Raw genomic sequence first — 121,896 nt, 5'->3', positions numbered from 1 at the left:
CCAAGCAGGCTCTGCACTGTCAGCGCAGAGCTGGACTTGGTGCTTGAATTCACAAGCCATGAGATCATGACCTGAGCCGAAATCAAGAGTTGGATGATTATCCAGCTGAGCTACCCAGGTGCTCCTAGGTGAACAACATTTTTTTTTTTCAATGTTTATTTATTTCTAGGAGAAGAGAGAGAGACAGCGTGAGCAGGGAAGGGTCAGAGAGAGAGGGAGTCACAGACTCTGAAACAAGCTCCAGGCTCTAAGCTGGCAGTCAGCACAGAGCCCGACGCGGGGCTCGAACCCACGAACCGCGAGATCATGGCCTAAGCGAAAGTCAGACGCTTAACCGACTAAGCCACCCAGGCACCCCAGGTGAACAACATTTTAAAAACTATCTGTTGGCTTTTAATATTCAGTTTATTTTTACATGATAATTATTGTTCAGGAATCATTCAGTAAAAAGTAAACATTCAAATAACAAATTTAGGGATCAAGAAATGTTGGTTCACTAAAAAATTATTCTTAAATTATTCTTGATTCATCATATTATTGTTTATCCCAATATTTGTCAAGTAATTCTAAAATCTGTCAACCCTTTGTGCCACTTAGACTTAAGGAAGAACAGACGAATTGAAGGATGAAAGGGCCTGAGAATACAAGGCATCACCAAAACTATTGAGAGTCACTCTGTGACTTGGAGTGAGGCAAATCCTTTGTTGCTGTTGATGACTACTTGAAGGGCTTCCTCCATTCTTTCCATTGTAGAATACTTAGGGAGATCCAGAATATTATGACATGTCAGTGCTCTTGGATTATCTGTTTCATTGAAAGTTTGGGGACAGCGAAAGATGATTCCCATTTCCTGTTTGGCTCTTAAATACAGCCTGTCATTTCCTTTAAGAAAAACTAGAAAAGAATAAACTTTGGTTAAGATGGGTTTTTTTGTTTGTTTGCTTGCTTTATATCCAAGTTAGTTAGCATGTAGTGCAATACTGATTTCAGGAGTAGAATCCAGTGATTCATCCCCTGCATATAACACTCAGTGCTCATCCCAGCAGGTGTCTCCCTTAATACCCCTTACCCATCCTCCCACCCACATCCTTTCCAGCAACCCTCAGTTTCTCTATATTTCAGAGTCTCTTATGTTTTGTCCCCCTTCTTGTTTTTATATTATTTTTGCTTCCCTTCCTTTATGTTTATGTTTTGTATCTTAAATTCAACACATGAGTGAAGTCATATGTTGTTTGTCTTTCTCTCATTAATTTTGCTTAGCATAATCCACTCTAATTCCAACCACACTGTTCCAAATGGCAAGATTTCATTCTTTTTCATCACTAATATTCCATTTTATATGTATTATATTATACGTATTCTTTGTATGTTCATCTGTTAATGGACATCTGGGCTTTTGCCATACTTTGGTTTTTGTCAATAGTGCTGCTATACACATTGGGGTGCATGTGCCCTTTCGAAATAGCACAACTGTATCCCTGTATCCTCTGGGTAAATACCTAGTAGTGCAATTGCTGGGTCATAGGGTAGTTCTAGTTTTAATTTTTTGAGGAACTTCTTTACTCTTTGCCAGAGTGGCTGCACCAGTTTGCATTCCCACCAGTAGTGCAAAAGGGTTCCTCTTTCTCTGCATCCTCGCCAACATCTGTTGTTGCCTGAGTTGTTGGTATTTGCCATTCTTACAAATGTGAGGTGGTATCTCATTGTGGTTTTGATTTGTATTTCCCTGATGCTGAGTGATGTTGAGCATTTTTTCATGCATCTGTCAGCCATCTTTATATCTTCTTTGGAAAAGTGTTTATTCACATCTTTTGCCCATTTCTTCACTGGATTATTTGTTTTGTAGGTGTTGAGTTTGAGAACTTCTTTATAGATTTTGGATACTAACCCTTTATCTGATACGTCACTTGCATATATCTTCTCCCATTCCGTTGGTTGCCTTTAGTTTTGCTGATTGTTTCCTTCATCATGCAGAAGCTTTTTATCTTGATGAGGTCCCAATAGTTCACTTTTGATTTTGCTTTCCTTGCCTCCAGAGACCTGTTGAGTAAGAAGTAGCTGTGGCCAAGGTCAAAGAGCTTTTTGCCTACTTTTTCCTCTATGATTTTGATGGCTTTCTATTTTAGGTTTAGGTCTTTCATCCATTTTGAGTTTATTTTTGTGTATGGTTTAAGAAAGGGGTCCAGGTTCATTTTTCTGCATGTCACTGTCCCATTTTCCCAACACTGTTTGCTGAAGAAACTGTCTTTATTTCATTGGATGTTCTTTCCTGCTTTGTCAAAGATTAGTTGGTCATATGTTTGTGGGTCCATTTCTCAGTTCTTCTGTTCCATTGATCTGAGTGTCTGTTTTTGTGCCAGTACCATACTGTCTTGATGATTACAGCTTTGTAATATAGCCTGAAGTCCAGGATTGTGATGCCTCCAGCTTCTGTTTTCTTTTTCAGGATTGCTTTGGCTCTTTGGGGTCTTTTCTGGTTCCATATAAATTTTAGGATTGTTTGCTCTGGCTTTGTGAAAAATGCTGGTGTTTATTTTGGTACGGATTGCATTGAATATGTAGATTGCTTTGGGTAGTATCAACATTTTAACTATATTTGTTCTTCCAATCCATGAGCATGGCATATTATTTAATTTTTTTGTGTCTTCTTCAATTTCTTTCATAAGCTTTCTATAGTTTTTGGTGTATAGATTTTTCACCTCTTTGGTTAGGTTTATTCCTATGTATTTTTTTAAATGTTTTTCATTTATTTTTGAGAGAGAGACAGAGACAGTGTGAGCAGGGGAGGGTCAGAGAGAGAGGGAGTCACAGAATCTGAAGACAGCCTCCAGGCTCTGAGCTAGCTGTCAGCACAGAGCCCAACGTGGGGCTCAAACACACGAACCGTGAGATCAGATCCTGAACTGAAGTTGGACGCTTAACTGACTGAGCCACCCAGGCGCCCTATTCCAAGTATTTTATGGTTTTTGGTGCAGTCAAGAAAGAACAAAACGTAAAATAAAAAGGTCTAGAAATCAATCACTTCATTCAGTAAACTTTACTGACTACCCTTGTGCAGAGAGAACTACATAGGGCCATGTGGAGCATAGAAAAATCATGACTTTTGGTCTTTGTCCTCAGTGAGTTCATGGTCTAGTTGGGGGAAATCACGTATGTGGGAAAGAGAATAGCAAGATACAAGGAGGCTTAATTTAGCTCTACTAGGAGATTTGAGGTGAAGAGCCTAAGGAAGGCCCTAGGACTGAGGGGCCACTGGGCAGGGGTAGCAGGGAGACTTCAAGGGTCACATCTGGCTCGTTAGTTCTCAAGGAAAGATGTTACATAAACTTTTAAAGCAGAGGGGAAAGCCCAAGGAAGTCAGAGGTCTGAAGATGTTAGTGAACTCACTGAATGCACAAACAGTGGAACCAATGGGCAGAAGCAGAAGTTTACCATTAAAGAGAAAATCAGGGGCACCTGGGTGGCTCAGGCAGTTAAGTGTCTGACTTCTGCTCAGGTCATGATCTTGTGGTTTGTAGGTTCTAGCCCTGCGTCGGATTCTCTCTCTCTCTCTCTCTCTCTCTGCCCCTCCCCTGCTCGTGCTCTGTCTCTCTCTCTCTCAAAAATAAACATTAAAAAAATTTTTTTAAAAAGAGAAAATCAGAGAGTTTGGGCTTGTGGATAAGTAGTTTCGGTTTGTGGAGAAGTTGGAATGGTCCTCCAATGGCCTCAGCAGCAACAAAAATAGGAAGAAGAAGCATATCTCAGGAATAACTAAACAAAGGGATAGAGAGGTGAGAGAATAAGTCATTAAGTCAGTCCTAGGGAAACCTTAGGGTTCCCACCAAGAGAAGTTCTTATACCACAAGGCCACAGAACTTGATGGTTCAGAGCCTTGCCTTTGGATCAACCTGTTGGGTCCAAAGTCTGGCTCTCACACTCACCAGCTATCTGAATATAGGCAAGCTACTAAGTGCATCAAGCCTCTTTTTCCTCAGATCTGATATGGAAAAATAAGTACCTACCTCAAAACATTGCTATTAGGATAAAGGGAAGTAACAGATATGAAGTGGTCAGTACAATGCCTGGGATAAAGTAAGCACACAATAAATTCTGTTAGTATTATCATCAGTGGGCATTGCTATTGGTATTATTTCTAAAATGGTATTAGAGAAATATACATTGTCCTAATTCCATAGGATTTAAATAAAGATAGGAATGTGAGATTAAAGGTTTGATTAGGAACCAACTAGTGATACCTTTATTATTATCTTTTTTTTTTTTTTTAATGGGAAACTAAGCTCATAGAAGTAAAAACATTGGTTTAGGAAGCCTGGCTTTGCCCTTAACATGTGTGACCCACACTATTAATAACGACTTCATGGCAAATAAGGTATTTATCTTTTAAAAAGATATATAAGTATCAATCCACTTAATAATACTTACAGAGAAAGTTTCTCTTTTCTTCCAAAGTTAATTTGTGGAAAGCTTTCCAAAACATCAGTATAGTTGGATGTGATTCGTGGTATCCTTGACCATATTGTGAATTCTTGAGAAAAAGAGGGAGAAAAATGGTTTTTAGGAGGACTATAAGGAAGTTGTATGGAAGAACTGGGGGCACTTTTAGTTATCACCAACCTTTTCAAATTGTTTCCAGTCATAATCAGTATTTCCAACCACTGCTGTCATTAGTTCTTCGGGCTGGAAAATTTTAAGCATCTCTTTGTCACAGACTTTATAAAATCCTCTCTGAAATTCCTCATAAACTGCCTTTACAGAGGTGTTGAAAATGTAATCAACATATAAAGAAACATATTCTTTCCTTGATGGAAGCAGAAAAGAAAAAGCTGATAACATAATTTAGCATTGACTAAAATATTCTCTACTTTGCCCTTTTTACCATTTCTAGTGAGAAAGAAAAATAAATTACTTCTGCATAGCATACAACCCTGTAGACAGAGGGAAGTAAAAACATCTGGTCAGCTGGAGAAAGGAACCTTGGAGAATGTAGCAAAATGACTAAGACTTTGTTTTGCTTCCATTTTCTTCAAAGAAAGATCCTTTAAAAACACTAATCTGAATATGTAATTCTCTGGGATGCCTGGTATTCTCTGGGACACCTGAGACTTCAGCTCAGGTCATGATCTCCGGGTTTGTGAGTTTGAGCCCTGGTCCAGCTCTTTGCTGACAGCTTAGAACCTGGAGCCTAATTTGGATTCTTTGTGTCCCTCTCTCTCTGTCTCTCCCCTGCTCATGCTCTGTCTCCCTCTCCCTCGCTCTCTCTCTCAAAAATTAAAATAAAAACATTTTAAAAATGAGTACGTAATTCTCTTGCTTAAAATCTTTCAAAGGCTTTCTTTCCCATTGCCCTTAGGGTAAATTCTAAACTTCCCTGATCTCACTCTTGCCTGACACTGGGGGCCTCTTCACATTTGCTGGAAGCTTTGGCCAAACTGACCCTTCCTTCTGTGGTCTCCCTGTGTCCCTTGTAGTTAGGCTCAGCCTGCAGTGCTCCTTCTTTACTTGGTAACTTCTGTCATCCATCAGAGTTGCAAATAAAGATGACTTTCTCAGGGTCCTCTGTTCTCCTCTCTCTTGTCTGTCACAACACGTCACTGTGTGTGAATTATTTCTGCAAAGTCTGTTTTTCTCACAACATGATGAATTTCCTGATGGCAGGATTGGTTCTTGGAGGTATTCCCACCAACTATCCACCAGAAACATGATAGTCTCCCACGCTTTGAGCAGTGTCATGAACTGTCCTAAGTGGACTGTCCTATCTAAACCAATCCCCATGTGCTCTCCCCTGGAACCAGTGCTGGTAAATGGTTAACAGCCAGCTCTCTAAAGAGAAGAAAGTGAAAGGGAACCCTCATTTGCGTCATTTGCCAGTTCTGGTGTAAATATTCCCACCATGGCTGATTTCATGCTACTAACACTTTAATAATAAACTCTCAACACTTTTGAAAATCGAACAGTCAGCTCTCACAGGCAGATGCCAGCTGGCTCCAGCATAACACTACTATAAATCTTTTAACTAACTTTCGGCACAGTGCTCATCCTTATCTGACATTACATTACATAATAATTTATTTGTATATTGTCTTTCTGCCCCATTGAAACTTAAGCTCCAGGGGCGCCTAGGTGCCTCAGTTGGTTAAGCGTCCAACTTCAGCTCAGGTCGTGATCACACGGTTTGTGGGTTCAAGCCTTGCATCGGGCTCTGTGCTGACAGCTCAGAGCCTGGAGCCTGCTTTGGATTCTGTGTCTCCCTCTCTGTCTGACCCCCCCCTGCTCATGCTGTCTCTCTCTCTCTCAGAAATAAATAAAACATTAAAAAATAAATAAATAAATTGCAGTGTATTACTGCAGTGATCTAAAAAAGAAAAGAAAGAAAGAAGGAAACTTTAGCTCCAGGTTTTGTCTGTCTTTTTCACAGCTATATCTCTGGTACCTACAATAGGATCTGGTACAGAATAAGGACTCAAAGATCATTGTTAAGTAGATAACTAGTCAAAGTGCTGCAAAGGGAATATTTAATCCTTACTCCTTTTTCCCTTTCTCTTACCCTGTAAACTTTTATTTTTTATTTTTAGGTACACCTCACACCTAGCAGAGTCCAACATGGGGCTTGAACTCACCACCCTGAGATCAAGACCTTAGCAAAGATCAAGAGTTGGATGCTTAACCAACGGAGCCAACTGAGCCACCCAGGCGCCCATCCCCTGTAATCTTTTTATCTTTCTCAGAAATGAGCTAAAATGATCATCTGAGGAGCTAACATACATTTATAAATTATAGTGAGGAGCGCCTGGGTGGCTCAGTTGGTTGGGCATCTGACTTCTCCTTAGGTCATGATCTCACAGCTTGTGAGTTCAAGCCTTGCATCAGGCTCTGTGCTGGCAGGCCTGGAGCTTGCTTTGGATTCTGTGTCTCCCTTTCTCTGCCCTTCCCCCACTCATACACTGTCTTTCTCTCTTTCTCAAAAATAAATAAATATTTAAAAAATTTTTAAATTGAGCCACCTGGGTGGCTCAGTCAGTTAAGCGTCTAACTCCAGCTCAGGTCATGATCTTGCAGTCTGAGTTCAGGCCCATCGGCTCTGTGCAGACAGCTCGGAGCCTGGAACCTCCTTCAGATTCTGTGTTTCCCACTCACCCTCTGCCCCTCCCCCATGGATGCTCTGTCTCTCTCCCTCTCTCAAAAATAAATATTAAAAAGAATTTTTTCTAATTTTTAAATTACAGTGATAACAAACATTTTATGTGTATTCATAGCAGATATTCTAAGTCTCAAAACTTACTTGTTAGTTTGGTCCACAGGTACAGAGATCCCATTCGGAATTAAATTAACATTATTTTTGTCCCAGTGTATCTGTAAGCAAAATGTATTCAGGTTCCAAACATGAAAGAAAGTCTGAATAATCAACTGCAGGGGCCATGGGGAGGTTGCTCCGTGATGGGCCACATTGGCATGAAGGTTATTTCTGAGTTAAAAGCAACTAAAAACCAGCAGAATCTCACAAACACACACACACACACACAACCACAAAAATTTAAAAACCCCCAGCAGAGTCAGGAAAAGCTCTTTAACTCCCACTCAACTACCTAAAAATAATTTAGATAGAGGACCTGTACCCTTCTCCTTAGTTCAGAATGACATATATACCTCATTTTGTCTATCATTGGAATTTCCATGTTTATATGGATTCCCTGTACATACAAAATTAAATTTGATATTTTCCTTTTAATCTGTCTCATGTCAATTTGATTCTTAGTCTAGTAGGACTTCAAAAGGCAGAATAAATTCTTCCTCCCAAACATAATCACGATACCATTATGCTGGTACATTCTTCCCTATAAAATTTTAAGTAACTGGGAGCTAAATAATTATTTATGTAGTATAGCCTTTTAAATACATATAAAAATTTAAAAACCTACCCTAGTATATGTTGTATATTATCTTCAACATTTAATTATCTACAGTGTTCACATTGATTGCATAATTGCTGTATTTTCACTTTATTGAAAGGATATAAACATAAGGTAGGAACAAAGGAGGAACAGGTTGGAGAAGTAAAATACCCTTCTACTCAGGGGGGCAGGGCAGAAAATTAAACAAACAAACAAAGGAATCTCATATTTAATATAAAAATTATTCTAAAAAACAGATTAAAGCTAAACTATAATCTGGTTTGCGTTGGTACTCACAGAAAAATATATGTCGAGTTCTTCTCCAATGTTATCAGCTTCATTATTTAGAATTTCTTGCAAATTCCTAATGAAAATTTTCATTTAAAAAGTTATTTTTTAATTTTATTTATTTTTTAAAGTTATATTTATTAATCTTATAAAATTTCAAAAGTAATAAATGTTTAATGGAAAAAAATCTTTGACAATATAGAAGTGTATAAAATGCCATGTAAATGTCCTCTCCTTACCTTCCCAGTCCCTCTTCCTAGAGTTAACCTCTTTTTACACTTTGATTGGTTTGGCCACTGCTAACATATAGCCACTGCTGTGTCTGGATGGAAATTATAGAAAGGAGCCCCTTCCTGTAGACTCGTGATTCTCACTCTAGGGTGAATGCCCTAGAGGACATTCAGCATAATCTGGAAACTTCTTTGATTGTTACAGTTAGGGAAGGGGTTGCCACTGGCATCTAGTGGGTAGCAGCCCTATAAGCTATTAAACATCTGCAATGCTCAGATCAGCCTTCCACAACAAAGAATTATATAACCCGAAATGTCAGTGTTACTAAGGTTGAGGAACTCTGTTCTAGACGGTCAGGGCAGACAGGGTAAATCTAGGCAGTTCCTTTTTCCACTGATAGTACATGAGAAGAGAATCCTTTTCCCCAATCTGTTGCCAACTATGTATTTTATGAAAAACTTTTTAACATTTATCAATATGGAAGCAGAAAAAGGATCTCATTTTCATTTATATTTCCTCAATTACTAATAAAGTTGAACATGTTTTCATTTTTTATTAGCCATATATATATACACACACATACATATATACTCAGTCATACATATTTATGTATGATGACACAGATATACACATATATATTTATATTTATATATCAGTGATATTACTCCTTTGTCATATATGTTGCCGGTATTTTCTTACAGGATATTATAGTTTGCCTTTTAACTTAGAACAAATATTTTTCAATTCTCAAAAAATAAAGTTGATGACACTGATTTATTTAAATAAATGGCTAGGATTTATTAAAGTACATATACTATGCATTATTCTCATTAAGAATATTGTGTACTGTTTCCATCTAGATAAATTCAAGAAACTAGGCCAGAGCTCTGTTTGTCTTAGGTGGATAATTAGAAGAACATCCAGCTTTTCTTTACTTTTGAACATGTACTTTATTATAAGTCATGGGCAAATTCAAATTCATCGGAAGAGCATACATTTATTGAAATTGAAGACCTTTTTTCTGTGTATATATGTGTGAGTAACATTATTTATTCCTGAACAACTGAGACTTCTTAATTATAGTCCTGGAAAAACATTTACTTACTTCCCCAGAAGAGGACTAAGTTCTTTTAAATCTTGCAGTGATGGCTTTTGGTCCAGAAGTTTCTTAAACAGAGCCAGTGGGAAAGGAAGATTGGCAGCATTTAAACTGTATAGGGAGAGTCCACACAGCATCCCAAAGAGATAATATTGCTTCTTCTCAAATTTAGGCTGGAAGAGGAAAAGAAAAAAAACAACAACCCATAATGTTTTAGAAGTAATCAATAATCCAACAGGATAATTAGATTAGTAAAAAAATGGTTTCAGTTCCCTTTTCTAGAAGTCCCAAATTAGAAACAAAATGGGCTTCAAGAAAATAAAGTTTGAAGTTCTTACACAGGCTTTAATACAATTTAAATTTCTTCCATACGTTATAATACAAATTAACAGTTCAGATAAATAAATGAATTCACTTTTTGTTACTGAAAGCATATCTGGAGTACAAAAAAATCTGCTCAGATAGCCTTATAAATCAAAGTATTCATTATTTACTTTTACAGTCTGCCTTCAAATTCATGTAGAAAAACGACTGCGGAAGGAAGAGCACACTTGCTCTGCACGTTCATTGTGCATTAGGCATGTCATATAAGTGTGTCCTCTTAGACGATCTCAGCCTAGGTATGCTGACAAGGACAAGCATATGGGTCAGGGAAGGTGACTGATTCTGTTGACCGTGAAGGTTTGTGGAAAGAAGAGTCCTGATGAAACTGGCTTCACTCTTCTCTCTACACTCTGTAGTCCCAGATGTGGGAAAACACTGGCCACATATTGCTAGGCCATCACTACTGCACAGCCAAGAGACCACTAGCCTGAACATTCTAAATACATTTTTAACATTTATCCTCACAATTACTATAAGTACATAAGGCACATAGATTGAGGCTATTATGTAAGTGGCCCAAAGTCATTGACCTACTAACAGCAAAGCTGGCAGTGGAATAGAAATCTTAGAATTTATATAAAATTCAGGAAATACAAACTACTTCACAGTGACAGAAATCAGATGAGTGACTACATGGGCATGTGGCCGGAGAGTGAAGAGAAGCAAAGCCGGGGAGGAATGGGATTAAAAAGGGGTATGAAGAAATTCGGGGGAGGGGCGCCTGGGTGGCTCATTCAGTTGAGTGTCCCAGCTTCAGCTCAGGTCATGATCACAGGGTTTGTGGGTTCGAGCCCCACGTCAGGCTCTGTGCTGACAGCTCAGAGGCTGGAGCCTGCTTCAGATTCTGTGTGTCTCTCTCTCTGACCCTCCCTTGCTCATGCTGTCTCTCTCTCTCTCAGAAATAAATAAAACGTTTAAAAAATGAAAAAAAATAAATTTGGGTGGATGATGAATATATTCAATATTTTGACTGTGGTGATAGTTTCATGGTATATGCATACATACACATATCAAAACATCAAATTGGATACTTGATGTATTGTTCACTGAATGTCAACTATACTTCATAAAAGCTGCTTAAAAATTTAACGTGCATAGAATCACCTGGGGATCTTATAAAATACATGCTCTGATCTGGGGCGGGGCCTGAAGTTCTAACAGTTCCAAGAGATGCTGTAGCTGCTGCTCGGTGGGTCTTGAGTAGAAGGGATTTGACCTAATTTTACATTTTACGTTATCATGTATGGTTTCATGTTGCAGTATATGGTATACTTTTTCTGTTCTTTAAAACTGTAAGAAAATAAATAAAAGACTTACGCTGACAGGAAACCACATGTAGGAACCCTCTTCAGGATATATGAACATTCCATATTCTGTCTTGGTCATCTCTTCAAATATACAGTGGAAGAACTCAGACTTTACCCCTTTTCCCACAGAACAAATTTCTTTTATAAATTCAATCTGAGGAAAGAGAACACACTCCCAGTCTCATTTAAAATACAATTTAAAATACAATCAAGGATCTTTGTGGAAGTTTCAAACTTCCTCCAGCCATCAGAATTCCTGGAATCCGACAATCCCACACTTCACTGCAATCGGTTCTCCCTCAACTTCCTGCTGAGCAACAGATGCCTGGAACCTAATTACTGTCAGATTATTGTATGTGTGTGAGTCCTTTACACTTTCGCATGAACCAAGTAAAGGAGGATTCTAGCAAGATTTAGCATTCACCAATTATGTTGACCAAATTTTTGAACGAAATTTTGGTACGCTTCAGGTCCCTGGGCCACTAAATTCCCTGATTCTTCGGTCTTAATGTCTGTCTTCATCTCATCATTCAGACTTTACAGCTCTGGCTCCAGTTAACAGAAATTTGGTTTCTCCTGCCTCTCCCCTCATTAGAAACTCTGATAAATTGGGGCACCTGAGTGGCTCAGTCGATTAAATGTTTGATTCTTGATGTCAGCTCAGGTCATGATCTCACGGTTTGTGAAATCGAGCCCTGCACTGGGTTCAGCACTAACAGCATAGAACCTGCTTAGGATTCTCTCTCTCTCCCTCTTTCTCTGCTCTTCCATTTTTTTCTCTCTAAAAATAAATAAATAAACTTAAAAAAAAAACACACAAAACTTCTAATAAATTGCCTTCCCAATCCTCCTGGGTTTATTAGCACCTTTGAAGGAACCATCAGACCTGACTGTCCATAGCCCTCCTGGGAAGTCACTATGAACTGCTCTTTTTCAGTTCTATTATTTATTTATTTATTTTTATGTTTAAGATTTATTTTTATGTAATCTCTACACCCAACATGGAACTCAAATTTACAACCCCGAGATCAAGAGTCTCATGCTCTACCAATTAAGCCAGACAGGCACCCCTTATTTATTTTAAGATATTTTCTTTTTTTTTAAGTTTATTTAATTTTGAGAGTGAGTGTGCAGGGGAGGAGCAGAGAAAGGGAGAGAGAGGGGGAGAGAGAGAGAAAGAGAGAAAATCCCAAGTAGGTCTCTCACTGTCAGTGCTGAGCCTGATATGGGGCTCAAACCCACAATCCACGAGATCATGACCTGAGCCGAAATCAAGAGTTGGAGCTTAGCTGACTGAGCCACCCAGGTGCCTCTATTTTTTAAGATATTGTCAACTTAAACACTATTGACACTGAACACGTGTTGCAGCTTAATCTACCCAAATATGAGATTTAAAAAGTTCTAGCTTTATTAAACGAAAACTTGTGTTGCAGAAACTGTCCTTTTCTAAAGTCCACCTTGAGTCTCTGTGGACAAGTACTATCCCAGTTTTCCTTCTACCTCTCCAACTACTTTTCCACTTCCTTCCCTGGCTAACTTATTTTTATCTTTATAATATAAGCTTCACTAAGCTTCAGTGAGCATTCTCTTTCTCCTTCCTTTGCCCGGAAGATCTTAACTCTACCACCTTGATGAGCTGACTCTTTGGCCACAGACCATCATCTCATCTCCAAGGGCCCACCTTATGTTCCATCTGGATATCTCAATAATAAATGAAGCTTACTTCCAATTTGCTAATTTCTGCTGGCTTAACACTGGCAAGTCTTCCTTCACTGTGGTCAGGACCCACTCATAAGTGTCCTCAACAACCCTGCCTTATTTGGAGTATTTTGATTGGATCTGTCTTGAAGTTCAGCTTCCTATCTCTTTGTCATCTCCTGTGGGCAGAATAATTTTCTATTGATTTCCTCATAATCAAGATTTAAAAGAAAGTAGATATAGAGGGAGATATACAACTAGAAAGTCTGGCTTATGAAATAGCTTCTTTGTTTTCCATTTTGTCCCATGGTGGAAAATATCCCTCACCTGTCTGAGTACTCCCCTCCAGGTTCTGGTTTCCCCTCCAAGGGCCTAAGTCTTCCTCTCATACCAGGAAAATCCACTCCCTTCTGGACAGAGTCCAGCTTTTACTTAAAAAGTTACTCATTCTGTGGCCTCAATAGGGCAAATGATCTGAGATACAACACAATAAAAACTGTACAGGTACCCACAAAGGATGAAGTGAAAGATAATTAGAATTAGAACCAATACAGTAGAAACTCAGTGACTAAAACCCGAGCCGGGGGCACCTGGGTAGCCCATTCAGTTAAGCCTCCAACTCGATTTCAGCTCAGGTCATGATCTTGTGGTTCGTGAGTTTGAGCCCCATGTCAGGCTCAAACTGTCAGTGCAGAGCCTGGTTGGGATTTTCTCTCTCTCCCTCTCTGTCCCTCCCCTGCTCTCTCTCTCTCAAAATAAACGAATAAGCTTTTTCTTAAAATTTTTTTAATGTTTTATTTATTTCTGGGAGAGAGAGAGAGACCGCATGAACAGAGGAGGTTCAAAGAGAGAAGGAGATCAGAATCTGAAACAGGCTCCAGGCTCTGAGCTAGCTGTCAGCACAGAGCCCAACGCGGGGCTTGAACCCAAGAACCGTGAGATCATGACCTGAGCCGAAGTCAGATGCTTAACCAACTGAGCCACCCAGGTGCCCCAATAAACTTTAAAAATAAAATAAAACTAGAGCCAAAAAGTAGGAAAAGTATCTGTTCTACCTGCTGCTTGTTGATTGCATTGATAGCCCAAATTACTTACCCCTCCTTGATACATGTCTGTTGCATGTGACTCTGCAGTTCCCTCCACTATAGAAGCTGAGTATATTTCATCAGCCCTTGACTTGGGTTCAGCCACGTAACTTGCTTTGACTAAAGCGATGTTAGTTGTGTTATTGGGCTTGTTAACTTGTACCTCTGGCACTGAAGTGAGAAGAATACTACGCTTGTTGGTTCCAGGAAGATGAAAAGCACAGGAGCGGAGCCAAACTGCTCCAGCCAAGCTTAATTTAGCCTAGATCGTCCAATCCCTACCCAACTCCCAAATATGTAAACAAGTGCAGACAAAAATCAATAAAGCCACCCAAATGAATTCAATCTAAATCAGCAGATCTTTAGCTGCATTTCAGATCTCTGTAATGATATTGTTATTTTAAGTCATTAAGCTTTGGGATGGTTTGTGATGCAGCAGTTTTATAGCCATAGGTAAAGAAAAGTTAACACGTAATCCCAATATTCAATTAAACAGCTTGTAGCTTTTCTCTAAAAGGTAAGCAATTTTTTTCCTAATTTTTTTTTTTAATGTTTTTTTTTTTTATTTATTTCTAGGAGAGAGAGAGAGAGACAGCGTGAGCAGGGGAGGGTCAGAGAGAGAGGGAGTCACAGACTGAAACAGGCTCCAGGCTCCGAGCTGGCAGTCAGCACAGAGCCCGACGCGGGGCTCGAACCCACGAACCGCGAGATCATGACCTAAGCGAAAGCCGGACGCTTAACCGACTAAGCCACCCAGGCGCCCCTCCTAATTTTTAATTAAGTAATCTCTGTGCCCAGTGTGGGGCTTGATCTCACAACTCCTTAATCAAGTTGCATGCTGTATTGACTGAACCAGCCAGGCACCCCAAAATTCTGGAAAACCATACAGCTGATAACTATAGGCTTGAACCCACAAACTGTGAGATCATGATCTGAGCCAAAGTCGGATGCTTAACCCACTGAGCCACCCAGGTGTCCCTGGCAACATTTAATACTTAAAGGATTAAGCATCGTTCTACTTTCCTGTGTGAATTGAGCTAAGTAGCCCTGGTTGATGAGGAAAAGTTCTTCTTTACAGAATTCAGTCAATAACTATCGGCAGGCTCTTCCTTTGCTATATAATATAAATGTTTCCCTTTCACATTAGTAAAAATGTCCAATGAGACTTTTACTGTACCACTAATACTTTACAGAGGTCCGTGTCTTCAACTTGGCTTAACTGAAGCAGAGCATCTTCAACTAGATGACTTCTTCTGACTCTAAGTGTAAATGTAGGGTGTCCGTCCTTTTTTGGCAGAATCACTTGCCCCCAATCCAGGTATCCTTTCTGTTTTAAGCCCTAAAAAAATATTTTAGAAATCTCATAGGAATACTAGGAAGTGTTTAATATTTCAGATAAAGATAGTCTGCAAAGCATACACTTATGCCTACTACTGCTATATATACTCATATTGCAATTATTTAAGAAAAAAGGGCATCATATCTACACTACATTGTGAGACAAAGAGATCACAGGATCTGTGAAACCATGGCTGTGAAACTGTGAAACCATGAATTATATACAAGGAATTTAGTCACCATGAAGTTACAGTTAAATAATTACAAGCTATCTCATTTGTAGTAAACATGATCTTTTTTTAAAAAAAACATTAAAAATTTTTTAATGTTTATTTTTGAGAGACTGAGAGAGAAAATGTAAGTGGAGGGGAGGGGTATAGAGCAAGGGAGACAAAGAATCTGAAATAGGCTCGAGGCTCCAGCTTGTCAGCTCAGAGCCCGATGTGGGGCTTGAACCCACAAACTGTGAGATCATGATCTGAGCCAAAGTCGGATACTTAATCCACTGAGCCACCCAGGCACCCCTGGCAACATTTAATACTTAAAGAAAAGGATTAAGCATCATTCCACTTTCCTGTGTGAATTGAGCTAAGTAGCCCTGGTTGATGAGGAAAAGTTCTTCTTTAGAGAATTCAGTCAATAACTTTGGAAGTAATGATAAGATTAGAAATAATGCCATTGTGCAAACTTCAACCAAAACAATGGATAGAATTATTAAATAAAATGTTGGGGGGGGGCGCCTGGGTGGCTCCGTTAAGCGTCCAACTCTTGATTTTGGCTCAAGTCGATCCCAGGGTCATGGGATCAAGCCCCATGTCAGGCTCCACACTGAGTATGAGCCTGCTTAAGATTTTCTCTTTGTCTCTCTCTTCCCCTCTGTCTCTTTCAACTGCTTTTGTGCTCTCGCTCTCTCTCTCAAAAAAAAAAAAAAAGAAAGAAAACATTGATGGAAAGCATTACCATGGAAGAATCATGTGGTTACCACCTGAACCCACTGATAAAACTCTGCATGAATGAGAGTGAAACAACCAAAAACAATGCACTGAAGTATGGAGAGGTGAAAGGAAATTGGGTGTGAGATTTCCTTTAAAAAACTTAAAACAGTGACAAGTACATGGGGCGCCTGGGTGGCTCAGTCAGTTAAGTGTCCTACTCCTGATCAGATCATGATCTCACAGTTCATGGGTTCCAGCCCCATGTCAGGCTCTGTGCTGACAGCTCAGAGCCTGGAGCCTGCTTCACATTCTGTGTGTCTATCTCTCTGCCCCTCCCCCATTTATGCTCGGTTTCTCTCTGTCTCAAAAACAAATAAACATAAAAAATAGTAACAACTACAAAACAACAAAAGTCAGAAATGGGGAAGTGTGGCAAAATGTTGATGACTTCTGAAACTGTGATGGGGCTCATTACACCATTATCTCTATTTTGTATATGTTAGTAATTTCACATAATTAAAAAAAAAAAGTAGAGCATACATACCATTAGTTTCAAATAGGACTCAGCATGTAATAATTGAATTTTGGATTGCAAATTAAAAATAAATGGAAAATCACTGAAAATAATGGGACTGAGGTTTTTTGTAGGTATCTAAAAAATAAAAAGAGAACAGTTTTAATAATTAAAAGGAAAAAATAACTTCTTTCCTTTATGTCATCACTTTAAATTGTTTTGCTTTATACTTTTGGGAATCTGTTTTTAAGAATTCAAATTACCTAAAAAAAATTCTAAGAATATGCATTTCTAAGGAAATGATCATCTAATTTAGCAATTCAGCATTGCAATGAAGACATTTTCAAATCTTGACTTATCAAAGAGATACCTACATAGCTATTAATATGTCCTCCTATAAAGAATGAAAATTTTCAGAAGTAAAAATATTACTCTTACCAGGTTGTTATCCCTAAGGAATAGTCTTCTTCTGTCTTCATGAAAGTTCAACAAATAGGAGAGTTCATTTATGTTGAAAGTATCTTCTGGTAGTCGACAGCTAGCTTTGTTTACCTTAAAGAAAATATGACTTGTGAATTTTATTTTCTATCAATAAATGGCTTAATATATGTATATAGCTATTATATAGATAGAGCTCTATAAACCCAATGCATTTGTCAATGATGAAATAGAAGTCTATAAAACTACCATTTTTTGGTATATACTTTACCTAATTTTCATAAATACTGTAAAAGATAACAGATGTTGGCAGTGGAGTTTAGTAAACCAATTCTTAGGGTACAGGTTTATTGGAAACAATTTCTCGATCTTGAGAATAAAGCACCATAAAGGGGTGCCTGGGTGGCTCGGATGGTGGAACATACAACTTTGGCTCAGGTCATGATCTCACAGTTCATGAGTTTGACCTCCATATTGGGCTCTCTGCTGTCAGCCCAGAGCCCACTTTGGATCCTCTGTCTCCCTCTTATTCTGCCCCTGCCCCACTCATTTCTCTCTCTCTCTCTTCTCAAATATAAACATTTTTAAAAAGCATCATAAAAACACAAGGTATTTTTGACAAATTCAGCCCTTTCTCCACTAATTAATAATTTTTCACACACTACTTTTCAGGTGTGGGACAAAACATAACTAAAAATTGTCTCTGCCAATACATAACTTCCAGTCTAATACAGTAGTCAGCAAACTCTTCCCTTTCTTTTTTTTCTTTAATGTTTTATTTATTCCTGAGAGAGGGAGAGAGACAGCAAAAGCAGGGAAGGGTCAGACAGAGAGGGAGATAACAGAATCCGAAACAGGCTCCAGGCTCTGAGCTGGCTCCCCCCAATGCGGGGCTTGAACCCACAAACCATGAGATCATGACCTGAGCTGAAGTTGGACTGAGTCACCCAGTGACCTATATTTTTTAAAGTAATGCATAAAAGGAAAATATTTGGCAGAAAATAACTCGGAATTTTTAAAAGTGAGAAACTTTATGCAGACTGAAGATGTTTTGTAATGTACTTCTTTCATTAAGAAAAAATACACATCAAAATCTGTAGGCTTATCCCATTTTTCATTCTTGATACTGGTTGTCTTTTTTTCTTTTACAAAGTCTTACCAGAAAGCTTTTTTTTAAAGAACCAATTTTTTTATTTGTTGATTCTCTCCCTTGTACATGTTATTAATTTCCTTAATTTATATCCTCAGATTGTTTATTTCCTGTATTCTATCTTTTGGATTAACTTGATGTGATAGAGGCTTATTTAGATCATTGATTTTCTAAAATTGCTTCCTCTGGGATGCCTTCTTAAACCCCTTAAGTCCTCCAATCAGAAAATGTATCCTCCATGCCTGACTACTTGTTTTTACCTACTAGATCATGGGTTGGTAATCTATATCCATGGGCAGCCTCATGTTTTTGTAAATAAAGTTTTTTGGAATAAAGCCACACTCACTTGTTTACATATTGTGTAAGGTTGTTTTGTGCTCCAAAATGGCAGAGTTGAATAGCACCAGATATTGTGTGGTCCCAAGCTCAAATATTTACTGTTTGGATTTAAGAAAGAGTTTGCAGGGGCACCTGGGTGGCTCAGCAGTTAAGTGTCCGAATTTGGCTCAGGTCATGATCTCACAGTTGATGGGTTCGAGCCCCACATTGGACTTTGTGCTGACAGTGCAGAGCCTGCTTAGGATTCTCTGTCTCCCTCTCTCTCTGCCCCTCCCCAGCTCGTGCAGCTCTCTCTCAAAAATACATAAACATTTTTTAAAATTTTAATAAAAATTAATTTAAAAAATAACAGAAATAAAAAAATATCTCACTCCTCATGATTCTTATTTGTCTTCTTTTTTTAAGTATTTTTTATTTATTTCTGAGAGAGAGAGAGAGCAGCGTGAGCAGGGGAGGGTCAGAGAGAGAGGGAGACACAGAATCTGAAACAGGCTCCAGGCCTCTGAGCTGGCAGTCAGCACAGAGCCTGACACGGGGCTCAAACCCACGAACCGTGAGATCATGACCTGAGCCGAAGTTGGACACTTAACCAACTGAGCCACCCAGGTGCCCCTCTTATTTGTCTTGTTAAGACTCCAGTTAGCAGGATGCCTGGGTGGTTCAGTTGGTTACGTGTGTGACTTCGGCTCTGGTCATGATCTCAACATCTATGAGTTTGAGACCCACATCAGACTCTGTGCCGACAGCTCAGAGCCTGGAGCCTACTTCAGATTCTTTGTCTTCCTCTGTCTCTGCCCCTTCTCCACTCATGCTCTGCCTGCCTCTCAAAAATAAAAACATAAAAATTTTTTTAAAAACTAAAGAAGACTTCAATTAGCAATTCACCATACCATCAGAAACAATGAAATGCTTAGCAATAAATTTAACAAGGTGAAAGACCTGTATACCAAAAACTGTAAGACTTTGATGAAAGAAATTGAAGAAAATAAATGGAAAGATTTGTTCCACAAATAAATGGAAAGGTAGCCTTTGTTTGTGGATTAGAAGAATTAACATTGGGGGCACCTGTTAAGCATCCGACTTGGTTTCGGCTCAAATCATGATCTCACAGTTTTGTGAGTTCAAGCCCCACATCAGACTCTGCACTGGCAGTATGGAGCCTGCTTGGGATTCTCTGTCTCCCTCTCTCCTTGCCTCTCTCCAATTTGTGCTGTCTCTGTCTCTCTCTCAATAAATAAATAAGTTTAAAATAAAGAATTAATATTGTTAAAATGTCCATAGCATTTAAAGCCATGTATATATTAGATGTAGTCCCTCTCCAAATTCCAAAGGCATTTTTCACAGATATAAGAAAAAACAATCCTAAAATTTATATGGAACCAGAAAAGAGTGAATAGTCAAAGCAATTCTGAGAAAGAACAAAGCTGGAGGCCTCACAATTCCGATTTACAACTATCCTCTAAAGCTACAGTTATGGTACTGGCATAAAAACAGATGCATAAACCAATGGAAAAGAATCAAGAGACCAGAAATAAACCCTCACAAAAATGGTCTACTAACATTAGACAAAGGAGCCAAGAAAACTCAATGGCGAAAGGATAGTCTCTTCAGTAAATATTATGACAACTGGATGACCATATTCAGAAGAATGAAATTGGACCCCTATCGTATACCACTCAGAAAAACTAACTTGGAATGGATTAAAGACTTAAACATAAGACCTAAAACTATAAAACTCCTAGAATAAAACATAAAGGAAAAGCTCCTTGACATTGGTCTTGGCACTGATTTTTTTTTATATGACATCAAAAGCACAAGCAACAAAACCAAAAATAAGTAAGTAGGACTACCAAAAACTAAACTGCAACGTTTCTGCACAAAAAAACAACAATAAAATAAAAAGGCAACCTATGAAATGGGAGAAAATACTTGCAAATCACATATTTGATAAGGAATTAATATCTAAAATATATACAGAACACATACCACTGATTAAACAAAACAATCTGATTTTAAAAATGGGCAGAGAAACTGAATAGATGTTTTTCCACAGAAGACATACAGATGGGCAACAGGTACATGAAAAGATGCTCAGCATCTATAATCATCAGGGAAATGCAGCTCAGAGCTACACAGTAAGATCACCTAATACTTGTTAGAATGGCTGTCATCAAAAAGAGAAAAGATAAGTGTTGGCAAGGATGCAGAGAAAAAGGAACCTTTGTACACTGCAGGTGGGAATGTTAATGGGCACAGCCCTACTGGAAACAGTATAGAGGTTCCTCAAAAGATTAAACACAGAGCTACCATATAATCTAGCAATCCCACTTCTGGATATATTAAAAAAAAATATTCATCTGAATAAATATATTCATTTCAAAGGAAATGAAACCACTATCTCAAAGAGATGTCTGCACCCCCATGTTTAATGCAGCATTATTTACAAAAGCCAAGACAAGAAGACAACTTAAGCATCCTAGATGGATGAATAAAGAAGATGTATAGATGCATTGGAATATAATGCGCCATGAGAGAGAAGGAAATCCTGCTATTTGCGACAACATGGATGGACCTTATCCTAAGTGAAATAACTCAGAGAATGAAAAATGGGTATGATACCATTTATCTATGAGCTGAACTCAGAAACAGAAAGTAGAATGGTGTTGTCAGGGGGTGGGGGAAATGGGAAGATAATGGTCAAAGGGTTCAAACCTCCAGTTGTAAAATAAGTATAGATATATTAAAACAATATATTGCACAATTCGAACTCACACAATATTATATGTCAATTATATCTCAATAAAGCTAGTTAAAAGAAGTATACTACTTTAGAAATACCAGTGCATTAGTACTTCTGAAAAGAACTAACTTTTATATCTAATATTTTCTCCTATTGAGATTAATATTTTGTGGTAGAATTGGTTTTGATTGCCATTTAGCAATTTCTATTTATAAAATCATCTTATTTTAGCTAATTATTTTTAATTGAACAATACCAATTTTATTCTGTTTTTTTACTTAAAATGCTCTGGCTCCTCCCTATCCCCAAACAATCATTAGGCTTATTAGAAACCTAATTTTAAGTTACTTCTAGATTATGTTGTATGCTGTACTAAAAATGAATAATCATTCTCATTTTTGGGTATTTGTGCATCTGATATATATAATATATACCACATATAACATGTATATAAAATAGGTAATATATATGTAATCTATATGTAATATATAATATATGACTAGAGTCTAGTCAATCAGCAAAACAAGCAAAATTCTAGATTACTAAGAACTGAATAAAATATTTTCTGTTTTAGAAACAAAACAAGACTCCAATTGGTTGAGACCTAAAAGACTTTAATTGGGTAAAATTTTATATATATATATTCAGATGAATCCTTACCTTATACATTTTTTTCATCATTCCAAGAAGAGCTTTAAGATTGGAGTGATTCTCATTGGTTTCAGTTATAGGCCAGTAATGCAGCTGAGAGACGATGGCAGTTTTGAGCATCTGGATCAGTGTATAGAGAGAAGATTCTTGCAAATATACCCAGCAGTTCTCTGGGGGGGTATAAAATCAGCCATGATAAATATGCACCCCCCAAAAAAATCCCGTTTCTTCTAGGTTCTTTAATGTATGAAATAGATAACAATTTCCATTTCTGATGGCAAAACTGATAAAATATCTTGTCTCAGGGTACCATCCTGGAAATTTATTAATCACAGATGTGAAAAAAGTGTTTTTCCCTTATCAAATATCATTGGAATTGAAAGTTCAAATGTAGGATTCTGAAGAAATTTGTTGATAGCTCATTTTTAAAAAATTTTTTAATGTTTATTTTTGAGAGACAGACAGAGCACAAGTGGGGGAGAAGCAGAGAGAGAGGGAGAGACACAGAATCCAGAGCAGACACAGGGCTCGAACTCATGAGCTGCAAGATCATGACCTGAGCCGAAGTTGGCTGCTTAACCGACTGAGCTACCCAGGCACCCCGATAGTTCATATTAATACTTGACTACTTGACTGATTTCATGATTTTCAAACAATTCTATAGAGTATCTATAAAATCTGAAAACTTGCATAAGAATATACACACATGCACACATATAATGTCATCAAGAACATTTTTGATTTGAAGAAAATAAAATTATCTGTTTTCAGACTTTATGAACACCAGGTATATATGGATATATTTTTAAATTAACTCAATAACAATATTTTAATATTACTTTGTTCCAACCTGGATATTTGTATCTTTAAAATGTAATTCTCAGAAAACAAACCTATCAAATATTAAAACAGCTAATATAATTAAAATAATATGACCCAGATGCATGAAAGGCAGATTTATATAGTAGAGATTCCATAATGGACATAAATGGACATTCCATAAATGGACACATGACACTTCAGTATATGATAAATAAATGTGGCACTGCATATTAGTGGGGATGAAACAGATCATTCAATAAATGTGTGGGAACAACTGAAAACTGATCCAGAGAAAAAAAAGATCAAGCTTAATCAAGATAAACTCCATATGGATCAAAGAGTTAAAACATAAAAACAAAACAATAAAAATTCTAGTAGAAGTGGGGCATCTGGCTGGCTCAGTCAGTCGAGTATATGACTTTTGATCTCATAGTCATGAGTTCAAGCCCCATACTGGGCACGGGACCTACTTAACAAAAAAATTCTAGTAGGAGTATGGGAAGTTGTTTTTTTTTTTTTAATTTCAAAGGGAGGTATGCTTTTTGAAATATGATCCAAACTCAGAAACCATGTAAGAAAATGTTTACATAGTAGGCTTCATTAAAATGTTTTCAAATAATTATACATAGCAAAAATATCACAAAGTAAAAAAAAATTAATAACCCAGAGAAAAAAGATTTATAATTGCTATTATTGATAAAGAATTAGTTGCCTTGGGGCGCCTGGGTGGCTTAGTCAGTTAAGCGTCCGACTTTTGCTTAAGTCATGATCTCGCAGTTCGTGGGTTCGAGCCCCGCGTCGGGCTCTGTGCTGACTGCCAGCTCAGAGCCTGGATCCTATTTCAGAGTCTGTATCTGACCCTCCCCTGCTCCTGCTGTCTGTCTCTCTCTCTCTCTCTCCTAGAAATAAATAAAAACATTAAAAAAAAAAAAAAAAAAGAATTAGTTGACTTAATCATTTACAAGCTCTTAAATAGGGGCACCTCATTGGCTGAGTCAGTTAAGCATCTGACTTGATTTCAGCTCAGGTCATGATGTCACAGTTGTGGCATCAAGCTCCACACTGGGCTCCATGCTGACAGCACAGCACTTTAAAAAATAAAATAAAATAGGGGTGGCCTGGCTGGCTCAGTCAGTTGAACATCTGACTTCGGCCCAGGTCATGATCTCACAGTTAATGGATTGAAGCCTCACATTGGACTTGCTGCTGTCAGCACAGAGCCCACTTCAGATACTCTGTCTCCCTCTCTCCCTGTCCCTCCCCTGCTCACACTCCCTCTCTCAAAAATAAACATTAGGGGCACCTGGGTGGCTTAGTCGGTTAAGCATCCGACTGTCCGACTTTCGCATAGGTCATGATCTCGCAGTTTGTGGGTTCGGGCCCCGCATCGGGCTCTGTGCTGACTGCCAGCTCAGAGCCTGGAGCCTGTTTCAGTCTGTGACTCCCTCTCTCTCTGACCCTCTCCTGCTCACGCTGTCTCTCTCTCTCTCTCTCTCCTAGAAATAAAAATTAAAAAAATAAAAATAAAAAAACATTAAAAAGGATGAAAAATAAAAGTTAAATAAAAAGTAAAAACACTAACAACAACACATGGGAAAATGGGTTAAGAGGAAAGAACTGATAGTTTCCAGAATATAATATACAAATGGAATTGAGATAGAGGAAAACTAGCACAATCTCATTCATACTGAGAAAATTAAAATTGAAATTAAGAGACTTTTTCTCTCAGAATGGCAAATACCAAAGTCTAATAATACTGTCAAAAACTGTGTGGACTGATGCTCTCATATTTGTTGATAAAGTGTAAACTGGTATATCCTCTGTCAAGGCTGCCATGTTGCACCGACATGTAGTTTACTTAGATTACAGTGTGAATGGTGACCACTTAAAGTTCTGTGGAGGATCTCTCAAGAGTTGGGGTTTTTTTAAAAGTTTTTTTAACATTTATTTATATTTGAGAGACAGAGAGAGACAGACTATGAGCAGGGGAGGGGCAGAAAGAGAGAGGGAGACACAGAATCCAAAGCAGGCTCCCAGCTCTGAGCTGTCAGCACAGAGCCCGATGTGGGGCTCAAATTTATGAACTGTGAGACCAAGACCTGAGCCAAAGTCAGATGCTTAACCAACTAAGCCACGTAGGCACCGAGGGGTTTCTCAAAATTTTAAATGCACATGCAATTTGATCCAGGGATTTTGGTCTCTGGAATTTTCCCTGCCTGTGATATATATAAAGAAATGCACGTTAGCAGTGTTTAATAGCAAAAACTTAGAAACAGCTATTGATGGTGTACCCTCCCAATAGTATACCAATAAGCCACTAAATAGAGTTAGGCAGTACCTATAACAGAACAAACATATCTTTATGATCTACTGTTAAACAGGAAAGGGCAAGTAGCCCAAAAATGTGAATGGTATGCTACCATTAAAAAAAAATTCTCTATATACATTTCTCTATATATTTTTTAATACATATCTTTCAAAGGTTTTAAAAACCTATATTTTGTAACTGCTTTCTGGGAGGAGAGCTGGGTGGCTTATATTTCACTGTATATATCCTTTGTATCTTTTAAGCTTTGTATCTTGAACATTAGCTTACAATTCTAAAAGCACATCCCATAGTATTGAATAAAATAAGTAAGAATACAAATTTTAACATTTATCTTTCATCACCGATCTGTTGGAGAGGAAAATTTTCCTCTATCCTTCATGTTTCTTTTGGCTGGTCTAAGAATTAAAATTGATATGAGTCAGATTAACAGGGAAAAAAATCAAATTTAATTATGTATGTATGCAGGTTGTATAAGAATATGAGGCCCGTTTATAGCAGCACTCTCAACAACAGCCAAAACATGGAAAGAGCCTAAGTGTCCATCAACGGACGAATGGATCAAGAAGATGTGGTTTAATCTATACGATGGAATACTACACAGTAATGAGAAAGAATGAAATCTGGCCATGTGTAGCAACATAGATGGAACTTGAGGGTGTTATGCTGAGCGAAATAAGTCAGGCAAAGAAGGACAGCTACCATATGTTTGCACGTATAGGAGAATTAGGAGGAACTTAACGGAGGACCGTGCGGGAGAAGAAGGGGGGAAATAGTGGGGGAGAGGGAGGGAGCCAACCATGAGAGACTCTTGAATGCTGAGAACAAACTGAGGACTGATGGGTGTAGGGGGAGAAGGGGTGATGGGCATGGAGGAGGGCACTTGTTGGGATGAGCACTGGGTGTTGTTGGAAACCAACTTGACAATAAACTATTTATTAAAAAAAAAAAAAAAAGAATATGAGGCCCACAGGTAGTCAGGCAATGAGGCTTATATGCCAGCCAGAGTTAAGAAGAAGAGAGTAGGAGTCTGAGTCTTCAAAAGGAGGGAAGACGATTCACAGGAAGATGAAAAAGAGTGGATGTTTGGTAAACGAATGTTTGCTTGGCCATTAAGAAACAATGGGACACGAAGAATTTTAACACATTTTGCTAAACTCCTCCCTGTCTACCACACCTAGTTCATACTAAACTGTAGTTACCTACAGTGATAGCTCCCTTCTTAGAGCAGGTCCTACATTTCAATTCTTGTAGGCAGATAGGGGGAAGTCAAAGGTTCTTTCTGAGCCTTCTGTTTCTTAAAAACAGTGTAGAATAATCCACATGCCAAAGAGACACATTCGTGGGTGGCAAATTTTGCTTCCCTGTGGGTCAAAATGTCTCAAGTTTTATTATTTTTTTTTAAGTTTTTAAAAATGTTTATTTAGTTTTGAGAAAGAGCATATGGGGAGGAGGAGAGAGGGGGACAGGGGATCCAAAGTCAGCTGTGTGCTGACAGCAATGAGCCCAATGCTGAGCTCTAACTCATGAACTGTGAGATCATGACCTGAGCTAAAGTCAGACATTTAACTGACTGAGCCACCCAGGCGCCCCAAAATGTTTTAAGTTTTAAAACATAAACAAAAAGTTTTCAAGTATGGATTTATTTTGACTGGATCCTCTATGGTTATTAAACTCTGAAGTCAAAGCCAAGTCCAAGTCTAAGAGTTACATATGCTTTGTATGATAAGAGTAATGATTATAATGTTAGCTTAATCTTTTCAAACATTCACATACCACATACCCAAACATTTGTGTATTTTTAAATCTACCCAAAATTTGCTCCAACTTTTACTTTAGTGATTCTCTGTTGAGAATACACATAAAGTGACAATCAGACTTACTCAGGACTCTTAAAGATCGATCACTCATTTTACAAACAGCTTCTGCATATGGAACCACCAGACTCCTCCAATTCATAGAATCATGCATCACAGGACATTCTGGGAGCAGAAGGAAAACTGATAATGCTTCTTGGTGTGGAGAATGACATGGAAGACCTCTGAGCAGATTATCCTGGAGACTTGTAGTTATCTGTGGTTGAAAGGATCAGGGAAAGGGCCCAGGATATATTAGATACAGATTACAGTGAAAAACAAGCTATGGGACTAGGGGTTTTATTCCACTATTTCCCAATGGTGTAATTATTTAGTTTTCCTCAGACCTGTTCAAACTCCATAACTCCTTGCATCCCAAATGCCCTTAATGTATTATGTGAGAGCCATCCTCCCTATATTATATTGAGATGCATGAAAGAAAGAAAGTGAAGTCACATATGCATGTACACACTGTGTGAATCATGGAGGTCACTCAATTAGAGACTGACACATCAAGGATCCATACCCAGATCTATCTGACTTAAAATCTAACATGGCAGAGATAATGGGGTATGCTCACCTCACCAATACTGCTTCATTTTCCTTCTGGGCTCACAGGAAGATGGCATTCCTGAGCCTCTCCTGCAGTTCTATGGGGCTGTATGATTGAGTTCTGGCTAATGTGATATGAGTGAAAGTGATAAATATCACGTCTAGGCATGACCCCTGCAACCTCTCATGTAACCTTTCATATTCTCTTTCCCTGTCTGCCAACTAAATACAAAAGGTCTGCTGGAGGATTTCATGGCCCCAGTGCCTAGAACTCCATAAAGGTCTCCAAATCCCTTCTCAGTGAAACTGTGCAGAGGGAAGTGGGAAAGGTAGCAGAATAAACCACTTAAAAATGTGCTACCCTGAGGGCACCTGGGTGGCGCAATCAGTTAAGCGTCCAATTCTTGATCTCAGCTAAGGTCATGATCTCATGGTTCATGGGATCGAGCCCCATTTCAGGCTTTGTACTGATGGTGCAGAGCCTGCTTGGGATATTCTCTCTCTTTCTCACTCTCTCCCCACCCCCTTCACTTGTGCTCTCTCTCTCTCTCAAAATAAACTTAAAAAATATATAGATGCCACTCTGGCATGACGATTATTTTGAGCTAAGGCAAGTGAGAAAAAGCAGGCACAGAACAAGCTCTCTGGTTTCCTTCTATCTACTTAAAAACAGTAAAATTTGCCTTGTAAAGGTGTCCTCCTGCCCCTAACTTCTGTACCAGGAGAAGAGCAACAACCTTACCAGCAGAGATGAGCAGGCATTGAGAAAGTCTATACAGGGGGACAAAACATGAGAGACTCTTAAATACAGAGAACAAACTGAGGGTTGCTGCAGGAGAGGTGGATAGCAGAATGGGCTAAATGGGTGATGGGCATTAACAAGAGCACTTGTTGGGATGAGCATTGGGTGTTATAGGTAGGGGATGAATTACTAAATTCTATTCCTGAAATCATTATTGCACTATATGCTAACTAACTTGGATGTAAATTTTAAAAAATTTAAAAAAAAAGAGTCTGCGCAATCAAACCTTATGATATAGACCTTATCCAACCTTTCCCCAGATATTTGCCTTCTTGCATTTTGTCGCCCTTAGAAGCCAAATTTTGTCTCTTCTTTAAAAATTATTGTTCTTCGCTAAGATGTTATATAAGTGAGTTCTAACCACGGCTTTAGTTACTCATCACTGAGTATAAATGCAGCATGCACATATTAATAAACTTCTGTTTATTTCTCTCCCATTAATCTGTCTGTTCTCAGGCTAATTTGCAGGATCCCAGCCAATGAAACTAAGATGGATGGAAGAGAAACATTTCCTTTTCCTCCCCTGCATGTGTTTCCAGTCTCCAGCCCTCATTGGACTATGATGTGAAAAGGAGTCTTCGTTGTGTTACGTCACTGAGATTTGGAAGTTGTGTGTTACAACAGCTAGCATCATTTATTCTGTCTAATAGATCTTAGATGCTCTTAACAACAGTGTCTATCTCCATGTGTCATAAGGGTTAAGATGATATTTGCAACAATAAAAGCACTATATATCATTATTACATTAATGTTCTTATAATTTTTTTCAGAATCTTTCATGTCCAAGAGAACATGATTTCTATGGAATGCTAGTAGGCATATATAGGAAAATAGTGTCACACAAAGTCAAATAACTTTGAGAAAAATAGGGCTAAAACAGCTTGATTTCTTTTGGTATATGACATCATAGAATCTTTGATTTACTGATATACATTATGACTTCATTATAGTATGCAGTGTATCCAAAGTTGTTTCACTTATAACCCGTTTTGAGGGAGCATTCTGTGAAACTAATATTCCTTGGAACTCACACTGGGAATAGCACCCCAAGTTATCTCCCATATAACCCAACTAAATTTATGTTTTAAATATATTCTAGGGGCACCTGGTGGCTCAGTCATTAGTCATCTGACTTCGGCTGAGGTCATGATCTCATAGCTTGTGAGTTCAAACCCCACGTTGGGCTCTGTGCTCACAGCTCAGAGCCTAGAACCTGCTTCAGATTCTGTGTCTCCCTCTCTGCTCCTCTCCCGCTTGTGCTCTGTCTCTCTCTCTCTCTCAAAAACATTAAAAAATATGTATATTTGATAACATCTACTATTCTTACTTCTTCATCTTGAAAATAAAAGTATCATATCTTTAACATATTAAAGAACACTCTCCTTTCCCTTCCAAATGTGGGGACCCAAAATTATATACAAGATGACTTTAAACCGAAGATGTGGGATACAGCAGATGCAGAAAGAAGACTTCAGATCTTCCCTTATCTGACTAAAGGCAGGGCCTTTCAAGAAGCTTAGAGGCAAGTTTCACTGCCAGGTAAAGACCAGCCACTTGCACTTGGATGAAAACCACACACACACAAAAAAAACATTATCACAAGCTGTCATATCTTCCATTTGTCCCTGTTAAAGCCCATTTGTCTCCCTGAAAAGTCCATTTGTTTTCTCAAAGAAGCCTCTTCTCCCCCCAGTCCCTTTTCCCTATTAATTGGTATGTAAGCCCTCATCCCTAGCTCTTCAGGGAGCCTCTTCATTTAAATGCTCCCTGCAAACACAGGAATATTTACTCAGTCTATTAATCCTGTTACTCAGTCTATTAGTCTTGTTACTCAGTCTATTACTGTTAGTACTCAGTCATGAACTCACATGAACCTGTGTGTAGTGGGAAAATTTTCCAACACAATCCAGAATCACAAAATATTTAACTAGAATAGAGCTTTAAAAGGAACTCAATAAATAAGGACCCCCCCCCCCAAAAAAATGTAGAGAAAATATGACCCAGATAGGATAAGGGATGAATTGGTAGCAGATTCATCTCTTTAAAAAAAAATTTTTTTTTAATGTTTTATTTATTTCTGAGAGAGAGACAGCATGAGCAGGGGAGGGTCAGAGAGAGAGGGAGACACAGAATCTGAAACAGGCTCCAGGCTCTGAGCTGGCTGTCAGCACAGAGCCCGATGTGGAGCTCAAACCCACGAACCATGAGATCATGGCCTGAGCTGAAGTCGGACGCTTAACCGACTGAGCCACCCAGGCAACCTAATAGCAGATTCATCTTAACTGCATTTGACATTCATCTCAAAAGAGAGAACGGGCTTTCCATTCTCCCAGTCCAGGTTAAAATTATCTTAATTCCCAAACTAGTGCTATTTTCATATGTCTGCTTATGGTTATTTACCTCTTAAGCATTATTTTTTTTCATGTTGAAAGCAAAAATACTGGATTTATGGGACATTTAAATATTCAGTAAGAAAGTAAATTCCACCTTGTAATATAGTGCCTGGAATATAGTAACCTTATCGCGAACACTAGCCCCCTCCCTTATCACAGAGTCCCTCACTCAGCTCCCAACAAAATTCAACTGCATTCATATTGGTTCCTATAAAGAAATGCTATTGCTCAATTTCTTACGTAAATATTGGTTATTACCATGGAAGCAATCCATTCTGTCTTTGTTAACTTCTCGAAGGTATCTCTTGCCATTTGTAAGTCCACATCAATGGAAATTGTTTCTACAGATTCTCTTTGGACACAAGAAATGTGAACAAAACAAAACATGCAAACAGATGAAAAAGAATATTTCTAAACTTCATACATATTTATTGTTTATTTTATTAAATGGCATATATAAATGTTTTTCTTACAATTGGCCTCCTTTCAAAATTATCAAGTTATTTGGCACACAAAATTTATAAAATTTATATTCTCCTAAAAGAGTAGGTAACTATTATCATTAGAGCAGCTACAAGTTTGGGCTGTAATAATAGCAAAATTTCATATGCTGTGTCAGAAAACCAAAACTGTTTACCCCTACACTCAGCCTGTACACTAAAGTCTGAAACTCTTCACCCCCCCAGCATACAAACACAGAACACACCTTACCATCATCTACATTTACATTACTTTAGGATTCTACTGTTTCATTAGCATGACTTCACTATTTCAAGAGACACTCGCCCAGGCAAATGGCTTGATTGTTTATTATAGGAACTTCCTGAAAAGACCCATTAACTCTTCAGTGGAAAGCATGATCAGATAGTTTATGCTCTAAGATGGTCTGAATCTCTTGCCTCAAAGTTGTTGCCTTACAGTTTCCACCCATCTTGGATCATTGTATCTTTTCCCAATCCTAATCAAGCCTCAAGCCTTCCCCTCCCATGTGGAAAGACTGGCCTAAAACAAATTGCCAATTCTTGATAAACTGCAACCTAGCCTTCCCTCTCAGAAACACTATCAAATCTTTGTCTAGGTGTTATGTTTTTCTGGGTCGTGTTGGTGATATTTGAAAAGACTTGCATTCTGTCAAATGATTTGTTTTTATAATGTTCTATCAAGAAATATTTTATGCTTGTTGAATTAACTGGTCAAGAGTAATGCCAGGGCTAAAATATTTATGTAAATCTTCAAACAAAGTATTGTAAGTTTCCCCTTAAAATATATTGTCCTTTGCAGTCTTTGGCATCTTAAGATCAAACCCCAAAGCTCATCACTCCTGGGAGGATACTTTTCCACTTTAGAAAGATAATATTCTAAGTGTGAAAAAGGTTCTGTATGCTGTAAGGATTAGCCTGAGGCTAGAATAGGGAAGAAAGAGGAAATACTGTTTGGCAGAGTCCCTGTCCCTCCCGGCAAGAACAAGACAGCAAATGGGAGAGGGAGAAGGCAGAGGGAAGCAGTGTCTGATTTTTCTTCTCCCACCTTTGACTGGGCTATGTGGGGATGAACAAGGGATGCTTTTTTTGAACTCTAGAAAGATACTGTGTTTCAGGCTGCCAGTGGGAAGCCATGGCATTCAGCTTCCGGGTTTCTCTGGTTCCCACATGAAGTTGTTGGACTCAACAGCTCCTCCAGTCCCCTTGAGGAGTAACTGACAGTCCAGCTGGGTGAAGAAGCAATGGGCCAAGAATGAAATCTTGCCGTGTGTAACAATGTGTATGGAGCTAGAGTATTTTATGCTTAGCGATATAAGAGGTCAGAGAAAGACAAATATCATGATTTCACTCATACTTGGAATTTAAGAAATAAAACAGATGAACATATGAGAATGGGAAAAAAGAGAGAGGGAAACAAACCATTAGACACTCTTAACGATAGAGAACAGACTTAGGGTTGATGGAGGGAGATGGGTGGAGATTGGGCTAAATGGGTGATGGGTATTAAGAAGGGTACTTGTTAAGAGCACTGGGTGTTATATGTAAGTGATGAGTCACCTAAACTAAACTAAACTAAACTAAACTAAACTAAACTAAACTAAACAACTAAATGAACCAGTGAGACAACTGGGGGTTGCACAGAGGCAAGGAATACATGGAACATGAGTTAAATGAGTGCCACCTAGTGGCCAGCAGGTGGGGTACAAGATGTGTAGAACTATTCAGAATCAGTGAGGCAGCTTGGGGCCTGCTCTTCACCGAGAGATGAGACCTGACATAGTGGGGGAGGGATGGACTGAGTTATATCCACTACAGACACACCAGTAGGGCACTGGCCCCCAGAGAAGGCAGAGGGCAGCCTAAGGGCCCGTTTATGCTGTTACCCTCCTTTTCCTTTAAACATTGTTAAACTAATTAAACAAGGAGGCCATTAACAATGAGGTATCTCTATCACCATGATGGTTTACATACACAAACCAAACTCTAAGCCTGTAAATAACCTCAGTTATAAAATAGAAACCAAAATACAACCAGTCACAAACAGCCGACTACGTTTTAAGCTATAAATCAGGGGTGCCTAGGTGGCTCAGCTCATTAAGCAACTCAGTCTTGATTTTGGCTCAGGTCGTGATCTCATGATTTGCATCTGATCAGGTCCTGATCTCATGATTTGCGAGTTCAAGCTCTGTGCCAGCAGCACAGAGCCTGCTTGGAATTCTCAGTCTCCTTCTCTCTCTGCCTCTCCTGCACATTCTCACTCTCTCTCTCTCAAAAATAAATAAATAAAGCTTAAAAAATTTTTAAGCTATAACCAATCAATTAATTTCCTTTCTTTGCTTCTGCACCTTCTCCCCATAAGTATTTACACTAGTTCCTGTTGGTGGAATGCTCTAATCACTTCTAATCTGCTGCTGCCCAATGTGAATCAGTATTTGCTTAAATAAACTCTTAAAAATGTTAATATGCCTCAGTTTATCTCTTAACAGTTCCCAGGCACAGTTGTGGAAAGCATGAAGCAAAGGGAAGAAATATTAGACCAAACGTAGAGCATTTCACAAAAGAACTGTTTATACTACTGGATTAGACCAAGTATCAAACCAAATAAAGAAATTAGATTTTCCTCTGTAGGAGTGAAACTGGTTCAAGATAAAATAAACAGAATCTATTTTCCCTACTGATCCCACCACAAAAAGAACTGCCAAGTGCTGACTTGGCCTCTAAGTACTAAAGCAATGTTAGAATAATCAGTCATAGATACAAAGACCTTGAAAAAAAAACCCATACCATTCCTTCCAATCAGGTAACAGAGGAGGGCAAGGCAGAGGGAGTGAACCATGTGAATTAGGAATCACAACTTAGAGGGTCTTGCAGAAAATTAGTTTACAAAATGGAAGAATTTTGTACCAACCTAAGGTGTTGTCTAGGTTGGACTTTTTGTTCACAGATAACATAATTTACAAATTAAAATGAGTGACTTTAAACATTTCATATTAAATATTTCCCAGTATTTCAAGTAAAGGTAAATCTCACTTAAAAATTACCTTTTCTTTAAGAAACTTGCAGTCAGACAAGCAGGAGATGAAAATATCATCCTAATTTCACTGTAAAAGTCATAATACAAGTATTTAGTCATAGCATATTATAAAGCAGTCTTCCTTTTATCTTATGTCCAATTATATAACTGAAGGCATGGAATCATTATTAACAAAAACAACTCCTTAGGGCGCCCAGGTGGTTTAGTCAGTTAAGTGTCTGACTTCAGCTCAGGTCCTGCTCTAGGTTCAGGAGTCAGCTCTGTGCTGACAGCTCAGAGCCCAGAGCCTGTTTTGGATTCTTTGTCTCCCTCTCTGTCTATCTGTCTGTCTCTCTCTCTCTATGTGCCCCTCCCCTGCTTCTGCTCTCTCTCTCTCAAAAATAAATAAATATATTTTTAAAATAAATAAATAAATAAATAATAAATAAAAACAACTGCTCTCTTATAAGTCTTCCAAATTCTGGATATACTTTGTGCTGATAAACCTCACCAAGCCCCTCCATAGTTGATTTTACCAAGGCATGTAGACTTAAATATAATCCATCCTTCTGTAAACAGAAATTTATGGAGTCCCAGAGTATAAACTATGAAGATATAAAAAGAGTCCACTTTAGTGAAGGCTTTGCGAGACACAAGGTGTTTTGGATTCACTCCTGAATCTTTCTCACCTATCAAGGTGCCTGAGAAATTTTGTGTCCTCAAGATGCTTCTGTTAAATAAATGATGAATTAATCAATGACTTCTTCAAACTATGAGGTGGTGGAAGAGAATCATGGTTAAAGTGCAAATGTCTTCACTGCAAAGCCAAACCCTCTGTCTTATATTTAGCATAATTTGACTATGGCTTCAAAAACAATTATAAGTGACTTATAATTTATCAGACAGAGCTACCTTTTAGCCATTTCATGTTCAGGGCTTCCTCTTTTCACTGCCATCCATTTCTCTGTCAGGGACTGGTTAATTTGGCTTATTTCTGGCAGGATTTTCCTGGAAACATCTGTGGAACTAGCATCCTTCAAGGAAGAAAAAAAAAATGATTAGGGAAACACTCAGCATAGGCACATGCTGAGTAATACATCCCACAGCCAAGCCTGTGGCGGGGGTGGCAGGCAGGCCCCGCGCTCTCAGACAGTGGGGTGTGGCTAGCGGAGGTAGGTTATCAGACCGGCTTGGTTGTTCCAGTCCTAGCCTTGGCCACTTTGCTTGGCCTGAGCCTTAGTTTTGTCATTTAAAAATGGGATAACACAATATGGAAACCAACTTGACAATAAACTATTTAAAAATAAATAAATAAAAATGGGATAACACAAAGTAATTGAAAACAGGGACTCAACCAGATATTTGTACACCAATATTCACTGCAGCATAAGTTACAGTAACCAAAAAGATAGAAACAACCAATGTCTATCAACAGCATCAACAGATGAACATCGTGTATTCATGCAGGAGAATATTGAGCCATAAAAAGGAAGGAGATTCTGACACATGCTGAAACATGGATGAACTTTGAAAACATTATACTAAGTGAAATAAGCCATATACCAAAGGACAAATATTGTATGATTCCACTTACATGAAATCAGCAACTTCACAGAAAGTAGATTAGACATTACCCAGGACTGAGGGGTCACAGAACATAGACTTATTATCATTTAATGGTTACAGAGTTTCTGTTTGGGGTGATAAAAAAAGTTTTGGAGATCTTAAGTGGTGATTGTTGCACATACTGTGAATGCAGTTAATGCCACTGAATTGTATACTTAAAAATAGTTAAAAAAGAAAATTTTATGATACATATTATATATATGTATTTTTTTAGCAGAATAAAAAGGATGAGATAATAATATCTACCTCTCTGTGCTCTTGTTAAGATTAAATATTAGGCATACAAAACCTTTGGATTATAATTGGTATTCAATAAATACTAGTTTCTTTCTCCCCTTCCATCATCCATAGATTTTTACTTTTAGATCAGTGGTTTTCAGACTTTAGCATGCAGTAGAATTACCTGGTAATCTTGCTAAAGCATAGATTGATTGGCCCATCCCCATAGTTTCTGAGTCAGGAGTGGAACTCAAGAATTTGCATCTAGCAAATACCCAGGTACTGCTCCTGCCAGTGATACAGGGACCACACTTTGAGAACTATGGTTCAGTACAATACCTGAAACCAAATGGCTCAGCCAGAGGTGTCAGAAATCACTTGTCTGGAAAGAAAAATCTGTCTTTTAATATGGTCTTCCAAAGACATTAGTGCTCTGCTCGTGTTAAACCTCTGCCTCCACTGAACCTGGAATGAGTCAGGAAATTGTTTATTTGTTTGTTTGTTTATCTATCTTTAGGTAAGCTCTGTGCCCAATGTGGGGCTTGATCTCAAGACCCCGAGATCAAGAGTCGCATACTCTACAGAGTGAGCCAGCCAGGTACCCCTGCTCTCTCAATTCTTGATCTCATCTCCACACTTTTCCTCTGCTCTCCTTCACCCACCCATACCCTGGATGAGGGTTTCATATGGATGGTTTTGATATTTTGGGTCAGATAATTCTAGTTGTGAAGGTCTTGTGCATTGAAGGGTGTTTAGCAGTATCCCTGGCCTCTGCCCACCAGATGCTGGTGGCAGCCACCCCAGCACGTCTGCCCCTTTCCAGTTACTACAGCCTAAAATGTCCCCAAACATTGCCAGATGTTTCCTGGGACAAAATCATTCCTAGTTGAAAACCACTACCCTAGGTATAGGTGATACCCTATGCTTTATAATCACCAATAATTGTTTCACCTTCTAAAATTTCTTTTTTTTTATTTACTTATTTATTTTTTTAGTAATTTTTTTTTTTTTTACAAATAGTTTATTGTCAAGTTGGTTTCCATTTGACCTTCTAAAATTTCTATTAGAAACATTCTCTTCTCTGATCGTCATGCACCATTTTTCTGATTCTCTTACTTTAGAGTGAAACTCTCAATCCAACATTCTTTGGTGCAGGAATGAGTTAAGACATTGGAGGCTGTTGGAACGGAATACATGTATTTTGTATGCAAGAAGGACATGAATTTTTTTGGGGGGGGACAGAATATTATGGACTGAAAGTGTCCCCCCTAAATTCAGATGTTGAAATTTTAACCTTCAGCGTGATGGCATTAATAGGTGGGTACCCCCAAGGACCCAAGCGGCTCAGTAGATCATCTGACTCTTGATTTTGGCTCAGGTCATTATCTCATGGTTCATGGAATTAAGCCCTGAGTCAGGCTCTGTGCTGACAGCATGGAGCTTGCTTGGGATTCTCTCTCTCTCTCTCTCTCTCTCTCTCTCTCTCTGCCCCTCTCTTATTCCCTCCCTCTCTCTCTCTCAAAATAAACATTAAAAAAAAAAAAGAGGTGGGGTGTTTGGGAGGTGACTAGGTCATGAGGAGGATCGAGCTCTCTTAAGTGGGACTAGTGCCCTTATAAGAGACCTCAGAGGGCTCTCTTGCCCCTTCTGCTATGTGAGGACACAGCAAGAAGACAGCCTTCCACAAACAAGGAAATGCGTCCTCACCAGACACTAAGTATGCTGGCCCCTTGATCCTGGACTTCCCAGATGCCAGAACTGTGAGAAGAAAGTTTCTGCCTGGTAAGACATCTCATCTATGTTGTTTTGTTAGCAGGCAGAGAAGACTAAGACACTTACTTTAGAGTGGAACCCACTCGAACATTCTTTGAAGCCATCAGGATCTCTAATCCACCGACCCTATTGTTAGTTCATTATTTATTATCATCCTCATCCTTACCCAGCCTAGATTCCATGGTCAGCACTATAATAAGTTCCTTGCAAACACTTCCTACTGTGTCACTTTCCTATTGTACTTACCTAGCAAAACTCCATTTGTGGTTAAAATCAACTCTAGATTACTCCAAAAATGAATCCAAACAAAACTGAATCCAATCCATTCACTGGAGAAAATCACACAACTGTGCTGACTGATTTCACTTGAAGTCTACTACCATAAATGTCAAAGGGCACCCAACAGTGTTTAGCAATTTCCCACATTTGCTTTCTCAGTCTCTGAGACACATACTGTATACACCTTCCTTTTACTCCTAAACCTCTAGCACTCCCCCTCTCTTCCACTCATTCCCAGATGAAGATTTCGCCTTGTGTGTCACTGAGGAAATTAAAGCCATGAGGCACTTTTCCATCATCGCCTCCCCCCCCCCACCCCCCCCGCTCCAGTGTTCCTTTTTGGAACAAAATAAATATTTCTGCTCACACCCCTACATTCTACATGGACAGGATCATGCCTCTTCTCTCCTACCATGGGACATTGTTTCTGCGCTTATTCATTCTTTCTTTTTTTTAAAATTTTTTAAGTCTTTATTTTATTTTGAGAGACAGAGACAGAGAATGAGCAAGGGAGGGTCAGAGAGAGAGAGGGAGACACAGAATCTGAAGCAGGCTCCAGGCTCTGAGCTGCCAGCACAGAGCCTGACATGAGGCTCAAACCCACGAACTGTGAGATCATGACCTGAACCAAAGTCGGATGCTCAACCGACTGAGCCACCCAGGCGCCCCTCATTCTTTCTCATGCATCATCGTTTTCTCCATTTGAACTGGATATTTCTCCAAAATAATCTCTGTGCTCATCTTACTTGACATCTCAAGTAGTATATGACAGGATTAGCCACTTCCTCCTTCTGGAAGTACTTTCGTCTTGATGACGCATCCTCTTCCGGTTTTCCCCTACCTCAGAAACTGGCCTTTTCTCTTTGTCTTCTGGCACCTCCTCACTGTCAGACCTCTAAATGCAGAAGTGTCTCGATGCTGGATTCTGTCCCCTTTCTCTTCTCATTTGTACTCTCTTAAGGTAACCTTTCCTCCAGGCCTCAGCTTTAAATTCTGTCTATACTTGAACAACTAGCACGTCTATATTCCAGTGCTAACATGCTCCCTGAGCTCCAGATTTGGACATCCAACTAAGGCTCCAGATCTCGTCTCCAAGGACACTTCACACTGACCCCAACTCACCTACCTGCCCCCATCTCATATAACTCTTCACTCTTTCCTATGTGCTCTGCACTTCTGGCTCTCTCTCTGTCCTCCCATGCTGAACATATACTTGCCATGGGGCCTCTTTATGTGTGGTTCCCAATACCTGGAACATTCCTTCTTTGGATCTAAGCATGTCTACAGTCTCTGCTTCAATGTCCCAGCCACTGAGAGGTCTTCCCTGACTGACATTTCTAAAGAAGCCCACTTCATCAGTCTTCCACCACCTGCTTTGTTTGCTTCAGAGCACCTCTGACTCTCTAACACAATCTTGTTTATTTTGTATTTACATATTTATTGTCTGTCCTTCCCTGTAGAATCCAAATGCCATGAATGAGAACCTTGCCTGTATTATTCACTTTTATCCCAAGCACCAAAAGCAGAGCCTGAGACACAGCAGGCAGCTGCTGAGTGGCTGTAACAGAACCAGCAAGTATAATCTGACTAACCCCAGCAGCACAGAAATCTTTGCTTCTGACCATTTTCTGCCCCAGAGAATATAGTAGGAATCTATATGGATGTCATGGTTAAAACATTCCTGATAATTTTTTAAAAAGTACAAATTAGGAAAATATACAGCATGCCTCAGATATTGAGGGTTCAGTTCAAGACTACCACAATAAAGCAAATATTGCAAGTAAGTGAGTCAAATTAATTTTTTGGTTTCCCAGTGCATATAAAAATTACGTTTACACAATACTGTAGTCTGTGAAGTGTGCAAAAGCATCATGTCTTTAAAAACAATGTACATATCATTTTTTTAAGATTTTTTTTTTTTTGAGAGAGAGATTGAAAGCAGGGGAGGGACACAGAGAGAGGAAGAGAAAATCCCAACCATGCTCTGCATTGTCAGTGTGAAGCCCAGTGTAGGGCTCGATCCCATGAACTGTGAGATCATGACATGAGCCAAAAGCAAGAGTTGGACACTTAATCGACAGAGCCACTCCAGGCGTCCCAGCAATGTATATGTCTTAATTGAAAAAGTACTTAATTGCTAAAAACTGCTAGTCATCGTTTGAGTTGTCAGTGAGTAATAATATTTCTGCTGATGAAGGTTGTAATCTTGCCTTGATGTTGGTGGTCAGGGTGGTGGTTGCTAGAGGCTGGGGGTGGCTATGGCAATTTTTTTTTTTTATGTTTTATTTATTTCTAGGAGAGAGAGAGAGAGAGACAGCATGAGCAGGGGAGGGTCAGAGAGAGAGGGAGTCACAGTCTGAAACAGGCTCCAGGCTCTGAGCTGGCAGTCAGCACAGAGACTGATGCGGGGCTCGAACCCACGAACCATGAGATCATGACCTAAGCGAAAGTCGGACGCTTAACCGACTAAGCCACCCAGGCGCCCCAATATGGCAATTTCTTAAAATATGACAACATTGGGGTTTGCCACAATTGTCAATGGGCAATTCACAATTTCTCTGTACCCCGTGATGCTGTTTGGCAGCATTTTACCCAGAAAGCTTCTTTCAAAATTGGAGTCAATCCTCTCAAACCTTGCTGCTGCTTTATCAACTCAGTTTATGTAATAATCTGGATACTTTGTCATCATTTCAACAAGCTTCACAGCATCTTCATGAGGAGTAGATGCCATCTCAAGAAACCATTTTCTTTGCTCATCCATAAGAAGCAACTCCTCATCCATTCATAGTTTCATCATCAGATTGTAGCCATTCATTCACATCTTCAGGCTCCACTTCTAGTTATCTTGCTGTTTCCACACTGCAGTCACTTCCTCTGTTGAAGTCTTGAACCCCTCAAAGTCCTCCATGAGGGCTGGAATCAGCTTTTTCCAAATTCCTGTTAATGTTGACATTTCAAACTCTTCCCATAAATCATGAATGTTCTTAATGGCATCTAGAATGGTGAATCTTTTCCAGAAGGTTTTCAATTGACTTTGCCCAGATCCATTAGAGGAATCACTATCTGTGATAGCTGTAGCCTTATGTTTTTCTTTAAGAAAGAAGGTGCAAGTGAACGAGCGGTAGAGAGAGAGGGAGAGAGTGAGAGAGAACCCACAAGGCGCATAAAGAGAGGGAGAGACAGAAGCAAGTCTCACTTGAAGTAGGGCTCGGGCTCACCTGATGCAGGGCTCAAGCTCATGAACTGTGAGATCATGATCTGAGCTGATGTCAGATCCTTAACCCAGGCATCCACAGCTATAGCCTTATGAAATGTATTTCTTAAATAATAATACTTGAAAGTCAAAATGACTCCTTGATCCATGGGCTACAGAATAGATGTTATGTTAACAGGAATAAAAAAAAAACATCAATCTCATTGTACATCTTCATCAGAGCTCTTGGGTGACCAGGTGTACTGTCTATGAGCAATAATATTTTGAAAGAAAACTTTTTTTTTTAGCAGATCTCAACAGTGGGCTTAAAATATTCTATAAACCATGTTATAAAGAGGTGCTGTCATCCAGGCTATGTTGTTCCATTCATAGCGAACAAGCAGATTAGATAAAGCATAATTCTTAAGGGCCCTAGGATTTTCAGGATGGTAAAAGAACACTGGCTTCTACTTAAAGTCACCAGCTGCATTAGCCCCTAACAAAGACAGTCAGGCTGTCCTTTGAAGCTTTGAAGGCAGGCAGTGACTTCTCTCTCGCTACAGAAGTCGTCCTATGTGGCATCTGCTTCCAATGGAAGGCTGTTTCCTCTGCATTGAAAACCTGTTGTTTAGTGTATCCACCTTCATTAATCACCTTATCTAGATCTTCTGGGTAACTTGCTGCAGCTTCTACATCAGCACTTGCTGCTTCACCTTGCACTTTGATGTTATAGAGATGGCTTCTTTCCTTGAACCTCACAAACCAAACTGCTAGTTTCAAACTATTATGCTGCAGCTTCCTCACCCTGTCAGCCTTCATAAAATTGAAGAGAGTTAGGGCCTTGCCTTGGATCAGGCTTTGGTTTCAAGGGGATGTTTGATCTTCTATCCAGACCACTAAAACTTTCCCCATATTAGCAGTAAGCTGTTTCGTTTTTTTTTTTTTTAATATTTTACATGTTTTATTTATTTCTGAGAGAGAGACATAGAGACAGCATGAGCAGGGGAGGGTCAGAGAGAGAGGAGATGCAGAATCTGAGACCGGCTCTAGGCTCTGAGCTAGCTGTCAGCACAGAGCCCAACGTGGGGCTTGAACCCACAAACTGTGAGATCATGACCTGAGCTGAAGTTGAACACTTAACCGACTGAGCCACTCCCGTGCCCTCGCTTTCCTTTTTTCTTTTTTTAAATTTTTTTTAACGTTTATTCATTTTTGAGAGACAAAGCATGGGTGGAGGAAGAGCAGAGAGAGAGTGAGACACAGAATCCGAAGCAGGCTCCAGGCTCTGAGCTGTCAGCACAGAGCCCGACATGGGGCTTGAACCCATGAACCGTGAGATCACGACCTGAGTTGAAGTCGGACGCTTAACCGACTGAGCCACCCAGGCAGCCCCCCTCGCTTTCTTATCGTTGGTGTGTTCACTGATACAGCACTTTTCACCTCCTTCAAGAACTTTTCTTTTGTATTCACAACTTGGCTGGCTTGATGCAGTTTTCAGCCTGTCTCAGCTTTCGATGTGCCTTCCTCACTAAGTTTATCATATCTAGCTTTCTATTTAAAATGACATGTGACTCTTCCTTTCCCCAGAACATTTAGAAGCCACTGTAGAGTTATTAACTGGCCAAATTTCAAAATTGTTTTGTCTCAGAGAATAAGCAGAGAGGCTTGAGGAGAGAGGGAGGGACAGGGGAACCACCAGTTGGTAGAACAGTCAGAACATACACAACATTGTATCCATTAAGTTCACCATCCTATATGGGCGTGGTTCATGGCTTCCCAAAACAATTTCAACAGTAACAGCAAAAATCACTGATCACAGATCACCATAACAAATAAAGTAATAATGGAACAGTTAGAAATATTGCAAGAATTACCAAAATGTGACACAGAGACAAGAAACGAGCAAATGTTGTTGGAAAAATGGTGCCCATAAACTTCTTCAATATTGCATTACCATAAACCTTCAGTTTGTAAAAAACTCACTAAAGCAAAGTGCCAATATAATGAGGTATACCTGTATACTTCTGTCTCCATACAAGCATTTCACCTAGAAATATGATAATAAAATCCTCTGTCAACAATTGGGAGGGTACCATGGTAGGTAGACAATAGTATAAGCTTTGGAGCTGGATTGTCTGGATTTGAATCCAGCTCTGCCACTTCTTAGCAGTGCAACTTTGGGTGAGTCCGCTTCTCTGCAACTTAGTTTTTTCATATATAAAATGGGGGAAATAATACCAATGGGAGTTGACATGAGGATTAAATGTGTTGATTGACTTGGAGTATTTTGATTGGCCCTTAATGCATGATGGCTACAATTAATATTTATCAATTAATATTAATCACTACTGTTAATATTACAGTTAATATTACTTAATAATAAACAGTGTAAAAACAATGAATTTAGGTTTGGGGGTCTCATCTCTTAGGAAGCCAAATGAGGAAGTGAAAATTACAGAATATTTTTTAAGAAGCATTCTAACAGAGGATCTTATTATTTTAGTAAAGAATTGGAATACATACAAACGATACAGTGTCTCAAATACTGCTCTGAAATCTAGAGGAAAACAACGATTTTTTTAAAGAAACAGAAAGTGTAACAGATACCTTATAAGTTGTCACAAAATTGGCATGTGTTCCAGCAAAAATGTGTTTGACTTGAGCATCCACAAGGCCTAAAAGAAAGTCATAAATCCGTATTTACTGTTTTTAAAAGTTAAAGCACAATTTGTTTGTTATAAACCTAAAACTACTCTAAAAATAGTCCTTTAAAAAACTCACATATTACTAAGCTAAATTTCCTCATTTATTGGCAATTAGTATTCTTCTAAATGAATTTTGACAAGCACCATAAAAGATTCATTTTGATCAGCCTACATGTTGTATACACACTTAGCTTGAAATTTAATTTTTCATGCACTTGCTTAATGAAACCAAGGTGAGGTGATGTGCTTTAGATGTACTTTTTTTAAGATTTTATTTTTTTAAAGTAATCTCTACACCCAAGATGGGGCCTGAACTCACAACCCCGAGATCAAGAGTCACATGTTCCTCTGAGCCAGCCAGGTGCCTGTAGAAGAGGTTTGATTAACTATATAAAAGTATATCTTTCTGATAATTCATCAACTTGGGATCTTTTTCATATTACCTTAATCTTTAGAAAAATTACTAAATATTCCAGGAATCAATACATAAGAAAAAAATGAATATTGTATGAATTAAAAATAACAATACTAAAAGAACCAGAGTTCTGTTCACTCCTGTGAAAGGAAGATAAATAATATTTCCCCTCCAGTGGCATCACTTAAAACTAAGTCATGACTTAGTGGGACCACTCGTACTTTCAGCAGAAATCAGGCAGGTAACGTCAGTGTTCTCTGTCAGAGGTTCCGGATGATTTCGGCGGCTTTTGCAACTTGGTCCTCGACCAACAGATATCACCTGACCTGTGGTGTAGACATATGCAAGGGTATGGTAACTGCAAGAGAGGGAATATAATGAAGACCAAGGTACTCACTTTTTGAGAATGATGATGTCTCCTAATGTAAAATAACAGATTTATCTACTAAGTACTCAGATTCCTTATCATAATGTCAGGGTGAGAGGGTACCAAATGATGTGGCTAAACAAATGGTAGCTGAATATTAACTTTCTAGTGACCTTAAAGATAGAATATTATTGATAAGTCTTTACTATGGTTTCTATGATCTGTGTTTTATTTTTTATTATGTTTTTAATGTGTATTTATTTTTGAGAGAGCATGCACGCTCAAGAGCACTGGTAGGGGAGGGGCAAAGAGAGAGAGAGAGAGAATCTGAAGCAGGCACCTGATAGCTGAGAGCCTGAGAGTTCACTGTGGGGCTTTAGCACACAAGCTATGAGATCATGATCTAAGCTGATCAGACACTTAACTGACTGAGACCCCCAGGTGCCCCTTCATTTGTGTTTGTTTTTTGTTTTGTTTTAACATTTATTTTTATTTATTTAAAAATTTTCCATTTTTTTTTTTTAATTTCTGAGAGAGAGAGAGAGACAGACAGTGTGAGCAGGGGAGGGTCAGAGAGAGAGGCAAACACAGAATCTAAAACAGGCTCCAGGTTCTGCGCTAGCGGTTAGCACAGAGCCTGACATGGGGCTTGAACCCACAAACCATGAGATCATGACCTGAGCCGAAGAAGGACGCTTAACTGACTGAGTCACCCAGGTGCTCATTTATTTATTTTTGAGAGAGACAGAGACAGAGTGTGAGAGGCAAAGAGAGAGGTAGACACAGAATCTGAAGCAGGCTCCAGGCTCTGAGCTGTCAGCACAGGACCCAGTGCAGGACTCGAACCCACAAACTGCGAGATCATGACCTGAGCCGCAGTTGGCTGCTAAACCGACTGAGCGACCCAGGCACCCCCCATTTGTGTTTTAAATATAAGCTGTTATTTATGAATTGGGTAGATAATATTCAGTGTCCTCACAACTGGGACAGAGTTTATGCAAAACTCTGAAGATGCACATGCAAATATGTATTATCTATTTGCATGAGAATACTTTAATTTTGCCTTATCAAGTAGGCAAGCGCCACTGTTTTTATTTTAAACCCTCTTGCCAATCTCCAGTGCCTAGTAAGGTGGTCTATACACAGTAGGCTTCCAATACATTCTTATTAAATAAATGAAATGTCTGGAATAAAAAAGAGAAAATAGAAAACTTAAACTATATTTAAAATAAGAAAATTTTCAGGAAGGAGAATAACCTAGCAAAAGAGTAGTTACATATTTGGTGTTTTAAGTTTTGGTAACATTGCCGAGGAGTCATTTCTAAATCATAAAATAGAACACATTCTACTCACACTGAAAACAAACAAAAACTAGCCAGTTACCTTCCACAGTCTATCTGTGAAACAAGGCCATCAATTCCTTCCATGAGCTGTGGGCCTGTCTTCTCAGCAGGGGGGCTGTGGCCCAGCTGTCCATAGCTATTATCTCCAAACGTGAACACTTTCCCGTTCTGTTTAAAAGAGAAGGACTCAAACTAATTTCAGATTTTAAAAAGTAACTAAAAACTTAAAGACTAAGTATCACCAGAGAATTATATGAGAGTACTGTAGGAAGTGTCTTATAATTTATTATTTCTAAGAGTGTATGTAAGTTAACTCATTGAATAGGAAAAGCCGTTGGCTTCCATTGTAGAATGAATGGATGGGCAAATTAATTGGTTCAACAATAATACATTTAAGTAGAGGATTGCGTTATTTATTTGAACATTTCTCTGAAAATAACCCTTTCTCAAAAGATGGTATTTTAAGTGTACTTATTTTTTTTAGTAATCTCTACACCCAACATTGGGCTCAAACTCACAACCCCACTATCAAGAGCTGCATGCTCTTTTGACTGAGCTAGCCAGGTGCCCTTAAAAAAATGATTATTTTTTTAAGTCTTATTTATTTATTTTGAGAGAGAGAGAGAGAAAGAGAGAAAATGAGTGTGAGTGGGGGAGGAGCAGAGGGGAGGGGTATGTGTGTAGAATCCCAAGCAGGTTCCACACCATCAGTGAGGAGCCTGACACAGGGCTGGATCCCACAAACTATGAGATGGTGACCTGAGATGAATGAAGCCAAGAGTCTTTAGGCTCAACCTACTGAGTCACACAAGTGCAAAGATGACTCTTGATTAAAACAACTCTAGCTTTCTCCTGTCAACTAAGAATAATATAATCCAAATACGCTTTTAAAACAAATAATACTGGAGCACGTGGGTGACTCAGTCACTTGAGTGTCTGACTTTGGCTCAGGTCATGATCTCATGGTTTGTGAGTTGGAACCCCATGTCAGGCTCTCTGCTGTCAGCACAGAGCCTGCTTTGGATCCTCTGTCCCCAACTCTCTCTGCCCCTCCCTTGCTCATGCTCTCCTTCTCTCTCTCAAAAATTAGCATTTAAAAAATTAAAACAATTAATACAAATTATTTTAGATATTTAGTTTTAGTTCAACCACATAAATAGTTTTCCAATCTATTCCCTATGGCCATGGAGAGAATCTGCCCTATTGGACTATACTATTGGGCCAGTACAAGAAGAGGAAGCAAACATTTACAAAGCAGGCTCATAATTTTGCCAAGCAAGAAATGGAACAAAGTCTGGGGCGCCTGGGTGGCTTAGTCGGTTAAGCATCGGACTTTCGCTTAGGTCATGACCTCGCGGTTCATGGGTTCGAGCCCCGCGTCGGGCTCTGTGCTGACTGCCAGCTCAGAGCCTGGAGCCTGTTTCAGTCTGTGACTCCCTCTCTCTCTGACCCTCCCCTGCTCATGCTATCTCTCTCTCTCCTAGAAATAAATTTAAAAAACATTAAAAAAAAAAAAAGAAATGGAACAAAGTCTGTTCGAGTCTATAATTTGGCTTATTGAAATCTGTGAAAATTACTTTGTTGCTTTTATAATAATTTTCATCTGTAGATCTACATTATGAATGAATCATTGCTAAAAGGATTGGCTCCTATATTAATCTAATTCAGCTGGTATCTAAAAATATTTCCTAAAGCTGAAATTAGCTTTTGTTATAGGATCTTGAAAATTTCATGGTTTACATTTGGTTAACTTCTCCTTTTTATATATTTGTACATTGAATGGATATAGTTGAGATACTGATACACATACGGCTTTCAACAACAGCCAATACCTATACTTCATGGTAACATTTCTCAGGAATTAAAAAAAAATAGCGAAACATTTTAGATTACCTGGGTAAGCACTGCAGTGTGCTCATGGCCACAGCTGATATAAACCACACCGAGATTTTTTAGTGCACCAATTGAACGAGGCTTGTAGCCTTGCACTGTTGAAAGAAAGTAGAATCTCTAGAGTATAAGAAACAGACTCAGAATTCATGAGTTTTTACATCTTTTAATATTTTTATCATCTTATAATTAGTTAACATAATTTTAAAGAACACTCAGAAGGTTCATTTTCTATATTATAAAACAGAGGGAAAGCCCTGCTTTAGAAAAGAAAAGCAGTCCTTTAGCATTTATTTCTGGAAACTTTGAATCTTCTGTAACACCTAACGCTATTCTCCTACAAAGCTAAGTTTTAAAACCTTTATTCCCAATAGTATTGCCATTATGTTATATTCATTTCTGTCACATAGTAGGTGTTCTGAAAATATGCAATAATAATCGAGAAAGTGAGACCTATTTCATGTTGACGGTATTGAATGAAACAAGATGTAAGTACTGGCACTTAACTGGCGCCAAATATATGTTAGCTGAAAATTACCTACTGTCAGTGCAGTGGGTGGAAAAGGGTTCTTGGGGAAGACTTCACAGTGAGTTTAAGGGTTGTTAGGAACTGGTTGCTTCTTTGGCTAGCATCTTCTAATCCAGTGTTCTCAAACTTGACTGTACACTGGAATAACCTGTGGAATCTTGAATAATGACTGATGCCTGGCTTCCGTCCACAGACATTGTGATTTACTCAGTATGGGGTCTGACTTGGGCATTAGGACTTGTTTGCAGGGGGTGGGCACTGGGATTTTTAAATGCTCTTGTAATAGACAAAATATGGGGCTTCAAAGACGTCCGAGTCCTTTCCCCAGAGGCTGTGAATATGTTAGGTTATACCGCAAAGAGGAGTTAAGAAAGCAGATGGAATTAAAGTTGCTAATCTGTTGACCTTGAAACAGGGAGGTTAGCCTGGATTATCTGTGTGGGCCCAGTGTATTTACAAGGGTCCTTTAACTGAGGAAGAGAGAGGCAGGAGAGTCACTGTCAGAGTAATGTGACTTGAGGAAGTCTTAACCAACTGTTGCTGGCTTTGAAGAAGGGGGCTATGAGTCAAGGAATGCAGATGGACTCTATAGAGCAGGGGAAAAAGGCAAGAAAATGGTGCAAGGTCCATCCCCACCCCACACCCAGTTGCCCCAAAGCTTCCAGAAAGGAACACAACCCTGATGACACCTTTTTTAGTCTAGTGAGACTTGCATCAGACTTCTGACCACCAGAACTATAAGATAAGAAATCTGTGTTGTTTCAAGCCACAGGTTTCCTGTAATATATTACAGTGGCAATCAAAAATTAAGATGGCACCCGAGATGATTCTGCTGTATTCCAGAGCCTGGGAATCACTGCTGTAATAGTTGAGAGTCCCATTTGCAAAACTGGTCTTCCAACTGGAAAGAAAAAATTATTTACTGCATGAACAAGACTATCTCATTACCTGGGGCATTATTCCCGCAGAAGGCCAGCTGCCCTGCATTGTTGCTTCCCCAGCCAAATGAAGTCCCAAAGAGAGACAGGGCGAAGCTGTGGGCCCCACCTGCAGCCACCTGAGCCAGGGGGATGCCGTCCAGGGATCTCACTCTCTGTGGGCTGGCTTGGGAGGGGAGCTCCTTCCCCAGGCCCAGCTGTCCATGGCTGTTACTTCCCCATGAAAACACTTGGCCATCTACAAAAATAAAGAAGAGAAATTCAAAATTGAAAAAAAAATTGGAATTCCAAAATCAAGTAGAAATTACCACCCTAATTCTAAGACTCTTTAGTACTTAAAATAGGGATGGAGGAGGTTAGAGTATTCTGACTAAAGGCAAGGAGGATGGTCAAGAACACCTTCAAAACACCTTCAAAAAGTCCCTTCCAACAACATCCACTCCTCTTCTCCCTCCCAGTCAAGGGCAGCTGTGTTCTTTCAGTGGTCAGAAGACCACTTCTCACCTCCCCACTGTTACCACCTTAGCCACCAAGCCACCATGACTTTTCTCCTGGAAGATTACAATAGCACCTCACTGGGCTCCCTGAGTCCATCCTTGTCTATTCTCCAAAGAGTAGCCAGGGTGGTCTTTAAAAAAAAAAAGTCAGATTCAACCCTTTAGGGATTTGCTATCTCACTCAATGAAAGGCCAATTCTCTCAATGAAAGCTCACAAGTGCCAGGTCACCAGGATTCCCCACACTTCTCAGACTTCATCTCCCCCTTGCTCATACCTTTTCAGAGCCCCTGCTGTTCCTGAGCACACTGCTGAGCATGCCACGACCTCATGGCCTTTGCATCTGGATCATTCCTTTGGATCATGGCCTTAGCATCTTGTCTCCAACCCTCTCTTCTTTTGGCGTCTGCTTACCTTATAAAACATAGCTTCCCTGACATCCTTTATAAAAGAGAAAGACTCCTTTCCTCCACTTGAGTGCTTGCTCCCATTCCCTTACTTGGCCTCATTTTTTTTCATACCCTAATTTCTGTTATATGACATAATTATTTGTCTATGTGTTTAAGGCTCACTTCCCCTACCTCCCCCCAGGATATAAACTCCATGAAAGCAGAGTCTTAGGTATGTTCACTGCTAGATCCTCTTTCCTGGAAACATTCCAGGCACTTAACAAATATTTGTGGAATGACCGTATGGGAGAAAAAGACCAACAGCATGTTATGTTGAATTTGACCAGAGGTAGGTAATTTATAGGTCAAAAATCAAGATCTAATGTTTCACTGTCTATCCAGAAAACTGCCACATATCTCAGATTTTTATGTTATTACATCTAACTTTTCCTTTTTAACTCTTCTACAGCTGGTTCTATCACTGGAAAGTATTTCTGAGGGCATCCAGCAGAATGTCAAACCCACATGAAGGCGTATGAGAACTCACAGTTCACCACAGCAAATGCACTGGGTACCTGGGCTCCACACAACCTTTACAACCCAGACCAATGTGAAAACAAATCAATACCTTGAGGAAATAGTTCAAACTATTTCAATAATTAAGAAGAAGGAAAGTATGGAAGGAAAAGAGATTAATATTTATTATACCCCTACTATCTGCTGTGGACTGTACAGATATATTGTGCACCTTCTTTCACTGAATCTTCTAAACAACGGTAAGGTAGACATCAGTATTCCTACAGATGAAAGAATCAAGAGTCACGTTAAATAGCTTGCCCTACATCAAATAGTGAGAAATGGTAGGAAGGAATTCTACAATAGCTTCAGGATTATAGTACGGTCTTATGGCCTGTGTGGTCCAGTGGTTAAGCACTTAGGGTTGGGATGCAAACAAGTATAGGTTCAAATCTCACTATCTGTTAGTATGTAACTTTGGGCAAATTAGTGGAAGTCTGAGTCCAAATTTCTTCATTTCTAAAAGGAGGATACAAATAATGCCCAGGTTCTATGTTTGTTAAGTGATTAAATGAGATAACACATGTAAAGCATTTCACAAAATAGCTGGTGCATAGAAGGTAACCAGGAAATACATGTTGGCTGTCCACATAGCCCTTGTGGTACAGCTGCAATTAGTGTATAAGACATCACTTGACAGACAGGCAAATGTTACATGTCTCTTGAAGGCAATCAGAACATGCCACCCCAAAATATGTCACTTTGGCATAAGGATTACTTGAGCTGAAGGCAACTGAGAATCAACATGCAGGAAAAGTTCTTTGCCCTCCTCTTATCCACTCAAAAGCAAGGTATATATTTCCCTTGGTGAAGGTGTCGTCTGCTGCACCCGGGATGGGGCAGTGACTCATCCGCAGAGATGGAGAGTCTACATCAACATGAATTTTCACAAATAACCCCTAATAAAATAACTCTTATCTTCCATTAGTTTCTCCCACATATTTCCAAGGCACATCCCTACAATTGATCATCCTGCAAAGCCCAAGTCTTTCCTTTGTTAAAATGGTATATAAGTCCCCAAGTCTAATGACTTCTTGAGTCTCACTTCTTTTTGTGAACTTCCATCCATAAAAATAATAAATAATAAAATAATAAATAATGAAAATAATAAATAATAAAACTCATGTGCGTTTTCTCTTGTTAATCTGTCTTTTGTCACATAAATTTGCAGGCCCCAGGTACAGAATATAAGAGGATGGAAGAAAAGTTTTTCCTCTACAACACTCTCCACTGAAAAATTTTAACTGATGATGGACAAAGGATGGGGGATGTCAGTAGAAAAAATGTAAAGTCATGATTTTGACTCAAATTCTCTTTCTTTCTTTTTTTTTAGGTAGGTTTTACATCCAGTACAGTCCAACATGGGGCTTGAACTGAGATCAAGACCTACATTGAGATCAAGAGTCAGGTGCTTAACTGTGAGCCACCCAGTCACTTCATTGACATTTTGAGTTTTCTTTCATTGATCTAAGTCAAAAAGACAAATAGGCCTTAGTGTATTTGAGTTTGCTGGTGTAAACAGCCATTCAGCATAAAGGGCAAAGTTCTGGAAATAAAATCACTACTAAGTTCTGAGAGCCAGACCAGGTGATGTGAACAGAGATGACCCTTTATGGCATTGATATGAATTAGTACCTAGAGTATAATAAGAACAAAGAAAATTAAAAAAAAAAATGAAGAACAATACAGCTTATGAAATCTAAAAACTTCTAAATGCATTAAAATGATTCCCAGTGCATTAAAAATCAACAGGCATCATTCATATTCAAAAAAATTACTTATAATGATACATAGAAGATCCAAGATGCCATTTTTACCTTCTGATAATGCCAGGGAGTGGTAGTGTCCACAGGAGACTTGTATAATTTTTATACCAGTCAGAGTTTTTATCTTCCTGTAGTAAAAAGGATACAAATCCTATTAATCCTTCTTTAGAGTGGCTCATCAAGTGAACTACAGATATGTAAAATGATCCCAGGTAATACATCTGGTTTAGGGAAATAGCTTTCTTTCCTTTTTTTATAAACTGGGCTATTTTGATGTTTTTTGTTTTGTTTTGTTTCCTTTTTTACAATAGAATAGTTCTCTTGATGACTGCAGATATGTAGGGCTGTTTGGTAATATTCAGAAACACCATGATAATGGTGGTTTTCCTGATTAGTGTGTCATCTTCAGAAATTATAGTTACTTGTCTAAAACTGCTGTCAAATCAATAAGACTGCATTTATGCGTCCATCGTTTGGACTTGTTGGTAACCTGGGCATAGATTCCCAGAAACAACTTATTTTCTTATAATTCTGTAGTACCTTGAAGCCAAAGCCCTCAAAGTGTTTTTTTAACATGACATCAACATGCATAAAGGTACAGAGCAGAATCTAAACAATTATAATTTTTATTGGACTTTTAATTAGTTATATAATGTACTAACTTTTATTCTATATTTATTGGCTTAAGAGAAAAATAAATTTCTTCATGCACATACTACACAGGGCTTTAGAATTTATAGAACACTGTTATTTACATCACCTGACCTAAGCCCTATTTGATAGAGAAATCACTAGGTTGAATCCTATTACATTGCCATTTTTGTAAATCAAAAAGGTAACTACCAGCAACTTCCCACGGTTGCATCTAGTAGAGCTCAGAGTTCTTGTTTGCTCTAGGGAATCATGTTATAGGTATCGCATTGAAGAACTAGATTCAAACATTTGCCTTTTCATTTGAAGTTCAGTGCTTGTTCTCCAAAGCCACAGGACTCATACAATTCAAAACCAGAAGAGGTAAAAAGAAAAGTAACTTCCTAGTATTAAATATCATGCTTTTGAAAATTCTTAAACATGTAATTCATGAAGATACAATTCAGACTACTTGTCAAATCATTTGTCCTAGGAAGCTGTTTATGAGGATATGATCCTATCCCCTACCCCACCAACTTATTACTTTTCCATAAGTAAAAGTTTCCTCTCTTGCTTTATATCCAGTGATGGGGGCATGCAAATTAACTGACAATAGACAGATTGAAAGAAGAAAAGACAAAATTAATTTATACGTACAGATGGGAGCTCCTAGTAATGGAAAATTTGTGGAGTCACCTTATATATATCAGTGCAGCAAAAGGGAGGTTTTGGGAGCTTCAGTAGGAGAGTATGGAAAGTTTCATAGGGTTGTTTGGTGTTAATTGGGCAATCTGTCTTCACAGCATCTGAATTCATAAGAAACTCCCTCCAAGCTGTGAATGGCAGCTGTTTTTTCAAGGAGTCTTTGCTTTAGTCAGAAGGGAAGTTCAGATAAGATTTCTTGCTGCCTCTTCTGTTCAATGTTTTTACTTTAAAATAATCTTTATATTTTATTTTTATGTATAGGTTATGTTTATTTTATGTCTATTTATGTACCAGGTGGATCCCCTGAGTTATTTCCAATACATGAGATTAAGAGCAAGGGGTCACATGTTCTCATTTTACCCTGCCCTTCTTCAGAGGACTCTAATTAAATAATAGGGGTTAGGAGTTTTTTTCTCTCACTGCACCATAATCATTGAGCTTAGGGACTTTGTCATAGAATCTTTGTACCCTGACATCTTGCATGGTGCCTCGCACATGAAACTTAAGAATACTGAATGAATGAATGAATGAAAGAAAATACTTACCGAGGTATAATATTTATTTCCTTGAATTCTCCAATTCCCAGCTGCCCTTCAGAACCAGCTCCCCATGCGAAGACCCTTCCTTTGTAACAGACAGCAAGGGAGTGTTCTTTTCCACAGCTCACCTGTTCAACACGTAGAGTTTCTAATCCCTGTATTGGTTCTTCAGGAACAAAAACAAAATAAAAGTCCTCAGAAAGGTCACTCAGATTTCTCATCTTTTCCAATGGACTTTTAAATCATGCCCTGACATCCATGCTAAAGGTCTGAAGGAAAGAAGCTCGATGTGTATTACACTGTCTGCATGGGAATATGGTTGCTATTTAAGGGTGAGCTTCAGGGGCACCTGGGTAACTCAGTCAGTTAAGCGTCTGACTCTTCATTTTGGCTCAGGGCATGATCCCAGTGTCGTGAGATCGAGTCCCATGTCAGGCATGGAGCCTGCTTGGGATTCTCTCTCCCTCTGACCCCTCCTCTCTCTTTCAATATGGAATGGAATGGAATGGAATGGAATGGAAAGGAAAGGAAAGGAAAGGAAAGGGAAGGAAAGGAAAGGAAAGGGCTTCATGGAGGAAGGGAACTTGTAGGAACTATGATGCTTGACTTAACATTTCTCTTTGAGGATGGTAGCAAACAAAGGGGGACAGACAGAAGATGGGAATGCCTCCACTGCACTCTTCTGAATTTCCCAGCTCTAAACAGTGAGAATAGTGAATTCCTTGCTCAGGAGGAAATGGGCAGGGAGCCTGCCTCATGAATGTGAGAGGGAGAAGCCAGATTCTCTCACAAAGAAGAATGCAGTAGGAGCACCTGGCTGGCTCAGTCTGTAGAGCTGTGACTCTTGATCTCAGGGTTGTAGGTTGGCACCCCACACTTGGTGCAGAGATTACTTTAAAAAATAAAATCTTTTTTAAAAAGCAGTAATATGCCTCTCATGAGCCAAAAGTGCCCACAAATGAAAACCTGATCATTGTAGCATGATCCCTACAAGTCAATCTAAACTTTTTCCAAAGTGTTTGTTTCTCAATTATTAGAGGTTTTGAGTTAAATATATCACATTTATTTTGAGAGAGAAAAAGAGAGAGGAGATAGGGGTGGGGCAGAGAGAGAGAAAGAGAGAATCCCAAGCAGGATCCATGATGCCAGCACAGAGCACCGATTTGGGGCTTGATCTCATGAACCATGAGATCATGACTTGAACCGAACTCAGGAGTGCTTAACTAACTGAGCACCCAGGAGCCTTCAGTTTTCTTTTTTTAAACCTTTGTGATCTTATCCTTTTCAATTATTTACTTGGAAACCATAGGGCAATAAAAAAATGTCCCAAATATTCATATACTCATCAAGGCAGAAACTGGTACCACATTTCTAGACAACAATTTGGCGCTAAGTATTATGTTGCCCTTCATTTCCACCTAAAGGGGATTAGGATATGCCACCCCAAAATATTCCACTTTGGTAATTTTTGGAGTTGAAGGCAGTTGAAAATCAGCAGAAGCAGGAAGAGTTCTCTGCCTTCCCCTTATGCAACTAAAAGCAGAGCATAAGTTCTCCTGGTGAAGGTGTACCCCCCCCCTCCTCCATACTAGAAAGAGAAGAGTAACCTTTATCACTGGGGTTGGCACCAAGATGAGTCTGTAGAGACAACTCTGACCAAAATAACCCTTTTCTTTCATTAGTCTCTCCCATACATTTCCCAGTCACTTCCCCACAACTGATCATCCTTCAAAGCCCAAAACCCCTTTTCTTTACTAAAATGGCATATAAGCCCCTAAGTCTAACCACTTCTTGAGTTTCCTTTCTTTTCTGTGAACTCCTGTACACATAAAATATTAATAAAATTGTATACTTTTTCTCTTGTTAATCTGCCTTTATCAGCTCAGTTTGCAGACCTTCAGAACAATAACTAATAGAGTAGAGAAGTTTTTCCTCCTAGACACAACACTTGGGAATTATTCTAATCAGAAATTTGGTCAAATAATGGTAACCATAGTATTATTTATAAAAGCCCCTAATGAGAAAAAAAAACCCTACTTTCTAACAAAGAAAAATAATAAGATCATATTGTCAAAACCTGCAATGTTATGCAATAATTTAAAATGTATTTTCAAAAACTACATAATAAGGGGCACCTGGGCGGCTCAGTGGGTTGAGCCACTGACTCTGGATTTCAGCTCAGGCCATGATCTCAGGGTTGGTGAGGTGGAGCCTCACCTGGGGCTCTGTGCTGAGAATTCTGCTTGGGATTCTCTCTCCTCTCCTCTCTGTCGCGCTCTCTCTCTCTCTCTCTCTCTCTCTCTCTCTCTCTCTCTCTCCTCTCTCTGTCTCTCTCTCTCTCTCTGTCTCTTCTCTCTCTCTCTCCCCCTCCCCTGCTCAAGCTGTCTCTCTCAAAATAAACCTAGAAAAATAATAAAACGGCAATGTTCATGGTATGTTTCATAAGAGCGCAGTTTACAGAGTTGCATAAATACTGTGTATACAGAACTATATAATGACATGCTTTTAGAAAATTAAATATATGATAGAAAAAAGCAAAAAAAGAAATGCACAAAATATTAGTGGTTGTCTTTGGGTATAGGAATTACAGGCAATTTCTTTTCCTGTGTTTTTATCATAATCAGTAATGGTAAAAATGCAATTATGTATTTTATTAATTAAAAAAAAAAAGACGCCGTGGGGTATTTCTGAGAGTTAGAGGTGTCCCACCCATAAAGCACGTTCGGTAAGTCGTTCCGACCGGCCCAGATATATTCGCTCAGGCTAGGACTGGTCTGGGAAGGCTCGGTGGGAGGTACCTGACCGGTTTTTAACGGAGCGCGGTCCCGTTACGTTCAGCTGTCAGTTTCGCTTAGGAGATGAACTCGAAACCGAAACCACCGCGCAGCTGGGAAACGAAACTGACGGAGTTGCGCTCCAGCAGCGCTGAGCACCGCTTCCGCGTCTCCGGAAGTCCAGCGGGGCCGGGCCCCCCCCCCCCCCCCCACCCCCTGCTCGGCACCCCCTGCCCCGCCGCGCGCCGCGCACCTTTGCCTCCGCACTCACTTGGCCGCTCGTCGCGCTGCACGCCCCTCCGCCCCAGCTGGCCCCGGCTGTTGTCCCCGCCAGAGTGCACCGTGCCGTCGCTCAGCAGCAGCAGCGAGTGGCGCTCGCCGCTGGCCGCCTGCCGGAGCTCGGGGCTGCCCCGGGCCGCAGGCCGCTGGCGCAGGAGCCCTTCGGGGCTGGCGCCCCAGCAGAGGTACATCCCGCTCCCGCGCTGGGCCTCCAGGGCTGTGCGCGCCTCCCCGGAACGACTCGCCGAAGTTAGAGACCGCTGTGTGCCGATTTGCCTGCCGGAAACCAGGAGACTAGGGAGCAGCAGCCTGCGTCTGATAACACCAGAGTCCAAATACCCCCGTCGCCCCGCAGCACCGCCCTGGCATCCTTAGTCATCTCGTGCTCCTGCCAATAGCTTGTGGGGATCAAACGTGAGCACCGAGTGTTGAGGAGGAGAGAGGGACTCCAGCGGAAGAGCCCCAGGGTGTACTTACATACTAGCTAAGCCATTCAGGAGCTGTGTGACTTTGGGCAAGTTACCTAAGGAATCAGTGCCTCAGCTACCATGTCAATGAAAATGTGGACAGTAATGAAGCAAATCTAATGTTAGGGTAATTTAACACACACAATACATAATGCTAGAATAATGCCTAGGATGCTTAATAAAAGCATCTGAAGCATTTTCTAGGCTTTTTTTTTTTTTGGCACTGGGAATGCAAAATCCTCCTGGTATTAACATTCTGTTTATAAACTGGTAAATAGTATAATGTCAAGTGACAACATGGAGAGATATAACACAGTAAAGTAATAGAGGGTGGGGTCAGAAGGAAGTTGTATTTTTTAAATACTTGTTTCTTTATTAAGGCTTATTTATTTTGAGAGAGAAAGAGACAGACAGACAGACTGCATGAGTAGGGGAAGGGCAGAGAGAAAGGAGGAGAGCAAGAAGCCCAAGCAGGTTCAGCACTGTCAGCACAGAGTTCAAGTGCTTGAATTGACAACCATGAATGAGATCATGACCTGAGCCGGAATCAAGAGTGAAGCTTAACCAACTGAGCCACCCAGGTGCCCTGGAACTTGTATTTTTTGATAAGATTTCAGAGAACACTTCTCTGATGAAGTAACATTTGCACAGGGAGCTCAGGGCACATGGGAACATGAGGGAATGAATCATGTTCACATCTAATGGCAGAGGGTGAAGGAAAGCAGTTGGAAGGTTTTGAAGAGAGAAGTGACATGATCTGACGTTAGTTTTAGAAGATTCATTCTGAGTGCCGTGTAGAACAAAAATGAAAGTGGAAAAGCCAGTTAGGAGAAGCTGCTGTTGGAAGGATGACCTTGGGAGGAAGGCAGTACCCTAGAAGCGAGGAGAGAAGAAATGAACACATTCAAGATGCTTTGAAAGAGTCCACAGATTTGCTGACAGGTTGGAGGAAGGAGGAGAGAAAAAAAGAAAGGGATGAGGATTATTCCAAGGTTGGTCTGAACAGCTGGGTAAATGTTGGTTCCCTTTCTTGGGATGGGGAAACCTGAGGGAGGCTTCCGTTTGGGGCGGGTGGATCAGGAGTCCAGTCTGGTAATAACTGTGGGATGCTTGTTCTAGAAGGAGGCAAAAAGATTAACCCCTTTGGAGTTGTGCAGAGAAGTCAGGGTAGAGTCATAAGAGAGTTCTCAGTGTAGAAATAGAAAGGGTACTTAAAGCCAGATGGGGGGTTGAGATCACTTAGTGGGAGGTGAATGTGGCTAGCCTAGAACAGAGGATGGATCCTAGAAGGAAAACCAGGAAGGGTGGTTATACTAAGCAGGCAACAAACAAGGGAATGATCATCTTTTTTCAAAAAAAATTTTTTTAATGTTTTTTAATGTTTTATTTTTGAGAGAGAGAGAGACAGAGTGAGCAAGGGAGGGTCAGAGAGAGGGAGACACAGAATCCAAAACAGGCTTAAGGCTCCGAGCTAGCTGTTAGCACAGACCCTGTCATGGGGCTTGAACCCACGAACTGTGAGATCATGTCCTCAGCCAAAGTCGGACGCTTAACCGACTGAACCACCCAGGTGCCCTTAAAATTTTTTTTAATTTTTATTCTTGAGAGGCAGAGAGAGAGAGAGAGAGACAGAGTGTGAGCAGGGGAGGGGCAGAGAGGGAGACACAGAATCCAAAGCAGCCTCCAGGCTCTGAGCTGTCAGCACAGAGCCCCATGTGGGGCTCAAACCCACGGATGTGAGATCATGACCTGAGCTGAAGTTGGACACTCAACCGACTGAGCCACCCAGGCGCCCCGGGAATGATCACCTTTGATAATTGCTTGTTGAGCAAGATGTGGATTGAGTGTTGACCTTTAGGTGTGGCAAAATAGACATCATTGGTGACTATTAACAGTATTAACCATCATTGGCATTACTGTTTTATTTTAATTTTTTCTTTTTTAAGTTTATGTATTTATTTTGAGAGTGAGAGTGAGAGAGTGCATACATACATGTATGAGCGGGGTGGGGGAGGGGGCGGCGGCGGTGGGGAAGGGGTTAGAGAGTGAGGGAGAGAGAATCCCAGGCAGCCTCCAAGCTGTCAATGAGGAACCCAACTTGGGGCTTGAACGCACGAACCATGAACCGTGAGCTTGTCACCTGAGCTGAAGTCAAACACCTAAAACCGATTGAGCCACCCATGCACCTGCCCCTTATGCATTTCTTAGAAAAAAAAAAATCAACTAGAGAGCTAACATGTATTGTGTCTCCACCACCTCACACAGTGTCTGCCACATAAAAAGTCAATAAAAGTTAGTGAGATAGGTGAATACAATGCAAATTAAACCAATCATACTTTTATTGCTTGAGAAAGAGATAACTAGATAACTCTCAATTCATCTGTGCTCATGAACTTGAGACTAGTAGCTCCATTTATTGAATGTTTACCATGTGTTGGCTATTTTATTTATTTATTTTTTAAAGTTTGTTTATTTTGAGAAAGAGAGACAGAGAGAGAGCGTGGGCAGGGGGAAGGGCACAGAGAGAGGAAGAGAGAATTGCAAGCAGGCTCCACACTGTCCGTGCAGAGCCCGATGCATGGCACAAACTCACCAATGGTGAGATCATGACCTGAGCCAAAATCAAGAGTCAGACGCTTAACTGACTGAGCCACCCAGACGCCCTGTGTGTGGGCCATTTGATATCAAGTATCTACTTTAGTTCTTTTAGCAGTTTTTCTCAGTTAAGATTTTTTTGGTTGCAAGTGAAAGAAAATATGACCTAAGCCCATTGAAACAAAAGGGAAATTTACTGTAGATTGCATTATGATCACTCAAAAATATTTGATTTGCCTCTCTGCACTGTGGCTTCAAGCTTGAGCATGTGAATGTGTTCTGGCCAATGACACACAAGCATTGAGTGTCTTCTGGGCGGATGGTTTAAGGGCCAACAGTTATTTACCTACTCTCTTTTTCCTCCATTACAACAACTGCTGATTTTCCAGACAGAGATTAGCTCCATCATCCTGGGTCCCGGACTAGAAACAATAACCTATCAGAGTTGCAGCTAATCTTTGTGGCATAGGTGAGAAATCAGTTTTCGTTGTTGTAGGTGCCTGAGCTTTTGGAAAGTACTTGTTAGTGCATACATAGCCTAACTTAGCCTCTTCTGACATTCACATACTAAAAAGTCCACCTGCGTGGCTGATTTCAGGAATTACTGTCAACAAGGACTTAATGTCAGGGCACCTGCCTGGCATGTGACTTTTGATCTTGGAGTTGTGAGTTTGAGCCCCACATTGGGTGTAGAGATTACTTAAAAATAAGATCCTAAAAGGAAAACAAGGACTTAATGTCCTAATGATTCCATTTCTCTATACCTCTTCTCCTGCTATGAGGGCTTTATCTTCCAGCTCCTTTGAGGTAGCATGAGAGTTTTGACAACTCTAATCTTTATATCCAGGTCCCTGCTTCACATCCTTGGAGAATATGGTATTTAGTTGTGATGCTGTTACATGTCTCCCCCTGAGCCAATTAGGGCTGCCAGAAGATAGAGTCAGTCACTTGGCAGATTTGTCTGCAAGATGGGGATGGAGCCTCACCCCAGCACTTGGTCTGGGAGTGAGGGGTAGGCAGATTCCAAAATGAAAGCTGGGCACGTTGCTGGAAGAAGTGGGGAATAGACGCTAAGGAGCTAAGCAACAAGTATTTTTCTGTATCATGTATCAATCATGTAAAATAGATATTGTTCTCATTTTGTGGGTAAGGAATCAGGGATCAAAGTTTTGGTAGCTTGCTTGAAGTTCCACCACATGTAAGTGACAGGATATTAACACTGGTCGATTTGACTAGAAAGCCTATTTAATTTCCACTATAGCACAATCTTTATGGTCTCTGATCTCTCCACAACCATTCCACTAGAAAATGTCAGTTCATCTCATATTCCCTCCCCACTGCAAAATCCTCCCAGAACCAATTAGTTGCTAAAAGATGTGGGCTCAGATGGGCAACATTTCATTTTCTATCCATTTTCTATCTCCAATGCTCATACCCTTCTTCAGCTCTTTTACAATGGCATCTCAAATGTCTGTATGTATCTCTAATATCTGGCATCTCTAAATGATCTTGTATGTTCTCTTAAGAGTTATAGGCAGAAAACACAGGTCTGATCATACTACTTAGCATTTTAAAGAGTTGTAGGCCTGTCGCTACAAAAAAGTACATGCAGAATCCTTTGTGTATAATTTACGGCCCTGTGTAATCTGCTTGTGACTGACCTTTCCAGCGGCACCTCACCAACAGCTACGGGCATCACACACATTCCCCCACCCACACACAGGGACTGCTCTCACAGTGAACAACCTGCCTTTTCCTACTTGCTTTTTTCCAGTTCCATGCCTTTGTTCATAATGTATCTTCTGTCTAGAATTTCCTTTTCCCCACTTCTGGGGAAATTTTGTGAAAATATGTATATCTGATATCCTTTTCTGTGAAGTCTTTCAAGGACTGCATAATATCCATTACTCCTCTTCCCAGGCTCCTATATCAAATGGTGCCCTTAGTATACACACACTCCCCAACATGAAACTAATTTCACTCCGTCTTGTTATATTATTCTGTATTTGGCCAACCAACTCTGTGAAAGAACTTAACATCTCTGTAGCCTCACCAAAGCCTAGCAAAGTGTCTGTTACAAATACATGTGAAATACAGTGCCTGGCACTAAATGGGCCCTCAGTGATTATGAACTGAATTCAGTAAGTAAAATCCAGTGGTTAATATATTTCATCGTAATTTACTGAGTACACAAAAGATAATAATTATCACTCACATTAGTATTTACTTTACATTTTCAGAATCCTTCCAGCTCTTTTTACCTCATGTGTCCTCAGAAGCACAGAGTGAGTAGGCATGGGCGAGAACACTATTCCTGTTTCACAGATGAAGAATTTAGGCTCAGAGACGTGAAAGTGATTTGTTTCAAATTACAGATAAGTGAGTGGAATAGCCCATGGTTCTTTTTTCTGCCACACCATTGTCTCAACGAGCTTCCCTTTCTCAGAGAACACCCAGGGGAAAAAATAGAAAAATAATAAAAATTGACTGTCATATGTTTAAAGGCAATCTTTGAAGATAATTTATACCTAACATCTCCTACCAATAGCCTATTTTTCTTTATTCCCTAACAGTGATTGCTGGAAGACAGGAGATTTGAAAGAAGCAGACGTGGGATAAAGAAAATAGCATTCCCTAACTACCTACCACATGTCAGTTTCCCTCACAGTAGACTTCCTCATGTGAGCTTTGCAACCACCCTGTAAGGTCCACATATGTCCCTCCCATACAGATACGAATAACCCGAGCTTCAGAAAATTCTAGTGATTTGGCCAAGATAAATAATAAAAATGGGAGACCCCAGATTCAAATCACATTTCCTTTCTCCACTGCCTTTCTACCAAACAGCACTTACTCCAAGTGAGGTGAGAAGGATGTTACAAAGAGAATGAGAGAGTATGAGCCTTCAAAATTTCTTTACAAGCAAACGGGGCTGAGGAAAGTTAATAAACCAGTCAGGAGGGGTGAAAACGGGCCTGAAGTCAATCCCTGAGGATCAGAAAGAAGGACATCTGAGAAGAGATAGGGCCACTGCGATTGCATTGCTTTTCTCTGCCATCCTCTTCCTAGGCTCACTTCTGCTTTAACCTTGATGCTTCTCAATTCAATGTACATCCTCTGTGCTAAGTTAGGACAGCCCTTAGATTGGACATACGGAAAATGGAACACATTCCATAGATTGGTATGTGATTACACTCCAGCTGCCACCCCAGTTACTGACAGGTAGCTCCCTGGCAAATGTCAAGTGGTTCTTCACAAATGGACAAGGCAATTAGGACATCTGGTACAAATCAGTGGGAGGAACAACTGGCCTGCCTCTCAGAATGGCCCAAATGAACAAGACAAGAAATAACAGGTGTTGGTGAGGATGTGGAGAAAGGGGAACCCTCTTGCACTCTCGGTTGGAATGCAAGCTGGTGCAGCCGCCATGCATAACACTATGGAGTTTCCTCAAAAAGTTAAAAATAGAACTACCTCATAATCCAGCAATTGCACTGCTAGGTATTTCCCCAATACAAAAATACTAATTCAAAGGGATATATGCACCCCTATCTTGATAACATATCTACAGTAGCCAAATTATGGAAGCAGCCCAAGTGTCCACTGCCTGATGAAATGAATAAGGAAGATGTGTATATATATGCAAGGGAATATTACTCAGCCATAAAAAAGAATGAAATCTTGCCATTTGCAGTGACTTGGATGGAGCTAGAGAGTATTATGCTAAGCAAAATAAGCCAGAGAAATAAAATACCATATAATTTCACTTATATATGGAATTTAAGAAAGAAAATAAAGGGAAAATGAGAGAGAGAGGGAGAGAGAGAGATGAACCAAGAAATAGACTCTTAATTATAGACAACATATTGATGGTTACAAAGGGGAGGTGGGCATGAGGAATGGGTGAAATAGGTGATGAGGATTAAGTGCTCCACTTGTAATGAGCACTGGGTGTTGTATAGAATTGTTGAATCACTATATTATACACATGAAAATAATATTACACTATATGTTAACTGACTGAAATTCAAATAAAAACTTAAAAAAAACCCAAATAAAAAAACTTACCTACCCAAACCCTGACGTTTCAATCTTCTTAAAAAGGTTTTTGTTTTGTTTTGTTTTGTTTTTTTAGTTTATTTTGAATGAGAGCTCGAGCATGAGTGGGGAGAGACAAAGAATATTCCAAGCAGGCTCTGTACTCCCAGTGCAGAGCCTGATGCAGGGCTCGTACCCACAAACTGAACCATGAGATCGTGACCTGAGCCAAAGTCAAGAGTCAGACACTTAACTGACTGAGCCACCCAGGCACCCATCTCCTTATAGATAAGAAATGGTAGTTTTGATTTCTAACTCTAGATGGCAGTATTAGTCAACTTGATCTCTTTATTTTTTAATGGTAGCAACCATTTCTCTTAGCAGGCTGATTTATGGTTGACATCTCATCTCTAGAGGTAGTTTTACAATTATTCACAAGGATTTTAATGATTTTCTTTTTCATGCTCATTGGAAGATAGTAATTAGTATTTAAATTACTTAGAAAAAATAAAATGCTGTGCTCACATGTTATACTATTACTGTAATTGTCATTATAACACATTGCATCGTTAACACTAGCAATCTCAGAGTGCCAGAACAGAGTCCTGGACTGGGAAGAAAGGGTAAAAGTGCCTCTGAATTCTGGAAATGGTTGCCACTCAAGCCAGGATCTTCAAAACATGTTAGCCAATAACAAATTGAAGGCTGCCCGAGACTTGTTTATGAAACACTGCTTCACTTAATTTGTTAACTTGTGTGAACTAGTGCAGCTTTACCTGTAAATTCGGATTACTTTCATCTGCATATAAAAAAGCTGTCAAGTAATAGTGGTTTAAATACAGAGTAGTAGTGCTTTAAATACAAATTTCTGTCTCTCACACATAAAAAGCCCTGAGCTAAGGGGCGCTTGGGTGGCTCAGTCAGTTGAGTGACTGACTCTTGATTTTGGCTCAGGTCATGATCCCAGTGTTGTGGGATGGAGCCCTGCATTGGGCTCCCCACTGGACTTGGAGCCTGCTTGGGATTAGCTCTCTCTTTCTCTGGCTCTCCACCCCAACCCCCAGGTAAGCAGGCAAGGGCTCATGTGAGAGCTCTATCATTTTCTAGGAACTCAGGCACCTTCTATCTGCTTCATTAGAGAACCTAATTTACACACTTCATGTTTCAAGATGACTGCTGGAGTGCTAGCTGTCACAGCTGTATTCTAAGCAGCTTAAAAGGAAGAATGAGGTTGCTTCCCCAAATCCCTTACCACACTTCTGCATGTATCTGATTTACCAAAACTTCACTTGGTTGTTTACAGCATGAGATGCTGTAAAATGTAATTTTTAGCTGAGCACCTTACAACCCCAAATAAATTTGGCTTCTGTTACCAAGGAAAAAGAGAAGATATTAGGTAGCAACATACCCTCTCCATAACCTTCTCCAATAAACTGGAACACAGCTACCCTCACTTGTTTGCTGATTACCTGTGGTTTCTTTTCTTCTCTGACAGAGTGTAACAGCGACTATATTGTCTGAAAAGCCTAAAATATTTCCTGTCTGGCCTTCACAGGGACTGTTAACAGAACTTTGGTTTATTTATTTTTTTAAAACATATTCTTTATGTTTATTTATTTTTGAGAGAGATAGAGAGGGAGACACAGATCTGAAACAGGCTCCAGGCTCTGAGCTGTCAGCACAGAGCCCAACATGGGGCTTGAACTCACAAACAGCGAGATCATGACCTGAGCCAAAGTTGGATGCTTAACTGACTGAGCCACCCAGGTGCCTCTACAGACCACTGGTTTAGACTGACGCTGGAGAAACAGGGAGAAGAGAGAGCATAGGAGCAGGGACTAGGGTGAGGTGAGTGAGGCACACACCTTGGACACAATATTTATAAGAATGCCAAAAAGCCTAAGTAATCAAGTAACAAATTTAATGCAATATTTCTAAAAATAAAAACTAATACCAAGAAGCCATGATGAAGAAACTATCAAAATTTAAGTGAAGATAGGATCAACAAGAGTGTTTTTTACTGTGCCATTTCAGAGACTGAGGCACAAGGAAAATCAGTAACCACAGAGATTTTTGGCACCACCTTAACTTTTGCATGGGAGGCAAGCGCCTCACTCACTGCCCCCTGGTGGTGGCCCTGGTGTTACAGAGGTAATGGGAGGCAGTGAGGATGGATGATGAGGGACAAAATAAGGTGGCAGAAGATATGGAGACTTAGGAGTGGATTTCAGATCTTAGATCTGGGATCTCCAATTTTAAGGGGAAATTTACACTCATTTCACCCAAAGTAAAAGCCAAAGGGCATGTCAGTTGTGCAATCCAGCCACCAGCCCCTCAGCTCTACCCCTTTCCTAAGTACTCTCTTCTTGGTTTCCTTCGCATTAACCAGCTGCACTCCTTACAGTCCTTTCACAAAGTCAGGAACGCTTCACCCTGAGACTTGCTCCCTCAGTCTCTCTTCCCTAGAGTCCTCACCCTGGACATGCATGGGGCTCATATGTCACTTCCCAGAGGCCTCTCCTGACCAAGATTTTTAAGATTAGACCTAGATCTCCACCCTAGCCCCCCACTCCTGCTTTATTTTTTCCATCGCATCTATCAACCTCTAAATATTCTAAAGTACTGATTCACAGTGTTTATGGTTTCTCTTTTCTTACCCAATTGCATGTTCCATGAAGGCAGGGTTTCCGTCTGCTTTGCCACCAGAATGCCCAGCGCCTAGATGAGAGCCAGCCCCCCATCAGCGCTTGAGGACTACCCGAGCAGATCCAGTAGAATGCACGGTGACAAAGGGAAAAGGAGGGGTTTCTCTCTTTTAAGGTCTAGGGCATTGCTTCTAACAGTGAACAAATATGCTTCCTGCTTCAACAAAACCGACAGTCCGAAGTGTGAAAATTCTCATGTTGTCCCCTGTGACCTGTTGACTGCTCTTCCTGTACACCCATTTTTCCTGCCTCTTGGAATTCCTAACTCCCTATAAAATCCGAAGTTAGTTGCTTCCTTTTTTCAAGGGTGCTTTAATTACAACAGCCAATTCTAGGAACACTTCTACAGAAAAGGGAAATCAGTTATTTCTCTGTGTTTAACTATTAAGATACTGTTTGGGTGTTTTGTTTTGTTTTGTTTTGCTTTTCTGTTGGCATTTTTTTCAAGGACATTTTCCTTCACTCCGTTATCATGCACACTTTTCTGTTCAGGGCTGAGGTGATCTGTCTGTAATCTGTTACCCTCTTGCTGAATCTGCCAAGAATTAGTCATAGTCAGTTGGCTTCCTCACTTCTTCTCTCAGTAAGTCCCTGCTTATTTTAGCAGTTGTGTAAAGTAGCAGCTGGTGTCTGACCATGCCCAGGCAGCTAAAAGGCACTATGGGTAGGGTAGTCATGAAGAAGGAAGGAATAAGTTAAACTTGACAGTTAAAGAAACAGAGGCCCTATATCCTAACTGAAACCTGTCCAGAGAATGTGTCTTCCCATAACTCCAGGTGCTATACCTATGCTGGTAATTACTGAAATCTGAATATCAAAATAGTTTTTACACAGAGGTAATAATCACTATATGTACAATTCTAATATGGGTTTAAATCCTCCCCCAAATTCCTTAGCAATTGATTTTTCCCTCTGATACCATAAAACAAATGCATTTTAAAATAGTTACCCTGTCCATTTAAGAATAATAAAAGAAGCATATCAATTGCCTAGGTCAGGGGTCATTAAACTTTTGTATATTGAAGAGCCTGATATAGGGCCAGATAGCAAATATTTTGGGCTTTGAAACCATATATTCTTTTTTAAAAAATTTTTATTGATTTATTTTGAGAGAGAGAGCATGCGTGCAAAGGAAGAATAAGAGGGAGAGAGAGAATCTCAAGCAGGCTTTGTACTAATAGCATAGAGACTGAGCAAGTCTCAATCCCATGAACCATGATATCACTACCCAAGCCGAGATCAAGAATTGGATGCTGGGGTGCCTGAGTGGCTCTGTTGGTTAAGCATCTGACTTCGGCTCAGGTTATGATCTCACGGTTTGTGAGTTCGAACCCCACTTCAGGCTCTATGCTGACAGTTCAAAGCCTGGAGCCTGCTTCAGATTCTGTGTCTCCCTCTCTCTCAGCTCCTCACCCACTCACCCCTGTCTGTGTGTGTGTCTCTCTTTCTCAAAAAATAAACGTTAAGAAAAAAAAGAGTTAGATGCTTAACCATGCAGTCCATATATTCTTGTCACAATTATTCAACTCTGACATGGCAGCATGAAAGTAGCACAAGCAATATATAAATAAATGAATATGGCTGTGGTCCAATAAAACTTTATTTATACATTGAAACTGGAATTTCATATCATTTTTGTGTGTCACAAAATATTATTCTTTTTAAATTTTTTTTCAGCCATTAAACAATTTAAAACCCATTCTGAGTTCACAGGCCATACAAAAATGGAGAGGAAGGGGCAGACCAGATTTGACTCATGGTCATAGTTTGTTTGCCAGTCCCTGGCCTAGGTTTAGCAGTCACACAAGACAGTAACTTCAGGGAATGTATTCCATAGAAGTAACAGCATATTTGTAAGTAAGGATATTTGTATAAGGATGTTGTTTAAAACTTTCTTAGATTGGCAGGAGGAAGAAGAAAGAAAACTAAATGAAATTTCCTTTAATAGGGGGGTGATTGAATAAACTGTGACATAGCCAATGAAATATTAGGGAGTCATCAGAAAGAGTGAGTTAGATCTATACTAGTAGTCTTGGAGGAATTTTCATGATTTATTTATTTTTATTTATTTAGAGAGAGAGAGAGAGAAGGAGAGCCAGCACTAGCAGGGAAGGGGGAGGGGGGGGGAGAGAGAGAGAGAGAGAGAGAGAGAGAGAGAATCCCAAGCAGGTTCCACACAATCAGCACAGAGCCCGATGAGGTGCTCAGACCCACGAACCATGAGACCATGACCTGAGCCAAAGTCAAGAGTCGGACAATTAACTGACTAAGCCACCCAGGTGCCCCTCATGATTTATTTTTAAGCTAAGAGAGCACACCGGAGAGAAGTGATTTCTCTTTTCCTTTTTTAATATAATAAACAATCTCATTTTTGTAAAATAAATAATGAACTTCCTGTCTACTTTTTTTTTTAAATATTTTTATTTATTTCTAGGAGAGAGAGAGACAGCGTGAGCAGGGGAGGGTCAGAGAGAGAGGGAGTCACAGACTGAAACAGGCTCCAGGCTCTGAGCTGGCAGTCAGCACACAGCCCGATGCGGGGCTCGAACCCACGAACCGCGAGATCATGACCTAAGCGAAAGTCAGACGCTTAACCGACTAAGCCACCCAGGCGCCCCATAGGTTACTTCTAAACTTTCATTACAATAAAGCTGCAGTAGAAAATGTTGTGCATTATTTTATCTCACACCTGTAAGATTCTATCTGTAGGATTAAGTCCCCTGAAGTAGCACAGCTGGGTCAGGGGATGTGTGTGATACTGGCAGATTGTCCCCTNGAAGAAAATAACAGAGACCAAGAGATAAAAGTTGAGGGTGGTACCTCTGGTAATAGGGCTGTGGAGAGGTGGCAGTTGAGAAAGCGCTATTTAAAAAAATTATACAGTAGTCACTCCCCACCCCTGCTGACCACCATCACCTTATTCATGGGGGATATGATATGTTTCTATTTTTATTTTTATTTATTTCTAGGAGAGAGAGAGACAGAGCGAGCAGGGGAGGGTCAGAAAGAGAGGGAGACACAGACTCTGAAATAGGCTCCAGGCTCTGAGCTGGCAGTCAGCACACAGCCCGATGCGGGGCTCGAACCCACGAACCGCGAGATCATGACCTAAGCGAAAAGTCGGACGCTTAACCGACTAAGCCACCCAGGCGCCCCACTTCCTGTCTGCTTCTATGAACAGGATTTGTGAGAGTGTAGGGGCATCTGGATAGCGCAATTGGTTAAGTGTCAGACTCTCGAGCTCAGCTCAGGTCATAATCTCATAGATTATGAGTTTGAGTCCCACACCAGGCTCTGGGCTGATGGTGTGGAGCCTGCTTGGTATTGTCTTTCCCTCTACATGCCCCTCCCCAGCATGTGCACTCTCTCTGAAAATAAATAAATAAACTTAAAAAAAAAGGATGGGGGTGCTTAGGTGGCTCAGTCAGTTAAGCGTCCAACTCGGCTCAGGTCATGATCTCACTGTTCATAGGTTCAAGCCCCACATCAGGCTCTGTGCTGACAGCTCAGAGCCTAGAGCCTGCTTGAGATTTTGTGTCTCCCTTTCTCTCCTGCCCCTTCCCCAATGGTGTTCTGTCTCTCTCTCTTTCTCTCTCTTTCTTTGTCTCTCTCTCAAAAAGAAATAAACATTAAAACTTATTTTAAAAAAGGATTTGTGAGGGATGCCTGGGTGACTCAGTCAGTTAAGCACCAGACTTCAGCTCAGGTAGGTCATGATCTCACAGTTTGTGGGTTTGAGCCCCACATCTGGCTCTGTGCTGACAGCTCAGAGCCTGGATCCTATTCTGCTTTCTGTCTCTCCCTCTCTGCCCCTCCCCTACTCACCCCCCGTCTTGCTCTCTGTCTCTCAAAAATAAACAAACATTAAACATTTAAAAAAAAAAAAGTATTTTTGTGAGAGAGGAGTTAGGGAGTGAAGAAAAGAGGGAGAGACATAAGATCCCACTTATGCAAAATTATACATGGTGCACATAAAAAAGACAGATCAGCAAAATGTTAATGGTAGTTGTTACAGGATGGTAGAATTTCAGATGGTGTTTTCTTTCTCCCTTACAATTTCATGTGTTCCTTGATTGTTTATAGTAAGGATAAATTACTTATGTATTCTAGAGGAATGATAATGCTATTTTTACTTCAAAGAAAAAAATTTAACTGTAATGTTTATCAAACTGCCATCTCTCTTTTTTTTAAGATTTTTTTTTTAAGTAATCTGTATACCCAACGTGGGGCTCAAATTTACCATCCTGAGATCAAGAGTCTCATGCTCTACTGACTGAGTCAGTCAGATATCAGCAAACTACCATTTCTAAATATTATTAAAAGGTTGGAAACTACCTAAAAATCCACTAGTAGAGAAGACACTGCTAAGTCTTCTGGTACAGCTTCTACACAGAATTGGCCTTTAAAAAAGATGTTGTCAGTAGTAGAGATTGCTAGCTTTACAAGTGGATAGATCTGGGTGTAAATCCAGATGCACAAATACCAGCTAAGAATCTTAAGGAAGTTTCTTCACACCCTGGTGAAATTTCCTCATCTATAAAACTGGAATAGTAATGTAATTTTCTTAATTCAGCAATGAATATATAGTACAGGCCCTTAATTTTTATTTATTTTTATTTTTTTAGTACGGTTCTTAAAATGTCATCTAGTGAGTGTAATAGTTATTTTGGGGGGTTATATGGAATCTAAAAACTGTATGTATGCAATGAATATGTATCAAAATTTTTTAAATATTTATTTATTTTTTGAGAGAGACAGAGAGTGAGGTGAGGAGGGGCAGAGAGAGAGGGAGACACAGAATCCAAAGCAGGCTCCAGGCTCTGAGTTGTCAGCATAGAGCCTGTTGTGGGGCTCAAACCCATAAGCTGTGAGATCATAACCTGAGCCAGTCAGATGCTTAACAAACTGAGCCACCCAGGCACCCTAAATACATATTTTTTTCATAAAAAATGACTACTTTTGATTACAATGAGTTTATTTCAGAATGAAATGGTTACTAAAAATCAGTTAGTTTGGAACAAGGTACCTATTATAGTACAATGGAAGTTGGGTTTGGGAGAGGAAGGCTACAGAGAGAGAAACAAGTGAAACTCACCTGCCTGTGTGGAACATCACAGAAAGGAATACTGAAAAGGCCTGACAATGGAAGAGAGAACACAGAAGATGCCAGGCTGCATGGTCATCAGAGAAAAACAAGTCCACTCTCCATTAAGGCGAAGGCAGAATACCCTGTAGCTTGGTTGATGAATAGTTACAATGGATAGATGTATGGTTGTCAAGGTCGTGCATTTAGGATCAGGTTGTCTGGACCACAAAAATGAACTAAGAAGGAAATCCTTCACTCTGTATTTTAGAAGAGATCCCTGAATTATGGAAAAATTGTATGGTAAAATATTCTTAACCCAACTAAAGGGTATATGAAGGTGTGACTGCTGTGATCCATTTAGTCACTCAATAAATATTTATTGAGCACATACATTGTGTGAGTACTCATGATACACCAATCACAGATCAAGATGTGTTTTGTTTGAATTTGAATAATTTTGCTGTCTGATCCCAAGGTGAATGATGTCCATCTTCACAACATATTTGAAAGTTTATTAGGACAGTTTGAGTAGTCTTTGGGGCTTACTCAACTGGATGAGAAACTAATGAGTTAGGATCACTAGCTGTGCCTAAGGCAATGTGGTTTAGCACATAAAGCTGTGGGCTTTGGCATCAGACAGACTACCAGGGTTCAAAACCTGGTTCCATTGACCCTATAATACTAGGTAAATTTCTTCATCTCTGAACCTCCATGTTCTCAACTGTAAAATGAAGATAATAATAGCATTTACTTGAGAGGATTTTTTTTTCTCTAATTAAGAATTAGTGGAATAATATATAGGTGACCCTTGAAAGGCACTTGAAAGAAGACTTCAGCTGCTCCATTTTGACCTCAAGCTTTCTAGTAGGGTTCATCTTTCTAGCTTGTCTCTTGGCCCAGGTGGAAAACCTTGAGGGCAAAACATCCCCTGAGGAGAACCAAAATTATTCACTCAAGTGATGAAAAGTGCCCAGAGCCAGCAAGCCCCCAGCTGTGATTGACTCTCAAACAATGATTGATCTGACCTTTGCTGCCTACCTGCACATACACACCCACATTTGCCTCACATTTTCCTTATATAAACCTGGAAGTATTTTCAGCACTTTGGAGACTGTCTTTGAGACACTGGTTTGCTGTCTTCCCCGTGTTGGCCTCACTAAAGTAAATTCCTTTCTTGTTTCACCACTTAGTTCTCTGTCTTTGGATTTTGTCAGCAGTGAGTGGCTGAACCTGGTCTGTTTGAGCTCTTGCACTCCTGTGCACAGACCATACACTGACCCCCAGCATAGTTGGAAATCCATGTAAAGCTTTTGACTCTCTCAAAACTTAACTACTAATAGCCAACTGTTGACTGGAAGCCTTACTGATGACATGGTTGATTAACACATATTTGTATGTTACATATAGTATATATTGTAGTCTTACAATAGCGTAAGCTAGAGAAAAGAAAATATTAAGAAAACCATAAGGAAGAGAAAATACATTTACAGTACTGTGCTGAATTTATATTTAAAAAAAATCAACATACAAGTAAGTGGACCTGCGCAGCTCAAACCTATGATGTTCAAGGTCAACTGTATAGGGGATGCCTGGTGTGATGCCTGCCAATAGCAAACAACAGCACCCAGTAGATGTGAGCTATTATTATTATTTCACCCTTTTGTGGCACGAGAAACAAGAAGCAAGTTAAAATACAGCAAACCAGAATCAGGCCTGAGAAGAAAATCAAAGATGCCAGGAAACAACTCGTCAGACATGTCCTGGTTAAGAGAGAACTTTCATAGCTAACCCCTCCTGTGAAGATTCTTTAAGGGGTGTTACTGTTTTGTACGTTTAGGCTTGGCCTCATCAAGGGGCATGGTTTTGGAACCATATGTCTAGTGGAGAGTAGTCCTCTCAGGGATGACCTACAGATAGAGAAGGGGGTAACTGTCAATGTCCCGGAGAAATGTAATAGGGGGTTCCTGGTCAAGTAGAACTTCCTTGAGAAACACTCATTCTACTCACTGACAAGTGCTGCTTTCTGTTGGAGGGGAAAGGAAGCCGCAGACCATGTTAAAGCCCCATTGCCTTGGAGCTCCTATCAGTGTACAGCAAAATTCATTTTAATTCATTCAACTTATGTTTATTGGATGCCTATTCAGTGTCAGGCAAGATGCTTGAGGCCTGAGGATATGGCATTAGGAGGGAAAAAGTGATCCTGTCAGCCCCACCCTGCCCTCATGGACTTCAGGAGAGAGAGAGAGGGAGAAAGAGACATTAGTCTTATGATCACTGAAATAAATGTAAAAATATAGTAAGCACTATTAAGGGAAGGTATATGTTGCTGTGATATCATGTAATAGACTTATCTAGTTAATAAGGAGGAAATGATGTCAGGTGACAATGGGAAGGATCAGTGCTCCAGACAGTGAACGCATTGTGCAAAGGTATTGTGGTAGAAGGAAGTATGACACCTTTGAGGAAAAACCATCCATGAGATGAAAGGAGCTAATACATGCTAACAAGAATTAACATTTGTTAAGTACCTATTAAGTTCTAAGCACTTTACACTGATTCTCACAACAATCCTAGGAGGTAGATACTATATTTATTCCCATTTTGTACAGACGAAGAAACTGAAACACAGAGAAATTAAGTAATTTATTCAAGGTTATTCAGTTAGTAGATGGTAGAGCGGAAATAAGATTGGTTTTGAGGAGCAGGACAGGACCAAAACATGCAGAAATTCATAAACCATGTTAAAATTGTTTTTATACTAAAGGAAGGATTTTTATACTAAAGGAAGAAAGGAATTTACTGAAGTGTTAATGAAGAAGGAAAGCTGTGTGTGTGTGTGTGTGTGTGTGTGTGTGTGTGTGTGAACAAATATATTTGCATTTCAACACAGTCACTTGAGCTATAGCATGAGAACTAGTTGAAAGGACTGGAAAAGTGAATAGAGAAACCAGGTAGGAGGTGACCACTGTTCTCTGGACCAAGAAGAGGCGATGGCAGCAGGACGGGGGAGTTGGGCCCAGAGAAGGACAGAGTGGATACTTTTGAGGTATGTTTTGGAGAAAAAGTGGATGAGGAGGGGACATGTCCAGGGCAATCCCCTAGGCGTCTGGCTGGTGTAACTGAATGGAGGATGGTGTCATTTTAGGACGCAGAGAACACGGGAAGGAGAGCAAACCTGGGCATAGGAAAGAAGGTCACAATTCCTTAATTTTGAGACCCTCCACTTGACAATGTCAAGAAAGCAGTTGTATGTGTGGGTCTGGAGCTCAGATAGGTCTGTGCTAGAGCCTGAATCAGGGACTCAACTGTGAGAGTGGTAACTGCAGACACGGAATGGATGAGTGAGAATTGAAGAGTAAGGAATTGAAGAGTGAGAAAAGAGAGATGATTGCTCGATATGTGGTGAGGAAGCCCAAGTTTTTCTTGGCCTTGATGCAGCCCTTCATGTCTTTTTTTTTTTTTAAACTTCCTGGTCCACACCCTCCCCTCTGTAAAAGCAAAACAAGTCCAAATGAAAGTCAGAAGGAGAAGCTTATCAAGAAAATGATATAATGTCTTGAGTTAACCCTTGGGCCGACTTCACCTGTTTCCATTTATCAAATTTGAAACATTCCTTCTACAAGGAAATAACTAACCTAACAACTCTGCCTAAATCCTTTCAGGATCTCCTTAATATTATAAAAGCATTTCCTCTATGAAATATCAGACTAAGCACAGCCAGAAAGTAATTTGCCAAATAATGCTCCCAAAGGCTTGGAAGAATTGTTTCAGTTTCTGGATGAGTCTATCTTACAGATATGGAATAATTTGAGCATTCTGAGGGGTTGACTCTTTATTTTTAAAAAGTTGTAATTCCCAGAGTTCTTATTTCATCCATAGCCTGCTAGGTATGGAGTATCCACCAAGGGAAGATACATATCTAGCTCTTACACAGTCTATTCATGCTACTGTTATTTTTAATAGAGAATTTTTTTTAAAAACACTTTATTTTTAAATAATCTCTACACCCAACATGGGGCTCAAACTCACAACCCTGAGATCAAGAGTTACACACTCTACTGACTGAGCCAGCCAGGCACCTCCATCCTATTATTACAATAGCTCTGGCACAGGGATGCCTGGATGGCTCAGTCAGTTGCTCTCTAGACTTCAGCTCAGGTCATGGTCTCATGGTTCGTGGCTTTGAGCCCCGCATCGGGCTCTGTGCTGACAACTCAGAGCCTGGAGCCTGCTTCAGATTCTGTGTTTCCCTCTCTCTCTCTCTGCCCCTCCCCCACTTATGCTCTGTCTCTCTCAAAAATAAATGAACATTAAAAATTTTTTTTAAACTTGCTCTGGCACAGATATATCTAACATGAGTGTTCATGAGATAAAAATCTGAACTTTAAAAGAAAGAATTACATAACTCCTTTAGTTCATAAGCCATTGAAGATGAGCTTTATCACTGAAGTTCAATAGTGAAGTTTCTTTCTCATTCTGATAGGGATCATGAAGTATCTGAGCAATGCAGTGCTGAATACTAGAGGCAGGCAGGGTGAGCCATGCGAGTATTTTCTGGACCATTTAACTATCAGAATCAACAAAGCAAGTAGTTATAACTCCAGTTTTGTGACGGCCCGGGTTGCATATGTTGAATGTATACAGAGTGAGTCAGAGATCCAGCAGGAAACAGATGGCGCAGTCAAATTAAAATAGGCCAAGGAGGTTGATTAATGGACCATTTTCAAAAGTGCAGGAAGGGTAGAGGAAAGCAAGCAGGATAGGGCAGGATCCTGGGGCAATGATACCTAAGCCCCAAGGGACACAGAGGTATTGTTCACAAAACCCAGAAAGAATAATACACAAATGTTTTGTGGAGAGGATCATTTTGAGAGGAGCTGTGATCTTCCAAGGGAAAGGTGTAACCAACTTTAAGTGACCCTGCAGGGAGGCAAGCAAGGGAGTAAATATTCTCCCTTACCACATCTTCCTCCTTGTTGGGGCCCATCAGCTAAGCACTGACTAGGCCATTCAGGTGGACAGACAGCAGAGTGGAGAGGGCAGGGAGGATGTGGAGGGAAAAACAGAAGAGAGTGAGCACAAAGAGGAAGAGTGGCAAAAGAACTCAAATCAGTAGATAGAAGGTTCTAGAATGTGGGTGGTGGTGGTAGTGGCAATGGTTTCATGTAAGGAAGCTAAAAAAAAAAAAGTGACACATTACTTTTATGACCCCATAAAGAATATGGCGATAGCAATTCTAAAGCCAGTGGAAGTGATCGTACTAAAGTTGAATTATTATCTTATAGAAATTTTATGGAAATTAGGCATAACTGAGTTATTTCCAAGGTCTCTTTCAGACTTGTGTACTATAAGCCTGAATTTTTTAATAGAAAGTCAAGTAAAGTTAATGTCTTGGCACAGGTACTGACAGAAAAACATGAGTTTTCTTTCTTTTTACTAAAATGGATAATTGAAAAGCCATTACCAAACTGAAAAATCTATATACACAAAAATATTTATCACAGCAAAGAGCAAGTGCTGGAGCAAACTTTATTCCTAATAGTTGGAGAAGAGTTAAGAAAATTATAGTATGTTTGTTCAATGAAATATAATTATCTGGAAGCAAATAATTACAAAGAATTATGAAACACCATGGGAAATCCATATGACATGATGTTAGGTAAAAAAAAAAAAAGCGGGATTTGAAATTTTATATATACTCTGGTCATAATGTTTTGAAAATATGTGAAAAAAGACTTGAATCTATAAAAAACCAAAATTCTACTGAGTAAATTTGTAGATATACCCGATTTATTGAACGATTCATGAGTTGGGCTGCATCCCATCTGGCAAGTAGAGGGGAGCTCCGCTGAGCTAAACAAGAGAAATGTTTTCAAAGGCAGAGAAAGGGCACACACACACACACACACACACACACGAATGGAATTTATTAGCAAGGAATGCAAGGTTGCCGTCTAAGGGGAGCATAAGAGGTGTATCAGTACATTTCTTAGTATTGATGGAAATTCTATGCTGACCAGTTAATAAAGGTTACATTCCTGGGGGTTTGAGATTGCAGTTAGATTAGGTATTAAATCCTGGTTCACTGACTCGGGGCCTCAACCTAAGTAATGCCATTTTGGGCCTGTGGTTTTCTTTTTAACAAATGAAATGATCAGAAATCAAAGTAGTTTTATTAAGGTAGTAAAATGATGGATGGATATTTTCTTTTTTTAAGTTTTCAAGTTTTAAGTAATGCATGATTGCATTTATTTATACATTTTAACTTGTGCTAAATAACAAAAATTCAACCTATAGTAAGTTATAAAGATCTAATTGGCTTTCTTAGATTCATGAATCAGGTAGCATCCCATCTACCAAATAGAAGGGAGCTGTAGGGGACTATCGAAAGGAAGGGTTGTTAGAGGTAGAGAGGGAGTGGAAAAAAAGAAAGTTTTTAGCAGAAAAAATCCTTTGTTTTAGGCAAGGTCGCCCTCCTAAGGGGATAGGAGAGGGGTTTGTCAGTATATGTCCTAGCACTCACCAGGAAATTCCCATGTTGACTGGCTGAAGGTTACATTTCTAAGGGGTTGAAACTGTAGTTAGGTTAGGTATTAGGTTTTGGTTTACTGACTATGGTTTTCTTTTTAACACATGTCAAATAGTTACATATGTTTCATTTATTTGAATTATAGTTTATATGGATTATTTTAAAATGCAATAAAAGTTGCACCTTACGGAGAACTGAAATTTTTTTACATCTTGATCTGGATGGAGGTTATCTGAGTGTATATATAATAAAAAAATCATTGAACTGAAAATTTATGATTAATGTAGTATATGCTCATTTATACATATATATGTACATATACATATACACACAAACATTATACTCAGTAAAAGAGTTTTTAAAATTGTAAACCACAGCATATTATCTAAAGTACACTGGAGAAATGAAGTTGAGTATAATCCTATATTTGCTTCTTAATTTTATCAACACAGCATGATATTCCTGATTTTTAATCCTAAAGGCAAAGGGTATTATAGCATTCCTATTTATCAAAGCCTCTTTTCTAAAAGCAAATTTATTTATTTTGAAGAAAAAGTTTATTTATTTATTTTGAGAGAGAGAGAGAATGAGTGGTAGAGGGGCAGAGAGAGAGAAAGAGGGAGAGAGAATCCCAAGCAAGCTCTGTGCTGTCAGCAGGAAGCCCAATGCAAGGCTTGATCCTATGAATTGTAAGATCATGACCTGAGCCAAAATCAAGAGTTGGATACTTAACTGACTAAGCCACCCAGGTGCCTCAGAACATGAGAGTTTTTGAAACATAATCCTGAGATTCAGATGGACTAGCTATTCTGAGCTTCATTAAAAGGCTAGGTCTCAAGAATGTCAGTGTTCTTAATAAAAGCTGTCTTTTCATTTAAAGTTCCAGGCTTTTGATGTCCATCTTAAATTTTGTATTAATTACTAGAGAAAGTATGTCTGATGTCTCTGCTTATGGGTAACAATCTCTTCCAAAGGCCACTTTCCTGGAGATATTTCTGGGTGAACAGGTATGTCCTAATTCAAATAAAATGTAAATTTCAGGAATTGTTTTCATAAACAGCATAACTTATTTTCTTCTTTTAAAGATTTTTTATGATTTTTAAGAAATCTCTACACCCAACATGGGACTCGAACTCACAACCCAGAGATTAAGAATCTCACGCTTCACCAAAGCCAGAACCAGCTAGGTGCCCCTAGTGTAACTTATTTTCTATGACCTGGAATAGAGCCCATTTGGAGATGCAATGTGTCCGCATAAAAAAAGAGGTAGTATATCTTTTCCACTGTACCTTTGGCCTGGTTTCCAGTGTAGGTATAAGACTTCTTTACCATGAGCTTATAAAGCAAGTTATTTACTTTCCCATATTTCTCATTCTTCATGATTATCACACAAATGTATGAAAATATTAATGTGTGGCACCTGGGTGGCTCAGTTGGTTAAGCGTCTGACTTCAGCTCAGGTCATGATCCCATGGTTCATGAGTTCAAGACCTGTGTAGGGATCTCTACTGTTAACTGAGAGCCCACTTCAGATGCTCTGTCTCCTTCTCTCCCTGCTCCTCCTCCCCCTCCTTCTCCCCCAGTCCTACTCTCTCTTTCAAAAATAAATAAGCATTAAAAAAAGAAAACATTAATTAATAATATTCTTGTAGACTCTAAATACGTCAAAGACAATTTTTTCCTCTGATTGCTTTTAGCCCCCAGCTTTATTGAGATATTATTGACATATAACCTATGTAAGTTTAAGGTGTACAATGTGATGCTTTGCAAAATAAGGTTATACAATATTTCCACACCTCCATGTAATTATCTTTTGCATGGTGTGTGGTCCCTAATTTTTTTTTAAATCAAAGGCATTACTTATTATGTATGGGCCTATATGATTATATAATTTAAAATATCTTTTCAACATATGAATAGTTAAAATATAATTTGATATCTATAATTTTAATTAAAGTCATGTTTTCAGAGAATTAGCAATGAAAAATTCAGATGATCTATTGCCTAATAGATAGTCTGTCATTTGGCATTTGAGAACAGAGTACAATTTTCCCCCCAAAAGAGAATTTCACATTCAGGAAAAGGAAGTTCCTCTCACTGCTGTCTTGCTACCTCCTAGTCATGTGCCTCAAAATTTAGCCTTCACAATTAGTACCTGAGGTTGTTTGTGAGGGGTAACAATATGCCACCCCAAAATACGTCTGTAGGAGTTTGGGACAGGTCGCCACAAAATATGCCACTTTGGCATGTTGATTCTTTTGGGGTGTGAGCACTTGAAAAGAGCAAATAGAAGGATGCCTGGGTGGCTTAGTTGGTTGAGCATCCGACTTCAGCTCAGGTCATGATCACATGTTTGGTGGGTTCGAGCCCCGCTTTGGGCTCTGTGCTGACAGCTAGCTCAGAGTCTGGAGCCTGTTTCAGATTCTCTATCTCCCTCTCTCTCTGACCCTCCCCTACTCATGCTGTCTGTCTGTCTCTCTCAGAAATAAATATTTAAAAAAAAGAAAAGAAAACAGCAAATACAGGGAAATGTACAGAAAGACTTGTTCTCTATTCCCCTTATCTGCCTAAAGACAGAGCCCCCAAAAGGGGTGCAATTGTTATAAATCTTCCTGGGAGTTTCATTACCCAGGGAGGATTGACTCTGCTCACAGAAGAGGACGGATTAAGGTTGATATCACACCCAGACATATTTTATCATAAACTATCCTACCTTCCATCTTCTAAAGGCCCACTCATCGGGGCGCCTGGGTGGCTTAGTCGGTTAAGCGTCCGACTTTCGCTTAGGTCATGATCTCGCGGTTCGTGGGTTCGAGCCTCGCGTCGGGCTCTGTGCTGACTGCCAGCTCAGAGCCTGGAGCCTGTTTCAGAGTCTGTGACTCCCTCTCTCTCTGACCCTCCGCTGCTCACGCTGTCTCTCTCTCTCTCTCTCTCTCCTAGAAATAAAAATATTTTAAAAAAATAATAAAGGCCCACTCATCTTTGCTAAAAATAATTTACTCTCTCCTTTAAAGTCTGCATCTCCCTTCCCCTTTCCCTATTAAAATGGTATGTAAGTCTAAATTCTAAAGCTACATCTGCGAGTTATTCCTTTTTTCCTGGAATCTCCCAAGTGTATACGTGAGATATTCATGTGAACAACCTCCTGTTTGGTTTTCTCTTGTCAATCCATCTTTTATTACAGTGACCTCAGCTAAGAGCTCAGAAGGGTAGGGGCAAATTCATTTTCCTTCCCATACTTGTTATAATGCAGATTCCTGGGACCAACCCCAGAGTCTCAGCACTTCTGGATGGGAACCAGGAATATGCATTTTTTAAACATCCTGAGAGATTCTGATGCTGGTGGCCTTTAGACTACCCTTTTCCAAACGTAGCCTTTGGTTCATACAGGAAAGCTTGCATCCTTAATTAATCAGTCACCACCTAGGATGATAAGCAAAAGTTACCCAAAGACACACAAACATGTACACATACTTGAGCAAAGTTTACACTGATAAACTCCTAAGATTGGGGTTGACTAGAATGCGGGACATATGTAGGATAATCCCATGCTTCTGAGCCCAGTTCTAACCAGATGCAAAGCCATGTATATGGGCTACAAGATCACCTTGTCCATCAGTGTAGCACTGGAGCAGGAGGAAGATAGGATTCTTCATCTGTAAATGCTTCATTATACAAGAAGCAAAGGTTTTGTGGAATTATCAAAAAAAAGATTCTTAAAAGATTCCAAGATTCTTAGAATTCATTTTTTTAACTGTTTTTTTTTTTTTTTTTTTTTTAATTTTTGAGAGAAAGTGCATGTATTGAAGAGAGGCAGAGGGGAGGGTGGGGAGAGAATCCGAAGCACGCTCTGCACTGACAGCAGAGAGCCTGATGTGGGGCCCTAACTCAGAAATCATGAGATCATGACCTGCACTGAAGTCAGAAACTCAACCGACTGAGCCACTCAGAATTCTTAAAAAATATTTTTAGATTTCTTAAAAAAGAACTTACTGTTCTCTGGGTGGCAGAAGACCTTTGTAATGGCAGGTATTTGAATTCCTGACCTCCACTGTCTGCTGTTCTACAGATTCTCTACCCAATGATATTTAGGCTCTACAGGAACATTGTGGGGAATGGGAAGCTCCAGGAAGTCCTGAGGCCCCGATCATTAGAATTCTTTACTGCGGAAGAATGTCAGTCTGAATTTATTGGCCTCATTTTTGCCCTCGTTCGCACCCACTTCAAGTATTTGAAGACACTCTTGTTTTCTACTCCGAATCTTCCTTTTCCAAGATAACTTCCAGGCCCCTTCAACTGCTATTTATTTTCTATGTTTTCAACCCTTCACACCTGGTAGCCATCCTTTGACTAATTTACCAATGTCCTTCTCTATATACGTCATAGAATGGAAGATAAGGCAAAAAGATTGATAAGCAGAAGACTTAAATGTAGTTTACTCATTTGCTGTAGCTTTCTTAGTGAAAGTAGATGGAAAGGAACAAGTTTCCCCTGATTGGTATAATTGTCATCATTTATTATTCATCCATTCATTCAATACTTGTATGTCAAGTACCTACTCTGTGCAAAAGTACTGGTCTGGGTGTTGGATATTAGAAAAAAAAAAAAAGACAATAGGAACTCCACTTGGGAAAGTAAGAAACAATTATAAGAGAATAAAGGGGGCTGGAATAAGGGTAAGCATAGAAATTAAAAGAGATCCTCTTAACCTGGAATATTAGGAAGTGTGAGAGTCAGGCAAGTTTTCCTGACTTTTTCAAGTTTTTTTCAGCAAAGAGGACATCTAGAATATCCTCACCTAAATTGGTTGAGCACTCATTTCATGCTCAGAACTATATAAAGTCTGCTCTGATAGAGGAATTTAAATCACACCCATGCAAATGAAATACAGAAGTCTGAACAGGCCTAAGCCATGCTGTGAAATCATATTTATCATATTTAGCATTGGCAGATAGTGTTAGGGAAAGCCCAAGACTCAGAGTTGTTTACTTACAATGTCAAGTGATGGAGGGCAATATAAAAACTTATAGCAGGACTCCTGCTGTAAGTGAGAGAAAGCCAATTCAATTTAATTTAAATTAGAAAGAAGATTAATTGACCCAGTACCTGAAAGTTCAAGTTGTAAACTTCAGGCAACGCTTGATCAAGGCACTCAAATGATGTCCTCAGGATACTGTCTTTCTCATCAATCTGTAGGTTCCATTTTCTTTTTAAAAGTTTATTTATTTTGAGAGAGAGACAGAGACAGACGTGGAGGGGCAAAGAGACAGGAGAGAGAGAATCCCAAGCAGGCTTCATGCTGTCAGCAAGGGAGCCCGACACAGAGCTCAATCTCACTAATTGTGAGATCATGACCTGACTTGAAATCAAGAGATGCTTAACTAACTGAGCCACCCAGGCATTCCTGGCTCCGTTTTCTTCTTTGGTGGCTTCATTCTCAGGCAGCTAGCTCTGTGTTGACTTCAAGCCACATGATTGCTGTTTAACAATCCCAGAAGAGTTTACCATAGTGCTAGGATTGACTTCCCGTCTCAGCTTAAGATATATGCATACCTCTGAGCACATCATTGTGGCCAGGAGAATTTGTTAAACTTTGAAGGCTGGCCTGGATAACATTTCCACTTCTGGAACTGGGGATTAGATTTAACTCTATCTGAACTACATAATGTAATACTTGGAGGGAAGTAGTTTCTCCAAGGAAGTAAAGAAAAGGATTAAGATGCTTTTTAGCAGAAGTAGGACGAGACACTGACCATGCAAAAGCAAAGGCTCAAAAAACCAGTTGTCCAAATCATGAAGATTAAGAGAAAACACATTCACATTTTTGGTATACAGTCACTTGAGCTGTTCAATTCAAGGTTTACTGAGCATCCAGCATTAGGTGCTATGAAAGATGCTAAAACAAGCCAGGTATAGCCCTTACTCTTTAAGACAAATTGCCTAGAACTTAGCTTTCAGCTTTAGTATGTGTAAGATCTCTGGGAGAACTTGTTTAAAACGCAATTCCAGGCCCTCTTCCAGACTTATTAAATGAGTTTTTGGTACTGGGGTGTGAAAATCACCATTGTTTTAAAGCAAGTGATTTCTAATATAGGTGTTCCCTGTATTATGTTCTGCATAGCACCAATTCAGCTGCAGGAAAGGTATAAAGAAGGCTAGATTTGTCTTTTCCTATCACATCTCACACATCAGGAGGAAATTTATTTCCTCTTCTAAAGTTTCAGCTTTACTTCTCTCCAACCTTCCTGCCTTCCAACTACCCCCATATACATACCTCTAGGCTCTCAGTGCCCACAAGTATACTCTGATTTCCTTTGACACCATAACCCAAATGTGTTCCACCTTCTTCTCTATGTAGCCAAACCAGTCTTCCAACATCTCCTTTACATACCTACCCAAGCTTGTTTGCTTATATCAGCTTACCTGACAACCCACCAAAGAAACTGACCTGATAAATTTATATGAAGATGACATGCACTTTTTTTAAAAAGTTTTTTTTTTCTTTAAGTAATCCCTATATCCAGTGGGGGGCTAGAACTCACAACCCTGAGATCAAGAGTTGCAAGCTCCACCGACTGAGCGAACCAGGTGCCCCAGAGGATTTTCACTTTTAATAAAGATATATGGAGGTATCTGTGGTCCAGAGTGGTAATCAAGTCACTGTTGCTATAATTTCCATGAGAAGGTTGATGGGGTAGGAGATATTTTTGAGAATGGAGTCATGTCTGACATCATCTCTCAAATGATGCCATGAAGATTTCTATTCATGGATGACATTTGGTACAGCTCAAATACTTTTGCCTGAAGGAGGCAGGATGACTAAGTAAAATAACATCCACCAAGAATCTCAAAACCCCAATGATTACGGCCTCGTTTTGCTAACACGATCTCAAATGTGCCAGGGCTGTCTCTAATCCCTTTCCCTTCCCACAAGCTTTCCTGAAAGCAGTGAAACAATGAGGTTAAAAAGATGAGGTAATTAAATACAGTGAGGTATCCTGAACTGGATCCTGGAATAGAAAAAGGATATTAATGGAAAAACTAATAAAATCCAAATGGAGTCTGTAGTTAATAGTGTTGTTCTCAGTGTTCATTTCTCAGCTTTGGCAAATGTACCATAGCTATAAAAGGGAAAGCTGGGTGAAGTGTATATAGGAACTATCTGTCCTATCTTTGTGTCTTTCTGTAGACCTAAAATTATCCCATAATAAACATTTATTTTTCAGAAAGGTGAAGAAAGAAGAGAATCTAAGCCATAATTAGCCTCCATTCAAAGAATGACTATATTCCAACAATACCTTTGGTATAAAATCTTCCTTCAACTCATTCACAGCAAGGTGAACTGGCCTTCCAGTGTTTCAGCCACATTTCATCATACATGATCATTAAAAACATAGCACAAAAAGTAATCTGAAAAAAAGTTAGAAAATAAATCATTAACGACACTTTAGAGAAAATATATTTATATTAATTTAGATTACAGATATGAGGGGAACAATTAACCCCAAGAATTGCTTTTGTAAAAGCTTGAGTATTTAATCAAACCATCACTTGAGGTACTTCCTTGGGAAACAGGTCTGGGAAAAGGCAGGGTGACTTATGTGTTTGGCTTTATGTACTTTTGTATTGCATGACTTTTTAAAAAAAAATGAGAATGTATTATCTTTACAATTTTTAAAGCACATATGTTATTTTATTTTATTTTTAAAGTTTATTTATATATTTTGAGAGAAAGAGAGCATGAGCATTGGAGGGTAAAAGAGAGAGAGAGAGAGAAAGAGAGAGAGAATCCTAAGCAGGCTCCATGCTGTCAGTGCAGAGCCCAAAGCAGGGCTCAAACCCATAAACCATGAAATCATGACGTGGGCTGAAACCAAGAGTTGGAGGTTTAACTGACTGAGCCACTCAGATGCCTCTCTCTCTCTATTTTTTTAAATATTTGATTGATTGATTGATTTATAAATGTTTATTTATCTTGAGAGAGAGCACATGCCAAGCAGGCCTCACACTATCAGCACAGAGCCCAATGCAGATGCTTAAAACCCACAAACCATGAAATCATGACCTGAACTGAAACCAAGAGTTGAATACCCAATTGAGTGAGTCACCTAGGCACCCAAAGATTTTACTTTTAAGTAATCTCTACACCCAATGTGGGGCTTGAACCTGCAATCCTGAGATCAAGAGTCACGTGTTCCACTGACTGAGCCAGCCAGGTGCCCCAACAGATATGTATATATATATTTTTTTAAGTAGCAATTTACATACTATGAGGAAGAAATGACTGTGTTTGAAACATAACACCAGAAACACTGAAATTATAAAATAAAAGAAATGTAGTAATCAAATAGAAAGAAAAAGAAGGAAGTAAAATGGAAGGGAATATGTACAAATGTTCATAAAGCTATATATGATGGTAAGATGAATCTTTTAACTTCTGAATTCTATATTCTCTTTCCTCAACGTGTAGCTCTTCTTTAATGGGGACATTAAAAATTAAAAAATTATAACCTTTACATACATGTATTTATCAATTTTTTGGTACAATTTTTTGTATCAATTTTTATCTACATATTATGACATATGTCCATATGTGGGTCCTTAAACTTGAGGAAATTGCCAATTTCAGAACACTGTATTATAAACTATCTTCAGAAAAAATCCTGTATTAAAAAAATAGACTGTAAGAAGTTGGCCACTGACTCATTGGTTTAGTCTCCTTTTTGAAGTTATTTAGAAAAAATATCTAGCTATGTTCAAAGGCTGCCTTCCAAAATAGTAGAGGTAATAGCCAGGGAGATGATATTTGAAAATTCCTGTTAAGTGTCTGCAACCAAATACTTAATAAGTATTTTCTAAAGAAAAACTTCAAACCTCTGGCTTCTCTCCCTGTGGTTTCTTTTCTCATCTCTTCTTGAATATCTTGAGACACCACAAAAATAAACAAACCCAAAATCAAATCCAACATCTTAATGCCTTCGAGTTCCCAGATTTCTCCTCCTATCCACTTTCTCCAGAATTGAAAGCAGGGTTTGATTATCTCCAGAAAAAAATGGTAAAATCTGGAGATTTCACTTAGTCTAGGAGGGTGCTTAGGCGAAGGGGGGAGAAGGGGAGGGGAAGGTGGGTGGCAGGCATCACATTCTCAGAGCTAACTGGAATATAAACAGCCAGGCAGGAGAAGGAGGAAGTTCTCAAGAAAAGCAGTGTGAGAGCAATAACCCTTAGAGCAAAGAAATTAGCAGCGAGAGTTAATGTAAACTCTAGGAAGAGAGAGAGATGTTTAAAAGAGATTTGTAAGAAAGTTTGCCCTGGTAGTATGCTGTACCTCCTAACCCCACCTCCAGTATAGCACTCCACCCTTATTCTCAAAGCCTCTAAAAATGCAGTATTAAGACAGACTTGCCTAGGTTTGAAACATGACTCCATTGACTGGATGTAGGCCATTTGGCAAGTCAGTGTACCTCTCTATTTACTGATTTCTTCATCTGTAAAATGGCATATGGTCATGCCTACTTTATGGGGGTTATGTGAAAAAATTGAATTAATCTTGAATTAATCCTGTTCCATAACTGAAATAATATTCAGGTGGCTATAGTAGCTAGCAATTTGTTTTTCTTTTCCTCAGGATTTTCTAGCATTAATCTTCAAAAGGGTGCCAGAGAGTCTCTACAATACAGATCTGTATGCTTTAATCCCCAGCTTAAACCCCTTTGAGTATTATCAATAATCACTCTTTGTTTCCAACTCAACTTCTTTTTTTTTGAGATTCTAATATTTTATTCAAGTTTTACTTTAAGTTATGTTAATTATAGCATTTTAAAGTAGGATCTTATTCCACACAAAATGGAAGACTCTAAAATTACCATTAAACTGCTAAAAAATAAACTGAGTGGCAAGAATGTAACAGAAGTCCAATTTAGATTCTGAATGATGTCACCATGTGATTACAGTCACAGAGACCTTCTCTGCTTGCAGCTAGAACTCTTAGAAGATGTTTCATCTGGGGCAAGGGCAAAAAAACACAACATGAAAGGAGATAAAGTCCTGAATTACTGGCTTCATCACATCCACCTTCTCTATCCCAAAATGGCGCATGTGGGTTCACACACACACACACACACACACACACCAAAAAACCCAGCTACCATGCATTGCAGACTATTTTTGGTGTGAAAGATGTGATGGACTGGGTTAGAAACACGCCACGAAAATCTGTCTAAAAATGTCTCTTTCAGATGAGTTTGTACAAACCATCAAACAACAAGCCTCTCCTTCATAGGGTAGGAAACTAAGGTTCACTTCTCAGGAAGTCACAATTTCATTCATTTACTTAATGACAATCTGTAAATTATCAACTTCCACTAGCAGCCATTTTTAGATAAAAAAAAAACCTCACATCTCCAGAGGCCACCAAGTTCCCCTCAAGTCTACAGCTGAAGCAGTCTTGTTTGGAATTGGGTTTTTTCTGTACCTCTGAAAGAGTAACATCTTAAACTGGAATCATCTTTAATCTGGGGGTCTGACATGATATTCAGCATTATTGCATCCCAGACAAACATTAAAATGTACACTAAATTCTGAAGGTAGCTATGCTGTAAAATAGTTTAAAATGAAATGATTGTACAGTATTCAATTATGCTTGCCTTCCAGTCATAGATCCAGTTTGTGGCCACCAGCAGTGCCATTCTTGCCATCCAGCAGACTGACAGCATCACTCTGACACCATCAGTCTGACAGCTGGCTTTAGGGTCTGAATGTGTCCTAAACCTATCAGGCTGGAGCTATTCACTTTGGTGGAGAAACAGGCTTCAGGGTCAATCTGATACTTGGCTGCTATTGCGAAGCCAGTGTTACTAGTTCCTGCTGTCCAGGCAAGATTAACATTGGTCTCCAATTTCTTGTTCACCTTCTGCTAAAAGGAGCCACTACCCTCTATCCTGTCATTTATATTAGTGTGAAGCTGCAATTCATCAGGCTTGTAGCCAACTACAGAGTTGCTCTGGGTCCCTCCAGACTTTGTGGTCTCAGAATTCATCTGGGAGGCAGCCAGCCAGCCGTTTTGACGGGGCACCTGAGTGTCCTGGACTGAAGGCCCTGCCATGTGGAAATCCAGATCTAGGTTGATGCCTCCTGCTTATGCCCTGTCTTGATTTTAGCATCTTCCCCTGCCCCCTCCCCACCCCTTACTTGGTGAGAGGATGAATCAAAGGTCAGCTTCAGTCCACATGCAAGCTGATCTTCCACAAATGTCTCCATGCCTAGAATGTTGTCAGTGTTGTATTTCTCCAAAGACGTCAGACCATGCTCGGGGCATCTGTACTGGGTTTCTAGGCTGATGCTCACTTCAGTGGTTGGTCTCAGTGTTGGCTGAAACTGAGCTTGTACATTGCAGTCCGTTTTCAGATTTTGGTTTCAAATCAGGTTTTATTAAGCCAAATCCATAGCCCTTGGTGAAGACATCTCTGGTAGATTTGCCAAGATGAGCACCCGTGGGAGGCACAGCCATATCCAACTCAGGGGCACTGGCGTCAGACTGGGTGGTGGCTACCTCCAGGGCCATAGTGCAAACCCTAACTTGACTTCTGATCCTTAAGTACTGCTTCCCACCCACCTGCACCATCATTGCCCACATGCCTTGCCCTGGCATGACTCCAGGCCTCTCCTTGTGTTCTCTCCTTTCTCTGGATTGATCTCCTTATTTTTCTTTAACTAATGAGTTGCTATTTAGCCATCAAGACACTAATAAAAATTTTTGTCTTCTGTGAAGTCTTTCTCAACAACCCCAGACAAAAGTTAGTCACTTCTGCTTCTTTGTTTACATTTCACTTGGTACAAAGCCCTGCCTTTCTACCTAACAGGTTGTGCTGGAATTATGTGTTCATGGATCTTTCCCTCTCAGGAAACTGTGATCTACTCAATGACAAGGAGTACTCCTAATTCCTTGTTTGCTGGAAACCATGGCCACATTCCTAGCACATCAAAGATGTTTAATAACAGGGTAAAGAGTGGATGAATTAATAAATAAATGGATTAGCATAACACCTCACATGACATCTGCATTGATATAGACAGTAAAAGGGTGGTAGGATAGAGCCTCTACCACTGTAGCCATGTGACTTTGGGCAAATTTCTTACTTTCTTGTGCGTTGGTTTCATCATCTATAAAATGGTGAGGACAATAACTCTCTAGTTGTGTGAATTAAACAATAAATTTAAAGTTCTTAGAAGAACCCACATACCATTCATTCTATGTGTGTTGCTTATTGTTGTCATATTGTTCATGGAGAATCACTGTAAACTCCATGAGAAGTAGAGATTATGTTTTGACTTAACTTTTAATTCCTAATTGCCACAGTGCTTCATATAGAATAAGCAGTCAATAAAGATTTCTTGAATAGATATCAAAATAATAAAGAAGAGAATCAGTCGCACAGAGCCCACTTCGATCCTCTGTCTCCCTCTCTCTGCCCCTCCCACCCTCTCAAAAATAAATAAACATTTAAAAAATAATAATAAGGGATGCCTGGCTGGCTCAGTCGTTCAAGAACCCAGCTCTTGGTTTGGGCTTGGGTCATGATCTCATGGTGTCATGAGTTCAAGCCCTACATCATTCTGTGGGCTCTGTACTGACAGTGCAGAGCCTGCTTGAGATTCTGTCTCTCTCTGTCTCTGCCTCTCCCCCACTCGCACTGTCTCTGTCTCTCTCAGAATAAATGAATAAACTTAATAATAATAATAATAAAGAGAACAACAGAGAAGAGAGTAAATTGGGGTGTATTTGGCACAAAGTACAAAGATATTTGTACTAAGTCATCAGGTCCTCACTACTGGGCTGCATGACGAAGTGCACCTGGAGTTTCTGAATCTTTCATTTCATCCTCATAAGAACTTTGCTCACCTCAGTCACCGTGTTCTATCTAAAAGACAGTGAGGGGGGAAAAGTATGTCATGTACAAGGAGTGATTTAATAATACATTAAGAGCCAGGAAAGCCTGTTTTTTTCTTTTGAAGCCCACGGACTCATGATCTACTGCTGAAACCACATTTTCTGGTCCCTGGCTTGACCTGTAAAAATCAAACCTTAAATACTTGCATGCTTACTTGCAACCAGACTAGATGATAGTGGCTTCAACAATTGTTTGTCATCTGCTTTGCAAGGACAGAGTCAAAATGAGACTTGTAAGGGGGATGTCTTAGTTCAGGCTGCTATAATAAATTACCATAGACTGGGTCATGTATCAACAATAGAGATACATTTCTCACAGTTTTGGAGGCTAGAAATACGAGATCAGGGTGCCAGTAGGGTTGGGTTCTGGCAAAGGTCCTCTTCCAGTCTACGGATTGCTGACTTTTTATATCCTTCCATGGCAGAAAAAGAGAGCCAGCTCTTCTGGTCTCTTATGTGGGCATTAACCTTTTCATGAAGGTTCCACCCTTATGTCTTAATTACCTCCCAAAGGCCCTAACTCCAGATACCATCACACTGTGACTAGAGTTTCAGCATATGAATTAGGGGAGTGGAGACACAAACATTCTTTTAACTTACTTACTTACTTATTTATTTTTGAGAGAGAGATAGTACAAGCAGGGGAGAGGGACAGAGGTAGAGAGAGAGAGAAACTCAAGCGGCTCCACCCTCAGTGCATAGCTCAAGGCAGGGCTAAACCCCACGACCTTGGGATCATGACCTGAGGTGGAAACCAAGAGTTGGATGCTCAACTGAATCACCCAGGTGCCCTGGAGACACAAACATTCAACAAGTAATCTGTTTCTTTATGTAGGGGTGGCAAAATCTTATGTCTTCCCATCTTTGGTTTTTAGCTGGGCTTTTTAACAAAAAGACAGATTAATGAGAGAAAAGCAAGTAATTTAATGTGTACAGTACACATCACATGGGAGAAATGTGAAGAGTAACTCAAATTAGTGGCTTAGAACTTTGGCTTGTGTAGCATCTTCAACAAAGAACAATAAACTTACAGAGAAACTACAGGACAAAGGAAAGTGGTTGCAGTCTTCCAAGGTGGCAAACTGAGGGAAGATAAATATGTGGGAGGAAGCTAATGGAGTAAGGTTTGTTTGTAGATCTCTTTTTTATTGCTCTTGAGCTGATACATCTGTTTCCAGAAGAAGGAAAATGTATATCCTGCCTATAGGCAGAAAGAGGGCAAGTAGAGAAAAGAGTTTGCTGCTTCTTCATTGCCTTAAGCTTGAAACAATTTTTATGTCAAAGAGTAATATTTGGGGGTGACATATTCCTAGTCTCCTCCATTTACTATCCAAAAAAAAACCCCAAGGAAAGAGAAAATTGAATAGGAAGCATTATGACATGGTAACCCACTAGTTTGAACTCCAAACTAGAGGGAAAAAAGCAAAAAGAGAAGCTATGTAACTGTATGATAAACTCCATGAAGAAATTATTGAAGTATAATTTTCAAAAAGTTAAAAATATGCTGCCTAACAAATATATAATGAATATATACCAAAGATTTTCTTCAACTAATTAATTAGCAGGGGCCCAGCAAGATGTTAGAGTTGGTTCCAATTTAATAAAGGAATGTTAGAGTAAGATTTCTAGGTTAGATACAAAACTGGTTCATGTTCTTCAAGGCAATTAATTTTAACCTTTGTGGTTATCTTTTCTACTGGACAGAAATTATTTGCATCTTTATAGGGAAAAAAGCCCATGTAACTTCACTAAGACTGGAACCTTTAACCAGAAATGAACAGTGATTTGAACCAAGAGTATTCCCCCTAGATTATTAAATAATCCTTGGGTGAGCCTGATAAACAATGCCCTCCCATGACATTGAAAGGAACTGCCACCTTGTTTTTGATTTATTTCCATGTAGGCTCTACGCCCAACATGGGGCATTAACTCATGACCCTGAGATTGAGAGTCCCATGCTCTACTGACTCAGCCAGCCAGGTGCCCCAAGAATGTTTCTTAACAGGAAGGATTTTATTTTATTTTCTCCACTGCTGCATTACTAGCACCTAGAACAGTACTTGCAACTAGTAGGCTCTTAAGGAATAGTTGTTGAATGAATGAATGGTTATGTTTTAAGAAAGATTTTTATTAATTGGTTGTTTATAACTGTAATGCATTGCCCTTCAAAGTGATGTTAGAAATTATGGTAGGTAGTTCTCTGGTCAGACACATCTTTCCAACCTGCAGTGTAACCACGAAAGCCTGGCAAACAAGGGCAGGAATGTTTTTATGAGGAATGCATTCGTCTATTCAAAATAGAGAACCAGGGTCACATCTTCTCTCCACCTCCACACTTACATCCCTTTGGTTCCATTTACATTCCCCACCTCAGGACTTGTTCTTCTCAAGGTCTCTATTGCTGGGCAGTGGTATCAGGAATTGCCAGCAGCAGTGCTGGATGCTTTGAGTACAGCCTGGAGCAGGCTGTAGTTAAAGAAAAGAAGCAGGGAGTTGATGGTCTCAGGTTGGAGACAAAGTGCTCTGGGGTCTGGAACTATGATGGTATAAACCCCAGGACTGCACTCAGTCTGAGGTTTAACCACCTTTCATTTCTTCTATAACTTCCAGAATGGACTTGCCTACTTCCCTTTTCTAATCACCACCTTGTGTTCTGACTAGAATCTCTCTATAAACCACTGGAGGACAGAATGAAGTCTTACAGCTTTGCCTGTCCCTGACACATACAGTCCATGGAGGACTTTTAAAAATGTGCATGTGAGGATTGAGTGTAACCGTTCTTTGGATTTGTTTCAGTGATTGGAGTAGCCAGATCTTTTCTACCCAAGGTATTTCATCTGAAGGACATTCTACTGATTTGCATTAAGTTCACCTGCATGTAACAGAAAGCCTGAAATAACAGTGGTTTATTCGGGAGAGAAGTTCATTTCTCTTCTGCATCAAAGAAGTCTGGAAGTAGGCAGTGCCTGTGTGGAGGCTCCACAGTCATCAGAGAGCCAGGGCCTTTCTATCCTTTCTGCCTCACCATCCTAGCACATGAATACCAACTTTAAAATCACCTAGGCATCCAAGTGGTAGAGAATACCTAATCACAGATTTTCCTGGGCTTACCCAAAGTGTGGAAGGTAGTAAGTAAACAGCTGTAGGGCTAGGGGTATCCTACTCTATATAGGAATCTTACCCTTCTTTTTCTTTAAACCCTCCAAGACTGGCTACTGAAGACCAATCAGAGCCACCAGGCAAGCAAAAGGTCAAGCAAATGTTGGAAATGAGCTGCAGAAAGAAGGAGGAAGAAAGGAAGCAAAATTCTAAGAAACAGCAGAAATAACCCAAAACATCAGAGACACTGTTTTCGGAGGCTATGTGGGTGTAAGAGCTGTACATAGATTTGCCATTTGCCTCTTTAGTACTTTATCATTCAGAATCTAAAGAGAAAACTGGGTTTCACTCAAGTTAGATTATTTGAGGAAAGAATTTTTTTTTTATTTTTGCAAGTGGACTGTCTACAAAGTTGTAGTGTGGAGCATAACCACAAGAGACTGACATAACCTGGGGACAGTAGCAGCTGGGTGGTTAACACCCCTAGGCCTGAAAGGATGAGGGGAGGGAGTGGTTATTGAAAGGAATGCAAGGGCCACCTTGAAAAGAACTCTGGCATTTGGGCAAGAAACATAGTCTGAGGAAGGGAACAAAGTGAGTTAATGCTCCTGTTCTCTTCCTGAAGAACAGAAGCTAGAGGGCCACAGCTTTGGTGTGGTTCATACAGGTGAACCTCCTGGGACAGGGAAGGGTGAAGAGTAGACTTGGAGGGACAAACAGAAGATATAAAAGCAAGAACATTCAAATTAAACTGCAAATAAAGGAGTAGAATAAAATCCCTTTCATTGGCACACCCCCCCCCCTTTTTTTTTTGTAGATGCTACTCTGGGCTTGGAGCCCATTGCAGGGCTTGAACTCATGACCTTGAGAGCAAGGCCTGAGCTGAGATCAAGAGCTGGATGTTTAACCAACTGAGCCACCAAGGCACCCCCATTGGCAATCTTTTTATGTTCATTCTGTCATTAACTGTGGTAACCAGCCTCCAAAGTAGCCCCCAATGGTTCTTGCCTCTTGATATTCCTGTTGCAGAAATGATGGAGGGTGGGTCCTAAGGCTGGTTCACATCGAGGTTTCTGCTGTCTGCCCTGGATCACTTATTCTGGAGGATACTAGCTGTCAGGTCATGAGGATACTCACATGGTTGTGTGTTGTGGAGCTGAAGCCTCCTATAGCAACCACTTACCAGCCACAAGAGAGAACCATCTAGGAAGAGGACCTCCAGACCCAGTCAAGCCTTCATATGACTGCAACTCTGGCTGACATCTTGACTGCCCCCTCATGAGAGACCTCAAACAGAACTGCCCAGCTAAGCTGCTGCCCAAATCCTGACTCTTAGAATTATGTGAACTAATAAATGTTTAGTGTTCTTCACACAACAGGGTTTTGGAGTAATTTGCTGTGTAGCAATAGATAACTAATTGTGATTGTTAATTTAGGTATCAATTTGACTGGGCCATGGAATGCCCAGATAGCTTGTGAAACATTACTTCGAGGTGTTTCTCGAAGAAATTAGCCTTTGAATTGGTGACTGTTGCCAGTGTGGGTGGGCATCATCCAGTCTGTTGAGACTGACTAGAACAAAAAGGCAGAGGAAGGCTTTGCTACTTGAGCTGAGACAACAATCCCCTCCTGCCCTCAGCACTCCTGGTTCTCAGGCTCTCAGACCTGGTCTAGAATCTACACCATTGCCTCTCTGGCTCTCAGGCCTTCGAACTAAATCCCTGGCTTCCCCCGGGGTGTCCAGCTTGCAGAAGGCAGATTTATGGGACTTCTCAATCTCCAATTCCATGAGCCAATGCCTTTAAAAAAATTTTTTTTAACGTTTTATTTATTTCTGAGAGAGAGAGAGAGAGAGATTGCATGAGCAGGAGAGGGTCAGAGAGAGAGGGAGATACAGAATCTGAAGCAGGCTCGGGGCTCTGAGCTACCTGTTAGCACAGAGCATGATGCGGGGCTCGAACCCGCAAACTGTGAGATCATGACCTGAGCCGAAGTTGGATGCCTAACCGACTGAGCCACCCAGGTGCCCTGCCAATGCCTTATAATAAATCTCTTTATACATATATAAAGGGTTTCTCTAGAGAACCCTGACTAAGACAGCAATGTATCAGAACAATCAACCTTCACTAACTTCTATGCATTATTCATTATATCTTCATTGAAATCTTACAGATAAAAGCTATTTATATTCTGCCGCAAAATCGCTAGGACATGTGCCATTATTACAAGCTTTCTTACAGCATATATGTACATCATATATTTCCTAAAAATCTGAATATTTTCCTGACCCATTAGAGGCCTACGTTAGCAATGGCTTTGGGAGCGATTTGCAACCAATTCACTAAGAGCTACAACTATGCATCATAAAGAGAAGATTCAGGACTGAGCAGTCACAGTACACATGATGACCATTGAGTATACTCACACAGTAAAACTGAGCCAGTTTTCTGTACCTAGCTCTGAAATTTCATTGTATGAAATTGTGTTTGTTCATGGTTTTCACTCTGAACACTATCTCTTTAGCAACAGCTTGAGTTTTAGCTCATTAGACAGCTAAGGTCAATATCATTTGCTGGATATCATTTACCAGAAAGTGATTGGGTGAAATGCTTTCTTCTCCTGAGCCAGAATTACTAGTTTGCTCACCTTACAGGATACTGTCAAACTATTCTTTGCTGAGATAAGAAAAAAGTTCAATACACAGATTGAGGTTTCCATTATAAAGTTATATTGAATATTTTTGAAGCTACATCCTTTGCCCCCACTTATTTTTATCATTTCCTTAGTATAAATTTACTCAAAAATAAATGCCATGTTAAGACTTAACCACACCAGAGGCGTCTGAGTGGCTCAGTCAGTTAAGTGTTTGACTTCGGCTCAGGTCATGAACTTGGTCATTTGTGAGTCCAAGCCTTGCATTGAGTTCTGTGCTGTTAGCACAGATTCCCTGTCCCACTCTCTCTCAAATAAATAAACAGATTTTTAAAAATCTTAAGAAAAGATTTAAGGACACATTTTTTTTATCTGAACTTTTTAAAAATATAGAAGTAGGGGTGCCTGGATGGCTCAGTTGGTTAAGCATCTGACTTCAGCTCAGGTCAAGATCTCACAGTCCATGGGTTTGAGTCCCGCATTGGGCTCTGTGCTAACAGCTCAGAGCCTGGAGCCTGCTTCAGATTCTGTGTCTCCCTCTCTTTCTATCCCTCTCATGCTTGCTCTCTGCCTCTGTCTCTCAAAATAAAGACATAAAATTTTTTTTAAAAATATATAGAAGTAAAAAAACTTATGTATAACGAATTTCAATGTACCCATCATCCAGCCTGAACTGTTTTCAGACAACATTTCTTCTTCTTTTTAAAGTAATCTCTATACCCAATGTGGGGCTCAAACTCATGACCCCAAGATCCAGAGTCCCCTGCTCCACAAACTGGGCCAGCCAGGTGTCCCTCTCATAACACTTCTGACACCAAATGAGTGCCCTACAATTTAACTCAGTTTTGACACCAACCACAGACCTCACAGGTTCAGAGCTCAGTCTCACAAGGCTGCCCTATCCCCCCACCAGACTCTTTTGAAGTAATGCAAGTAATCTTAAAATTTCATTCATAATATTTTGATATTTATCTCTAAAAGATAAGGACCATTTAAAATAATAATAATATTATCACCACAGATTTTAAAAAGTTAAAAATAATCAAAAAGGCCTGTACATTTTGACTGTTGTAACATATTGCTAAATTGCTCTCCTCTGAGGGTGTAATAACTAACCTTCCCACCCCAAGTTTACAGTCTTAATATTGTCAATCTGTTTCATCTTCACCAATCTATGTCTCTTGAAAATTATGTCTTGTTCTAATTCCCATTTCTTTGATTATTAATGAGATTGAGCAGCTTCTCATTTAATACTGGTCATTTATGTTTCATCTTCTATAAATTGCCTATTCCTCTGTTCATTTTTCTATGCATCAATCTTATTTTCATGTTGATTGATAAGTTAAAATAACAACACTTTTAACAAACATTGCATTATCTGTATGGTATACAATGTAAAAAAATTGAAAATGAACTTTATTTTCAAACAATTGTTTAAAGTATTCATGGAAAATCCATAACATGATACTCCATGAAGCTATGAAAAAGTATATATTTATCACTACACAAAGAAATCCACAGATTCAATGGATTTCAAAATACCAACATCATCTTTTACTAAACTATAACAGATAATACTAAAATATGTATGGAACCACAAAAGATCCAGAATAGCCAATACAATCTTGAGAAAGGAAAACAAAGCTAGAGGCATCACAATTCTAGATTACAAGATATACTACAAAGTATATACTACAAGATAGAATACAAAGTAGTAATCAAAGCAATATCAAAGCAAATTAAACATATAGATCAATGGAACAGAATAAAGAGCTGAGATATAAACCCATTCTTTTTTTTTAAATGTTTTTATTTATTTCTGAGAGAGAGAGAGAAAGAGAGAGAGAGACAGCATGAGCTGAGGAGGGTCAGAGAGAGAGGAGGAGACTGCAGGTGTATGACTAATTGCTACTTTTATTTGAGTGGGCTATCTTTTTAAATGTACTCTTGCAAAATATATTGTTTTCTGTGTGCAATTGTTTGTTTTTTATTTATTTTGAGAAAAAGAGACATAGAGAGACAGAGAGTGAGCAAGCGCAAGGTGGAAGCGTGGAGGGGGCAGAGAGAGAGAAGGTGAGGGTGGGGGAGAGGGAGAGAGAGTGGGACAGAGAGATGGAGGGAGAGAGAGAGAGAGAAAGAGAGAGAGAATCCTAAGTGGGCTCTGCTCTGTCAACACAGAGGCTCCATCTCACCAACTGTGAGATCACGACCTGAGCTGAAATCAAGAGTCAGCTGCTGAACTGACTAAGCTACCCAGGCGCCTTTGTGTGCAAACTTTTAATTTATAGAAACAGTATTGCATCATATATCTCCTTCTGGTGTCTATATTTTTCCACTCAGCTCTATGTATTTAAGAGTTGTCCATGAAGCTTTTCCTACATCTAACCTGATGCTACTCACAGAGGTTTTAGACTCCAGTACGTAGATCACATTTTACCTGTCTACTCTTACAGGGATGAGCACCATGTAGAGTTATTTCCCTTCCACCTTTGGCTATGACAGCGGAAACTACTTTGTCCATGTTCCCATACAGATCCATGTGAAAATTTCTTTGGGATATTTACTAGGAGCAGAATTGTTGTGTCACAGAATACATGTTTTTATTAGACTAAATTATGCTAGATCACTCTCCAGAATGGCTGCATCAGGTAGATCAGTATGTTCCCTTCCCCCCACATCTCTTTCAACCCGTGGCAAGATCCAAATTTCTGATTTTTTGTGAGCCTGAGAGGTGTAAAGTGATATCTTTGTGAATGTGTTAGTTTCCATCTCTCTGATTACCAGTGATTCATGTTTATATAACTGACTAGCCTATAGTGAAAGTGATATGCCAAGAAAGGTCAGGCTGACTTTGTTTCAGGTTTCTCTTGCACACCTTATTCTGTTCCCTGAGTTAGGTAAGTATCTTCTTTGTTTGTTTGTTTGTTTGTTTGTTTAGAGAGAGAGAGAGTGCAAGCAGGAAAGAGCAGAAGAGAGAGAGAGAGAGAGAGAGAGAGAGAGAGAGAATCTCAAGCAGGCTCAGTGCTGTCAGCATAGAGCGTAACTTCAGGCTCAATCCCATGACCCTGGGATCGTGACCTAAGCCAAAATCAATAGTCAACCAACTGATCTCAACCACTGAGCCACCCAGGCATGCCCAATATATATTTTTAAACAGCTTTATGGAGATATAATTTGCATACCATATACCATATAATTCACCCATATAAAGTGTACAATTCAATGGTTTTTAGTATATTCACATAGTTGAGCAACCATCACCACAATCAATCTTAGAACATTTTTATCACCTCAGAAAGAAACACTGCACCCACTTGCATTTATTCCCCTTAATCCCTCAAATTCCCCCACAGCCCTAGGAAACCATAAATCTACTTTCTGTCTCTCAGATTTGCCTATTCTGGATATTTCATATAAATGGAATCACACAATATGTGGTCTTTTGAGACTGGATTCTTTCACTTAGAATTGTTTTCAAGGTTCATTCATGTAGTAGCATATCAGCACTTCATTCCTTTTTATTGCTGAATAATACTTCATTGTATGGGTGTACCACAGTTTCTTTATCCATTCATCAGTTGATGGATTTGGGGTTGTTCCCATTTTTTGACTGTTATAAAGAATGCTACCATGACATTTATGTAAATGCTTTTATATGGATATGTTTTAATTTCCCTTGGGTATATACCTAAGAACTGCTAAGAAGGGTAACTATGTTTAATATTTTGAGCAATTGTCAAACTGCTTTCCACAGTGGCTGCACAATTTTATAGTCTCACCAACAATGTACTAAGGTTCCAATTTCTCTACATTCTTGTCTACACTTCTTATTGTCCATTTCGTTTGTTATAGCCATTCTGGTGGGCGTGAAGTAGTATCTTATGGTGGTTTGTGTTTTCCTCATGACTAATGCTGTTGGGCATCTTTTCATGATAGAGTTTCATGGGTGATTTGTATATTTTCTTTGGGGGAATGCCTATAATGTTTATAATTTTTAATAACAATAATTATTTAGTAATTATTAACTAATAATTATTCTTTGCTAATTATTATTAGTTAATTTTAATAATAAAATAATTGAGCTACAGGAATTTTTTATATACATTGACTACAAGTCTTTTATGAGATATGTGATTTAAAATATTTGAGGGGACTAATTTTCTATTAGCTTTGTCTCAATGTCATAAATGTAATAACTGCTATCACTAGTCACACATTTCTGGAGTAATCTGTGAGTCTTTTTTTGCAACACTCTGACACCAAATGTGTGTTTTTCCCTCCATACCAACCAATTCTCCAACTCTGTGGACACCAAGTAGGTATCCTTCCATTCAGTTGAATCTGACACAAACCACCCAGAGTTAGCACTGACCCCACAGGGTAAGGACTCAGTCCAACAAATCTGTCCCTACTTTAGCTTGTCACCTGTACTTCTGACTAATCAGCTATAGATGGGAGATTCCAATGACCCCTTCCTCAAGCTCATTTAATTTGCTAGGACAGCTCACAGAACTTGGAGAAACATTTTACTTAATAGATCACTGGTTTATTATAATAGGATATAACTCAGGAACAGCCAGATGGAAGAGATCCACAGGGCAAACTATGAAGAAAGAGCATGGAGCTTCCAATCCCTAATGGAGCATACCACTCTTCTTGAATCTCCATGTGTTCGAAAACCTGGAAACTCTCCAAACTCCAACTTTGGGTTTTTTGGAGGCTTCGTTATCTAGGCACAATTGATTAGATCATTGGCAATTGATGACTACCTCAATCCCCAGCCTCTCTCCCCTCCTTGGAGGCTGGAAGTTTCACTGAAAGTTCCAATCCTTGAATCAATGCTTGGCTGATGCTATCTATCTAAGGGGCCTACCAAGAGTCATTTCACTAGGCAAAGGAAGCAGCTCCTACCACTCAGGAAACTCCAAGGGATTTAGGAGCTCTTTGTCAGAACCTGGGGACAAAGACCAAATATATATTTCTTATTATGTTACAGCTATAGATTGGATAGAAGAGGAATAGAAGGAAGAAAACAGATTCCAGGTTGATTATCAATTCAGTTCATTTCCCACACTAATAACCACTATCTCTGTGTCAGCTATTCTAAGCGTATAGAGAAACTTCAAGCAGCTTAGAGTACAACATAAATGAATGGAACGGAGACTGCCAAACTTGCGAAATACTAGAAACTATTCATTTCAGTGACTCCAGGCTCTAGCAAGTGTCCGGCATAGGAGTTGCTCCACAAACATTTGCTCAGTATAACTGAACTAAGATCATAACTAAAAGATGTGGCAGAAGATAGAAAGTGATATAAAAGTCCAGACATCTCCTGCTACAACTGTCTGATGGAACAAGTAAAGATAAATGTGAAGGAAATGAAGGGAGTTGAGAAGAAAGACTTTAACAACAGATGAAGGAGACCAGTAGTAAGATAAAGAAAACCCGGAGGGGAAAGCCTGTGGTTATATGCCCTAGGAATTTAAAATTTATTTTAAAAAATTTTAATATTTTATTTATTTCTGAAAGAGAGAGAGAGACAGTGTGAGCAGGGGAGGGTCAGAGAGAGAGGTAGACACAGAATCTGAAGCAGGCTCCAGGCTCTGAGCTAGCTGTCCGCACAGAGCCCGACGCAGGGCTCGAACCCACGAACTGTGAGATCATGACCTGAGCCGAAGCCAGACGCTTAACTGACTGAGCCACCCAGGCACCCCAGAATTTGGAATTTTTGAAAGCCCTCCCCTAGAGCTAATCAGGCTGAGCTGTTTCTTACCAACACTTAAAAGGCTTCAGTAGATCTGAGATTTTTATATCAGCCCCACTATTCTGTGTCACACAATATGTGAAGTGGAGTCAAGAATAGCAAACACTGAGGGGTGTAAAAGGCTGAAGGAGCTGCAGAGGAAGGCAACACAAACCATGCCACAAAGTGAGAACTGAAGCATTTAGGTGAGTTCAGTTCTGTTTTCTTTTCTGCTTCCATGACAGAGAGGTGGACCCACATTTTCTCTTCCTAGCTTCCTTTCTGTTTGTTTTTTTGAATGATTTATATGATAGGTTTGAGCTTTTCAGTTATGGAATGCTATGTTTGTAATTCTTCTAACATGCAGTATTTTGAAGAAATGACTTGCATTTTCCAAGGAAGTCTGGTTCTCTAAATTTTGTGTTCCAGATTCAGATTTTCAAGAAAAAAGTTATTCTCTTAGGAAAAGAGACTCAAAGATGTGCAGTACCATACAATATAGCCTAGCACTTTGACTTGTAGGTATATACTCAAAATAATGAAAACACGAATCCACATAAAAACATGCACATGAATGTTCATAGTGGCATTCTTTATAATAGTCTCAAAGTGGAAACATCCTAAATGTCCATCAACTGATGAAAGGATAAACAAAATCTTATATCTACTATCTTAAAAAATGGAAAATGTGGACGTATGAACTTTACAAAACATATGAAAGTGATCAATAGTGTGCAAGATACACCAAAACCCTGTTTTCTGGGAGCAGAGTAGTCACTGGTGGATGTACTTCACAAGATGGCAGGCTTCCAAGAGGCAGGACATAAGGGCTGGGAATTGAGACAGTGTTGCTTTCCTGTATTTTATTGGTCAAAGTAGTCGCAGGCCAGCCCAGATACCAGGGTGTGCAGAAATAGACTCTACCCTCGGTAGAGCATGTGAGTACAGGAAGAGAAGAACTGGAGATAAGCTATCGTAAAGACAGAATGGGTTGCCAACTAGAAACAGATGTAAAATGTCAGAAGCCACAAACAACTAAAGAACAACCTACATTTGATAATTTAAAGTAAACCTACTTTTAAATTCAGGTAATATACACTATAGTCATGCACACACTTGTATGATGCAGAGTGTACATACTTCTGTCTCTTGACTTTGGGCTTCCATATATCTATTATCTATCTATTGTTGCATACCAAAGGCGTCATCTCACTTAATCACTAACTACATTTGAAAGAGCTGCTTATACCTCCCTTGAAATTTTTCTTATTACCTTTCTCTTGCTTTCTGTTGGTTTTCCTCTGACTTCATTGCTACTCCTTTTTAAAAAAAATTATTTTTAAGTTTGTCTATTTATTGTTTATTTACTTATTTTGAAAGAGAGAGAGCAGGCACATGCAAGTGAGGGAGGAGCAGAGAGAGAGAAAGAGAGAGAACCTCAAGCAGGCTCTCTTCTGCCAGCACAGAGCCCCCTGTGGGTCTTGGGCCCCCAAACTCTGAGATCATGACCTGGGCCAAGATCAAGAGACTGACTCTTAATCAACTGAGCCAACCAGACATCCCTCATTGCTACTCCTTCTTAGTCTCCTTGTTCAGTCATCTCCTTTTTCCAACTTCTACATTCTGCAAAATCCCATGCCTTGGCCTCCAGACTCCTCTCTTCTCCACCTTTACTTACTCCTTAGGTGATCATATCCTCATGGCTTTATGTTCCATGCACACGCCAATGACTCCACAACCAACGTCTCTTGACTTCTCCCTAGAACAACAGATAATATATTTAAGTACCTAAACAAAATCTTCACCGTATGTTTACTAGGCGTCAGAAATTTAACACCCTCAAGGTGAAACTCTTGATTCTTCTTCAGCTCCACCTCAAGAATTTTCTACCTACTTCCTGTGTTGCTACTCCCAACACCCCTGCAGTTTATTGTCTGCACCACATGAGTGATCCCTTTCAATCACAAATACTTTCCTGACACTTCTCTGCCCTCTCTCCTTGTGTCTTCTCATTTATGAGAACAACATCCAACTTTCTTATCTTGGTGTATAATGCCTTACAGATTCCAGCCTTTGTCCAGCATCAATCCTGCTTAATTTTATTCATTAACTATGCTTCTGTATTGTTGGCTTCCCTGATGCTCTGCTGCAGAGGTGTGCTGTGCTGGTCCTTTCCCTTGCCTGGAATACTTTTTCTTCAAATACGTGCATGGTCTGTTCCCTCCCTTCCATTATGGTTTCTGCTCCTGAGAATCTCTGGCTCTAAAAGGTTTTCCTTGGCTTTCTCACCTGAAATAACACATTTTCCCTGCTCTATTCCATTATTCATTATTATTTTTTCTACAGACCATTCACTGTTACAGAAAGCAAAGAACGTATTACTTTTCTCTTACGTTCCTTTTTGTAGAGTGTATGTTCCAGGAGGACAGAAATTTTGTCTGTTTAGTTCACTGTGGTATCTTTTCTCAGAACAGTTTCTGGTACGTAGAGGTATGCACTACATAAGTATTATTTGAATGAGTGAATAGCCATTTATTAAACAAATACGGAGAGTTTTAACAGAGAAGAGGAGGAAGAACAGAGACAGTCTGTGAGCAGGGGACAATGCCAGAGGCAAGCAAGCCCAGAACAAGATAGGGTGTTTTAGGCAATGACAGGGAATAATAAAAATTCCTAACATTTACTAGGTTATCTAAAGCCAAGAATGGGGGCCTCTGGGTGGCTCAGTCAGTTAAGCATTCGAATTTGGATCATGTTATGATCTTATGGTTCATGAGTTTGAGCCTCATGTCGGGCTCTGTGCTGACAGCTCAGAGCCTGGGGCCTGCTTCACATTCTGTGTCTCCCTCTCTCCCTGCCTCTCTCCTGCTCATGCTCTGTCTCTCTCTCTCTCATTCGAAAATAAATAAACATTTAAAAAAAATTTAGTCAATAATGGCTCTAGATACTTTGCACATGTTAGTTTCTTTAATCCCCCAAAAAAGAATGATTTGAGGAATACTACCATCTCCATTTACACATGAGGAAACTAAGCACAGAAAGGTCAAGAAACTAGCCTAAGGTCATAGTTCATAAATGGTAGAGCCAGAATTCAAACAGTCTGGGTATCTCCAGAGTCTTATTCTCTACCACTATATTACACAGCCTCTCAGATGAGGCAAGTAGGACGTCACAGAATTTACTTTTTACTTGTCCAGAATTAATCCTACCTACAGTCTTGGTGTCTTTCCTATTGCAGAAAAAATACATCTAATTTTGCAAGCCTTTTCTACCAATTGGCATGTCCTTGCTAGACTCTCTGGCTTTGTGGCCAGTTCGTAGGAGTTATGATTGCATATGATATGAAGAGATACAATCAGCACTTGACAGAGATGTTGAAAATTTGGCCTATAATTACTCCCAATCTGTAGTTGTACCAGCTCTGTGGGTTTGAGAAAATCCTATCACCTCTCAGAGTTTGCATTTAATTCTCTGAAAAATGAAGGGGAGAGAAAGAGGAGGAAATAAATTCAATGATACCTCTCAGCTCTAAAACCCTTTGATCACACTGACTTCTGGTCAGGTAAAAAGATTTCTGGGCCCTTTCTCTCCCAGGCTATCCATTTGTTCAGTGAGTTAACAAAGAAGTGAGGGGTGGTGGGCTGGCCTTGGTGGCTCAGTTGGTTAAGCATTCAGGTCTTGATCTCTCATTTTTTTTTAAGTTTATATATTTATTTGGAGAGAGAGCAAGAGAGAGCAGGGGAGGGGCAGAGAGACAGGGTGAGAGAAAACCCCAAGAAGGATCTCCAACACAGGGCTTGATCCCATGAACCATGAGATCATGACTTGAGCTAAAATCAAGAGTCAGATGCTTAACTGAGCCACCCAGGCACCCCAAGTCTTGATCTCTTGAGCCCTGCTTTGGGCTCCACACTAGGTGTGAAGCCTACTTTATAATTTTTTTTAAATGTTTATTTATTTTGGACTGAGAGAGAGAGAGAGAGAGAGAGAGCGCACGCATGAGTGGGGGAGGGTCAGAGAGAGAGGGAGACACAGAATCCGAAGCAGGCTCCAGGCTCTGAGCTGTTAGCACAGAGCCAGACGCAGGGCTCAGACTCAGAAACTGTGAGATCATGACCTGAGCTGAAATTGGTCACTTTACCGACTGAGCTACTCAGGCTCCCAATAAAGCCTACTTAAAAAACAAAACAAAACAAAACAAACAAACAAAAAAAACCAAAGGCGAAAGATCCTTGGTGGCAACACCACTCTATGATGATCCTTATCTAGAGTAAACCTGCAGGTTGCTCTGCCTTCTCATACGTCCTGTTAGGAAATCAACCTCCTCTTTTGGAATAGAACTTTCTAGATTAGTCGCTTAAAAGCAGATAGAAAGTAACTTTACCTAATTCCAGGGTAGCAAGCCAACACTGCAAAATGGATGATTTCTGTTTTATGTTTTCCTTTCCATTCAAAGCCCTTTGCCAGCTGGCTAGTCTTAGGTAAATTCACCCTCTGATTCAATTTATACTCTAATTTAACTGCTCATTTTCTCTCACTTCAATGCCTCAAAGTGATGTATTCTCTCCTTGTACTTTCTTTAAACACAGAAGGACCCCAGTAGATGATACTATATAATCTCTACCTGGTGAAACAGAAAATGCTCTTTTTTTCTCTTTTCTTTCCTTTTATTTTAGCTGTAATCTATGATCTTTCCTGGTGTATGAAGTAGTCGGAAATTTATGTTCATAGGTACAGTGTGTTTCACTTGTGGAGCACATCAAAACAGAAAACTAATTTTTGTTAAGTAATTTGTAAAGCCAATTTTTGATAACACAATTTAAAGTTTTCAAAACAGAGATGAGTAGGAACATATTTAACATATCGATGAACTATATACAGACAGTGTGGGAAGGGATATGGTTTGAAGGCTGAGGGTTCAAATCCCGGCTGTTCCACTCAATATTGTGTGACCTAGGGCAAGTCATTTGCCTCTCAGTGTCTCAAATTTTACTCATCTGTAAAGTAGGGACAGTATTGCCTACATCAAAGGGTTGTTGTGTGGACATACCTAAGTATCCTGGAAAAAGTTGACATCTAACAGATGTTAATGGTAGGGAAACAAAGATGTTTATGGGGGCAGTGGGAAGAACAGATAAGGTATCAGTGAATTCAGCTTTCACTTTCTTTTTCTTGAGAGATAAATCCCCACAAAGAACAGGCTTTGGCTGGGGCTCCTGGGTGGCTCAGTGGGATAAGTGTCTGGTTTGGCTTAGGTCATGAACTTGACTTTTGTATGTTCGAGCCCCACATCAGGCTCTGTGCTGATAGCTTAAAGTCTGGAACCTGCTCTGGATCTGTGTCTCCCTCTCTCTCTGTCCCTCCCCTGCTTATACTCTGTGTCTTTCTCTCTCAAAAATAAATAAAGATTAAACAAAAAAACAAACAAAAAAGAACAGACGTTGGAGCCATGTTGCCAGGATTCAAGTTTCAGCACTGTCATTTATAAGCTATATGATCTCAGGCACGTTACTTAATCTTTCTGTGCCTCATCTGTAAAATGGGATGATAATAGTAACCCTACCTCATTGGGTTGTTGAGATTAAGTTAGTTAATACATGTAAAGTATTTTAAACAGTAACTGAACAGAATAAATATTTATATGGGTTAGTGCGAGGATTAATTTTATATGTCAGTTTGACTTGGCCAGGGTACCCAGATATTTGATCAAACATCAGTCTAGATGTCTCTGTGAAGGTATTTTTAGATGGAATTAACATTTAAATTGGTAGACTTTTAGTAAAGCAGATTCTTCTCCATAAGGTGGGTGGGCCTCATCTAATCAGTTAAAGGTCTTAAGAAAAAAAGACTGACATCACCTAAGGAAGAAGGAATTCTGCCTCCAGACTGCCTTGGGATTGTGCTACAACATTATTTCTTCCCTGGGTTTCTAGCTGCCACTCTGCTGCAGGACCTCCGTGCTTGCCTTTTCCTCTGCCTTGAATACTTTCCCTTCAAATATATCCAGGGTCTGCTCCCTCCCTTCAGATTTGGACTTGCCAGCCCTCATATTATGTGGCCCAGCTTCTTAAATCTAAATCTCTCTCTCTCTCTCTCTCTCCCTCTCTCTCTCCCCCCGCACCCACATACCACGTACACACACACACACACACACACACACACACACACCCCACATGCACGCACCTTATTGGTTCTGTTTCTTTGGAGCTCCCTAATATAGTTAACAATTATTATTTTTGTTTGTAGCATGAAGTAATACTCTACTGGTCCTTCAATAAGAGCACATAATCAATAATCACATGACAAACTTTTACTTTAATCCTCCCAGTTCTGAAGATTTAAGAAAACTAGGAGTAGAAAATAAAGGTTTGCCCTTTAAAAAGGCAAGGAAGAGAGGAGGCAAGATTGCTCATGGCATATTTAGAAAATGATGTATTTGGGTGGGCTAAAGGTCCACTTAGGGAATTAGTGGGTCATAAGTTTGATGAAGGGCAGAAACAGCCCTTGGGAAAGTCTGAATAGCCTTAGAAGCTAAGGATTTCTTTCCCCCTACTGGAAATGGGGAGCTCCTGAAGCTTTGTGAAAACAGGACAATTAGATGAAAATGCATATGAATGGTGTAGGATTAGGTAGGAGGAGGGAGAAACCAGGGAAAGAGGGAACAGGTGAAAATATTATGTAACCTTGCATTACGCAATTATATACAGTTTATCGCCAAAGAGCATTAAGCATGTGTTTCCTTACTGTTTTCATTGGGTCACATTTTTCAGCCATATGGTAGTCCCTCATGTGAGCAGGCTGATGTCTCTTGATCTCTTGATCCCCTTCCTTTTTTTTTTTTTTTTTTCCGTTGCTGTAACTCTACTCTCCTCCCAGGTCCCATCTTCCTGACTGTTCCCTGGTCTTTCCAAAGGTAGGGATAGGGAACCCCACTTTTGTTGTCCTTTGTGACCTGGGGAGATCTTTCCTGGTTTCAACCTGGGAGCTAGAGTGTCAATTCTTATTTTCTTTATTATTAAAACATCTTCAAGAAAACAAATGTCTTTTGCTTTCTTTCTATAGCATAAACATTATATGCTATTAGTTTATTTCAGTTTTAAAATTTTTCTTGAGGGTCTTTGTATATAAAATCTAGATCACCCAAAGCCAAAGTAACTTTTTAAGTGGTAAATGCTAACCCTGGTTTTAACGTCTATATTTAACACTGCCACACTGCCAGGGAAAGAAACACTGTTGAGTACTTTCCCATGGTTTGCTAAATGAGCTGAAAAAAGAATTCTTTCTTTTCTGCTATTGGTAGAGAAACTGACCAATAGAAGAGCAGGTCAGCACCTACACCCACTTTGTACCAAGTAAGGAAGTGTATTTGTTCATGCCAATAACTCATGCTTTTGGTTGCCTGACAACCAGTAACAAGTGCGCCTTTCATCATCTCTTACAATGTTACCTTAAGATTCTGAACTTTAATCTAAATGAGACTCAGAAAAAGGAATGAGCTTAGAAAACTAGATATCATTTCTATAGGTTATAAGTATACACACTTCTGATCACACATTTTGAAGACAATGGCAGTTTTTTTTTTAATTTTTTTAATGTTTATTTTTGAGAGAAAGAGACAGCATGAGTGGGGAAAGAGCAGAGAGAGAGGGAGACAGAGAATCCAAAGCAGCCTCCAGGCTCTGAGCTGTCAGCACAGAGCTGGATGCGGGGCTCAAACTCACAGGCTGTGAGATCATGACTTAAGCTGAAGTTGGTGCTCAACTGACTGAGCCACCCAGGTGCCCCAATGGCAGTTTTTCTTAATACTGTGAGCATTTTTCTGTTTATCCACTTGTATGAAGCTAGTTATTTGCACATTCACTTCACGCCACTGACAAGAAATGCATTGAATATTCTTTATTAAGATTAAAGAGAATTTCTGACCTGTTTCAGACATCTGAATAACAGTACATTAGCAGATATTACTTAGCAATAAACACTGAGTTTTAGATTCTTAAAGTATAATTTTTACTGTGTTATTCTGTACCGTTTCCCACAGCTAGAAGGGTGTCCATATTACTTTGTTTGTTTATATGTTGCTTAATAGGTGGACCAAGTGTTTTCATTATTTTTTTTTTTTAGACTGGCTGTTTATAGACTCCTCCAATGCACTGTAAAATCTTCAGAGTAATAACAGTGTTTATTTTTATGGGACACTTACATTCTCTACCTAATTTAATTCTTGCAGCAATTATGTAAGTTGGCCAGGAAAGGTTATATTTAGTGCTATTTTATATCTGATGAAACAGAAGCACAGAGAAGTTAGTGACTTATCTGAGGCCACATACTGGTCAAAAGCAATGTTGGAGTCTAGTCTCCAGACCAAAGCAAGGTACATTTTCTTTGATTCTAAAACACCTCTCAAGAGTCAGAAATTTGTTTTTTCTTTCTTATTCTTTCTAGGTAGCTTTGTATAACATTCAGCAACTGAATAATCCCTAACTTAAAAGAGAGACAGAGACAGAAAGGAGAATGTGAGCCACAAGAGTCCTAGAATAATATTTAGAGAATACCATACTTTGTAGTTACAGCATTCATTATACTTAGGTACATGTATACTGTCTACTCTCCCGTCTCCCAATTTCCATAAAAGCAGAGATTATGTTTATATTGTTCAGTCATTGGTATTAACCTAACATACATTGTACTCGATGTACAGCAGGAATTTCACAAAAAGTTATTGAAAAAAATTAACACTAAAAATTGTCCCAAGAAAAACTGAACCAAACGATTTTAAGCCGGAGCTACTATCTGTATCAGTCAGGATAGGCTGATATTGGTTACATTACCTCAAGATGCAATAACAAATAATAATAGTAGTGACTTAAAATGACAAAGATTTGCTTCATGCTCATGCTCTTTGGCCACCGTGGAGCAGAATTATGCTCTTCATAGTCACTCAGGGATCCAGATTGAAGGAGTAGACATGATCTAGAACAGTGTTGGTGGCAAAGACAGACAGAAGTGGCCTTGGATGGTCTTGCAGAGGAACACTGAATGTTCCAAGTAAGAAACGCCATCACCTCCACTTACATATTCATTGACCTGGACTAGTCACAGGTACCCCAGCTGCCCACAGCATCACCTGCATAGAGGCCAGAAGCTGCCTGGGTGGTGGAGAGCAGGAAATACTTGACAAATGGTGCTAATGATACCATATTTCATTTCCTTGAGTCTGAGCTTTTGTGTTTGAAGTAATAAAGTACAATTTTGCTTATAAGCTTTCCTACATTTATAAAATATTCTTTTCCTCATAACAGTCCTCTATGAGAATGAAGCATGATGAAATTAAATACTTAAATAAGGTCAAATAGAAAAGTCAGAGGTGGAAATAGAAGGATAGATCAAATCTCTATACCACTGGTATTTTATTATTTTAATTTTTTAAAATGTTTATCTATTTTTTAGAGAAAGAGAGAGAGAGAGAAACAGAGAGGCAGAGAGGCAGAGTGTGAGCAGGGGAGGGGAAGAGAAGGAGGGAGACACAGAATCTGAAGCAGACCCCAGGCTCTGAGCTGTTAACACAGAGCCAGATGTGGGGCTTGAACTCATGAAACACAAGATCATGACCTCAGCCAAAGCTGGATGCTTAACTTACTGAGCCACCCAGGCACCCCCTTTATACAACTGGTACTAGATGAGGCTTATTTATTCCATATTTGTGGAGGTAAATTATGCACGGGATAAAAAAGCAACAATTGTATTTTATTCCAAAATAAAATCATTGCTGCAAGTTTTAACTGGGTCCAAAGACAAAACTTAAAAATTCTTTTTGTCAGTGCTTCAGATATTATTCCAGTGATACAGAGAAAGGATATCTGGGCTAGCAATTCTGGAACAAACAAGCTTAACTGTGGAAAATACATCCCAGTATTTCTGGCCCCTGTTTAGGCATGAGGCCTAAAGTAGCATACAGATACTTACCTAGAAAATTGCTGATTTTAAAGTAGGAGAAGAAAAATGTTTTCCCTCTACTGTCCTAGGTTCTCTGGTTGGACACCTAAAAACTAAACTAACACAAGACAAATTACAAGAAAAATAAGTTTGTTTGTTTTTTTCTGATTGAGGTAGTTTTAATTCCTTACAACTCAAATCAAATCAAATCAAAACCTAAGTCTGTACTGCCTGAAGGCTAAGAAGTAGAAACCTAAGGACAACCAGTCACAAACAGCAAATTAAACTTCCCCAAGTAAAGTAGTTGCTTAGGCTAGAGCCAAATAATTTTGTCTTTGCTTTCCTCTCTTATCTATAAAGTCTTGCCTCTAACTCCTGGTGCTGGAGCATGCCTAACCATTTCTGGTTTGGAGCTGTCCAATTCCAATTGATTTTTGCTCAAATAAACTCTTAAAATGCTTAATATATATCAGTTCACCTTTTAACAGTTCTGTTTGGTGGTTCATTAGCCCAAATCTCAAAAGACTTACTCAAGACTCACACATCCTCACTTGATATTTTATAAGCCCCCATGCCACCCACTTACCCAAAGCCTCATGACCCATCTTTGGTCTAATTTCCTGATGGTCACTACTATCAACCAGTTCACTTCTTTAAAATATAAAGTGAAATACAAAGGAGCTCAACTGGATTCTTTTGGACATTATGAAATAATCCCTCATGCTGAATGCACGTACATTTGTACTACATTTAGCCATGCTTCGGAGATTCAAACAGCAGAAGTATATAATTCAAAGAAAGTAAATTACTGGCTTTATTCGTTGTCAACTGTGGTAAGATATAGAATTGTATGGTTTTCAAATGTAATTCCAAGGACTGCAATAACATCAAACATATGCATATTCTTCAGGGTAGCCTAACTGATCTTGTTTATCACATGACTGTGTATTATAGTCTATTAAAGTAAAAAGGATATAGCAAAGTCATGATGTTCTCAAATGCTGGGCATGCAGTTTGCAAAGAGCTTAAAAAGAAGTTCAAAAAGCCAAGCATAATTCAAAATGTTTTAGACTTCCAAACTTAAAATTTCCCAAGTCAACAGTTCTTGTTGTTGCCAAAAGTGTTCACATTTGTGAGTGTGAAGTCTTTCATTATCTGGTCCAAATGTTTGAGATATTGCAATACATGATACTACATTTATTGCTGAACAGTCAAAACTAACTTCATTGTATTTAAATGTCAGCAACCACTGGGACACCTGGGTGGCTCAGTCAGTTAAGCAGTGGACTTCAGCTCAGGTCATGATCTCCCCATTCGTGAGTTTGAGCCTTGCATTGGGCTCACTGTTGTCAGTGCAGAGCCTGTTGGATCCTCTGTTCCCCTCTCTCTCTGCCCCCCACCCTGCGCTTGCCCACATTCTCTCTCTCAAAAATAAATAAACATTTAAAAAAATTAAATCTTAGCCAGCAAAATGCTCCATCAACATAAAAGTCCATCATCAAAAGACATGCACTAGAAGGCAGATAGTAGCACTATCTGTAATAGCTCGAAACTGGAAACTACCCTAACATCTGTCAAAAGGATGAATTCATCAATTGTGGTATATTCACAGAATGGAATAAAATGAATAATCTACAACTACATGCAAAAATATGGAAGCATCTCATAAATATAAAGTTGAATAAAGAAGCCAAACACAAGACAATGGGAACTTCATGATTTTATATGTCAAGTACAAAGATAGGCAAAACTAAGTCTATGCTGCTGACAGTCAGGATAGACAATGACTGGAAGGCAGTATGATAGGGTCCCTGCATGTTAATAATGTTCTCATCTTTTATCTTTGTTGGATAGGATACCAAGCTGTGGTCAGATTGTGAAAACTCATAGAATTGTATACAAAGCTTGGAATGTGTGTACTTTTCGGTTCAAAAGTTAACAAAATAAAGAAAATTCCAGGAAGCCCATGAAAATTGAATTTCAACCCAATAATCCTCAATGTTATTACTAGAATTTGTGGGCCATCAATCAGTCACTCTCTAAACAGAGTATCTAATGAAATGGATTCAGAATAATTGCCCAGAAGCAGGATACCTGATAAGTCAGAACAAGCTAATAGTTTACCTTTGAAATCTGTGATCTCTGCTTTTCTCTACCTTTAGTGACATCACTCTAGTTTAAGGCAGATGACTCTCATCTGAGATGGTCTCCTAACAAGTTTCCTAATAGCCTATTCTACTTGTTCTCTACACATTAAGGTGTAAAGTGATGTAAAGTCTAAACCAGATCCTTTTACTTCTTGCTTAAAATGCCTCAATAAAATCCCAATAAATAGAAAATGTAATGACAACGTGGGTGCATGGTCTGGCCTCGGACTGTATCACCCAACTCATGTCATGTTGCTCTCTCCCTCTCCTGTGCCAGCGCCACACTGGCCTTCTTTCTGTTCTTCCAAAATGTCAAATTGTAGGACCTCACATCTTAGTGCTGCTACCATCCTCTCTGCCCAGAACAAACATCACTTTTCAGATTCCTTGGTTGATTTCCTTCTCACCCTTCAAGTCTCAGTTTAGACGGCTTCGTATAAAGTTCTCCTAAAACAACCCTATCTAATGCCAACCTCCTATTATTCTCTATATCCACACGTTGTCTATTTCCGTCCTTGACGGAATAATTATTGTTTTATTTGCTTGTTTACCTGTTTTTTTTTTCTTCTCCTTTTCCTCATTAGACTGTAAGTTCTGTGAAGGCAGAAGTCTTGTCTATTTGTGTCAGGATTGTAGCGCCAATGCCTAGCACAGCGCTTGGCAAACAAAGGTGCTCCATAAACATGGAAATACTTGTCAAATGAATGAATCGACATTCCCAAGGGATCACAAGACGCCTGTTCAGTCACGAAAAGCATTGCTCTGTGAGTTTTCCCAAGAATAGCAATATAACCAGGTGCCTTTCAAGCCTCTCTGCCCAGGCAAACTGTTGGCATTCGTTCTCGGTTTCCTAGTTGTCACAACTACCGCCCCCTTGCCGCAAGGGACGCTTACCCCTCCTCGACCCGATGACGGACTTACCCCATCGCGGGATCCCACCCTATGCCCAGGAGCTCCCTCATTGGCCCGAGTGTCAAGGCCTTCGGGAGGGCGGGATATCACTGCGAGCCGCTACTGGCCCAAGTCGACGTCGCTCTACCGAGCGCTGCTAAAAGTCAGCCAAACCAAATTGTAGTTGCGGAGAGGCTCGTTCCCGTTGGAATCTGCGATTGGTTGAGATCAAGGACCTGTGGCTGGCGCCCCGCCTTTTCGGAGCCCGGATTGGCCAGAGCTTGCCGTCAGTCAGAGAGAACAGACTCCCCCCCCCCCCTCCATCTGGCTCACACTACAGGAGAAAAATTCTCGAGATTTTCCAGCAGGAGAGCCAGTGGCTGTTCTAGCTGCTTACTCCAGAAATCAGAAACATCGGGGAAGGCAATCTTATTTTCCTACCAAGAAAGCCCTTTCCCCGCCCTCCGTTAACTAATTAGAAAATTTCCAGGGACATAGCCGTCACAAGGTAAGAGCCTAGAGAGTGCACTTCATTTATTTCTAACAGTTTATGATATTATTTATAGGCAGGGTCACATCCCACCGCACCGGGTCGGTGGAATGGAGAGTAAACGGAGGACTCGTCAGGGAGGGGAGGGGAAATGCAGGTTTAAATTCCTCAGTCCGATAGTCAGTGTCTGGGTTCTCTGTGCACCGCGTTCTTCCCTTTGGAGGTCAAGAGTAGCGAGTCCCGGCTGGGCCCACCCGGGCTGCGCTGCTGGCAGCAGGCGTTTCCTGCTGAGAAACCCGCGCTTGCCCTTGAACTTGACTGCAAGCTGCAGGCGCCACCCAGGCGAGTGGAGTGGGACAGGGTTGGAAGGAAGAAGAGTCCATGGACTGGATGGTGGAAAGGGCGGAGGCTGCGCGTTCGCGTTTCCTCGTAAGGAAGCTCCGGGTCGCCCTGCTCGAACCTCGGATTCTAGGATGCTACAAGGGTCAGCGCCGTGTCGTCGCCGCACTTGCGGGAGGGGGGAGGGAGACGTGGCGACACCCAGGATCTGTTCGGGGAGAGGGTGATTGGGAGGCGGAGACCGGGCGGCGGAAGGTGCTGGGGCGAGCCCAGCCATCTGCAGCGCTGCGCGGGCGGGCGGGTGTGCTTCCTGCGGTGTATCACACCGGCTACTGGCGAGCCCAGGGTTCTGAACTGTCCAGGGGTGAGCATGTCAGGGGACCAGAATAGAGCAGGATGCAGAGACTTGGTTGCTGTCGATCTGAGGATGTGCGTTTTGCTTTGCCAGGAGAGGCCTTGTGGCTGGTGATCTTTTTTTAGCAGCCGCTTTATTGTAGGTTATAGATTTCCTAGGAGGCGACAAAGACAAGACTCCGGTGAAAATAGCCAGGGAATTTGGAGTCTCTAAAGCTCCCCCGGCCTTTCTGAGCTTCAGGCTGAAAATGAACAGCAAGGCCTCTTCAGCCCTTTGCATTCATCCTCCTCCAGTGCGGAGGAAGAATGAGATTGTCGGGGTTTCAGGAGGAGTGACTAAAGGGACAGATTATAATGGCCTTGAAAAAAAGAGTAGTGGTGTCTGGTATTAGAGGAGAAGAACAGACGCACCACTGAATAAAAAAATAGTTATAATTTTTGAGTAGTGAGTATTGACTTCTTTTTCTTTCTCTTTTTTTCTTTTTTGCAACCTTAGTCACTTTCTATTGAGGATGAACACAGGCACCTCCCTTGACTGGAATCTTAGAGAAGAGGAAAGAAAGGGGGCTGTTGATGTAGTATAGAATATAAAGGAAAATTCTTAAATAAAGTATAAAGGTACAAATTTGGATTGTGGTCTGTGCCTTTTATCTACATTAACTAAGATGTTTTCAAAGATATCTATGGAATTAGAACATTGAAGACTTTTCACTGCTCCCACATTCTTTCCTCTATTCACGCATCAAAACATGTTCACATCAGACCTAAGGGGAATCCTTTGGGGGTTTTGTTGTTGTTGTTTCCCTCATGTAGACTATTTCCCTCAATGTAGACTATTACAGTTTCTTTCGCTTTCTCCTAGCAAAGTACTGATAAAGAAGATATTGGAGTCCAATTTCCTGAAATACTTTCTGGAGGTTTCCATACCATTTGAATGTATTGGGTTGCAGTGTTTGTCTTTAAAAAAGTAGATAAAAGGAATATTGGCTTTGAGAATATTAAAATGACTTTGTGTTTCATTTGTGGAAGTTACTGATGTAAAGATACCTGAGTGCTGCTTTATAATGGACAAATGTGAATCCTTTCTTAAATATTTTTGCTGGAGGGATAGATCTAAGCAGCTTTCTGTAAACTGAACCTTAGGACACCTGAATAATTTTGGCATGTGCTTAAAGTTACAACCATAAATTGCCCTTTTGAACTGCTTTCAACAGTCAACAGTTTAGCTCAGCTTCCAAGTGCACCCTCCTGCCAGAGACAGTGTGTGGGGTTCTGACCCACAACCTGAGGGGCACTTGACTGGCTCATTCAATTAAGTGTCCGACTTCGGCTCAGGTCATGATCTCACAGTCCATGGGTTCGAGCCCCATATCGGGCTCTGTGCTGACAGCTCAGAGCCTGGAAACTGCTTCAGATTCTGTGTCTCCCTCTCTCTCTGCCCCTCCCCTGCTCGCTCTCTGTCTCTCAAAATAAAAAAGACATTAAAAAAAAAAAAGTCCAAACCCACAACCTGAGCCGAAGTCGAATGCCTAACTGAGGGAGCCACCCAGGTGCCCCCATGTCAGGACTTTAAAGTATCAGATTAAGCCCTTAAAGCATTAAAGAGGTAGCTAGAGAAAGCTTGGTCACAAAAATCAATGTGAAAATGATGAAAACAGAAAATGTTTTTGACATTTCTTTATTGACAATATGTAGATTATATTGGGGTTCTGTGTGGATATATATGTGTGCATACTCACACATTTTAAAAACTTTATGTGATTAAAGTAAATTTATGGGTCATGCATTTTTGTTTTGTTGGGAAATAAAAAGGAATTATGGAAAAGTTTGGTCTATAAAGAAGATTATCCATTTTCTTTTTCCTTTTTGTATATGGAATATAGTTCAGGTTGCTGATATGTATAACCTGTTCTGTCACTAGGATTCCAATCAAGTGCTTTATTTTCTTGCTTAGCAGAGTTTTTACATTTTATTTTTGCTAGTAGAATATGATATGTGGGCAATGTGTTCTTGTGCTCTTTAACTTTTGCTCTGATGTTTTTGTCTTTGATGGCTTTCAAGCAGAATTACTTCTGCCCTTTGACTCTTTTGGATGACTTTTACTTTCAAAGCTTGACTATAAATGTTAAAATGGTTAATAAAAATCTAAACTAGTCTTGATATCTGACTGAGAGATTGACATAAAGCATTCCTGAATAACTTTTTTAGTTTGCAGAATGATAAATGCATACCAATTTATAATTGCTGAAGTGACAAATAATAAAATTATCTCTTAGGTGTTTATCAGTTCTCCATTCTTTTTGTTATGAAGAACACTGACCTAGTTTTGTAAACTAGCTATATATCTGGTTCACATTTCATCTATGCCAATAGTATTCCTCATAAAATAAATGTTTTCCTATGACTAGTCTGCTTACTTTTGAGATGATTGTGCAAATAATAAATGATTAAAGAGGCCAAGTTGATGATTGGTTTTAGTCCATGCGAGGTTAAAGAAACTGCCCAACTTGGATTTTATTTCATTCTTTAAATGTTTCTAGTTGATATTTGTTTCCTGCTAAAATGCAACTCTGTTTTATTTTTTGAGTTTTGGTGGAGAGGGGACAGGGAGAGAGAAAAGTAAGACAAGAGTAACCTAGAAAAGCTGTAAAAAAATTTATTCAACATTTGTTTCTAAATCTAGAACTCTTGTTTAAAGTAGGTGAGCAACTGCAAAATAGCCCGAGGCCAAATATGGCACACGTGATTTCAGATTGAAGCCAAAAGAATCATGCTTTGCTTATACCAAAATAGACTCATTATATTGTGTGTGCACCTGAAACTGATATTCAGTTATACCTCAGTTTATAAGAAAAAAGAATAGTACTTCACTGATTCCTGGTGCATGGTTCAAATGTTCCCGGTGCGTTCATCAAATGTGAATGGTTTCTAATAAATGTATTTTAAAGGTTCTATTTTTTCTATATGCTATAAAGCTGCTTTGTGAATTTTCTCCATCAATAATCAGTACTTAGTTCTCTAGCATAGATTGTTTTATGGCCTGAAATTTCTTCACAAGTCATTACCTTTATTTTTTTTTTTTTTTTTTTTACAAATAGTTTATTGTCAAATTAGTTTCCACATAACACCCAGTGCTCATCCCCACAAGTGCCCTCCTCCATGCCCATCCCCCCCTCCCCCCCACATCCATCAGTCCTCAGTTTTTGTCAGCATTCAAGAGTCTCTCATGGTTTGCCTCTCTCCCTTTCCCCCACCATTTCCCCCCTTCTTCTCCCGATTGGTCCTCTGTTAAGTTCCTCCTAGTCCTCCTATACGTGCACACATATGATATTTGTCCTTCTCTGCCTGACTTATTTCGCTCAGCATAACACCCTCAAGGTCCATCCATGTAGCTACACAAGGTCATTACCTTTATAAACACCATTTTCGTTTGTACTTTAACGTGTTGCTTCTCTTCGGTACTTAATAACCAGAGATACTATGTCTCCTTCACTCCTAATATTGTCATAAAAAGGTGAGTTTTGGTCTTTTATACATGATGTTAACTAAAAGGCTAAGAAGGAATAGCCTTATAAGTTTTTCATGATACATTCATTCTTTGGGAGGCCACTTTTATTCTGAATTTTGTGAAGGCAGAGCTCATATGTTGTTCACAATGCCCTAGATATCTAAAGGTGCTCTTTGGAACCTCATCCTTTCCTTCTACTGTTTTATTTACTGAAAGGAGTAATGGCTGTTCCGATACAGAGCTAGACTGATTTCCAAAAATGTATTTGAAAATGATTGTTTGAAATCTCTAATGCATTTACTTATGGATTCACTCAAGTTGGGCTTTTTATATGTGTATATGTTTGTGCCTTTTGCTCAGATATAGTTTTTCAAGTTCACCTTTTATTGTGAAATAATTCAAACATATGAATGAGGATAATATAATACCCTGTACCAGCATTATAAAATATTTTCGAGTTGTTTTCTAATACATAAAGGAACAGAACAAGGTACTGTGGAGTTGAATTCTTGCTTAGGAACTTATTTGTGTGGAAAACTGCCAGAAACACAGCTCTTCTTGCAGGGGTGTAGGAATTCCCCCTGACAACACCCAGGGGAGGCCTT

The 121,896-nt window shown here is 39.7% G+C and overlaps 2 protein-coding genes and 1 pseudogene across 5 annotated transcripts in view; 1 reads left to right on the top strand and 2 right to left on the bottom strand.

Annotated features, from left to right (window-relative positions):
- Nucleotides 1-392: 392 nt before the first annotated feature.
- HERC6 (HECT and RLD domain containing E3 ubiquitin protein ligase family member 6) lies at nucleotides 393-58,080 on the bottom strand. Of its 3 annotated transcripts, XM_039218432.1 has the most exons (23): nucleotides 57,759-58,080; nucleotides 54,720-54,879; nucleotides 52,891-52,967; nucleotides 49,623-49,850; nucleotides 48,149-48,243; nucleotides 46,296-46,423; nucleotides 44,767-44,903; nucleotides 44,033-44,100; nucleotides 35,248-35,369; nucleotides 34,364-34,423; nucleotides 31,099-31,192; nucleotides 27,121-27,310; nucleotides 22,099-22,259; nucleotides 17,210-17,323; nucleotides 16,802-16,909; nucleotides 15,162-15,323; nucleotides 11,212-11,355; nucleotides 9,517-9,683; nucleotides 8,190-8,256; nucleotides 7,283-7,353; nucleotides 4,618-4,801; nucleotides 4,426-4,528; nucleotides 393-894 (listed from the first exon to the last, which is right to left on the bottom strand). In XM_039218432.1, the coding sequence occupies exons 1-23, from the start codon at nucleotides 57,955-57,957 to the stop codon at nucleotides 671-673; spliced, it is 3,063 nt and encodes a 1,020-aa protein (XP_039074363.1). In that variant the 5' UTR covers nucleotides 57,958-58,080; the 3' UTR covers nucleotides 393-670. The 3 variants fall into 3 exon arrangements, with proteins under 3 accessions (XP_039074363.1, XP_039074364.1, XP_039074365.1); XM_039218433.1 differs by lacking the exon at nucleotides 15,162-15,323; XM_039218434.1 differs by lacking the exons at nucleotides 4,426-4,528; nucleotides 4,618-4,801 and having other exon boundaries at nucleotides 845-894.
- A 31,738-nt stretch (nucleotides 58,081-89,818) lies between these two features.
- Nucleotides 89,819-90,710, bottom strand: LOC120221177 (annotated as a pseudogene).
- A 26,231-nt stretch (nucleotides 90,711-116,941) lies between these two features.
- The window catches only part of PPM1K (protein phosphatase, Mg2+/Mn2+ dependent 1K), a 25,809-nt gene continuing 20,854 nt past the window's right edge, over nucleotides 116,942-121,896 (top strand). For both annotated transcript variants that reach the window (XM_039218444.1, XM_039218443.1), the window contains exon 1: nucleotides 116,942-117,108. The gene's annotated coding sequence lies outside the window, so the exon portion shown is untranslated. The remainder of the gene's footprint in view (nucleotides 117,109-121,896) is intronic.

This window comes from Hyaena hyaena, unplaced genomic scaffold (genome assembly GCF_003009895.1).
Source record: "Hyaena hyaena isolate Hyena2069 unplaced genomic scaffold, ASM300989v1 scaffold_764, whole genome shotgun sequence".
NCBI lineage: Eukaryota > Metazoa > Chordata > Mammalia > Carnivora > Hyaenidae > Hyaena > Hyaena hyaena.
This window is presented reverse-complemented; position numbering and strand designations above follow the sequence as displayed.

Bases quoted from the DNA above. Each gene is read 5' to 3' on its own strand.
- HERC6 (XM_039218432.1), bottom strand. From the start codon at position 57,957: ATGTACCTCTGCTGGGGCGCCAGCCCCGAAGGGCTCCTGCGCCAGCGG. The intron at 31,193-34,363 runs GTAATTTTTAAG...TTGTGTCCAAAG, and splicing joins GCAAGTTTCTTAAAGAAAAG to AGAATCTGTAGAAACAATTT. The intron at 17,324-22,098 runs GTAAGGATTCAT...ATTTTCTTTAAG, and splicing joins TGATGAAAAAAATGTATAAG to GTAAACAAAGCTAGCTGTCG.